Source organism: Drosophila biarmipes, chromosome X (genome assembly GCF_025231255.1).
Source record: "Drosophila biarmipes strain raj3 chromosome X, RU_DBia_V1.1, whole genome shotgun sequence".
In the NCBI taxonomy this organism is placed as follows: domain Eukaryota; kingdom Metazoa; phylum Arthropoda; class Insecta; order Diptera; family Drosophilidae; genus Drosophila; species Drosophila biarmipes.
In genome coordinates, this window is record NC_066611.1 from 985204 (window position 1) to 1107099 (window position 121896).

At 38.0% G+C, this 121896-nt stretch overlaps 2 protein-coding genes across 5 annotated transcripts; one reads left to right on the top strand and one right to left on the bottom strand.

Moving 5' to 3' along the window:
- Window positions 1-38523: 38523 nt before the first annotated feature.
- LOC108036170 (sodium/potassium/calcium exchanger 3) lies at window positions 38524-114544 on the bottom strand. Of its 4 annotated transcripts, XM_044093426.2 has the most exons (6): window positions 114355-114538; window positions 110319-110525; window positions 91560-91747; window positions 91310-91493; window positions 89999-90370; window positions 38524-38928 (listed from the first exon to the last, which is right to left on the bottom strand). In XM_044093426.2, exons 1-6 carry the CDS (start codon window positions 114398-114400, stop codon window positions 38609-38611), a joined length of 1317 nt encoding a protein of 438 aa, XP_043949361.1. In that variant the 5' UTR covers window positions 114401-114538; the 3' UTR covers window positions 38524-38608. The 4 variants fall into 4 exon arrangements, with proteins under 4 accessions (XP_043949361.1, XP_043949362.1, XP_050746387.1 ...); XM_044093427.2 differs by lacking the exon at window positions 110319-110525 and having other exon boundaries at window positions 114355-114540; XM_050890430.1 differs by lacking the exons at window positions 110319-110525; window positions 114355-114538 and adding an exon at window positions 93276-93542.
- Window positions 53199-76040, top strand: LOC127012487 (protein suppressor of forked-like). Its single transcript, XM_050890432.1, has 3 exons — window positions 53199-53382; window positions 75355-75655; window positions 75717-76040. Exons 2-3 carry the CDS (start codon window positions 75469-75471, stop codon window positions 75962-75964), a joined length of 435 nt encoding a protein of 144 aa, XP_050746389.1. The 5' UTR covers window positions 53199-53382; window positions 75355-75468; the 3' UTR covers window positions 75965-76040.
- Window positions 114545-121896: the final 7352 nt, after the last annotated feature.

The following is a 121896-nucleotide window of genomic DNA, read 5'->3' on the forward strand; positions in this document are numbered from 1 at the left end:
GATAGCTCCCATAGGAACAATCGGAAAATTAGTGGTAAAATAATATTGAAAAATTATATCTTCGGTGTTTTTTAACATATAACCTCCTACGCTTGGAAATAACATTTTTTATTGAGTTTAGAATTTCGAATAAAATTTTATCAAAATCGGATGACTATATCATATAGTTGCCATAGGAACGATCGGAAAATTAGTCGGAAAACATGAAATGAAAATTATATCTTTTGTGTTATTTAGGTTATATACTCGTATAAGGTTATATGTTAAGCCTATAAGCTTGAAAATAACATTTTTTAATTGGTTTTGAATTTCGAATTAATTTTATTAAAATCGGACGGCTATATCTATAGCTGTCATAGGAATGATCGGATAATTGATGGAAAATAATATGAAACAAATTTTTGACGTATTATCTTATAATATTGGGAATATAAATTTTTATATTTTTAAGAATTACGAATTCAATTTAATAAAATTATTGATTATTTTTTAAAACTGGGTATTTAACTTCGGCTTACCGAAGATAACTTGATTGTGATTTATCTAGGTTTACTATACCACACTCCCGAATTCTTGGTGTTTCTGGGAGTAGAATACACCTCTGAAATGAAGGATATGTTTCTTAGCAAAAAATGTAATGTCGATATTTGATAGTGGTCAATTGGATAGCAGAGAAATTAGTTTTTTCGCTTCTTAACTCCTTTCCCCTTACTATAGGGCTTGAAAAAGAAACCATAGCCCATTCTATAGGGATTAAGATATAGTCCACCCCTACAGCAACACCTTAAATTTTCCTCTTGTGACGTTTCTTCTCCTCCATATCTTCTTATCCATTATTGCATTGTTAATTGTCTTTGCAATTGCGGCACTACCGCTTGCTAAGCTACCAAGAGCGCTGAGGGCCGTCAAGATGGGCACGATTGGTTAAAAACCTACAATTTTGGGTACATTCATTACACGAGGTATTTTAACATTTTTCTTGGAACCCATTGATTGAATAATTTATTTACGTGCTATTTAATTGCACTCATAATGTCTAATGGTTTTTGTTTTTTTAATGTCTTAGTAGCAGCATTAATAACAGTCGAAAGGTTTGTTTTCTTCATTGTATTCTTCTTTATCATTTTCCTCCCCTTTTCCGCCTTATTTAATCCCATCCCAAATTTTTTTCTTCGCTTTCATTATATTTGTAACAACATGCAAGTATGCTGCTGCCTTTTCACCAAGAGTGCTATCTGATGCCTTGACACGCGACCAGCCTTTGTCAATCAATATGGAGTCGGCTCTATGTCGTTCACTCAATTCCTTGTTTGTAGAATATGCAATATCGTGCTCTTTGCAGGTTCATCCAATGAATTTATTCCTTGATCACCACGTTCCAAACGTTTCTGTAACTTTGTACCCGGTCCACAAAAATGATATCCCGGAATATGGGCTTCAAACGGTAGTGTATTGATTAGCTTATCGACAAGTCCACCAATCATCAAAGATTTCTCATTGAATAAAGTACATTAGATTGAAAGATGCTTCAATAAGCCAAAAACAGAAAATTGTAGTTAGAAATATTAACGATGAAAATGAGGAAAACTTACCGCCACGACATAGTGTCCTCTTACCGAATACAATAAGAGCTCTAATTGTTGGGCCTTACAATTGTGGTAAAACTAATATTATGCTAAGTTTAATAGAAAGTCCCAATGGACTAAAATTCGAAAACGTCTATATATTTTCAAAAAGTTTATATCAACCTAATTATGAGTCTTGGAGAAATTACTTAAACCGAAAAAGGTCATATAGCGAAACATTTGATTCGTGACAATGCCAACATTATTATAATGTTTAACAAGATGATTTAAATATATGAAACATTTGTAAAAATTTGTCAAAAGTGTTGGGAGGATAAGCACAGATTCCTCTTGATTAGCAAGGATAATGAAATGGATAATGGAAGGTACAGAAAAGGATTTGTTTTAATTTATTATGATTTAAGGAGTGATATCAATAAAAGCTGGGTTAGATACCAACAGTCCCACAGTTTATCAATAAATTTCAATATGTCTAGATCACGTACATTATCTTTGAATGGAAATAGTTCCATTATAAATACAAACTCTTTTCCACCTATCAACTTGAATAGGCAATATGAATGCGCTCTTATTGACTTTAATATGTATAATTCCATTCCAAATATTAACGAAAGAAATAATTTATTTCACATCGGTGACAATATTATTACGATTCCTACTGGATCATACGAGTTGAATGACATCACCGATTTTATTTACAATAAACTAAAAGACTATAACCTTGAAAAAACATTTGAAATTCAAAGTAATATTAATACACTTCAAGTTGAAATAACTACCTTACGAGAGCCAGTTTACTTTAATAACGAACGGTCGGTTGGATAACTGTTTGGCTTCCATCAAAAAGTACTAGAACCGTATCCTACAAAAATCTATTGATCAGATCAGAAAAAAAACTCACTTTGGAAAATGAACTATTTTTAAAGTCGTTAGGATTGAATCTTCGAGTATAATATAAAAAGTGAAAAGGAAAACAATGAACGAAATTTAAATGTTCGAGAAAAGGTTTAATCAGATGAGAGTATTTCGAAGAAAGAGTTTCATACTTATTCATCGTATAATCAAACATTTAAGCCAAACGATGAAATTCGAATTACTATCCAAAATTAAGACTTGTACGTGCTTCCTCACGAAAGTTACCTTAATTTTCAAGGAATTATTAGAAAAGATTCACCGAATGGACTTACAACTGATAATGTTACCACTTCTTTTTAAAAATAATTGTATAGCTTACTTTTTGGATGAAATTAAGTACGAATTAAATGGATGTGAGATTGATAGAACACGATTTGTTGGCATGACTACCACCCTAAAAAATGTTATATCTCTGGATAATCTTCAAAGTCAAAATCTATTCAATTCTGGATGTACTGTATCTGTACTGTATCTGTACTGTATCTGTACTGTATCTGTACTGTATCTGTACTGTATCTGTACTGTATCTGTACTGTATCTGTACTGTATCTGTACTGTATCTGTACTGTATCTGTACTGTATCTGTACTGTATCTGTACTGTATCTGTACTGTATCTGTACTGTATCTGTACTGTATCTGTACTGTATCTGTACTGTATCTGTACTGTATCTGTACTGTATCTGTACTGTATCTGTACTGTATCTGTACTGTATCTGTACTGTATCTGTACTGTATCTGTACTGTATCTGTACTGTATCTGTACTGTATCTGTACTGTATCTGTACTGTATCTGTACTGTATCTGTACTGTATCTGTACTGTATCTGTACTGTATCTGTACTGTATCTGTACTGTATCTGTACTGTATCTGTACTGTATCTGTACTGTATCTGTACTGTATCTGTACTGTATCTGTACTGTATCTGTACTGTATCTGTACTGTATCTGTACTGTATCTGTACTGTATCTGTACTGTATCTGTACTGTATCTGTACTGTATCTGTACTGTATCTGTACTGTATCTGTACTGTATCTGTACTGTATCTGTACTGTATCTGTACTGTATCTGTACTGTATCTGTACTGTATCTGTACTGTATCTGTACTGTATCTGTACTGTATCTGTACTGTATCTGTACTGTATCTGTACTGTATCTGTACTGTATCTGTACTGTATCTGTACTGTATCTGTACTGTATCTGTACTGTATCTGTACTGTATCTGTACTGTATCTGTACTGTATCTGTACTGTATCTGTACTGTATCTGTACTGTATCTGTACTGTATCTGTACTGTATCTGTACTGTATCTGTACTGTATCTGTACTGTATCTGTACTGTATCTGTACTGTATCTGTACTGTATCTGTACTGTATCTGTACTGTATCTGTACTGTATCTGTACTGTATCTGTACTGTATCTGTACTGTATCTGTACTGTATCTGTACTGTATCTGTACTGTATCTGTACTGTATCTGTACTGTATCTGTACTGTATCTGTACTGTATCTGTACTGTATCTGTACTGTATCTGTACTGTATCTGTACTGTATCTGTACTGTATCTGTACTGTATCTGTACTGTATCTGTACTGTATCTGTACTGTATCTGTACTGTATCTGTACTGTATCTGTACTGTATCTGTACTGTATCTGTACTGTATCTGTACTGTATCTGTACTGTATCTGTACTGTATCTGTACTGTATCTGTACTGTATCTGTACTGTATCTGTACTGTATCTGTACTGTATCTGTACTGTATCTGTACTGTATCTGTACTGTATCTGTACTGTATCTGTACTGTATCTGTACTGTATCTGTACTGTATCTGTACTGTATCTGTACTGTATCTGTACTGTATCTGTACTGTATCTGTACTGTATCTGTACTGTATCTGTACTGTATCTGTACTGTATCTGTACTGTATCTGTACTGTATCTGTACTGTATCTGTACTGTATCTGTACTGTATCTGTACTGTATCTGTACTGTATCTGTACTGTATCTGTACTGTATCTGTACTGTATCTGTACTGTATCTGTACTGTATCTGTACTGTATCTGTACTGTATCTGTACTGTATCTGTACTGTATCTGTACTGTATCTGTACTGTATCTGTACTGTATCTGTACTGTATCTGTACTGTATCTGTACTGTATCTGTACTGTATCTGTACTGTATCTGTACTGTATCTGTACTGTATCTGTACTGTATCTGTACTGTATCTGTACTGTATCTGTACTGTATCTGTACTGTATCTGTACTGTATCTGTACTGTATCTGTACTGTATCTGTACTGTATCTGTACTGTATCTGTACTGTATCTGTACTGTATCTGTACTGTATCTGTACTGTATCTGTACTGTATCTGTACTGTATCTGTACTGTATCTGTACTGTATCTGTACTGTATCTGTACTGTATCTGTACTGTATCTGTACTGTATCTGTACTGTATCTGTACTGTATCTGTACTGTATCTGTACTGTATCTGTACTGTATCTGTACTGTATCTGTACTGTATCTGTACTGTATCTGTACTGTATCTGTACTGTATCTGTACTGTATCTGTACTGTATCTGTACTGTATCTGTACTGTATCTGTACTGTATCTGTACTGTATCTGTACTGTATCTGTACTGTATCTGTACTGTATCTGTACTGTATCTGTACTGTATCTGTACTGTATCTGTACTGTATCTGTACTGTATCTGTACTGTATCTGTACTGTATCTGTACTGTATCTGTACTGTATCTGTACTGTATCTGTACTGTATCTGTACTGTATCTGTACTGTATCTGTACTGTATCTGTACTGTATCTGTACTGTATCTGTACTGTATCTGTACTGTATCTGTACTGTATCTGTACTGTATCTGTACTGTATCTGTACTGTATCTGTACTGTATCTGTACTGTATCTGTACTGTATCTGTACTGTATCTGTACTGTATCTGTACTGTATCTGTACTGTATCTGTACTGTATCTGTACTGTATCTGTACTGTATCTGTACTGTATCTGTACTGTATCTGTACTGTATCTGTACTGTATCTGTACTGTATCTGTACTGTATCTGTACTGTATCTGTACTGTATCTGTACTGTATCTGTACTGTATCTGTACTGTATCTGTACTGTATCTGTACTGTATCTGTACTGTATCTGTACTGTATCTGTACTGTATCTGTACTGTATCTGTACTGTATCTGTACTGTATCTGTACTGTATCTGTACTGTATCTGTACTGTATCTGTACTGTATCTGTACTGTATCTGTACTGTATCTGTACTGTATCTGTACTGTATCTGTACTGTATCTGTACTGTATCTGTACTGTATCTGTACTGTATCTGTACTGTATCTGTACTGTATCTGTACTGTATCTGTACTGTATCTGTACTGTATCTGTACTGTATCTGTACTGTATCTGTACTGTAACTGTACTGTATCTGTACTTTTTCTGTTTATTTGTTATTTTTTACCAGCTGTTCTAGTCTATTGTTAAAAATAATCAAAGTTCACTACGCGTGCGGGTCTTCTTTTTATACCATACAGAGCTCACACGTACACGTACCCACACATTGATTTTCAACCCCCCAAATGTAAATTAACCAACCATTTATACCTGTTATGACTCCACATCTTCTACGAAAGAAAGAAGAAAAGCGAGGCAGTTGTTCGTATCAAAGTCTTGAACTCTATCGTAATTGTATTATATTCTATAACCCAAGTATTTAACAACTTCTCTAGGTGGCTGAAGATTTCCAAAGCTATCGAAATAATGTATATTATTTTTATTTTTATATCCTTGCATAGGGTAAAATAATTTCAGTCAGAAGTTTGAACACAGTGAAGGAGACGTTTCCATAAAGTATATATATTCTCGATCTAGCCATGTCCGTCTGTCCTTCTGTCTGTCCGTCGGTCCGTCCGTTTCTACGCAAACTAGTCTCTCAGTGTTAAAGCTATTGACTGAAACTTTCATAAAAGTCTTCTTTCTATTGCAGGTAGTATATAATTTGGAACCAGCCAGATCGGACAACTATATCTTATAGATCCCATTAGAACTATCGGGGAAAAAATTTAAAAAAATTATATCTTTGCTGTTCTTTAACATATACCTTTCTAAGCTTGGATATAACATTTTTAAATCCATTATGAATTTCGAATTAAATTTTATTAAAATCGGACGACTATATCAGATAGCTCCCATAGGAACAATCGGAAAATTAGTGGTAAAATAATATTGAAAAATTATATCTTCGGTGTTTTTTAACACATAACCTCCTACGCTTGGAAATAACATTTTTTATTGAGTTTAGAATTTCGAATAAAATTTTATCAAAATCGGATGACTATATCATATAGTTGCCATAGGAACGATCGGAAAATTAGTCGGAAAACATGAAATGAAAATTATATCTTTTGTGTTATTTAGGTTATATACTCGTATAAGGTTATATGTTAACCCTATAAGCTTGAAAATAACATTTTTTAATTGGTTTTGAATTTCGAATTAATTTTATTAAAATCGGACGGCTATATCTATAGCTGTCATAGGAATGATCGGATAATTGATGGAAAATAATATGAAACAAATTTTTGACGTATTATCTTATAATATTGGGAATATAAATTTTTATATTTTTAAGAATTACGAATTCAATTTAATAAAATTATTGATTATTTTTTAAAACTGGGTATTTAACTTCGGCTTACCGAAGATAACTTGATTGTGATTTATCTAGGTTTACTATACCACACTCCCGAATTCTTGGTGTTTCTGGGAGTAGAATACACCTCTGAAATGAAGGATATGTTTCTTAGCAAAAAATGTAATGTCGATATTTGATAGTGGTCAATTGGATAGCAGAGAAATTAGTTTTTTCGCTTCTTAACTCCTTTCCCCTTACTATAGGGCTTGAAAAAGAAACCATAGCCCATTCTATAGGGATTAAGATATAGTCCACCCCTACAGCAACACCTTAAATTTTCCTCTTGTGACGTTTCTTCTCCTCCATATCTTCTTATCCATTATTGCATTGTTAATTGTCTTTGCAATTGCGGCACTACCGCTTGCTAAGCTACCAAGAGCGCTGAGGGCCGTCAAGATGGGCACGATTGGTTAAAAACCTACAATTTTGGGTACATTCATTACACGAGGTATTTTAACATTTTTCTTGGAACCCATTGATTGAATAATTTATTTACGTGCTATTTAATTGCACTCATAATGTCTAATGGTTTTTGTTTTTTTAATGTCTTAGTAGCAGCATTAATAACAGTCGAAAGGTTTGTTTTCTTCATTGTATTCTTCTTTATCATTTTCCTCCCCTTTTCCGCCTTATTTAATCCCATCCCAAATTTTTTTCTTCGCTTTCATTATATTTGTAACAACATGCAAGTATGCTGCTGCCTTTTCACCAAGAGTGCTATCTGATGCCTTGACACGCGACCAGCCTTTGTCAATCAATATGGAGTCGGCTCTATGTCGTTCACATCAATTCCTTGTTTGTAGAATATGCAATATCGTGCTCTTTGCAGGTTCATCCAATGAATTTATTCCTTGATCACCACGTTCCAAACGTTTCTGTAACTTTGTACCCGGTCCACAAAAATGATATCCCGGAATATGGGCTTCAAACGGTAGTGTATTGATTAGCTTATCGACAAGTCCACCAATCATCAAAGATTTCTCATTGAATAAAGTACATTAGATTGAAAGATGCTTCAATAAGCCAAAAACAGAAAATTGTAGTTAGAAATATTAACGATGAAAATGAGGAAAACTTACCGCCACGACATAGTGTCCTCTTACCGAATACAATAAGAGCTCTAATTGTTGGGCCTTACAATTGTGGTAAAACTAATATTATGCTAAGTTTAATAGAAAGTCCCAATGGACTAAAATTCGAAAACGTCTATATATTTTCAAAAAGTTTATATCAACCTAATTATGAGTCTTGGAGAAATTACTTAAACCGAAAAAGGTCATATAGCGAAACATTTGATTCGTGACAATGCCAACATTATTATAATGTTTAACAAGATGATTTAAATATATGAAACATTTGTAAAAATTTGTCAAAAGTGTTGGGAGGATAAGCACAGATTCCTCTTGATTAGCAAGGATAATGAAATGGATAATGGAAGGTACAGAAAAGGATTTGTTTTAATTTATTATGATTTAAGGAGTGATATCAATAAAAGCTGGGTTAGATACCAACAGTCCCACAGTTTATCAATAAATTTCAATATGTCTAGATTAGCAAGGATAATGAAATGGATAATGGAAGGTACAGAAAAGGATTTGTTTTAATTTATTATGATTTAAGGAGTGATATCAATAAAAGCTGGGTTAGATACCAACAGTCCCACAGTTTATCAATAAATTTCAATATGTCTAGATCACGTACATTATCTTTGAATGGAAATAGTTCCATTATAAATACAAACTCTTTTCCACCTATCAACTTGAATAGGCAATATGAATGCGCTCTTATTGACTTTAATATGTATAATTCCATTCCAAATATTAACGAAAGAAATAATTTATTTCACATCGGTGACAATATTATTACGATTCCTACTGGATCATACGAGTTGAATGACATCACCGATTTTATTTACAATAAACTAAAAGACTATAACCTTGAAAAAACATTTGAAATTCAAAGTAATATTAATACACTTCAAGTTGAAATAACTACCTTACGAGAGCCAGTTTACTTTAATAACGAACGGTCGGTTGGATAACTGTTTGGCTTCCATCAAAAAGTACTAGAACCGTATCCTACAAAAATCTATTGATCAGATCAGAAAAAAAACTCACTTTGGAAAATGAACTATTTTTAAAGTCGTTAGGATTGAATCTTCGAGTATAATATAAAAAGTGAAAAGGAAAACAATGAACGAAATTTAAATGTTCGAGAAAAGGTTTAATCAGATGAGAGTATTTCGAAGAAAGAGTTTCATACTTATTCATCGTATAATCAAACATTTAAGCCAAACGATGAAATTCGAATTACTATCCAAAATTAAGACTTGTACGTGCTTCCTCACGAAAGTTACCTTAATTTTCAAGGAATTATTAGAAAAGATTCACCGAATGGACTTACAACTGATAATGTTACCACTTCTTTTTAAAAATAATTGTATAGCTTACTTTTTGGATGAAATTAAGTACGAATTAAATGGATGTGAGATTGATAGAACACGATTTGTTGGCATGACTACCACCCTAAAAAATGTTATATCTCTGGATAATCTTCAAAGTCAAAATCTATTCAATTCTGGATGTACTGTATCTGTACTGTATCTGTACTGTATCTGTACTGTATCTGTACTGTATCTGTACTGTATCTGTACTGTATCTGTACTGTATCTGTACTGTATCTGTACTGTATCTGTACTGTATCTGTACTGTATCTGTACTGTATCTGTACTGTATCTGTACTGTATCTGTACTGTATCTGTACTGTATCTGTACTGTATCTGTACTGTATCTGTACTGTATCTGTACTGTATCTGTACTGTATCTGTACTGTATCTGTACTGTATCTGTACTGTATCTGTACTGTATCTGTACTGTATCTGTACTGTATCTGTACTGTATCTGTACTGTATCTGTACTGTATCTGTACTGTATCTGTACTGTATCTGTACTGTATCTGTACTGTATCTGTACTGTATCTGTACTGTATCTGTACTGTATCTGTACTGTATCTGTACTGTATCTGTACTGTATCTGTACTGTATCTGTACTGTATCTGTACTGTATCTGTACTGTATCTGTACTGTATCTGTACTGTATCTGTACTGTATCTGTACTGTATCTGTACTGTATCTGTACTGTATCTGTACTGTATCTGTACTGTATCTGTACTGTATCTGTACTGTATCTGTACTGTATCTGTACTGTATCTGTACTGTATCTGTACTGTATCTGTACTGTATCTGTACTGTATCTGTACTGTATCTGTACTGTATCTGTACTGTATCTGTACTGTATCTGTACTGTATCTGTACTGTATCTGTACTGTATCTGTACTGTATCTGTACTGTATCTGTACTGTATCTGTACTGTATCTGTACTGTATCTGTACTGTATCTGTACTGTATCTGTACTGTATCTGTACTGTATCTGTACTGTATCTGTACTGTATCTGTACTGTATCTGTACTGTATCTGTACTGTATCTGTACTGTATCTGTACTGTATCTGTACTGTATCTGTACTGTATCTGTACTGTATCTGTACTGTATCTGTACTGTATCTGTACTGTATCTGTACTGTATCTGTACTGTATCTGTACTGTATCTGTACTGTATCTGTACTGTATCTGTACTGTATCTGTACTGTATCTGTACTGTATCTGTACTGTATCTGTACTGTATCTGTACTGTATCTGTACTGTATCTGTACTGTATCTGTACTGTATCTGTACTGTATCTGTACTGTATCTGTACTGTATCTGTACTGTATCTGTACTGTATCTGTACTGTATCTGTACTGTATCTGTACTGTATCTGTACTGTATCTGTACTGTATCTGTACTGTATCTGTACTGTATCTGTACTGTATCTGTACTGTATCTGTACTGTATCTGTACTGTATCTGTACTGTATCTGTACTGTATCTGTACTGTATCTGTACTGTATCTGTACTGTATCTGTACTGTATCTGTACTGTATCTGTACTGTATCTGTACTGTATCTGTACTGTATCTGTACTGTATCTGTACTGTATCTGTACTGTATCTGTACTGTATCTGTACTGTATCTGTACTGTATCTGTACTGTATCTGTACTGTATCTGTACTGTATCTGTACTGTATCTGTACTGTATCTGTACTGTATCTGTACTGTATCTGTACTGTATCTGTACTGTATCTGTACTGTATCTGTACTGTATCTGTACTGTATCTGTACTGTATCTGTACTGTATCTGTACTGTATCTGTACTGTATCTGTACTGTATCTGTACTGTATCTGTACTGTATCTGTACTGTATCTGTACTGTATCTGTACTGTATCTGTACTGTATCTGTACTGTATCTGTACTGTATCTGTACTGTATCTGTACTGTATCTGTACTGTATCTGTACTGTATCTGTACTGTATCTGTACTGTATCTGTACTGTATCTGTACTGTATCTGTACTGTATCTGTACTGTATCTGTACTGTATCTGTACTGTATCTGTACTGTATCTGTACTGTATCTGTACTGTATCTGTACTGTATCTGTACTGTATCTGTACTGTATCTGTACTGTATCTGTACTGTATCTGTACTGTATCTGTACTGTATCTGTACTGTATCTGTACTGTATCTGTACTGTATCTGTACTGTATCTGTACTGTATCTGTACTGTATCTGTACTGTATCTGTACTGTATCTGTACTGTATCTGTACTGTATCTGTACTGTATCTGTACTGTATCTGTACTGTATCTGTACTGTATCTGTACTGTATCTGTACTGTATCTGTACTGTATCTGTACTGTATCTGTACTGTATCTGTACTGTATCTGTACTGTATCTGTACTGTATCTGTACTGTATCTGTACTGTATCTGTACTGTATCTGTACTGTATCTGTACTGTATCTGTACTGTATCTGTACTGTATCTGTACTGTATCTGTACTGTATCTGTACTGTATCTGTACTGTATCTGTACTGTATCTGTACTGTATCTGTACTGTATCTGTACTGTATCTGTACTGTATCTGTACTGTATCTGTACTGTATCTGTACTGTATCTGTACTGTATCTGTACTGTATCTGTACTGTATCTGTACTGTATCTGTACTGTATCTGTACTGTATCTGTACTGTATCTGTACTGTATCTGTACTGTATCTGTACTGTATCTGTACTGTATCTGTACTGTATCTGTACTGTATCTGTACTGTATCTGTACTGTATCTGTACTGTATCTGTACTGTATCTGTACTGTATCTGTACTGTATCTGTACTGTATCTGTACTGTATCTGTACTGTATCTGTACTGTATCTGTACTGTATCTGTACTGTATCTGTACTGTATCTGTACTGTATCTGTACTGTATCTGTACTGTATCTGTACTGTATCTGTACTGTATCTGTACTGTATCTGTACTGTATCTGTACTGTATCTGTACTGTATCTGTACTGTATCTGTACTGTATCTGTACTGTATCTGTACTGTATCTGTACTGTATCTGTACTGTATCTGTACTGTATCTGTACTGTATCTGTACTGTATCTGTACTGTAACTGTACTGTATCTGTACTTTTTCTGTTTATTTGTTATTTTTTACCAGCTGTTCTAGTCTATTGTTAAAAATAATCAAAGTTCACTACGCGTGCGGGTCTTCTTTTTATACCATACAGAGCTCACACGTACACGTACCCACACATTGATTTTCAACCCCCCAAATGTAAATTAACCAACCATTTATACCTGTTATGACTCCACATCTTCTACGAAAGAAAGAAGAAAAGCGAGGCAGTTGTTCGTATCAAAGTCTTGAACTCTATCGTAATTGTATTATATTCTATAACCCAAGTATTTAACAACTTCTCTAGGTGGCTGAAGATTTCCAAAGCTATCGAAATAATGTATATTATTTTTATTTTTATATCCTTGCATAGGGTAAAATAATTTCAGTCAGAAGTTTGAACACAGTGAAGGAGACGTTTCCATAAAGTATATATATTCTTGATCAGCGTCACAAGACGAGTCGATCTAGCCATGTCCGTCTGTCCTTCTGTCTGTCCGTCGGTCCGTCCGTTTCTACGCAAACTAGTCTCTCAGTGTTAAAGCTATTGACTGAAACTTTCATAAAAGTCTTCTTTCTATTGCAGGTAGTATATAATTTGGAACCAGCCAGATCGGACAACTATATCTTATAGATCCCATTAGAACTATCGGGGAAAAAATTTAAAAAAATTATATCTTTGCTGTTCTTTAACATATACCTTTCTAAGCTTGGATATAACATTTTTAAATCCATTATGAATTTCGAATTAAATTTTATTAAAATCGGACGACTATATCAGATAGCTCCCATAGGAACAATCGGAAAATTAGTGGTAAAATAATATTGAAAAATTATATCTTCGGTGTTTTTTAACATATAACCTCCTACGCTTGGAAATAACATTTTTTATTGAGTTTAGAATTTCGAATAAAATTTTATCAAAATCGGATGACTATATCATATAGTTGCCATAGGAACGATCGGAAAATTAGTCGGAAAACATGAAATGAAAATTATATCTTTTGTGTTATTTAGGTTATATACTCGTATAAGGTTATATGTTAACCCTATAAGCTTGAAAATAACATTTTTTAATTGGTTTTGAATTTCGAATTAATTTTATTAAAATCGGACGGCTATATCTATAGCTGTCATAGGAATGATCGGATAATTGATGGAAAATAATATGAAACAAATTTTTGACGTATTATCTTATAATATTGGGAATATAAATTTTTATATTTTTAAGAATTACGAATTCAATTTAATAAAATTATTGATTATTTTTTAAAACTGGGTATTTAACTTCGGCTTACCGAACATAACTTCCTTTCTTGTTATTATATGCAACCCAATGTGTCCCACATGATTGTGATTTATCTAGGTTTACTATACCACACTCCCGAATTCTTGGTGTTTCTGGGAGTAGAATACACCTCTGAAATGAAGGATATGTTTCTTAGCAAAAAATGTAATGTCGATATTTGATAGTGGTCAATTGGATAGCAGAGAAATTAGTTTTTTCGCTTCTTAACTCCTTTCCCCTTACTATAGGGCTTGAAAAAGAAACCATAGCCCATTCTATAGGGATTAAGATATAGTCCTTCTCCTACAGCAACACCTTAAATTTTCCTCTTGTGACGTTTCTTCTCCTCCATATCTTCTTATCCATTATTGCATTGTTAATTGTCTTTGCAATTGCGGCACTACCGCTTGCTAAGCTACCAAGAGCGCTGAGGGCCGTCAAGATGGGCACGATTGGTTAAAAACCTACAATTTTGGGTACATTCATTACACGAGGTATTTTAACATTTTTCTTGGAACCCATTGATTGAATAATTTATTTACGTGCTATTTAATTGCACTCATAATGTCTAATGGTTTTTGTTTTTTTAATGTCTTAGTAGCATTAATAACAGTCGAAAGGTTTGTTTTCTTCATTGTATTCTTCTTTATCATTTTCCTCCCCTTTTCCGCCTTATTTAATCCCATCCCAAATTTTTTTCTTCGCTTTCATTATATTTGTAACAACATGCAAGTATGCTGCTGCCTTTTCACCAAGAGTGCTATCTGATGCCTTGACACGCGACCAGCCTTTGTCAATCAATATGGAGTCGGCTCTATGTCGTTCACTCAATTCCTTGTTTGTAGAATATGCAATATCGTGCTCTTTGCAGGTTCATCCAATGAATTTATTCCTTGATCACCACGTTCCAAACGTTTCTGTAACTTTGTACCCGGTCCACAAAAATGATATCCCGGAATATGGGCTTCAAACGGTAGTGTATTGATTAGCTTATCGACAAGACCACCACCCTGCTTACAATTAAAAATACGACTGAATACGACTGATGTTTAATCATCAAAGATTTCTCATTGAATAAAGTACATTAGATTGAAAGATGCTTCAATAAGCCAAAAACAGAAAATTGTAGTTAGAAATATTAACGATGAAAACGAGGAAAATTTACCGCCACGACATAGTGTCCTCTTACCGAATACAATAAGAGCTCTAATTGTTGGGCCTTACAATTGTGGTAAAACTAATATTATGCTAAGTTTAATAGAAAGTCCCAATGGACTAAAATTCGAAAACGTCTATATATTTTCAAAAAGTTTATATCAACCTAATTATGAGTCTTGGAGAAATTAATTAAACCGAAAAAGGTCATATAGCGAAACATTTGATTCGTGACAATGCCAACATTATTATAATGTTTAAACAAGATGATTTAAATATGCGGCATATATATCGGGATCATATTAACACTGATATGAACTATGAAACATTTGTAAAAATTTGTCAAAAGTGTTGGGAGGATAAGCACAGATTCCTCTTGATTAGCAAGGATAATGAAATGGATAATGGAAGGTACAGAAAAGGATTTGTTTTAATTTATTATGTTTTAAGGAGTGATATCAATAAAAGCTGGGTTAGATACCAACAGTCCCACAGTTTATCAACAAATTTCAATATGTCTAGATCACGTACATTATCTTTGAATGGAAAAAAAAAGTACTAGAACCGTATCCTACAAAAATCTATCGATCAGATCAGAAAAAAAACTCACTTTGAAAAATGAACTATTTTTAAAGTCGTTAGGATTGAATCTTCGAGTATAGTATAAAAAGTGAAAAGGAAAACAATGAACGAAATTTAAATGTTCGAGAAAAGGTTTAATCAGATGAGAGTATTTCGAAGAAAGAGTTTCATACTTATTCATCGTATAATCAAACATTTAAGCCAAAGGATGAAATTCGAATTACTATCCAAAATTAAGACTTGTACGTGCTTCCTCACGAAAGTTACCTTAATTTTCAAGGAATTATTAGAAAAGATTCACCGAATGGACTTACAACTGATAATGTTACCACTTCTTTTTAAAAATAATTGTATAGCTTACTTTTTGGATGAAATTAAGTACGAATTAAATGGATGTGAGATTGATAGAACACGATTTGTTGGCATGACTACCACCCTAAAAAATGTTATATCTCTGGATAATCTTCAAAGTCAAAATCTCTTCAATTCTGGATGTAGCAGTGGAGACGAAATTTCTACGGGACCTCACTTCAACTTTTCTGTACCATTATAAAATTTGTTGGGATTTGCTGAGGATTATAAAAAAGTTTTGTTAAATTTTAAGCACGAACTAGGGTTGATGCTAACCAAGAATCTTGGCGATGTGTTTGAAAAAAACAGAAATAAACAAACTTTTAAACTGGAAATGACGAGTATAACGTAGAAAATCCCCCATGTAACTCCGAGTGATTTTGTAAAAATTAAGATGTACGATATTATTAAAAGTGGTGTAAACCTACCAATCGCATTCCGGAGATGGGATTCACATGCTAACCCGAAATTGCGGCATGGCAGACAACACATCTGTAATGTGAAATTTTCAGCTAACCGCGAAAAACCACGATTTGCTATAATTGGATTTACACTAAATGGAGAACTTATCACAAATAATTTTTCAAACTTGAAAGTTCACTTGAATTCTAAGTCATATCAATATGAGAATCTGAATGTCGACTTTAGTAAGAACCAGTATGCCAACCCTGTATATGTATACAAGATTTCAATCTAGTTACTACAATCGAGACTCACAACCATTTTTGACCCCAAATGAATTTAAATTGATGGCCCCCATTGTTGTGGTTGATCTTTCATATCAAAACGAATCAGTGAAAACTAGTCCCTATGATGTGAGAATTTCAATAGAACTCAGGACACCAAGTCATGAAAATATCAACTATTTCGCTTGATGTTCAAGGTTTCTTTGATAATAATTATATTTATTATTAAGTAAATTGGGATTATATTCGAAAAAGATCCTAGCTTGAATAATAGCTTTTTAATAGAACCACCATATGATTTTACTTTGCTTAATACAAAAAAGAAAAACTGCAATTTGGTTAACCAATAAATATCACAACATTTTTTGGAACGATGGAGAAAATAATTTTCCACAAACTCGAAGATTTTTGAAGACAATTACAAACGGAAAAGTGATTATTTGTAAGGGTACTCAAATGAGTACGGACACCTACCCGATCCCTGATATAACATCTATCTTGTCCAGTATTAGGGAGGCAAAGCTATTTACCTCTCTTGATTTAACGTCCGGGTTCCACCAAATTCACATGAAGGAATCCGACACCCCCAAAGCAGCGTTCTCTACCCTGAACGGGAAATATGATTTGCGCCTGCCATTCGGCTTATAAAACGCCCCGTCTGTTTTCCAAAGGATGATCGACGACGTTTTGCGAGAACACATAGGTAAAATTTGTTACGTCTACATCGATGATATTATCGTCTTTAGTAAAGACTATGAGTCTCACTTGCGTAACCTTCACGCCATATTTGAGGAATTCAGGCAGGCCAAGTTACAAGTGAATTTGGAAAAGACACAGTTTTTGCGCACCCAGGTCGAATTCTTGGGTTACGTGGTAACGTGGGATGGGATCCGCGCAGACGAAAAGAAGGTCAGAGCCATTAAAAAAATGCCCTAACTCACGAATTTGAAACGTAAAAGTTTCCTAGGAATGCTCTCTTATTATAGGCGATAACGCTAAAGTCGCGAAACCTCTGACGAACCTCACAGGGGGAGACCATGCACAGATCAAGGCTTCTCAATCCAAGAATATTTCAATTTTGCTTGATGAAAAGGGCATGAGGGCCTTCCACGACTTGAAAACCATCCTAGCCTCTTCAGAGGTTTTAGCATCCCCAGACTTGAATAAGCCTTTCCATCTGACCACCGATGCTTCCAATTACGCCATAGGGGACGTTCTCTCTCGAAGTGACGGCGGCAAAGACCGCCCAATCGCCTATATTTCTCGGTCTTTGATCAAAACAGAGGAGAACTACGCAGTAAACGAGAAAGACATGCTGGCATTAGTATGGGCCCTTGATAGTTTGATAGTACTCTATGGTGCCGATCACGAACCCCTAACCTTTTCGTTTGGTAATCGGAACTATAATGCTAAGCTGAAACGCTGGAAAGCGCGCATAGAAGAATACAACTGCGAGCTTATTTACAAGCCGGGCAAATTCAATGTGGTTGCTGATGCTCTCTCCCGCATCATTTGAAATGTAAACCATCTCAGTGCCGATACAGCCTTAACTTCAAGAACGGACTCCGTTGTCACCGTCCACAGTGCGCTTCAAGACGCCTCGGACTTAATCCCTCACGTGGAAGCCCCTATTAACGTGTTTAGGAATCAACTTATTTTTGACCCAGATAGGTTGGAATATTCTTGTAAAACCCCACATACAGGATACGTACGTCACTGGATCCCCATTGATTGCGCATAAGATTTGTTACCCTGTTTAATGAAATACTTGAAGCCATTAATTATTAATGGCATAAAAATTCCTGAGAACAACTTGCAGTCTCTGCAAGAGCGCTGTCGGGAGAATCTCCCGGGGTACAAACTTCGCATAACACAAAGACTGGTAACTGCGTAGCGGGCGAAGAAGATTCGAATGGAATAATAAATAAGGAGTATTCTAGAGCCCACAGAAATCCAAAAGAGATGAACTTACAGACTTTGGAAAAAAAAAAACTTTTCACGATAGAATCAATGTCCGCTGTCCATCTCCGCGAGAAGCTGGCCGAAGTCCTGCATTATTTTACAGCACCAGAAACGATAGTCTTAGACAACGAAAGGGGCCTACTCTGCCCCACAGTGCTCAACTACTTACAATCTCTCGGAATAGCCGTCTATTACACACCATCTCAGAAGAGTGAGGTGAACGGCCAGGTTGAAAGGTTCCACTTGACCTTCCTTGAAATATACCGGTGTCTAAAAAACGATAGCCGTAACCTGAAGGTAACAGAGTTGGATTTCATTACCGTGGATAGATATAATAAGTCTATCCGCTCGGTGACGAACCGCAAACCAGTCGACATCTTCCTCAACAGAACTTCCAGAAGTCCGTCTTCCATAAGTCTCACATAAAAAGTTAAAAAAACCATTTCGCTGAAAACGTTTCACAAATCCTTTAAAATCCTTTTAAATCTTCAGATATGATACGCCCGTCGTTCCACTGCAACAAGATGTTTAAACTCGCCCATGTAATCGACCTGGGGCAAATGCAAAAGATTATCGACAAGACCACCGAGGAAACATCGAGGTCACAGATACGAGAGTGGCATCACTAATATACCACTATCTTGAAAAAGCCACCGATGACATCAAGAGAATGACATCGGCCAACCGTACGCCTAAATAACATTTCTTAAATGTTTGAGAATTTCGAATTCAATTTAATAAAAATAATAAAAAAAAAGAATGAAATAATTTATTTTTAATATCATATAATTGCCATAGGAACTATCGAAAAATGTGTGGAAAAATAACATGAAACCAATTATAGCTTCGGTGTTTTTTGACGTACTATCTTATACTATTGGGAGAATCATATATTGTATTTTTAAGAATTTTAAATTAAATATAATAAAAATGGGACGACATAACATATAGATGTCAAAGAATTAATCATAGGAATAATGAAATAACTGTTTAAACTGTTTAACTGTTTTTTTTTAATGTCACTAAAGCTTGCATCAATCCTTAAAAATTCAACGTAGTGTTACTAACATTGATTATTTCTTATGACTACATAAACATTGTAAATAACGTTGGTGTAAAAGTTAATACAACATTTAAAAAACAGCATTTTATTTACGAATGTTGGCACTGAATTAAATTTAAATATACTAGAAGCACAACTTTTGTATCATATATCAGTTAGCCCAAGCATTTTCTTGGCTCATCATTTTAGAAACAATAAATGCGTTATATTCGTTTAACAAAGTAGAAGTAAAATCGTTTATCATTTACCCTGGAAATTGATGACGCAGTTACTAGACAGATACTACATTTTCTAATTTTCTATATAATAATAAAATCGATCCTACAATGGAAAGCGTGGATTTGATCCTCATAATTTAGAATATTTTAAAACTCACCGCCTTAAACTCGAAAATTATAAAAGTTTCAGAGGGTATAATATATTAATCAAGCCTATTGGGTTATGGGAATTGCTGATCAGCATATAATATTTAATGTCAACGGATGACTTAACGGTCCTTGTTTCTGTTTGTAATTTGGACAGGTGAGCCTGGAGCCTTGTGGCATGTTAAAATTGTATGGAACACAATCTCGGTTGTTCGGGAGGGTGCAAAATCTCTGCTTGGGAAGTAGTTTACAGGTAGGCATGGGCATGCCCTTATCGCGAAGGATATCGGCGATTGTCCTTTGACTTTCTTCTTTAATGCTTTTGGGCTCAATGATACGGTGTCCCGGCTCCCAGATGAGGTTGATTCTCAGATGAGTAGAAATTTAATGCATTCAGGGATAGTTAATTGTTTATCAAGGTAGCTGAGGGCTGATTGACTATCCTGAAAGATGATAATGATAATGTCTGTGTCGGGATGTTTCGCTGTATCAAAGTGGGACAAGGCTTCCTGAATTCCCATGACTCCCGCCTGGAAAACATCACAGTGATCTGGTAGCCGAAATGAGACTTTATTGTCCAGTTCGGGAGAGAATACTCCCCCTCTTGTTTGCAAGTTAAGCTTAGAGCCATCTTTTTATATATTGATGACGTTTTCGATTTGGTGTGGAGGGTTGTTCCAGTCTGGGAGGGTAGGAATGAACCCTTGTACTTTTTTTCGAAGTTGACTGTGGGTGAAACTTAGTTATTTTTAGAACGGATTTTCGATTTGTTGTGGAGAGACTAAGTGAGCCAGTTGTCCGGGCCGCTGCTTTGTCGAGCCGCAGCGCTGTAGCTGATGCCCTGCGTTTGGCGTGCAGGAGTTCAAGGAGTTCAAAGTCGAGGATTGTATCCAATGTTTTAGTGGCGGTGGTGCGGAGCGCTCCACTTAGGCAGAGCCCTCGGCTTCTGGGAACTTGAACTAGAAAAACCTTAAGGTTACTATTATTTTCTAGGGAAATTCATTCGACGATGTTTCTGTTGAGAAGAATTTGCCTGAATATTGCACTTTATAGCCAGCTTTTAGCTTTTTTACAATCGAAGGGTGCCATGGCCGCATTACGTGTGCAGTCTATGATGTTGTCTGTCTAGTTAATTTTTTATAAAGGATTACACTTAAGTAGTTAGCCTGGTTGCTAAGGCTTAGGCCACTCAATGCCCTGTTCAGTGATAGCCGCTGGGATGACGTTGTTAAAGGCGCCTTTAATGCCTAGGAAAGTTACCAAGCCAATCTAAGCGCTTGGTACAGCAAAGCACTGTTCTAGGAGGAATGTTCTCCTGTGCCTGTGCCCAGTAAGTCCACCGTTTCTTTGGCCGATAGCCACTGAATGCCTATATTTGAAATTTGGTGTGTTAAGATTATATAGTAAATAATAATTTTTATATCCGTTCCTTGTAGAGTACAAATGTATTTATTTATTAGAGGAAAAGTATGCGACTGGTAGAAGGAAACTTTTTCGATTTGATCTATTGATCAGCATCATTGATTTTTAATCTTCTTAATTCCACCTGTGAAGGCTATGTTTTTGTTTTCTTACGTACATCACGTTTTGACGTTGACGGAGTCTCCCACCGCTTAAGTACTAAAAAAAAGTGTTTCATATTAATTTCGTCAATACCTTTTGCAAAGTTGGCCACCCCCCTCTAACCACAACAAACCACGCAAAGCTATGGCGCCCAGAAATTTATACCAAAAAAAATTGTTCACCTAAAATGTTATGTTATGTTTGCATCAAGTCTGCCTTTTGTTATAGAACAAAAATAGAATAAAAAGGATTTTTATGTTTTAAAGAAGCAACCTATTCATTAAAGTATTAAAAATGAATGAAATAAATGAACGGAAAAAATTGTCTTTTGACCTTGGCGCAGCTTGAGAAATATCTGAGATCAAATGTCTGCATTAAAGATTACAAGTGCTAACACCGCTTCCTCGTATGGTTCTGTTACTGATATAAATATACGGATCTACATCGATTTATAAATGTCACTTGACATTTACAGACCTCATACAAATTGTATAGTACGTTGCTTCTTGTGTAATATGTACAGACGGATTCATTTTGCTGATTAAAAATCTATACTATATAATACATACTACTTATCAGAAACGCATCCCTTACAGAAGTTGTGACTTCTAATAATACTAATACCCTCAGAAAGAATTACAAAGCCAAGTAAAAAATGTAGATGGCACTTTCTAGATGTTCTCTATTAGGCGGTCGCAGCAAAAGTGATCTTTATTGCACAGATTTGTACAGGCTTCGTATTTTACAAGAGTTCAGGGTATACAGTATGAGGGAGTGAGACAAACATAGTGTTTCTTAAGAGTAAGAGGGACGTTTATATCTGGTGTGTAATAAAAGTGTGACCTAACTTAATGTAGAATGTAAGTATGACAGATGCTTAGGGATATGTATGCGTATGTATGTGTGAGTGTCTGCTTGCTACAATTCGGCCATCCTGACCAGAGAGCTCCTGATCTCTTAGCTATCTGCATTAATAATCCAAGGTCGTATGTTTGCTACAGCCCAAACTCCCTTATAAGGAAGCCTAGACTGTTGAAAACCTTCAACATCCTCCAAGACATACCTATCGCTGCGAAGTACCCTTGTCACTCTGTAAGGGCCTTTAAATTTTGGTATTAGCTTTTTAGATACGCCTACATGAGAATCGAAGTTTTTGATCATTACTAAGTCGTCCGTCTGGTATTCTTTAGGATTCTTTCTCTTAAGATCTGTGCGTAACTTATTATATTCTTGTAACTTCTCTATGCTCTTTCTGGCTTTTTCTCTAATTACTTCTAAATTTCTACATTCCCTATCTTTATTCAACTCTTCTAATTTTTCTTTTAAGCTATCTGTAACCTTTCCCTTTTGAGACACTCCGAATAAAACTTGGCTTGGGTGCTGACTAACTGATCTTTGGATCGTATTATTAAGTGCGTGTTCAACTGTTTCTAAAACTGTATCCCAGAACAATCCTTTGCCTGAATCAGTCAATTTAGCGATCATGGGTCCTATGCTTCTATTTACTCTTTCGACTTGCCCATTGGCCTGCGGCGATCCAGTGGCTATCTTAATGTGTTTTACTTCGTTTTCCTCTAAGAAGTCATGAAATTCTTTAGATGTAAAGCATGTCCCACGGTCTGAGATCACGCATCGCGGCCTACTATACGACCTGAAATAGTCCTTTAATGCTACTATTGCTTCCCTAGACTTTGTAGTTTTTGCCGGATAAAGTCTTACAAACTTTGTAAATGCGTCTATAATCACCAGTACGTGTTTGTTGGCTCTACTCTTATCTACCGGGCCATAATGATCTATGTGTATGACATCAAATGGAATGCTTACTTTGGGAATGCTGTGAAGGAAACCTTCGTCTTTACCAGACTTATCAGAATAGGCGATACATTTCAAACAATTATTAATGTGCTGCTTGCATTTTTCACGGACTTTGGGAAACCAGTAACTTTTTGAGATAACTTCTACCATCTTATCTATTCCAACATGTCCTAATTGATCGTGGTAACTAAAAAGAACGTGTCTTTCCATTTCGCTTGGCACATAAAATAAAAGACCATCCTTATCCTTTTTTCTGTAAATTATTCCATTTCGCATTTCATAATCCTTTAATTCTGTTTTCTGCAGTTTCTCAGCTATACTTTTGATTTTTTCATCTCTACTTTGACATATAACTAAGTTTTCTTCAAACGAATTAGAATCTATTGTCAGTATGTGTGTGTTCTTGCTAAGTGCATCGACATGCTGCATACGCTTGCCGGCTCTATGTTCTAGAGTGTAGTTATAATCTTGAAGAAAAAGTGCCCACCTGGCAATTCTTGGGCATAATTCCTTTATTTAACGCCAGTGTAAGAGCACTACAGTCTGTAACTATTTTGAATTGTATTCCTTGAAGATAGATTCTAAAGCGTTGTAACGAGTAAACTACAGCGAGCGTTTCTAATTCGAAACTATGGTACTTGGTACTTCGCCTCCACATCCGTCGTGTGTTTCGAAAAATAGAATACGGGGTGAAATTTACTGTCTTTTTTCTTCTGCATTAAAATTGAACCAAAACCTAGGGCACTAGCATCACAGTGTAACTCTGTTAGATTTTTTGGATTGTACAAGGCCAGAATAGGGGCCTTTACTTTTAATATTTCAAAACACTCTTTCGCACCTAATTCGAATTTTCTGTCCTTTCTTACAAGATCATACAACGGCTTTGCTTTTGTTGAAAAATCTTTGACAAATCGTCTGAAATAAGAAGAAAACTTTGAACCTCATGCGTTTTTGTCGGTACAGGAAAATCTTTTACTGCTTGCATACCTTTCGAATCAGGTGTGATACCCTCTCCCGATATAACATATCCTAAATACTTTATTTCTCTTTAAAGGAACTCACACTTATCTAACCTAAGCTCAAGCTTGTTATCTACCAGTCGTTTAAAGACCTCCGTTAATATCTCCATATGACTCTTACTATCTTTCGTTGCTATTAAAATATCATCCATATAAATGAGAACCTTATCTTCTTTAACCAAATCGGCAAAGATTTTGTTCACAAATCTTTGAAAAAGAGCTGGTGCGTTTCGCAAACCAAACGGCATTCTGAGCCATTCATACTGACCCATAGGTGTTGTAAAAGCGGTATACTTAATTGAATCCTCGTGCATGTGCACGTGAAAGAACCCATTTTTAAGGTCTAACTTGGTAAAAATAGTTTTTTCAGACAGTTTATCAATAAGGTTATCTATTAAGGGGGTGGGGTAGTTATCTTTTAGCATGTTTTTGTTAAGGGTTCGGTAATCTACGCACATTCTTAATTCTCCAGACTTTTTCCTAACTAGAACTATCGGTGATGCATACTCAGACTCGCTTACTCGAATAATACCCTTTTTTATGTAATCATCTATCAAATTTTGAACTTGACTTTTCTCTGCGTATGATAAACGTCTTGGAGGGTAATTGAAAGGTTTAGTTTTATTAAAATTAAGTTTCATATCCCATTTTACTAAGGGGATCTCCGGCCGTTTCGGTTTTGTATGAAACTTATCAAAAATTTCGATCCGTTTTTTTCTTAACGTAAACTCACACTTATCGCTAATATTTAACAGGTTGCATTCGGCTGGACCTGGGTATTCAATTGACATAATTGCTGACTCGAAATGATCGCTGGATTGGGCACTTAAATTTTGATTTAATTTATCATTTTACACGAATCACTTCGCGTTTCTTTGTGACCATAATTAATCTTTATACTATCATTTGAACAATCTTCTTTCTCACAGCTATCAGTCGAGCAATCATTTTTAATCTGTCTGAGCAATGAAATTTAAAACTACTATCCTTCTTCCCATTACTATTATCTGAGCGATCATTTGCAATACTGCAATCTTTTGAGCAAATATCCTTTAAACGATTATCAACACAACTATCATTTGAACAATCATTTATACAACTATCATTTGAACAATCATTTTCCCTAACAATCTTAAAGTTACAAATGTTCAAAAAATCTCTTCCTAAAACAGTGCTATATGCCATCGATTTGTTTGCCACAATTAGTAATTCAAAATTAAATTTCACTTTATTCATAATAACAAAACATGATATCTTTCCATATATATCTAAAGGACTGTGATTCAAGCCAAAGTAATGTGAAAAGTTGTTTTCATTAACGTTAACGATATTACTAATTAGAATGTTTTCAACGCAGGATAACTTCGTAAAACTAACTGGACTCCCAGAATCGATTGGGCATTCTGCAAATAGGCACTGATTAGGGTGTGAATTAAAGTAAATTTTAAACGGCCTCACATATTCGTTTTTGGTTGCGTTCTTCTTCTCGCTGCAATGCGATACGTGGTGCTCCAAACTTCCACAGCCGTAGCAAGCGCCGTATGCGCGCTTGGACTTGCGGCAGTCGGCCGCGAAGTGACCCACGGAGTTACATTGTAGTAGCATCTTACAGCGACTCCGGGCGGTTTTCCGGAAACAACTTTGTGGCGTCCAAATGCGAGAGTTGGCTTTCGCAAAGTTACTTTGGAGAATACCGACAGCAGCTAGACAGACGAATTAAAACAGTGCATGTGTCCCTGTTGTCGTAGAAGAGTATCCGGTATTCCTTCAATGATATTGTCGATTAATTCCTCGCCGTCTATACGGATGTGTGCAGCCAACATGGTCTTGTCATTAAAGTACGCAGCAAAGTCTTCATCTGGATGCCACTTTCGCTCCTGGAACTTGCGTCTGGACGTTATCTTGCTCTCTTTTGACTGAAAAGCCTCTGCGAGTTGAGATAAGAGTTCCTGCTGGCAAGGACAGAAAGTTCTCAGAAGAGTGCAACCAAATTTGGGCAGGGTCTGACACATTGACACATTGTTCTCGACTTCTGGCAAGTTGCTCGTCGGAGGTGCGGTCACATTATTCAATGGCTGACAGCGGGAAACTTCCAACTTGAGAAACTCATTTTCCAATTGGACCGCTTCTAATTGACGCTTCAGAGATTCCAATTGCATGGAAATTTCTGGAACGCACATGCTGTTCTTGGCAGCTTCTTCGTTGTTTTGGGCACCCAGCGACGTAGCCCCAACATAGTCCTGATCGGCTCCGCTATTTGCAGCAGTATTTGGCCTTTCCTCGGGCCCAGCTTCTATGTCGGTCATCTCCTTGGGGTCCAGTACTGGACATTCTCCTCGAGCCTCGGGAGGCACACCATTCAACCGCGCCGCTAGTGTTGCCTTGGTGCCGCTTTTCGGCAACCCAACTTTTTCCAGCCAACATCGAAGTTTGATGCAGTGTAGCCGTCCGCAGCTATGGTGTCCATCATTACGAACTATTTTAAATAACTCACTTAATAACTTTTGCTCGTAAACAGCGTTAAGGAAGCGAGAAAAAAATTTTTTTTTTTTTACGTAATCCCACTTCTGAAATTGTAGATGGCACTTTCTAGATGTTCTCTATTAGGCGGTCGCAGCAAAAGTGATCTTTATTGCACAGATTTGTACAGGCTTCGTATTTTACAAGAGTTCAGGGAATACAGTATGAGGGAGTGAGACAAACATAGTGTTTCTTAAGAGTAAGAGGGACGTTTATATCTGGTGTGTAATAAAAGTGTGACCTAACTTAATGTAGAATGTAAGTATGACAGATGCTTAGGGATATGTATGCGTATGTATGTGTGAGTGTCTGCTTGCTACAATTCGGCCATCCTGACCAGAGAGCTCCTGATCTCTTAGCTATCTGCATTAATAATCCAAGGTCGTATGTTTGCTACAGCCCAAACTCCCTTATAAGGAAGCCTAGACTGTTGAAAACCTTCAACATCCTCCAAGACATACCTATCGCTGCGAAGTACCCTTGTCACTCTGTAAGGGCCTTTAAATTTTGGTATTAGCTTTTTAGATACGCCTACATGAGAATCGAAGTTTTTGATCATTACTAAGTCGTCCGTCTGGTATTCTTTAGGATTCTTTCTCTTAAGATCTGTGCGTAACTTATTATATTCTTGTAACTTCTCTATGCTCTTTCTGGCTTTTTCTCTAATTACTTCTAAATTTCTACATTCCCTATCTTTATTCAACTCTTCTAATTTTTCTTTTAAGCTATCTATAACCTTTCCCTTTTGAGACACTCCGAATAAAACTTGGCTTGGGTGCTGACTAACTGATCTTTGGATCGTATTATTAAGTGCGTGTTCAACTGTTTCTAAAACTGTATCCCAGAACAATCCTTTGCCTGAATCAGTCAATTTAGCGATCATGGGTCCTATGCTTCTATTTACTCTTTCGACTTGCCCATTGGCCTGCGGCGATCCAGTGGCTATCTTAATGTGTTTTACTTCGTTTTCCTCTAAGAAGTCATGAAATTCTTTAGATGTAAAGCATGTCCCACGGTCTGAGATCACGCATCGCGGCCTACTATACGACCTGAAATAGTCCTTTAATGCTACTATTGCTTCCCTAGACTTTGTAGTTTTTGCCGGATAAAGTCTTACAAACTTTGTAAATGCGTCTATAATCACCAGTACGTGTTTGTTGGCTCTACTCTTATCTACCGGGCCATAATGATCTATGTGTATGACATCAAATGGAATGCTTACTTTGGGAATGCTGTGAAGGAAACCTTCGTCTTTACCAGACTTATCAGAATAGGCGATACATTTCAAACAATTATTAATGTGCTGCTTGCATTTTTCACGGACTTTGGGAAACCAGTAACTTTTTGAGATAACTTCTACCATCTTATCTATTCCAACATGTCCTAATTGATCGTGGTAACTAAAAAGAACGTGTCTTTCCATTTCGCTTGGCACATAAAATAAAAGACCATCCTTATCCTTTTTTCTGTAAATTATTCCATTTCGCATTTCATAATCCTTTAATTCTGTTTTCTGCAGTTTCTCAGCTATACTTTTGATTTTTTCATCTCTACTTTGACATATAACTAAGTTTTCTTCAAACGAATTAGAATCTATTGTCAGTATGTGTGTGTTCTTGCTAAGTGCATCGACATGCTGCATACGCTTGCCGGCTCTATGTTCTAGAGTGTAGTTATAATCTTGAAGAAAAAGTGCCCACCTGGCAATTCTTGGGCATAATTCCTTTATTTAACGCCAGTGTAAGAGCACTACAGTCTGTAACTATTTTGAATTGTATTCCTTGAAGATAGATTCTAAAGCGTTGTAACGAGTAAACTACAGCGAGCGTTTCTAATTCGAAACTATGGTACTTGGTACTTCGCCTCCACATCCGTCGTGTGTTTCGAAAAATAGAATACGGGGTGAAATTTACTGTCTTTTTTCTTCTGCATTAAAATTGAACCAAAACCTAGGGCACTAGCATCACAGTGTAACTCTGTTAGATTTTTTGGATTGTACAAGGCCAGAATAGGGGCCTTTACTTTTAATATTTCAAAACACTCTTTCGCACCTAATTCGAATTTTCTGTCCTTTCTTACAAGATCATACAACGGCTTTGCTTTTGTTGAAAAATCTTTGACAAATCGTCTGAAATAAGAAGAAAACTTTGAACCTCATGCGTTTTTGTCGGTACAGGAAAATCTTTTACTGCTTGCATACCTTTCGAATCAGGTGTGATACCCTCTCCCGATATAACATATCCTAAATACTTTATTTCTCTTTAAAGGAACTCACACTTATCTAACCTAAGCTCAAGCTTGTTATCTACCAGTCGTTTAAAGACCTCCGTTAATATCTCCATATGACTCTTACTATCTTTCGTTGCTATTAAAATATCATCCATATAAATGAGAACCTTATCTTCTTTAACCAAATCGGCAAAGATTTTGTTCACAAATCTTTGAAAAAGAGCTGGTGCGTTTCGCAAACCAAACGGCATTCTGAGCCATTCATACTGACCCATAGGTGTTGTAAAAGCGGTATACTTAATTGAATCCTCGTGCATGTGCACGTGAAAGAACCCATTTTTAAGGTCTAACTTGGTAAAAATAGTTTTTTCAGACAGTTTATCAATAAGGTTATCTATTAAGGGGGTGGGGTAGTTATCTTTTAGCATGTTTTTGTTAAGGGTTCGGTAATCTACGCACATTCTTAATTCTCCAGACTTTTTCCTAACTAGAACTATCGGTGATGCATACTCAGACTCGCTTACTCGAATAATACCCTTTTTTATGTAATCATCTATCAAATTTTGAACTTGACTTTTCTCTGCGTATGATAAACGTCTTGGAGGGTAATTGAAAGGTTTAGTTTTATTAAAATTAAGTTTCATATCCCATTTTACTAAGGGGATCTCCGGCCGTTTCGGTTTTGTATGAAACTTATCAAAAATTTCGATCCGTTTTTTTCTTAACGTAAACTCACACTTATCGCTAATATTTAACAGGTTGCATTCGGCTGGACCTGGGTATTCAATTGACATAATTGCTGACTCGAAATGATCGCTGGATTGGGCACTTAAATTTTGATTTAATTTATCATTTTACACGAATCACTTCGCGTTTCTTTGTGACCATAATTAATCTTTATACTATCATTTGAACAATCTTCTTTCTCACAGCTATCAGTCGAGCAATCATTTTTAATCTGTCTGAGCAATGAAATTTAAAACTACTATCCTTCTTCCCATTACTATTATCTGAGCGATCATTTGCAATACTGCAATCTTTTGAGCAAATATCCTTTAAACGATTATCAACACAACTATCATTTGAACAATCATTTATACAACTATCATTTGAACAATCATTTTCCCTAACAATCTTAAAGTTACAAATGTTCAAAAAATCTCTTCCTAAAACAGTGCTATATGCCATCGATTTGTTTGCCACAATTAGTAATTCAAAATTAAATTTCACTTTATTCATAATAACAAAACATGATATCTTTCCATATATATCTAAAGGACTGTGATTCAAGCCAAAGTAATGTGAAAAGTTGTTTTCATTAACGTTAACGATATTACTACTTAGAATGTTTTCAACGCAGGATAACTTCGTAAAACTAACTGGACTCCCAGAATCGATTGGGCATTCTGCAAATAGGCACTGATTAGGGTGTGAATTAAAGTAAATTTTAAACGGCCTCACATATTCGTTTTTGGTTGCGTTCTTCTTCTCGCTGCAATGCGATACGTGGTGCTCCAAACTTCCACAGCCGTAGCAAGCGCCGTATGCGCGCTTGGACTTGCGGCAGTCGGCCGCGAAGTGACCCACGGAGTTACATTGTAGTAGCATCTTACAGCGACTCCGGGCGGTTTTCCGGAAACAACTTTGTGGCGTCCAAATGCGAGAGTTGGCTTTCGCAAAGTTACTTTGGAGAATACCGACAGCAGCTAGACAGACGAATTAAAACAGTGCATGTGTCCCTGTTGTCGTAGAAGAGTATCCGGTATTCCTTCAATGATATTGTCGATTAATTCCTCGCCGTCTATACGGATGTGTGCAGCCAACATGGTCTTGTCATTAAAGTACGCAGCAAAGTCTTCATCTGGATGCCACTTTCGCTCCTGGAACTTGCGTCTGGACGTTATCTTGCTCTCTTTTGACTGAAAAGCCTCTGCGAGTTGAGATAAGAGTTCCTGCTGGCAAGGACAGAAAGTTCTCAGAAGAGTGCAACCAAATTTGGGCAGGGTCTGACACATTGACACATTGTTCTCGACTTCTGGCAAGTTGCTCGTCGGAGGTGCGGTCACATTATTCAATGGCTGACAGCGGGAAACTTCCAACTTGAGAAACTCATTTTCCAATTGGACCGCTTCTAATTGACGCTTCAGAGATTCCAATTGCATGGAAATTTCTGGAACGCACATGCTGTTCTTGGCAGCTTCTTCGTTGTTTTGGGCACCCAGCGACGTAGCCCCAACATAGTCCTGATCGGCTCCGCTATTTGCAGCAGTATTTGGCCTTTCCTCGGGCCCAGCTTCTATGTCGGTCATCTCCTTGGGGTCCAGTACTGGACATTCTCCTCGAGCCTCGGGAGGCACACCATTCAACCGCGCCGCTAGTGTTGCCTTGGTGCCGCTTTTCGGCAACCCAACTTTTTCCAGCCAACATCGAAGTTTGATGCAGTGTAGCCGTCCGCAGCTATGGTGTCCATCATTACGAACTATTTTAAATAACTCACTTAATAACTTTTGCTCGTAAACAGCGTTAAGGAAGCGAGAAAAAAATTTTTTTTTTTTTACGTAATCCCACTTCTGAAATTGTAGATGGCACTTTCTAGATGTTCTCTATTAGGCGGTCGCAGCAAAAGTGATCTTTATTGCACAGATTTGTACAGGCTTCGTATTTTACAAGAGTTCAGGGAATACAGTATGAGGGAGTGAGACAAACATAGTGTTTCTTAAGAGTAAGAGGGACGTTTATATCTGGTGTGTAATAAAAGTGTGACCTAACTTAATGTAGAATGTAAGTATGACAGATGCTTAGGGATATGTATGCGTATGTATGTGTGAGTGTCTGCTTGCTACAATTCGGCCATCCTGACCAGAGAGCTCCTGATCTCTTAGCTATCTGCATTAATAATCCAAGGTCGTATGTTTGCTACAGCCCAAACTCCCTTATAAGGAAGCCTAGACTGTTGAAAACCTTCAACATCCTCCAAGACATACCTATCGCTGCGAAGTACCCTTGTCACTCTGTAAGGGCCTTTAAATTTTGGTATTAGCTTTTTAGATACGCCTACATGAGAATCGAAGTTTTTGATCATTACTAAGTCGTCCGTCTGGTATTCTTTAGGATTCTTTCTCTTAAGATCTGTGCGTAACTTATTATATTCTTGTAACTTCTCTATGCTCTTTCTGGCTTTTTCTCTAATTACTTCTAAATTTCTACATTCCCTATCTTTATTCAACTCTTCTAATTTTTCTTTTAAGCTATCTATAACCTTTCCCTTTTGAGACACTCCGAATAAAACTTGGCTTGGGTGCTGACTAACTGATCTTTGGATCGTATTATTAAGTGCGTGTTCAACTGTTTCTAAAACTGTATCCCAAAACAATCCTTTGCCTGAATCAGTCAATTTAGCGATCATGGGTCCTATGCTTCTATTTACTCTTTCGACTTGCCCATTGGCCTGCGGCGATCCAGTGGCTATCTTAATGTGTTTTACTTCGTTTTCCTCTAAGAAGTCATGAAATTCTTTAGATGTAAAGCATGTCCCACGGTCTGAGATCACGCATCGCGGCCTACTATACGACCTGAAATAGTCCTTTAATGCTACTATTGCTTCCCTAGACTTTGTAGTTTTTGCCGGATAAAGTCTTACAAACTTTGTAAATGCGTCTATAATCACCAGTACGTGTTTGTTGGCTCTACTCTTATCTACCGGGCCATAATGATCTATGTGTATGACATCAAATGGAATGCTTACTTTGGGAATGCTGTGAAGGAAACCTTCGTCTTTACCAGACTTATCAGAATAGGCGATACATTTCAAACAATTATTAATGTGCTGCTTGCATTTTTCACGGACTTTGGGAAACCAGTAACTTTTTGAGATAACTTCTACCATCTTATCTATTCCAACATGTCCTAATTGATCGTGGTAACTAAAAAGAACGTGTCTTTCCATTTCGCTTGGCACATAAAATAAAAGACCATCCTTATCCTTTTTTCTGTAAATTATTCCATTTCGCATTTCATAATCCTTTAATTCTGTTTTCTGCAGTTTCTCAGCTATACTTTTGATTTTTTCATCTCTACTTTGACATATAACTAAGTTTTCTTCAAACGAATTAGAATCTATTGTCAGTATGTGTGTGTTCCTGCTAAGTGCATCGACATGCTGCATACGCTTGCCGGCTCTATGTTCTAGAGTGTAGTTATAATCTTGAAGAAAAAGTGCCCACCTGGCAATTCTTGGGCATAATTCCTTTATTTAACGCCAGTGTAAGAGCACTACAGTCTGTAACTATTTTGAATTGTATTCCTTGAAGATAGATTCTAAAGCGTTGTAACGAGTAAACTACAGCGAGCGTTTCTAATTCGAAACTATGGTACTTGGTACTTCGCCTCCACATCCGTCGTGTGTTTCGAAAAATAGAATACGGGGTGAAATTTACTGTCTTTTTTCTTCTGCATTAAAATTGAACCAAAACCTAGGGCACTAGCATCACAGTGTAACTCTGTTAGATTTTTTGGATTGTACAAGGCCAGAATAGGGGCCTTTACTTTTAATATTTCAAAACACTCTTTCGCACCTAATTCGAATTTTCTGTCCTTTCTTACAAGATCATACAACGGCTTTGCTTTTGTTGAAAAATCTTTGACAAATCGTCTGAAATAAGAAGAAAACTTTGAACCTCATGCGTTTTTGTCGGTACAGGAAAATCTTTTACTGCTTGCATACCTTTCGAATCAGGTTTGATACCCTCTCCCGATATAACATATCCTAAATACTTTATTTCTCTTTGAAGGAACTCACACTTATCTAACCTAAGCTCAAGCTTGTTATCTACCAGTCGTTTAAAGACCTCCGTTAATATCTCCATATGACTCTTACTATCTTTCGTTGCTATTAAAATATCATCCATATAAATGAGAACCTTATCTTCTTTAACCAAATCGGCAAAGATTTTGTTCACAAATCTTTGAAAAAGTGCTGGTGCGTTTCGCAAACCAAACGGCATTCTGAGCCATTCATACTGACCCATAGGTGTTGTAAAAGCGGTATACTTAATTGAATCCTCGTGCATGTGCACGTGAAAGAACCCATTTTTAAGGTCCAACTTGGTAAAAATAGTTTTTTCAGACAGTTTATCAATAAGGTTATCTATTAAGGGGGTGGGGTAGTTATCTTTTAGCATGTTTTTGTTAAGGGTTCGGTAATCTACGCACATTCTTAATTCTCCAGACTTTTTCCTAACTAGAACTATCGGTGATGCATACTCAGACTCGCTTACTCGAATAATACCGTTTTTTATGTAATCATCTATCAAATTTTGAACTTGACTTTTCTCTGCGTATGATAAACGTCTTGGAGGGTAATTGAAAGGTTTAGTTTTATTAAAATTAAGTTTCATTTCCCATTTTACTAAGGGGATCTCCGGCCGTTTCGGTTTTGTATGAAACTTATCAAAAATTTCGATCCGTTTTTTTCTTAACGTAAACTCACACTTATCGCTAATATTTAACTCTTTCGCACCAAATTCGAATTTTTTGTCCTTTCTTACAAGATCATACAACGGCTTTGCTTTTGTTTAAAAATCTTTGACAAATCGTCTGAAATAAGAAGAAAACTTTGAACCTCATGCGTTTTTGTCGGTACAGGAAAATCTTTTACTGCTTGCATACCTTTCGAATCAGGTGTGATACCCTCTCCCGATATAACATATCCTAAATACTTTATTTCTCTTTAAAGGAACTCACACTTATCTAACCTAAGCTCAAGCTTGTTATCTACCAGTCGTTTAAAGACCTCCGTTAATATCTCCATATGACTCTTACTATCTTTCGTTGCTATTAAAATATCATCCATATAAATGAGAACCTTATCTTCTTTAACCAAATCGGCAAAGATTTTGTTCACAAATCTTTGAAAAAGAGCTGGTGCGTTTCGCAAACCAAACGGCATTCTGAGCCATTCATACTGACCCATAGGTGTTGTAAAAGCGGTATACTTAATTGAATCCTCGTGCATGTGCACGTGAAAGAACCCATTTTTAAGGTCTAACTTGGTAAAAATAGTTTTTTCAGACAGTTTATCAATAAGGTTATCTATTAAGGGGGTGGGGTAGTTATCTTTTAGCATGTTTTTGTTAAGGGTTCGGTAATCTACGCACATTCTTAATTCTCCAGACTTTTTCCTAACTAGAACTATCGGTGATGCATACTCAGACTCGCTTACTCGAATAATACCCTTTTTTATGTAATCATCTATCAAATTTTGAACTTGACTTTTCTCTGCGTATGATAAACGTCTTGGAGGGTAATTGAAAGGTTTAGTTTTATTAAAATTAAGTTTCATATCCCATTTTACTAAGGGGATCTCCGGCCGTTTCGGTTTTGTATGAAACTTATCAAAAATTTCGATCCGTTTTTTTCTTAACGTAAACTCACACTTATCGCTAATATTTAACAGGTTGCATTCGGCTGGACCTGGGTATTCAATTGACATAATTGCTGACTCGAAATGATCGCTGGATTGGGCACTTAAATTTTGATTTAATTTATCATTTTACACGAATCACTTCGCGTTTCTTTGTGACCATAATTAATCTTTATACTATCATTTGAACAATCTTCTTTCTCACAGCTATCAGTCGAGCAATCATTTTTAATCTGTCTGAGCAATGAAATTTAAAACTACTATCCTTCTTCCCATTACTATTATCTGAGCGATCATTTGCACTACTGCAATCTTTTGAGCAAATATCCTTTAAACGATTATCAACACAACTATCATTTGAACAATCATTTATACAACTATCATTTGAACAATCATTTTCCCTAACAATCTTAAAGTTACAAATGTTCAAAAAATCTCTTCCTAAAACAGTGCTATATGCCATCGATTTGTTTGCCACAATTAGTAATTCAAAATTAAATTTCACTTTATTCATAATAACAAAACATGATATCTTTCCATATATATCTAAAGGACTGTGATTCAAGCCAAAGTAATGTGAAAAGTTGTTTTCATTAACGTTAACGATATTACTACTTAGAATGTTTTCAACGCAGGATAACTTCGTAAAACTAACTGGACTCCCAGAATCGATTGGGCATTCTGCAAATAGGCACTGATTAGGGTGTGAATTAAAGTAAATTTTAAACGGCCTCACATATTCGTTTTTGGTTGCGTTCTTCTTCTCGCCGCAATGCGATACGTGGTGCTCCAAACTTCCACAGCCGTAGCAAGCGCCGTATGCGCGCTTGGACTTGCGGCAGTCGGCCGCGAAGTGACCCACGGAGTTACATTGTAGTAGCATCTTACAGCGACTCCGGGCGGTTTTCCGGAAACAACTTTGTGGCGTCCAAATGCGAGAGTTGGCTTTCGCAAAGTTACTTTGGAGAATACCGACAGCAGCTAGACAGACGAATTAAAACAGTGCATGTGTCCCTGTTGTCGTAGAAGAGTATCCGGTATTCCTTCAATGATATTGTCGATTAATTCCTCGCCGTCTATACGGATGTGTGCAGCCAACATGGTCTTGTCATTAAAGTACGCAGCAAAGTCTTCATCTGGATGCCACTTTCGCTCCTGGAACTTGCGTCTGGACGTTATCTTGCTCTCTTTTGACTGAAAAGCCTCTGCGAGTTGAGATAAGAGTTCCTGCTGGCAAGGACAGAAAGTTCTCAGAAGAGTGCAACCAAATTTGGGCAGGGTCTGACACATTGACACATTGTTCTCGACTTCTGGCAAGTTGCTCGTCGGAGGTGCGGTCACATTATTCAATGGCTGACAGCGGGAAACTTCCAACTTGAGAAACTCATTTTCCAATTGGACCGCTTCTAATTGACGCTTCAGAGATTCCAATTGCATGGAAATTTCTGGAACGCACATGCTGTTCTTGGCAGCTTCTTCGTTGTTTTGGGCACCCAGCGACGTAGCCCCAACATAGTCCTGATCGGCTCCGCTATTTGCAGCAGTATTTGGCCTTTCCTCGGGCCCAGCTTCTATGTCGGTCATCTCCTTGGGGTCCAGTACTGGACATTCTCCTCGAGCCTCGGGAGGCACACCATTCAACCGCGCCGCTAGTGTTGCCTTGGTGCCGCTTTTCGGCAACCCAACTTTTTCCAGCCAACATCGAAGTTTGATGCAGTGTAGCCGTCCGCAGCTATGGTGTCCATCATTACGAACTATTTTAAATAACTCACTTAATAACTTTTGCTCGTAAACAGCGTTAAGGAAGCGAGAAAAAAATTTTTTTTTTTTTACGTAATCCCACTTCTGAAATTGTAGATGGCACTTTCTAGATGTTCTCTATTAGGCGGTCGCAGCAAAAGTGATCTTTATTGCACAGATTTGTACAGGCTTCGTATTTTACAAGAGTTCAGGGAATACAGTATGAGGGAGTGAGACAAACATAGTGTTTCTTAAGAGTAAGAGGGACGTTTATATCTGGTGTGTAATAAAAGTGTGACCTAACTTAATGTAGAATGTAAGTATGACAGATGCTTAGGGATATGTATGCGTATGTATGTGTGTCTGCTTGCTACAATTCGGCCATCCTGACCAGAGAGCTCCTGATCTCTTAGCTATCTGCATTAATAATCCAAGGTCGTATGTTTGCTACAGCCCAAACTCCCTTATAAGGAAGCCTAGACTGTTGAAAACCTTCAACATCCTCCAAGACATACCTATCGCTGCGAAGTACCCTTGTCACTCTGTAAGGGCCTTTAAATTTTGGTATTAGCTTTTTAGATACGCCTACATGAGAATCGAAGTTTTTGATCATTACTAAGTCGTCCGTCTGGTATTCTTTAGGATTCTTTCTCTTAAGATCTGTGCGTAACTTATTATATTCTTGTAACTTCCCAATGCTCTTTCTGGCTTTTTCTCTAATTACTTCTAAATTTCAACATTCCCTATCTTTATTCAACTCTTCTAATTTTTCTTTTAAGCTATCTATAACCTTTCCCTTTTGAGACACTCCGAATAAAACTTGGCTTGGGTGCTGACTAACTGATCTTTGGATCGTATTATTAAGTGCTTGTTCAACTGTTTCTAAAACTGTAATAAAAGTGTGACCTAACTTAATGTAGAATGTAAGTATGACAGATGCTTAGGGATAGGTATGCGTATGTATGTGTGAGTGTCGGCTTGCTACAAAAACAACAACTTTTTTTATCGCGTTTGCTTAGAGTAAACAAATTTTATTATAATTTTTTGACATAAATTATATCCCTCCTTTTTATTTTATATTATATATAAAACGTATTAGGATTCTTCAATGTCGCACATATTCTCTTTGCTCAACAATATCTCCAGTGTACAGGCGATGATTAGAAAGATTATATAGGAAATTAGGCTGGTCCAGCCGACGAACTTGCCCAACACAAATTTGCTAATGAGTAAACCCACATAGACGATAATGGCCGTAAGTACGAGCATGGCAGTGGTGATGGTGAGAGCCGAGGAATCGATCACGATACTGTGCTGGTGAATAAGACTCTTCAGTAGCCACGGCAGACCCAGACATACGAAAATGTCGAATGTGTTCGAGCCAACAGCATTACATATGGCCATTGAGCCATAACCTGTGGAAAGATGTACTTTTATTAGACGACGTGGCAAAAGTTGAATTCGGTGAGCCGAAGTTTTTTAACACTTGCTGATCTTTGGGTCGGAAACATTTCCTTCTACCTTTTACATTTTTTCCCAAGAATCTAGTGTACCCTTATACTCTACGAGTAAAGGTTATAAAAATAGTGACGACCGCACCTTTAACATAGAAAAGTTCTAATAGCCTAATAATAAAATCTCGAATGTAAAATTATTTTTCCTGTTATTTAATGTTCAAACCGAAACACACTCCAAACAAACTTGACACAAAGATGACGCAAGCTAAACATCTTGAACCATCTATAAGTTATAGATGGCACTTTTGATGATGACGCTCTTTCAGAGTAAGTCTCCTATGTGGGCCTCTCTAACTTCTCACCCTCTAGTGGAAAAAGATGTAAAATATTGTGAAAGCTTGTGTAATGTAAAAAAGAATCTTTCTTGTGGAAAACCGTGTACGTCTGGACTCTAATAATAATACTCGAAGAGTAAACGGGTATACTAGGTTCGTCGGAAAGAATGAAGCAGATAGAAGTAAAGAAATAAAGTATATATATTCTTGAGCCATGTCCGGCTTTCCGTCTTTCCGTATAAACGGTGAGATCTTCCTGGGCTTTCAGCGCTTTGTTTTAGTGGGGCTTAAATCTGTCTGCAGACACATAACATGTACCGAAATAGCCGGTAGGTGGCGCTTTACAATATCTCTTTGCTGCTTCCATATCTCCACTTCCCTTTTACTCCCTTAAGCTAAGTAACGTGTATCATGCGGTCGAGGCACTCGATTATAGCGTTATTCCTTGTTTTATTATAAGGCTAGAAATTTTGTAAGCTTTTACAAAATAAAACAAGAAAGAAACGTAACTGCGGCCAGCCGAAGTTGGTATACTCTTAATGATAGCTTCAGTGATATTAAAAAAATATATTGCATTATTTCCCTGACCGTTTCTTTAACAGCTGTGTATATGTCAGTCGTCCGCTTTTTTATACCCTTGCAGAGGGTATAATAATTTCAGTCAGAAGTTTGCAACGCAGTGAAGGAGACGTTTCAGACCCCATAAAGTATATATATTCTTGATCAGCGTCACTAGACGAGTCGATTTAGCCATGTCCGTCTGTCCGTCCGTCTGTCTGTCCGTTTCTACACAAACTAGTCTAAAGCTATGGGGCTGAAACTCTCATAAAAGTCTTCTTTCTATTGCAGGTAGTATATAAGTCGGACCCATCCGGATCGGACAACTATATCTTATGGCTCCCATAGGAACTATCGGGTAAGCAATTAAAAAAAAATTATATCTTTTGTGTTCTTAAACATACACCCTCCTAAGCTTGTATATAACATTTTTTAATTGGTTTTGAATTTAGAATTAAAGAAAAAATCGGAAAATTAATTGGAAAATATGATAACATTATATCTTTGGTACTTTTTAACATATAACCTTCTAGGCTTGGGGATAACATTTCTTAAATTTTTGAGAATTTCGAATTTAATTTAATAAAAATCGGACTACTCTAACATATAGATGTCAAAAAAATGGTCTAAAAAAATGAAATAATTTATTTTTAATATCACTGAAGTCAGAAACAATCCTTAAAAATTTCACATGGTGTTACTAAAGTTGATTATTTCTTATAACTGCAAAAGTATACAAACTTCGGCTTGCCGAAGTAAACTTTCTTTCTTGTTTTTAATTGTATTCTGAATTCTTAAAAATATAAAAAAAATAAAAATTATATTCCCAATACATAAGATAATTTGCCAAAAAATACTAAATCGCTCTAATGGCAGCTGTATGTCGTCCGATTTTGATCAAATTAAAGTCGAAATCAGAACTAAATCAAAGATATAATTTTTATACCCGTTACTCGTAGAGTAAAAGGGTATACTAGATTGGTCGGAAAGTATGTAACAGGTAGAAAGAAGCGTTTCCGACCCCATAAAGTATACATATTCTTGATCAGGATCACTAGCCGAGTCGATCTAGCCATGTCCGTCTGTCTGTCTATCTGTCTGTCCATATGAACGCTGAGATCTCGGAAACAATAGGAGCTTGAACCGTCAGACTTGGCATGCAGATTCCTGGGGTTCTTGAGCAGGGCAAGTTTTTTTCAGCGAGGTGCCACGCCCACTCTAACGCCCAAAACTGTGGTGGCCACAGTTGTCATGCTAGACATTTTTTTTGCTAAAATGTATTTGTCTTAATAAAACCTTTCGCTTGACCTACAAAAATATTTGCCACGCCCACTCTAAAAACCCCTAACGGCTAAAACGCTTAAAACTGTCTGCCGCCCACATAACATATACCCAAAATAGACGGTGGTGGGGCCTTAGAATATTTTTTTGCTGCCTGTATATTTCCTTGTTTCATATTATTTTCCCACAAAATTTCCGATCTTTCCTATGATTCCTATGTTATTTCAAGCGTAGGAGGTTATAGGTTAAAAAACACTGAAAATATATTTTGTTCCGATCATTCCTATGGGAGCTATAAGATGTAGTTTTCCGATCCGGCTGGTTCCGACTTATATACTACCTGAAAAAGAAAGATTGCCCAATTTATAAACTACTTTGAGCCAAGAGCTTTTTTCCATTCTTTAAATAAAGCCTCCAATAGATTCCCACCCAGATCAGTTTCACACTTTCCGCTTCAAACGGATTCTGTAAAAATCCAAGGCGATATTGTAAACACCAGAGTTCATCGACGACTTTGAAAAAATTCTAACCATGACTCCATGCTTACCTGCAGTGGCTTCTAGTAGTCAAATGGTTTATGTAAGCGATTTATTAGCAAAATAGTTAATAATGAATTGAGTTATTTGAGAAATGAAATCGCGAGCTTAAAGACACAATTAAATCACAACATATAGAAGGTTGAGGAATTCAAGGTGGAAGATGTTGATCCAAACGTAAGGTGCGATACTTCTTATGAAATCATTAAGTTGGTTCGATAATATAAAGGCGAAGCAGATAGTTATGTGAGCTGACAATACAAAAGGGGAAGTGAAAAATACTTTTCGGCACTATATATTCTTCGAAATAAAATTACAGGCATTCCCAATGATGCTTTAACTCATAATGGAACCGTATTGAGTTTTGACGTCATAATGGCAAGACTAGATTTTGTTTTTAGTGACAAGTGACCTATACATATTTTAGAACAGGACTTAAGTGTATTAAGTCAGGGGAAATTATCGATTATGGAATTTTATAATTTGGTAAATAAAAAATTAACTCTTGATTAACAAAACCATTATGACACATGGAAGGAATACGCTAATTACTTCTGAACTTAATGAAAGCATAGGAAGACAGCACTACGAATGTTCATAACTAGCCTTAACGGCCATATCTCAAATGTAATATTTTCAATGAATCCACTCGATTTACCGAACGCAATGGTAATAGTACAAGAACTTGATGGCATCAGTTTGAGGGACCAATTCGCGAACAATTTTATATCATCACAAGGAAAGATTAATGAGCCAAACTTATATGGGCAACAAAACTCAAATAATAAATCAAGACAATATAACAATAATAATAATAATCAAAGATATACTAATAACTTAGGGTTTAATCAAGCAAATAATCAAAACAGAATAAATTATAACAATTTTAATCAAAATAGAAAATACCTGGAATCAGGGAAGACTTAATAATGACCAACAAAATCTTTTAGACCACAACAAAGTAAGCCAGAGCCAATGGATGTTGATAAATCAATTCAGATGCCAAAAAGACCCCATAACAGTAATAATCAAGGATATAATAATTATCAAAATAACTACAATCAAAATAAATGGAATCAAACTAAAAGAATCGAAACACGCAACAGGAACTATCCCAAAATAAAAGAGTACAAACAGGAACTGGTAACCCACCGGCTAACAAGACTATGAGGTTGAACAACATTGAAGAGGACCATTTTTTAGGGCAAACTCAGGAGTAGGCCTACCCTACATAATAAGACAGGATAATAAAATAAATAAAAAATTTATTTATTGATACAGAGGCAACTTCTTGTTATATTAAAACAGGAATTTATAAAAACAAAAACGAACTACCAATATATAAAAGAGTATCCACAGTGAATGGATATTCAATAATCAAGTTTTATCATATGATAACTATTTAAGATACGCGGTATACTTTTTATAAAATAGATGGGCTAGACTCAGATATACTTGTTGGCTTGATCCTATTGAAAAAAAATCGGAGCTGTAATTGATACAGCAAAAGGGGTAATAAAGTATAATGGAAAGGAGTAAAAATTAATATTAAATTAATATTTAAAACCAACATTCTTTGACAGAAGAAAACACCATTCTTCCGTTAAAAGAATACATACTAAAAAAATACTTCAAAAGCCTCAAATCAGATCCGAATCTGAAGAGGAATAGCAAAGTGAACATAGTTTGGAAAATATAAATCCTAAACACGCCGTCGTTGAATTATCCGACAAAAATAAAAGTTTGGGATGTACAAATCCTGAGCGCGCTGGGTTTTAGTAATAGATTATAAGAAGCTTAACGAAAACACTATACCGGATAGATATCCAATGCAGGATCCTTCAGTGATATGATCTAATCTTGGAAAAGCCAAATACAATTGAATTATACAATTGACGTGGAATCTGGATTTCATCAGATTCTCATGAACGAAGCATGCATACAGAAAACTTCATTCTCAATAAACATTGGGAAATACGAATTCCTAAGAATGCCCTTCGGTTTGACAAACACTTTCCAACGAGTGATGAATGATATTTTAAGAGAACAAGTGGGTAAAACATGTCATTTTTATATGGAAGACCTAATTATATTTTCAAAAACAATTGAGCAACAATTTAAAGATTTTATTGCCATTATTAAAATTTTGCTGAACGCAAACATGAAAATTTCAATTGAAAAATCAAAGTTCTTTAAATTAAAAACAAACTTTCTCGGTTACGTTGTTTCTCACAATGTGATCAAAACCGATCCCAAAAAAACTTGTACAATTGTAAAATATCCGTTCCCAAGAAATATTCGAGAGCTTAGAAGCTTCCTATGCCTTACAGGATATTACAGAACATTTTTGCAAAATTAGGCAAAGATAGCTAAACCCCTAACGAAATATTTAGAGGACCAAAACGGCAAAGTCTCTAAAAAAAGCATCACGTAGAACTTTAATAGAGTTTGATGAGTTTTTAACGAGCTCAAAGAAAATTTTATTGCACAAGTAGAACTAGTACAACCGGACTATTATAAAAAATGTACCCCAACAACTGACGCGTCTGACTTAGCAATTGGTGCGGTTCTTTCTAAGGAAGGAAAACCAATTACATTAATTTCAAAAACTCTAGCCAAAACTGAACAATTATACGCAACAAATAAAAAGGAACTTTTAGCCATATGGGCTTTTAAAAACCTTTGAAATTACTTATATGGGGTTAAAAACATCGAGATCTATACCGGTGGTACCGAGGATGGTTTTCATTTATTGAAAGCTGTTCACCCAAAATTTTTTATAAGCCAGGAGCAAAAAATGTTGTTGCGGACGCTTTATTAAAGATCCAAATTAATAATATAACGGAAAGAAATGAATCCGTCTTAGATCAGGGAGTAGTTTTGAGAATGTCTTACAAGAAACCCGAAAACCCTTTACCCAGTTTAAGCAACAATTGCTAATAGCAACGGGAGGTATACAATACATAAGTCGCTTAATATATTCGAAAATACCAGTCATGTAGTAGAATTTGACGCTCCCGAAAATTTTATATCAATCTTAAGAGAATATATTCCACCCAAAATAACAATAGGAGTTCGCTGTACTTTAGAAGATTTTTACAGAATTCAAAAAGCACTTAAAGACAATTTTACAAATAAATTTTTATACACTAAGACATTTGTCCAGGATGTCGATAACGCTAAAGACTCTTATCTCTAATAATCACAGAAACTCATTTTTGATGAAAATGATAGCAAATATCTAGACTTTATTATTGGCCTAATTTATACAAAAAGCTTAATGAATTTATAAAGAACTGCACAATCTGCAATCAAAACAAATACAACAGACACCCAATACAGATTCCTATCGGTCAAGCACCTATTCCAGAAAGGGAAGGTGAACATTTGCATATTGACATGTATAAATTCCTATTCGAAATACTTGGTCATAAAAGAAATCCCTAACAAACTAAATATAGAAAATAAAGTGTCAGAAAATTTAAAATAACTATCACGTAGGAGAAGTAATTTACGAAAAGAATAAATATAAAAAATATATAGTTAAGGAAAACAATCGTAATTAAGTTATTATTAATAACAGAAACTATACGATTCATAAAAATAATATTATATTTTAAACAAATTGACTTATTATAAATTCCAGATAATAAATTCAATAATGTACTTATTATTTATGAATCATAAGCGGATTTATTTCATATAACTAATTTAAGTTTTTATAAAGATATTATTACTCTTGAAACAGAATTTTTAAACAGTCATAACGTTTAGAATTCACAATGAAAAATATCCCACGTTTTAAAAATTGTTAAAATACTTATTTCTCCAATAATACCAACTAGATCAAAAAGAGGCATTCATGAAATCGGCACAATTTGGAAATGCATAGCAGAACACCAGATCATGATGATTTTATAACAGTTCAAAATAAAATTGATGATTTGATAAAAAACAATAACGATCAATTCGTTATTAATTCCAAAATATTAAAAAAAAATTAAAAATCTATCTGACAACTTTAAAACCGCCTTTAAAGATCAAGGAATTCCACTCAGAAAATACCGCCTTCGTTTGCTGACTTACGATCGACACAATTACATTAGCAAAAATAGATGTTTTCAACACAAAAATTCTAAACTGATGACATACAGGAAATTTTAAAACATAAACAAAAACCTGTTAATATTACTGATCTATTGGATATATCTAAATTTTAAATTGCTTTGCACCAAGATCTTATTATTATATATATTAAATATAATTATCGATCGTTATGAAGTTTACAACTCAAGATCCATTTCGCACAGTGATGGATAATTGTTAATCAATAATCATGTCTCAAAATGTAAAAATAATGTAATGTCTAATTTTAAGACGGAATTATTTAATAAATATTGCACATTAAACCCGGAAGATTCTTGTTTTACCCATTTTAGTCATTTTTATAAACGGATGCAGTTTTAGAATGGGGGAGTTATATGACACATTACTTAGGGGCCCTTGCCCAATTTACAAACAACTTTGAGCCAAGAGCTTTTTTCCATTCTTTAAACAAAGCCTCCAATCGATTCCCACCCAGATCAGTTTCACACGTTCCGCTTCAAACGGATTCTGTAATCATCAAAGCCGATATTGTAAACACCAGAGCCCTAAAAAGGAAGCCCCAAGTCTGCTAACGTAAGCATCGATTTCAAGCAGAATTTCAATCCTGCAAAATTTCAATTTCAAATTTATTTGACAAATTTCATCATCCTATTTTCCGACTCTCTTGGATTATTCTCTTAATCAGATTTTTGAGATAAATCTCTTAAGCCTAGGTTTGATTATGGATTATTGAACAAAAGTCAGGCAGTACGTTTTTGAATCGGAATTGATAGGTCGACAAATTGAATATCGAGAGCAGTGAAAATTAAGTCCGGTACTAATAACAATTGTGTAAACTAGTGAATAAGAATTAACAAAATAAAATTTTTTTTTTTAATTCTCTAAGCAATAATTTAAATTGCATGTATTCAACCCGTGAATCCAGGCCACTTATGGCTGTTATAAGCAATAATTTCAATCTCTGCATTTGGCTTTGTCTTTGCCTTTGGATTTCAGGTCCGATCTTGGTTCCCCAGCTAAGTTAAACAAATCAGAATTAAAGTAGACATCAGCTTCCGTTCGAAGCCCAATCAATTGCGCTCCAAGTGTTCGCCAAATTGCATCGGTCAGCGTAATTGAATTTCACAATTAGATAACAGTTTTATCTTAAGCTTTAATACATAAAGCTCCTGGCCGAGGTTCGTTGGATTTCATTTAAGATGGGAGAAGGCAGTCTTATTTTGGACCGAGCCGAGATCAGTAATGTGAGATATGCGCCGACTAAGATGCCAAGGTACCGTCATTTGGTGACGTATGGCAGGCTTGCTCCAGCAAACCGTACCGTCGGTCTCCTAGTGTGTGAAAGATTCCCTTTCAGCAACATGATTGCCGTCTTGCTGGTTGACACACTCCCTCCAACCTCAGCTCCCCAGGCTCCCACGATGTCCATCAACTGCTCGCCCTTTCGCTCCAGATCGGCACGGGAATTCCCATCGACGAAAAGTAGCAACTCATCTGCAAACGCAATCAGAGCACAATGTGGCTCCAGGCGCTGAAGCAGCACATCCATCAGTAGGTTCCAAATGAATGGACCACTGACGGTGTGGCGGGCAGCACTGTGTAACCGACACTGTGGCCGCTTCATAGCTGCTGATGATACTGGCACTTCGACCGGAGAAATAACTTTTCCACAAGTCTTTCTCTCGACAGCCGACGTCGATAAGCCGATGCAGCACCGCGTTCCACTCAACATTGTCGAAGGCACCCTTGAAATCAACAAAGATTCCCAGCACCCTCCTCTCGCGGCTGGTGGAAACGGTGTTTTTGGCGTGCATCCACATTGCATCCACGTGCATCCAAATTGCCATCTGCAGCCATCCGGTAGCACATCCTTCAGTCGATTCCCCATGATCCCTTCCAGCGCCTTGCCGAACACTGACAAAAAGCATATGCCACGATAAGAGGCAGGATCGCTCCTGTCCTTATCTGGCCCCTTTAGCAGAAGTTATATCCCCACGCACCGTCGACTCCGCAACAGGGAAGAAGTTGCGGAGGAGTATATTTGCGCAGTCGTGCCATGTCGTAAGTAGCGCGCCGTTCGACCTAAGACATCCAAGATCGGTTGTCTTTTTCCGGCCTCGGCATATTCGGTAGGCGTGCCCCCATGGATCATCCTTGTGCCGTCCCACGAAGTCCCGCCAGTTTTGTTCCTTTGTCATCAGGATAAGCTTCTTATACTGGCCTGAGGCAAGCCTTAATCCAGCGGCAAGTCGCTCAACATCGCCGGTGCCACTCCGACGAGCTGCCTGCAACCTGCGCCTCAGTCTCCTGACCTCTTGGCGCTTGGTACTCAGTTCAGGATTCCACCATATTACGTTTCCCCTTGCTGCAGGTATCCTGCGCCCTATTACCCTGTCGCACACTTCGTGTACGATGGAGCGAAGGGCTGACACATGATCATCCAACGGCGATTCCTCCAGTTCCTCGAGACATTCAGCTGCATCCCTTAGTTCTACTCTGAATCTTCACCAACTTGCATTGGAGAGCCTCCATTGCGGTACCGGAGCTAGGCTCTCAACGGTACTGCTTGGATCTGGAGTAACCTCAACAGTGATGATGTTGTGGTCACTCAGCTCCCAGAAGTCAACTCTCCATTCGTATGTTGCCCACACACGCGCTGCTTCGTTGGTGAAGGTCACGTCGATATCACTTCTGGAGCGGTGATTATCGAAGGCACCGCTTGCGATGATCCACTCTTCCATGTGCTGTCCCCGTTCGCGATTCAGAGGGTCTCCAGAGTTAGCTGGAGTTTTGCTGAACCACATCGGGGAAACCGCATTCGCATCAAGTCCGAGGATTGTCGGTGTCCTGCTGGCTAGCAGCAGAACCGTATCCAGGTAGTCAGTGTAGGGCTGCAGGGCAGCTGAGTACTGGCAGTATACGGAGGACAGAAAAATGGTGCCGTATTTTCCTGTGATACTCACGCACACTCCATAATCCGTCGTCAATGTCTCGATGGGCATGCAGATGGCAGACGGGTCGTCCACGATGATGGCAGCTTTCTTCCTCTTGTCAGCGAAGATTCTCATGCCTCCAGGGAGTCCAGTGAGACGCTTGCCTGCGTCCACATAGGGCTCCTGAATGAGTGCGAACAGGTGGCCAGCATCTCTCATCCGCTTTGCAAGCTCGATGACAGCGCAACGGCCTCGACCACAATTCGCTTGGATGAAGCTGAACATGTTAATGTCTAGCTTGCACCCTGGCTAGCACAGCGCTATATATCGGGCATCCACCCGAGAGCATATAGTGCCCCGAGGGTAGCCCTTTATGGCGGCAGTTACGGCAGTCCACCGCATTTTTGCACTTCGCCGCGACGTGGTCGTTCTGTCCGCACTGGCGGCAGACCTGGTTTTCTCTAGCGTACCGACACTCGCTGACTTTGTGGTCAAAACCAAGGCATCGGTGGCGCGGATAGGCGCGCACTTGAGAGCGGCAGCGGTAAGAGAACCTCTTAGTGTACACCCTCCCGCTTTCGAGAACGGCCAATGCCTGATTATCTACTTCCAGCGTCACGTTTATTGTGGCGCTGTTAGTAGCTGACCAGGGCTTGGTCGCCAGGACTACCGCCCTCTGGAACTCCTTCAGCGACATCTCCTCGAAGTTTTTCTCTTTTAACTCCATCATAAATTCATCCGGCGTCACAGTGGTGTCCACGTCCTGTACCGTCACTCTGGGTTTCCTCAGCGAATTTTGCGGAGGCAACGATTTTCGACATATCCGCCTGCGAGGCCGTGCGAACAATCGTGCCGCCCCGCTTCAACTCTCGCACCTCATGCACTCTAACGCCCAAAGCTGGCGCTACCTCTTTGCGGACCTTATCCGCAATTTGCCTCCCAGATAAGGCCGGGTCGTCGCATGCAACGACTGCCGACCAGGTCTCCCGGATTTTCCGCGGCGCGGCTACAGGGACATAGGGGGCGACAGGGGCAGCAGGTGAGGCGTTAAGGTGCGTGCCCTCTACGGAGGACAGAAAAATGGTGCCGTATTTTCCTGTGACACTCACGCACACTCCATAATCCGTCGTCGATGTCTCGATGGGCATGCAGATGGCAGACGGGTCGTCCACGATGATGGCAGCTTTCTTCCTTTTGTCAGCGAAGATTCTCATGCCTCCAGGGAGTCCAGTGAGACGCTTGCCTGCGTCCACATAGGGCTCCTGAATGAGTGCGAACAGGTGGCCAGCATCTCTCATCCGCTTTGCAAGCTCGATGACAGCGCAACGGCCTCGACCACAATTCGCTTGGATGAAGCTGAACATGTTAATGTCTAGCTTGCACCCTGGCTAGCACAGCGCTATATATCGGGCATCCACCCGAGAGCATATAGTGCCCCGAGGGTAGCCCTTTATGGCGGCAGTTACGGCAGTCCACCGCATTTTTGCACTTCGCCGCGACGTGGTCGTTCTGTCCGCACTGGCGGCAGACCTGGTTTTCTCTAGCGTACCGACACTCGCTGACTTTGTGGTCAAAACCAAGGCATCGGTGGCGCGGATAGGCGCGCACTTGAGAGCGGCAGCGGTAAGAGAACCTCTTAGTGTACACCCTCCCGCTTTCGAGAACGGCCAATGCCTGATTATCTACTTCCAGCGTCACGTTTATTGTGGCGCTGTTAGTAGCTGACCAGGGCTTGGTCGCCAGGACTACCGCCCTCTGGAACTCCTTCAGCGACATCTCCTCGAAGTTTTTCTCTTTTAACTCCATCATAAATTCATCCGGCGTCACAGTGGTGTCCACGTCCTGTACCGTCACTCTGGGTTTCCTCAGCGAATTTTGCGGAGGCAACGATTTTCGACATATCCGCCTGCGAGGCCGTGCGAACAATCGTGCCGCCCCGCTTCAACTCTCGCACCTCATGCACTCTAACGCCCAAAGCTGGCGCTACCTCTTTGCGGACCTTATCCGCAATTTGCCTCCCAGATAAGGCCGGGTCGTCGCATGCAACGACTGCCGACCAGGTCTCCCGGATTTTCAGCGGCGCGGCTACAGGGACATAGGGGGCGACAGGGGCAGCAGGTGAGGCGTTAAGGTGCGTGCCCTCTACGGAGGACAGAAAAATGGTGCCGTATTTTCCTGTGATACTCACGCACACTCCATAATCCGTCGTCAATGTCTCGATGGGCATGCAGATGGCAGACGGGTCGTCCACGATGATGGCAGCTTTCTTCCTCTTGTCAGCGAAGATTCTCATGCCTCCAGGGAGTCCAGTGAGACGCTTGCCTGCGTCCACATAGGTCTCCTGAATGAGTGCGAACAGGTGGCCAGTATCTCTCATCCGCTTTGCAAGCTCGACGACAGCGCAACGGCCTCGACCACAATTCGCTTGGATGAAGCTGAACATGTTAATGTCTAGCTTGCACCCTGGCTAGCACAGCGCTATATATCGGGCATCCACCCGAGAGCATATAGTGCCCCGAGGGTAGCCCTTTATGGCGGCAGTTACGGCAGTCCACCGCACTTTTGCACTTCGCCGCGACGTGGTCGTTCTGTCCGCACTGGCGGCAGACCTGGTTTTCTCTAGCGTACCGACACTCGCTGACTTTGTGGTCAAAACCAAGGCATCGGTGGCGCGGATAGGCGCGCACTTGAGAGCGGCAGCGGTAAGAGAACCTCTTAGTGTACACCCTCCCGCTTTCGAGAACGGCCAATGCCTGATCATCTACTTCCAGCGTCACGTTTATTGTGGCGCTGTTAGTAGCTGACCAGGGCTTGGTCGCCAGGACTACCGCCCTCTGGAACTCCTTCAGCGACATCTCCTCGAAGTTTTTCTCTTTTAACTCCGTCATAAATTCATCCGGCGTCACAGTGGTGTCCACGTCCTGTACCGTCACTCTGGGTTTCCTCAGCGAATTTTGCGGAGGCAACGATTTTCGACATATCCGCCTGCGAGGCCGTGCGAACAATCGTGCCGCCCCGCTTCAACTCTCGCACCTCATGCACTCTAACGCCCAAAGCTGGCGCTACCTCTTTGCGGATCTGATCCGCAATTTGCCTCCCAGATAAGGCCGGGACGTCGCATGCAACGACTGCCGACCAGGTCTCCCGGATTTTCCGCGGTGCGGCTACAGGGACATAGGGGGCGACAGGGGCAGCAGGTGAGGCGTTAAGGTGCGTGCCCTCTACGGAGGACAGAAAAATGGTGCCGTATTTTCCTGTGACACTCACGCACACTCCATAATCCGTCGTCGATGTCTCGATGGGCATGCAGATGGCAGACGGGTCGTCCACGATGATGGCAGCTTTCTTCCTTTTGTCAGCGAAGATTCTCATGCCTCCAGGGAGTCCAGTGAGACGCTTGCCTGCGTCCACATAGGGCTCCTGAATGAGTGCGAACAGGTGGCCAGCATCTCTCATCCGCTTTGCAAGCTCGATGACAGCGCAACGGCCTCGACCACAATTCGCTTGGATGAAGCTGAACATGTTAATGTCTAGCTTGCACCCTGGCTAGCACAGCGCTATATATCGGGCATCCACCCGAGAGCATATAGTGCCCCGAGGGTAGCCCTTTATGGCGGCAGTTACGGCAGTCCACCGCATTTTTGCACTTCGCCGCGACGTGGTCGTTCTGTCCGCACTGGCGGCAGACCTGGTTTTCTCTAGCGTACCGACACTCGCTGACTTTGTGGTCAAAACCAAGGCATCGGTGGCGCGGATAGGCGCGCACTTGAGAGCGGCAGCGGTAAGAGAACCTCTTAGTGTACACCCTCCCGCTTTCGAGAACGGCCAATGCCTGATCATCTACTTCCAGCGTCACGTTTATTGTGGCGCTGTTATTAGCTGACCAGGGCTTGGTCGCCAGGACTACCGCCCTCTGGAACTCCTTCAGCGACATCTCCTCGAAGTTTTTCTCTTTTAACTCCATCATAAATTCATCCGGCGTCACAGTGGTGTCCACGTCCTGTACCGTCACTCTGGGTTTCCTCAGCGAATTTTGCGGAGGCAACGATTTTCGACATATCCGCCTGCGAGGCCGTGCGAACAATCGTGCCGCCCCGTGCGAACAACTCTGCCCCCATTGCTTCCCCGACTACTTGCATTCTCACTGCCGATATCTCCAACGTCCATTTTGGGTGGCGCCATCTGCAGGTTATCGGCAATTCCAACCAAAAAGCTCTTCCACCAAGGACTTACCCCTTTATTATCAGCTGGTTGGCAAGCTCTATCAGCTGATCAACTGATATAAAGTTTATCGGTGACACAAACCGCACAGCTCTTTTAGGCAAAGTGTGCCTAAATTACCCTAATGCCTCTCTCGAGAGAGCGCCTCTCTCGTGTCAAACTTGGCGTAATAAAAAATTTCCAATGGAATAAATCTAATTGCACCCGGTTTCAGCATTTTTACCGGGTTCGCAAGCACAAAACACGAGTTTTCGTGCTGTTCTTAGCTTCGTAGCTGGTCTATAGCAGTCAATACTGGTTACACTCGTCTGTTCGCACGAGCGATTTAATACCGACTGTGTAGATAGGGATGTAGGGTGTCTCGGATCCCTCCGAACTTATTTAACGTGACGTGTTCCGCACTGAAGGGATTACAGCCACGGCATTATAATATACCCACAAGTAAGTATATAATGCACGGGTCTGGGTTAAACACCAAACCAACGCCATGGACTTGAAGCTATAGCTATGTAGCAACCACCCCAGTAGCAATTTAAGTACTTGCTTGTTGGGCAAGCACTCCCCCTTGCGTAGGGGCGAGATCTATCTAAAATCTCTACTGTTCTTTGGGTCGCAGCACCCGAGTTGTATTAACGCAACATCCACGTCGAGCCCGGGGACTCTACCCGCGATATAGGTGTCAACCAGAGCCACCACGAAACTCCCACTAGGGGGCGGATCTCAATGAGTAGCATTGGAAAACCACTCAGCCCGTGGCACAGAAATTTCAGGCTCGGTGGGCCTCACCCCTTCAGCTCCGACAAGCTCGGATGGGGCAACCATGTCGCCTCCTACGACAAGCAATGACAGGCTGTGGCAGTATTCTTCGCCGTTGCCACACGGCAAGGGGGTTTCGGGACTATTGTCCCGGCGCCTGCGGTTCATCCCTCGTCGCTTCCATCCTACGCCTCGAGAAGGCAGCATCAGCAAAAGCTCCTAGGAGACGCATCCGTTCTGGGGTCTCGACTACTCCTGCAACGGACTTCTTGGACTCGAACAATTCCAAGGGCATCCAAGTCATGCAAATCGCTATAGAGGCGGCACTCACATAGTACGTGAAGCCAGTCCTCACTCTCCTCTCCACATGAGCATGCGGTTGTGATGCTGAGGGTTCTGCCGTAGAGGAATGCGTTGAACGACCCCTGTCCTGTCAGCAAGAATCCGGCTTTTAAGGTAAAGACAAAGTTCTTCCTCTTGTAGACGAACGCTGCCTCTGGGAAGAACTGGCGATTCACGAAACCGTGAGCCGCTTGATCCCATCTGAGTTGCCACTCATTTAGCAGACACTCGTCTAGCAGAGCCATCTTGGATTTCCAGTCCAACACAGACAAGCCCTGTCCGTGGAGCCAGTTGCTCTTGTCCAGGAGAACGTGCTTCCTCAGCTTAAGCTTCACTGTCATCCTGTGAGCATCTAAATCCATTGGAGGAGCACCAGCAAGAACCTGCAGTGCTACCGTGGACACTGTGCGGCATACCGGAAAGCATCCTAATAGGATGGTCCTCTGGCACGAGGTGAGGAGTCTTAAGGACTTGCCCTTGCTCGCCGCCTTGTACCAGACCGAGGCACCGAAAAGTGCACAGGGGACCATGAGTCCGCTGTATATCGTCCTCTTAGCACGGGAGCTAAGCCCCCAATCGACTCGGAGCACCCGTGCTAGCCCTCCGGCAACTCCAGCCAGCTGATCTCTGAGAGCACAATATGTAAAGCCAGTCCTCTCTCCCCTCCTATCATGAGCATGCGGCTGTGGTGCTGAGGGTTCTGTCTTGGAGAAGTGCGTTTAACAACCCGTTTCCTGTCAGAAAGAATTCGGCTCTCAGGGAAAAACTTGCGAGTCACGGAGTTGCCACTTATTGATCCCATCGGAGTTGTCACTCATTGAGCAGATGCTCGTCTAGCAGAGCCACCTTAGCTTTCCTGTCCTTGAAGCCAGTCGCTCTAGTCGAGGAAAATGTTATTCCTCAGCTTGAACTTCACTGCAATCCTGTGAGCATGCAAATCCGTTGGAGGAGCCCCAGCAAGCACCTGCCGTTCCACCATGGACGCTGCGGGGCATTCCAGTAGACACCCTACAAGGATACTCATCTGCCACGAAGTTAGGAGTCTTAGGGACTTGCCTCTACTCGCCTACTCAACCTAGCTATCTGATCAGATGTAAGTGGCAACGGATCCTTGTCGGAAACAGTATTGACATTAAGCTCCCGATAATCAACACAAAGACGGTTTGTAACATTTTTTTTTACGGACAACTAACATCGGACTTGCGAAAGGAGAGGAAATGGGTCTTATTATGTTTGCATCCAACAGCCAGGTCAGGAGTGCATTCGGAGACTACGACAGGTAATACAGATTGGGGGCTGAGCCCCCAATCGACTTGGAGTACCCGCGCTAGGTCTCCGGCAACTCCAGCCAGCCAATCTCTGAGAGCAGAGATATGCGGAAGAAAACTCAACCGCTCGTCGACTAAGATGCCAAGAAACCGGCATTTAGTGTGCTCCAGCAAACCGTACTGTCGGTCTCCTATTGCGTGAAGGCTTCCCTTTCAGCAGCAAGATGGCCGTCTTGCTAGTTGACACACTCACTCCAACCTCAGCTCCCCAAGCATCCACGATGTCCACAACTGGTCCCCCTTTCGCTCCAGATCAGAGTGAAAAGTAGCAAGTAATTTGCAAACGCGCTCAGAGCACAATGTGGCTCCAGGTGCTGAAGCAGCACATCTATCAGCAGGTTCCAAATCAATAGACCACTAACGGACCTTGCGTGCACTGATCCTGCCCGTGATGCCGTCCATTCCCGGCGCTCGCCGACTTCGAGGATCATTGGGGCAACAGGGGTTATGTCCTCTAGTGGCGTCGACATCCATTCTAATCACACTGTAAAAAAATCATATCGTATAGCTTCCATAAAAACGGATGGCGCGACTTTTCATAAAATAATTTTTTTCCAAGACTTAATTAAATATTTATCCTCTTAACATAAACGTTAAATCGTAATCCCCAAAATTAAAAGAATTATAAATTCACATATAACACTTATTTTATTCATCGAGCAACAAATGCACACCGCTTAAAAATTTTGTTTTATCCTATCGAAACAAGGGCATAGCTTATAATTTCATAAGGTAATACTATGGACACAATTCAAAAAGCATTTTTGCAAAGCATCCAAATTTTTCCGAATTCATTTTTTAGCCAGAGGCCACGCATTGCTGTAATTAAAACATTTTCATCCAATCCTGTTATATCAGCAGACAATTTCGTATCGCTAAAAAATGTTCTTGCCGTATTACTATCATTAGAAGTTCTACTACCTCCACTTCTTGGTTGGTCGACATGTTATCCCATTTAGGCGAGGACGTGCGCTTGAATTCAAGTTTTCCTATCTCTAAATAATTTGTTATCTTCTGGGCTACATATTCGCCAATTTTTAAATGCAATCTATCTGCAAAATGCAAGAAATATTAAAAAAAAAAACGAATATACGAGAGCAATGGAGCTCAACTTCTGCTTGGGATGCGCTGACAGTGATACTTTCGGGATAAGATGATGCTTTGGCCGCCAGAAGTTTTTCGTAACTTTGTAGTAAGTTGAATAAAGTCTTACTATTAACAAAACTAAGAATAAAGTAATATTGATGTTTACTCATATTTGTATCAAGAAAGAGTGATAAGACTTAATTAACACTAAATTCTGTAAGCGTTGGTTGAGATGAATTGCATGAGCGTAATATAATAGCAATATCCTCTTCGGTTTTTGTCAGCTCAGCAATTTTACGTCGTTTTGACCGGTCTGAAGTTTCTTTAAAATCTGCTTTGGGTCGTCCACGGCCAGGATTTTTTGATGTTGATTGGGCGCATCTTATCAGAATTGATTCCTTTTCATTCTGACTGGTTAATCAGATTGATATTGAAGAATTGACGATTTCGTGCATTTGTAATTTACCCAAAAACAAACCTATCCAATTCGTTTTGACACTTCACTCTTCTCAACAACATAGCCGTTTTTAATAATACTCGCTTCCCAATTAATTTTGTTTGCCTTTTAATGGCGCTACCCTCTTCGCTAAACCATACATTAAAAACATATAAACGTGATAATACACACTTATAAGAAGAACCTATTAATATTTAAAGCAAAGGAATAAACAAAAAATAAATCAAAACTATTAAAAACAAAAACTCAAAAGACGAAAACAGAGCAACAGCACAACAAGCACACTAGCGAAACAACAATTTTTGTAGTGCAAAACTTACCCTGAAAAAGTTCGAATTTTTACAATTTTAGGCACATCAGTAAAATTTTTCCAAAAAATGTTTACAAATTTATTACCTTTAGAGCCGTATACAACTTAATTGTGGCTTTTTGTGGGGTCACAACTAAAAGTTTAGATAAATATAAAAAAGACGTTCAAAACATAGAAAAAAAGCATGTATTATTTCAAATTAATATGACAATACCGTTTTAACAAGTACCTTCATCTACAAAATCCATTAAAGGTATTTTAAATTTGGATACGTTATAAATGAACTGACCACTTCGAAACCAGCGCGAAAGCTGCGCTGTGCTAATGAACACCTGCTCACAGCTTCAATTCTATTTTTAGAATAAACCTTGCTTGACATTTTAGAAGCGATTTGTTTACTTTTCGTACATTTTTGTTGTTATGACTTTTTTATTTTTGGCCTATTGGCGCAACCACTGTCCTGCGGTACCGGAGCTAGGCTCTCAACAGTACTGCTCGGATCTGGAGTAATCTCAACAGTGATCATGTTGTGGTCATTCAGCTCCCAGAACTCAATTCCCGCGAAGGTCACGTCGATATCACTTCTGGAGCGGTGATTATCTATCGTGAGCACCTAGCCTGCCGTTTTGAGCACTTGTCCATAAGCTATCTCCCTTCGCGATTCAGACGATCTCCAAAATTAACTGGACTATTGCTGAGCCACATGGAAACTTCTTTCGTTCAAAGATTGTCGGTATCCTACTGGCTAGCAGCAGAACCGTATCCAGGTAGTCAGTGTAGGGCTGCAGGGCAGTTGAATACTGGCAATATACGGAGGACAAAAAAATGTTGCCATATTTTCCTGTGACAGTCACGCACACTCCAAAGTCCGTCGTCAATGCCTCGATTGACGTGCAGATGGCAGATGGATCGTCCACGATGATGGCAGTTTGTTTCTCTTGTCCGCGAAAATTCGCATGACGCTTTCCTGCATCCACAACTGCGGCGTGCGAATAATCGCGGCGCCCGCTTTAGTTCTCGCACCTCGCGCAATCTAACGCTACCGAGCGGGCGCTACCTCTTTGCGCATCTTATCCGCAATATGTCCCCCAGATAGGGTCGGGTCATCGCGCGCAACGACTGCCAACCAGGACTCCCGGATTTTCTGCAGTGCGGCTAAGGAGCAAAGGGGGCGAGAGGGGCAGCAGGTGAGGCGGCAAGGTGCGTGCCGCTAGCAGCGGCGGCTGCGTATGGGACGGCCGAGGCGACCGTTGTCTGCGTCTTATAGCGGTCCTCCATCATTTCGATGCGGATAAGCAGGCCAACGACTTTCTCGTGGCGGTTAGTTACGGACTGCAACTTTAAGCTTGCGTATGACATCATAAACATTATGCCGATCAGCAACGGCACCATTCCCTCTCCATTCCCTGTCCGAGAAGGATTTCCTACCACTGGCTGGTGCGACGAAAGTCCTCTCAATCGCGGCAGCAGCAGGATAGCGGCGGGGGCAGCGGCGGTTGCGGCGTCTCTAGCGATTTCAGCCAGAGGCCCAAGCTCCGCATGAGCTGCGTCCAGCGTCCCTCAGTGGCGCTTTATTGCGCTTCCCTCTGGGGCACCATCTGCCCCCACTGCTTCCGCGACTACTCGTACTCTCGTCATTAGAGTCGCGCTACCCATAGCGGGTGTCAGCTGTTTGGCAAGCTTTACTGTGTTGGGGAAAATGTGCCTAATTTTGCTAAACGCCTCTCTGGCGACGCATGTGGTGCAGTGAAAAATGTGGAAATTGCCGCAGTTCTCGACGCTCTGACACCAAACAGAAATGCGTTTAGCGATCCGTGTCCTGTAAGCAAGAATCCGGTACGCATCGTGAATCCAAAGTTAGGATCGCGATAGGCAAATTCGACATCCGGGATGAACTTGTAGGTCACCCGGCCGGATGACTCTACGCTATCCCATCTGTCTTGCCACGCGTGCAGTATTCACTGCTCAGTACGCACCTTCATCTGCCCTCGGCTAAGACTTGTGAGGTCCTCGCCATAACACAGATCGTACTCCTCCAACGCTTAAGCTTGTATTTGGCTGCCACTTGCTTGGCGACCAAATCAAGCGGGGGAGCGCCAGCAAGAACCTGCAGTGCCACAGTAGACACTGTTCGGCAAACCAGGAGGCTTCCAAGTAGGATGAGCCTCTGGCAAGAAAGAAGTCGCTTCCTGGCCACTACTTCCTGCGTCGTATCGACATACCATATCGGAGTACCAAATAGCACACAGGGTACCATGAGTCCGGCATAGATGGTCCGCTTGGCTCGAGGGCTGAATCCCCAGTCTGCTCGAAGCACACGCGGCAATGCTCCAACGACTCCGGTCATTCCGGCAAGATACCGGCAGCTGCTTACATACGGCAAGCTTGCTCCAGCAAGCTTGACCGCTGGGGGCCGACTAAGCACACCCGAAGGATTACGTGCCAAAGGTGTGTGGGCGTTCTTCTTAAGCAGCACTATCACCGTCTTGCTGGTGGAAACGGCAACGCCGACTTCCATCCACGCTTCTGGACATTAGCTGCGCTCCTTTTGTCTCTAGCACGCTTCGGGATTCCCCCTCGACGAGAAGCAGCAGGTCATCCGCATACGCGCTCAAGGCGCAGTACGACTTAAGGCGTCGGAGCAGAACGTCCATCAGCAAGTCCCATTTAAATGATTGATCCCTGCGGACAGCCTCTAGTTACGGAAACATTGACTGCCTCGTAACTGCTTCGGATCACTGCGCTTCTGCCTGAGAAGAAGCTCTGCCACAAGCCCATCTCTCGGCATCCCAGTTCGGCTAATCGGCGCAATTCAGCAATTGGTGACCAGCTCGCCATTCACGCGGAGGCACCCAATCTCCGCCCGTCTCTTGCGACCTCGGCACATCTTGTAGACGCGCCCCCAGGAATCGTGCGAGTTTTCTCCCACGATGCGTCTCCAGCTGTTCTCCATGGTTCTCACGATAAGCTTCCTGTAGTCGACTGTGGCAAGCCTCAGCTCCACTACAGTCAGCTCGGCCACATCATCATGCTGATGGCGTCTGGCATCCTGAAGACGGCGCCTGAGTCTCCTGACTTGGCGGCGCCTTGCGCAAAGGTCAGCGGTCCACCAACTTACCCTCGTTCTCGGCTGTACGGGCGTTCTCCTTCCCAACGCAAGGTCGCACACATCGTGCACCATCCTGCGGAGTGTAGACACTTGTTGGTCCAGTGGCAATCCTTGGAAGTCTTCCGGAATCTCGGCTGCCCTATTCACCAATTCCTGTTCGAACAGACGCCAACGTGCATTGGAGAACATTCCAGGACGGTACCGGAGATAATCTCCCAACGGCATTCGCGGTCGAGGTGCTGGCCACAACGGAAATTACGTTGTGGTCACTCAACTCCCACTCATCCACTCTCCACTCATATGTGGCTAGCATATGTCCTGCTGAGTTGGCGAATGTCATGTCGATATCGCTGTGCGATCTTATGTTATCGAACGTGTAGCTTCGACTAGGTTGGTTCAAGACCACCGCTCCCTTCGTCAGCATCCACTCGGACAGCAGCTCACCCCGGGAGTAGTTAGTTAGTCCCTCCGGTCGAGGAGGGAGTATACTAAACCACATGGGGGACGCTGCGTTCGCGTCAAGTCCGAAGATTGCTGGAGTACTGCTGGCCAGCAGCAGGACAGAATCCAAGTACCTTAGGTATGACTGGAGGTTATGGCTGTATTCATCCGGTTGCGGTTCGGTCTACCATTTGGTCTGCTATCGAACTGGCAGTATGCGGCGCAAAGGAAGATTGAGCCCAAACTTCCTTTAATGCACACACACACGCCGTAGTTGTTGGTGAGCGGCTCCACTAACATGCAGATGACATGTGGCATGGCTGACAAAGATCACACGTCTATCCTCTCGTCACCTGCGTAAGGCTCCTGAACCAGTGCGAACAGACTCATGCTTTCAAGCAACCGGACTCCGAGCTCGATGGTCGTCCTCGACAACAGTTTGCTTGGATGAACCTAAACATTAATGTCTAGAGTTCACCCTCGCAAGCACTGCCGCATATACGGGACATCCCGGGGACAGCATGTGGTGCCCCGACGGGTAGCCCTTAAACCGGCAGTTCCGGCAGTCCACCGGCTTCTGGCACTCGCGTGCACTGTGGCCAATTTGTCCGCACTGTCGGCAGACATTCTCCTTATACCGGCAGTCCTTCACCTTGTGGTCGAAGCCCACGCACCTGTGGCATGCGTAAGTGCGCACCAACGCCCGGCAGTTGTACGCAAACCAGCCAATGTACGCCTTGCCGCCGTCAAGCACGTCGACGGCCGTGGTGCTGACTTCCAGCGTCACATTTACAGTGGCGCCATCCGCCTGCGACCACGATTTCTCTAGCCGCACCTGCTTTTTGAAGGTCTCCAGGTCCATTCGGTCCGCGAAGTTGTTTTTGAACAGCTCGCTCATAAAGTCAGCCGGTGGCGTCGCAGTATCGACATTGCTGACTAGGACTTTTGGAGTCTGGGCTGGGCTTTGCTTCACCTCCAAGCCAGCTTCTGCAAACTTCCTATTTGCCACAACCTTCTTTATTTCCCAGGACGACGGGGTGCGGATGATGGCACCGTCACGCGCCAGTCCTCTGACTTTCGCACCTTTTCAGCCAGCTGCTGCCCCGAAATGTTCGGGTCTGAGCTGTGCACCACAGCCGACCAGGTCTCGCGCGGTTTCCGCGGCATCGGGACGAGCACGGCAGGGGACATGGCAGAGGGCACCGGCAGGCTGGGGTACTCAGTGGCATACACCGAGGGCATATGGACGGCTTTATGTTGGATAGTCGGCGGTGGCGGCGGTGGCAGCGGCATCCTCTTCACTTTCTTCCATCGGTCCTCCAAAATCGCAATGCGCACCGGGAGCGCCGAAATCAGGGCCTCGTACTTTGCGGCGACTTTGAGTATCTCCCTCTTGGAGGTCCGTCCCAGGCATGTGGTGACATCCATCCGATCTCCGACCTAATTTTCGCGATCTCCGCGGAAATTCGGCCGAGGCCACCTCTCACGATCTCCATTGCCTCGAGCTCCTCTACGCATTCTCCTCCTCCGGTGGCAGCGGCGCCAGCAGCGGCGCCAGCTGCGACGCCGACGCAGGCATCGGCAGAGGAGGCTTCGGTGACGGTGCCAGCAGCGGGGACGATGGCAGCAACGGGAGCAGAATGCGGCGGCATCTCCAACGATGACAGCTTCTTCTCCACAAGTTGCTTCGGTCCACCACTGCCTCCGTCGATGGCCACATACTTGGCCTGTGAGGCATCCCTCGCAGCTGCACCTCTGCCACGCTTTCCCTTCGACCGACCCTGCCTATCACGGCTAACACTGCCGCTACGACTGCTCGCAGACTCACTGCCCGAGCATCCACCTGCCGTCTCCATCGGAGATGGAGCCATTTTCCTCCTACCACCAAACTTACTCGAGCAAGTACACTTAGCCGATACGCAAGTTTAGCCGGTACACACACCCGCTAGAACAGCTGACTCGCTCGCTCTCGCCGCTTTTGCTCTTACGAAAGTTCTCGCGGCTGCACTCACCCACGCGCACGTGTGGAAATTTTCCAAAAAGGAAAAAAAAGGAAAAAAGGAAAACGGCGATTTCCACTCTTACCGCTCACTTTTCAAAATTTTTTTTACACAAGCGTCTTCCTTGCACTAAACTTCGAATTTTAGTCCAATTTTCGAGCTCTGTACACCCAGAAATAACTTTGAAATGACCGTTTGATTGGGACCACGAGAAACACACGTCGGTCGTTAACCCATTCATGCGCGTCACTAATTAGATGACGAGTCATTTGGCTTTTTTTTTTTTTTTGATCGCTAAGGTATGGAAATCTTCTAAAGATACTAGGTCTGCCATCACCTTGTGTGGTCAGTATGTCTAGCATGCACGATTCATTGCTCTATCTGAACCTTCTTCACGTTGAAGGTTTCGCAACGCCTACGTACTAAAACCATCCTTTTTGATGTCAACTTGCGGTGTTTATGCTTTATTATGCCAAGGCAGCCGGCGTATATATCTCTTAATATATATATATACAATTTGAACCAAGCGCTTAAGCTACGTCCAGCTCCTTGAGTATCCACTCCAGTATATGAACTGTCTAAAACAGCGAAGACTACCTCTCATCACTAGAATGCTAATGATATGGCTAACATATTTGCTAAGGAGACCTTTTACAATCAACCGTTTGACCGATTGACCACTCCAAATCCCCCTCCAATTAATGGTTGCAGAATGAAACTCTATGTCACCTGTAGCTACGAATCTGCGACGCAATTCAGTTCGTAAGTCCGGAGTATCGTATTTTTGAACCTTGTGCCGATGCGCATTGTCTAAAGAGTATCCTTCTGTCGTTACCTGTATGTCTATCACATCAATGTGATTTGGTCGGAGTACCACCAGGTCGGGTTTACTAAGGCCGGATTCGCCCTGCAGAATTGGCTCAACAGTGACCAGGCAGCCTCTCTCCTCAAGTCCCCGCTTGATTGATTTACTACGCAGTTGTGTCTAGCTACCCGCCTCCCATGCGAGCGATATCATTTCTGCATGATGTTTCGGGAGCATCACATCCTGCACGACACTGTCGATCCCTCGTAGTACGAGACTTCGTGGGTAGGGCATTTATCCGCAGTTTAATTCCGTCTATGTTTTCCTTTCCTGTTAGCAAACGCGTGGGTTGACTTACCCATCCGTGTTGTGAGCCAAAGTGGCCCGCTTCACGGAGACCGTTACCGTCAACAGACATGTACAATCTATTTGTCCAATACTCTTCTATTGCCGGACGCGATAGCAGTTCATTTTGTTCAGTTAACAATCTAACTCGGACACTTCGCTTTTCGTCTTCGATTAATGAGCTGACTACTTCGGATTGTTCGAAGAGAGGCCATTTTATATTGCTCATTCGTCTTAGGCGAAGCATCGGAGACATCCATCTTAGTGATGGTATCCCGAATCCCCCAAATTTTGGGGGGGCATGAACGAACGCTATCGGCGCATCCGCTGGTAAATCTAGCCATTTACGCACATAAAATCGTATTAATTTGTCAGATTTTCGTAACACACCTATAGTCACACTCCCAAGGGTTAGCTTGTGATAGAGTTGTGGGATAAGGACGGTTCGAAGGGCAAAAAACTTCTGTTGCGGTTTTAGGGGAGCCTGTGACAACCTTTGTAGCTTTGGACCAATGTCCTCGGCTGGATTGCACTTTACTCTCCCGTTTGCATTGAAAATGATGCCTAAGTACTTCCACTCGTAAGTACGCTTCAAAGCCGGACACTCATTCAAGCCTACGCGAAATGTAGGTGCATCTAACACAGTACACTTCTGTTTCGGCTGACCCTTTATACCAACAGTGAAACACTTGTTGGCATTAATGGTGAGACCAACAGTAGCAAGATAGCTAACTGTCTTGTCAAGCAGTTGTTGAAGCCCCATTCGAGTTTCCGCAAAAAGGACCAAATCGTCTGCAAACGCGGCCGCGTTTGTCATGGCATTTCCGACCCTGGTACCAATTTCGTTGGGGAAGGCTCTAAGTAATCGGTCGATGACCAAACTAAATAGAATTCTCCTTATAATCGTCCCTCTGTCTTAGCTTTTTGATTGCTTCGACGCTGCGTTTCGTGAAAGCGTCCGATAGTTGCGTGTTAATGTGTTTAATACCATTTGCTGTGAGCTCAACCCCCTTTTTCGCCATCATCATTTTCTCTTCCTCACACCACCTTGCCTTGACATCGACACGTCGACGAATATCATCGAGTTCGACTGGGTGTCGACATCGCATGTGAACACCAAGTCCTCTTTTGCTAGTAAAGGACTGGCCACATACTTGGTTCATATTGTTGTTTACGGCACCAATACTAAGATTTCGTAGGGAAACCAATCCTACGGAAAATATATTCGACGCTAAAATTGGCTATTATACAGTAAAGCACGATGAATAACATTACCGGGGAACACCACGAGGACGTTTTGAGGCGACTTAAGTCTAGGGTGGACCTATGAGTTTCATAATAATATTCCCCTTCTGCATACTTAAACACCAGTTCTTCACTTTGACATTCAGAGCACTGGCCAGAAATCACATTGTGTCAGCACCCGGTAGGGCAATCACAATGCTTTGTTTTAATTAGACAGTCGGATTCCCTAAGTCCGTGTCAGTTCTGAATTGATTGTGAATTGAAAATCGTTATAAGTAATAAGAACTTTTTGGTTTGACGTAATTAGTATTCTTAAAAATTTTGGCAAGAAAGTTTTACAATTGGCTACGTAACTATCCTGGGAACAAGTAATAGACATAAATGCTAGAAACTCTATTTACCCAGAACGAGCATATAAACCATGTTACTGATTCCCGACCATTTCAATCTTCAGAGACAATCCTTTTCCCGAAGTTACGGATCTAATATGCCGACTTCCCTTACCTACATCATTTTATAGACTGCAGACCCTTCACCTTGGAGACCAGCAGAGGATATTCGGACGGCCTGTTGAGAAGTTTGCGCGTCCCCACCAAAAATGTTCAAGGTCCGAGGAGAAAACATCAACAAAGCAGCGAAAGACTTCCATGGTAGTACGGCTATACAACAGAAAAGAAAACTCTTCCGATATCTCTCAACAGTTTCCTTATGGTCGTTCCTGTTTAGGATAAGGACGAGGCCCATATTTAAAGGGATACTGAACAAGGGTATTAATTAGCTAGGTTTCAAATAGTATATATATTTCTTTGACATTTGCATTTTACTTGAACCGACTAATGGTAGCGCCATGTAGGCTTATGCCAAACACTTCTATGCATACCCGTTTGCCTTCCTACTAACTAAAGTTTTGAAATTTATATTACAAGTTATATAAATCATCTACTTTATCGGTAATATATAGGTATACAACTTAAGCCCCATCCGTTTTAAGTGCTAGTTGCTTCGGAAGGTGAGTTGTTACACACTTCTTAGCGGATTTCGACTTCCATGATCACCGTCCTGCTGTTTTAACCAACGCCTTTCATGGTATCTGCATGAGTTGCTAATTTGGGCACCGTAACATTACGTTTGGTTTATCCCACAGCCCCACTCCTGCTTACCAAAAGTGGCCCACTGGGCAAATTATATTATTCCCATTAAGATTTTGAGAATAGGTTAAAATCGTTTCGATCCTAAGGCCTCTAATTATTCGCTTTACCAGAAGAGATTTTTTTATATACCATTAAAATGTACCAGCTATCCTGAAGAAAAATTCAAAAGGAAACAACTACTAGATGGTTTTATTGGTTTTTCGTCCCTATTCTGACAATCGATTTGCTTAAGAACTGTTTCGGTCTTCCATCAGGGTTTTCCCTGATTCAACCTGATCAAGTATAGTTTACCATCTTTCTGATCACAGCATATATCAAGATACGTTCCAGTGAGAGGCATAAATAATATAGTTATCATTAGATAGTACATAGCTATATAAAACCCCCGGGATTGTGTTAATTAGCTATCCCATTATTGGGTTTGTATTTCAATAACTTGCACATATTTATGTTAGACTCCTTGGTCCGTGTTTTAAGAAGGGTCCCGAAGATACTTGAATCTTTCGCATTATTAATCTTACAAGTGCATATAATAAACACAAAAATCAATGATAATTACGCCATTATATAATTCCGAAAAATATACGTACTGTATTCAAATAAATCTATCAGCACCATTTCAAATTAATAACATTTATTGTGTGTTAACGGATTTCCTGATAAAGAATATATACGAGGGTGATCCGATAAGTACTTAGCCTTCAAAAGAAAACGAACATTTTGGAAATGTCGATTTATTTCTCAACATAATCTTCTTTTAACTCGATGCTCAAATTTCTTTAACTCGTTTGAAATACATTTTCTAAAGGTCTGCAAAATAGGATTTTGTGACTGCGATGACGTACTGACTTTTTCAAATTTGGAAACAAAAAGAAGTCACACGGGGCCAAATCTAAAAAATATGGTGGATAAGGTAGCAGCTCGCAGAGCGCGGTAGTGTAAGCTGGTGCGTTGTCATGATAGAAGAGAACTTTTTTCTTCGCAAAATGGGGCCGTATTTCCTGCAATTCAGCGGCCAATAGGCCCAATAGTTTGTCATAGTACAGCCCTGTGACCGTTTTGCCCTTTTCCAGGTAATCTATGTAGATAACCACAAAATCACAAAAAACGGTGGCCATCGCCTTTCCGGCCGATGGGACAGTCTTCGCCTTCTTCGGAGCAGGTTCGCCGAGTGGAGTTCAACTGTTCCTTGGTTTCTGGTTTGTACCAGTGGATCCTTGTTTCGGTCACGAAATGATGCAGAAACTCCTTCGGGTTGCGCATAAACAGCGTCAAACACTGCTCTGAAGTGGTCTCACGGTTGCGTTTTTTGTCCGGAGTAAGCAAACGCGGCACTCATCGCGCCGACAGCTTTCTCATTCCCAAAATTCCATGCAGGATATGGCCCACGCGGTCTTGACATGCCTACTGTCTCAGCTATCTCGCGTATCTTCAATTGGCAGTCTGCCAATACGAGATCGTGGATTTTCATCACGTTATCCTCTGAGGTAGCCGTTTTCGGGGCACCTGGGCACGTGGGACCAGGTTGAAACTCGTTTAAACAATTTTTGACGGTCGCCATCGAAGAGTCACCGTACACAGCTTCCAAGCGCTCTTTATTCTCTATTTTCGTGTTTATAAATGTCTTGTATATCGTCATTGCTTAGAATTTTAGTATTAAATACATAAATTTTGGCGAGCGTAATTCTGACCATTAAATTCATAAGGTCGTAAGTAAGCAAGCGAAGACGATATTTTCTATGTGGAATTTCTTGATCCTTAAAGGCTGTTTTGAATTCTTCAGATAAAGACATAATCTCTTTAAAAATTTTAGAATTAATAACGAATTGATCGTTATTATTTTGTATTAAATCATCGATTTTATTTTGGACAGTTATGAAGTTATGGTGTTCCTGCTATCCATTTCCAAATAGTGCATATTTCCTCTTTTTTTATCTACTGGGTATAATTTGAGAGATAAGCATTTTGATAATTTTTAAATTGTGGGATATTTCCCAAAGAAAATTCTTTCTGTCGTGATTCTTTAGAAATTCTGTTTCAAGGTTTATTGTATCTCTATAAAGACTTACATTAGTTATATGAAATAAACCTGCGTATGATTCATAAATAAGAACATCATTGGTATCCTTGTAAATAAGGAAATAATGGTTCGTGTAATTCATAAACCAGCAATAATAAGTGCATTATTGAAATCACTATCTGTAATTTGAAAAAAATTATTTAATATTATCTTTATTAATCGTACGGTTTCTGTTATTTATAATAACTTTATTAGGCAGATTTTCCTTAACTACTTGTTTTAATATCCAGAATTAAGCTTGTTACTTTTTCCTTATTTCTTTTCGTAAATTACTTCTCCTACGTGATAATTCTTATTTTGTGAAAATTCAACATTTTCTCTTGAGCTTGTTGCAATAGTTAGGGGTGAATTTTTTATGGTATATCAAAAGGTCGTTGGTTAGTTACTGCGTGAATTGTTAGATTATATTTTTGTGCTGCTCGTAACGAACTGATTTGTTTGCTTTCTGCTCGCTATAAGATTTGTGTGCCTAGCTCAGTAGATTGTGTGTGTTCGTCCCATCAAATTTATATAAACGTGACCGCCCAGTAGTTCAGTGAGAAAGCACAGAATTCACGGGTTTGTAGTGGGTTTATTGCGGGTATAACTACAGTCGGCTTTATAATTTGCTTGTCCTCGGTGTCTCCTACGGCTCGGGTTGTCTCGATGTTCTCTCGCCTCGTTGACACGGTGTCCCAGTTTGTAGCTCCCTGACAATCCTTGTCCGCTGCTTGTCCCTGACGCGTTGACTCGGTGACTGCTTGGCAACGATTCCGACTCGCTATGGGGTCAGCCGTGCGGGCTTAGGCGTCACCGTTCTCAGACAAGGGTGTACAGAGTGACGAGTTCTCCAGTATCACTGCTCTCTACACACGACCGCCTGTCCCTTGCTCTGTCCCGGATGGTTCCACTAGGGTTTCCGCTCAGATTGTGCGGACAGTCAAGGCGAAACGCCTCGCTCTTCACTTTGCTTCTACGCCTTGTGTAAACGAACATTCCACCCTACGGGCTCGATTCTCCTCGCGTGACTGTTGCGGCGTGGCGTCCTGCTGATAGCGGTGTCCTGCGAACTGCTCCTGACTGGGTGTGTTGGATTCTCGGACATACATCGATCCGGGACTTCTCTCTCTTCTGGGTCGTTAATCTCGTGGTTCGGTCGCGCCGCTCCGGGACTTCACAAATCGGAACCGTAGGCTCTCATGGAAAATTCCTTTCGAGACCGTACTGGTCGACCGCTCTCCCTTCTTGCTGATCGCGAGGACCTGCTCAACTCCACTTGGCGCACGGTGCTCGCGCCGGGCATGCCAAAGTAGTGCTTGGGGCGAGGTACACTGGGGTTCGGCAGGCTTACCACCGAGCTCCACACCGGGTCCAAAGTCCATGGCTCCTGTTTTACTCTTGTCCTTCATGCGGCGCTTTCCGCCGATGTCCTGCCTGATGCTGCCGTCCCGCTGATTCTTGTGATGCATATGGCATGCTTGTGTGCCGCTCCGCTGCCGGATTTAAAGATCACGGCCGCGTCCAAAGTCCGGCGTCGCCCCCTTACTTCCTTTTGCACACGGCACTCTCGCATTGCCCGCCAAGTCTCCGCTCTCTCCTTCTCCATCCTTGGTTTCCAAATTCTCTTGATCTCCAAACCCTCTTGCTCTTCAAACTCTCTTGCTCTCCAAACTCTCTTGCTCTCCAAATTACCACGTTCTCCAAATTCTCACGTTCTCACTACGCGAATTCGCCACCTACCTGGTGAGCGGCCGGCCATCTGCTGCTGGGATTTGTGTGGAGTTGTTAAACTCCTCACATTTTTTAATAATTATTTCAGAATAATCAATTAAATTAAGCTCATCTTTAATGCAGCGAGAAATTCCTGTTAAGGTTGAGTGTGCCCCTTCTATTTGTCCGTTGGACGTACTATGTCGAGGGTCTGCAAAAAATAGTTTTATCCCATTTCTTTGAGCAAATGATTTGAATTGGGATGAAGAAAAACTTGGTTCATTATCTATCATCAAAGATTTGGCTAATGGAAATTGTTGTAAAATTTCTGAAACTTTATTTTCTATATTTTGTTTGTTAGGGATTTCTTTTACGACTAAGTATTTCGAATACGAATTTATACAAGTAATGAATATAAGAATTTGGGCGTAATATATGTCAAGATGCAAATGTTCACCTTCTCTTTCTGGAATAGGTGCTTGACCGATAGGAATCTGTATTGGGTGTCTGTTGTATTTGTTTTGATTGCAGATTGTGCAGTTCTTTATAAATTCATTAAGCTTTTTGTATAAATTAGGCCAATAATAAAGTCTAGATATTTGCATATCATATTCATCAAAAATGAGTTTCTGTGATTATTAGAGATAAGAGAGATAAGAGAGTCTTTAGCGTTATCGACATCCTGGACAAATGTCTTAGTGTATAAAAATTTATTTGTAAAATTGTCTTTAAGTGGTTTTTGAATTCTGTAAAAATCTTCTAAAGTACAGCGAACTCCTATTGTTATATTGGGTGGAATATATTCTCTTAAGATTGATATAAAATTTTCGGGAGCGTCAAATTCTACTACATGACTGGTATTTTTGAATATATTAAGCGACTTATGTATTGTATACCTCCCATTGCTATTAGCAATTGTTGCTTAAACTGGGTAAAGGGTTTTCGGGTTTCTTGTAAGACATTCTCAAAACTACTTCCTGATCTAAGACGGATTCATTTCTTTCCGTTATATTATTAATTTGGATCTTTAATAAAGCGTCCGCAACAACATTTTTTGCTCCTGGCTTATAAAAATTTTGGGTGAACAGCTTTCAATAAATGGAAACCATCCTCGGTACCATCGGTATAGATCTCGATGTTTTAACCCCATATAAGTAATTTCAAAGGTTTTTAAAAGCCCATATGGCTAAAAGTTCCTTTTTATTTGTTGCGTATAATTGTTCAGTTTTGGCTAGAGTTTTTGAAATGAATGTAATTGGTTTTCCTTCCTTAGAAAGAACCGCACCAATTGCTAAGTCAGACGCGTCAGTTGTTGGGGTACATTTTTTATAATAGTCCGGTTGTACTAGTTCTACTTGTGCAATAAAATTTTCTTTGAGCTCGTTAAAAACTCATCAAACTCTATTAAAGTTCTACGTGATGCTTTTTTTAGAGACTTTGCCGTTTTGGTCCTCTAAATATTTCGTTAGGGGTTTAGCTATCTTTGCGTAATTTACAAAAATGTTCTGTAATATCCTGTAAGGCATAGGAAGCTTCTAAGCTCTCGAATATTTCTTGGGAACGGATATTTTACAATTGTACAAGTTTTTTTGGGATCGGTTTTGATCACATTGTGAGAAACAACGTAACCGAGAAAGTTTGTTTCTAATTTAAATAACTATGATTTTTCAATTGAAATTTTCATGTTTGCGTTCAGCAAAATTTTAATAATGACAATAAAATCTTTAAATTGTTGCTCAATTGTTTTTGAAAATATAATTACGTCTTCCATATAAAAATGACATGTTTTACCCACTTGTTCTCTTAAAATATCATTCATCAATCGTTGGAAAATTCTTAGAGCGTTTGTCAAACCGAAGGGCATTCTTTCCCAATGTTTATTGAGAATGAGGTTTTCTGTAGGTATGCTTCGTTCATGAGAATCTGATTAAATCTAGATTCCAAGCCAATTGTTTAACAGTATTTGGCTTTTCCAAGATTAGATCACATCACTGAAGGGTCCTGCATTGGATACCTATCAGGTATCTTCATTGAAACCCTTTTTTGGTACCACTAGTACAGGGGAATTATAAGGACTTCTACTTGGCCCTTTAATTTCTTCTTTTAGCATTCGACTTATTTCAGAATTTACAAAATCAGAATATGATAGAGCATATAGGAATTGTTTGCTGTAAAGAGTCCTATTATTTTCGGTGTTTATTTCACCGCGTATATCTGTCCTAAATGGAATCTGCATATTAATTTTTGAATGTTCTTTAATGATAATATTTAATATTTCGTTCTCCAGATCTGTTCTTTGATCTGCAGAAGATATTTTTAAGTTTTTTTTTTGTTTTTTGTAGGATAAGTCGACAACGTCGTGTTCAGAATTTTTAAATTCCAAACCTTTTTAACGACGGCCGTTCAGGATTTCTATCTCCCAACTTTTATTTTTGTCGGATTTTTCAACGACGGCATGTTCAGGATTTTTATATCCCAATCTATATTTGCTTTGATTACCCATTTCAGATTCGGATCTGATTTAAGCCTGTTCATTTTTTATTTTTTAATATGAATTCTTTTAATGGAATAACGGTGTTTTCTTCTGTTAAAGAATGTAGGTTTAAGTAGTTTTCCATTATGTTTAATAACTCCCATAGCTGTGTCAATTACAGGTCCTATTTTTATACCCTTGCAGAGGGTAAAATGATTTCAGTCAGAAGTTTGCAACGCAGTGAAGGAGACGTTTCCGACCCCAAAAAGTATATATATTCTTGATCAGCGTCACTAGACGAGTCGATCTAGCCATGTCCGTATGTCCGTCTGTCTGTCCGTTTCTACGCAAACTAGTCTCTCACTTTTAAGGCTATTGCGCTGAAACGTCTTCTTTCTATTGCAGGTAGTAAATAAGTCGGAATCAGACGGATCGGACAATTATATCTTATAGCTCCTATAGGAACTATTTAAAAAAATTATATCTTTGGTGTTTCAACCTTTTACACTTGGAAATAACATTTTTTAATTGGTTTTGAATTTTGAATTAAATTTTATCAAAATCGGATGTTGCTGGCATACGAAGGATCGGAAAAATAGTGGTAAAATAAAATGAAACAAATTATAGCTTTGGGGCTTTTTGACATATTATCTTATAATATTGGGAATATAATTTCTTATATTTTTAAGAATTTCGAATTCAATTTAATAAAAATTGGACTACTCTAGTATATAGATGTACAAAAAATGGTTTGAAAAAAAAGAATGAAATTATATTTTTTATTATCACTGAAGACAGCAACAATCCTTAAAAATTTCACATGGTGTTAGTAAAGTTGATTATTTCTTATAACTGCAAGGGTATACAAACTTCGGCTTGCTGAAGCTAACTTCCTTTCTTGTCTTCACTAGGTTATAGCCGACCAGTAGATCTGAGTCTAGCCCTTCTATTTCATAAAAAGTATATCTCGTATCAAAAGTAGTTATCATATGCTAATATTTAATTATTGAGTATCCATTTACTGTGGATACCCTTTTGTATATTGGAAGCTCATTTTTATTTTTATAAATTCTATTTCTAATATAACACGAATGCCCCAGTGCTAACTAATATTTTTAATTTTTTATTTATTTTAGGGTCATTTCTAATTAAGGGTAAGCCTACTCCTGTCTTTTCTCTAAAAAATGGCTTGTGGTTGAAATGTGTTTGAGTTCAGAGTTTGGCTCACTATGTTTTCTCTGAGTAGTTGAGAAACGGCTTGCGAAATGAGTTCTCATGTTGTTGCTTTCTAATTCCTGAACTATGACCATTGTATTTGGTAGGTCAGGTGGATTCGATAAGAAAATAGTAACTGCAATTTGGCCGTTGAGGCCGGTAATGAAGCTGTCTTTCTATATTTCTCATTCATTTCAGCTCTTATCGGTTTGTTTCTACCATAGGTCATACTAGTTTTATTAATTAGTAGAGTTAAATTTTCATTAACCGTACCATAATAATCCATTATGGATAATTTTCCCAGACTCAATACACTTAATTCCTGTTTAATAATATGAATTGGACGTTTGCCGCTAAAGACAAAGTCAAGTCTGGCCATCTGGCATCGAGATCGTTAATACCGTACCATTATGGGCTAAGGCATTATTTGCCATTCCTGTTATTTTGTTTCTTAATATAGATAAGGCAGAATAAAACCTTTCACACCCTCTGGCTGATTCTCTGCAGCTCACATATTTATCTTCTTCACCTTATTATCCCTTATTATTTCATGATCGCATAAGATGTGTCGCATAATCCTCAACCGATTTTATTTTGAGAGAAAGCTGCTGTCTTAAGTTAACGATCTCTTCCTTTAATGGATTTAATTCAAGATTTAAATATATATGGACGTTATGCACTTCGAACAGTACAAACAAGTGGCCCAACGACGCCAAGCACGTGCTTGTTACGCGCGGCGCGCTTTTATCAATTTGGGCAAAAAATGCGAGTTCGCGATGAAAATACATAAAACTAATAGAGACGGAACACAAATGAAAATAAAAGGCACAACTAAGAATGAAGCAAATGAGTTAAAATATTAGTTTTTAATACCGGGATAGAAGTTGAAATGTAAATTAAATCATAAAGGTTGTTATAGTTATTACATAGAACGCCAAAGGGCTCGTGCAGACGAAAATTTTATGTACATCGTGGCAAATTTAGAGGATAATAGTTTCGTGTTAGTGTAACAGGAACATTGAATGTTAGGTGGTTTAAAAGATCTGCAGAATCAATGTCACCTCTTATAAGATTTTGTATAAAAGTAGTACCAAGCATTTGTTCTATTCTATTTGTTTTATGCATGTTCTACGATTTACAAGTGTAGGTAAATTAAGCAATTCTAATTTACTCTGGTAGTAAGGTAGCCTTACGTTTCGATCCCAGTTCAAACTACGCAGGGCAAAGTAACTGATAAACTTAGGAGTACCCCTATAAAAAGTCATAAAGTTTCATTTAAGGCAGTTCAAATTTAAAAGGTTGGCCTGCACCATTCATGAAAACAATCAATATCTGATTGTAAGTTAAATCCCGACGCTATATCATTATATGATAACCAAAGCTTAACATCATCAACAAACATTAGATAAAAGATTACCAGGAAACCCAAGCTGATGTAATTTCGGCTTGCCGAAGTTAACTTCCTTTCTTGTTTCATAATATATTTACCCCATAATGTTGTTTTTTTATAATGTATTTTGGTAAACTTAATGCGCGCCGTATAATTAACTACTGCGTATTAAATAACAACTCTTTTTTCAGAATGTTGGCATTATCCTGAACAAGGTAGGCGGAGGAGTTCAAACCCAAAACACCGGAGAGGTCGAGACGGATAGTGAGGCTGCTACCCCTCTACCACGTCCGGATTTTTCTCAGATGATTCCGTTCAAGCCGCGACCATGCGCTCATCCTGGTGCCCATCCACTTGCCGGAGGTGTATTTCCGCAACCATCAGCTCTGGCCGCTTTGTGTGCTACCCTGCCCCCACCAAACTCCTTTCGCGGGCCCTTTGTCAGCGTCGAGTTGCTCTTTGACATCTTTATGCGGCTTAATCTGCCCGACTGTGAGTGGTCTTTATTTTGTATTACCTTTATTTTTATTCATTACTGTATTCTGCCATTAAGCTGCACCGCAACCGAATGGAGACAATGAATTGTCGCCAAAAATCTTTGATTTGGCCAAGTCAGTGCACTGGATTGTGGACACAAGTACTTATACGGGTGTTCAGCATAGTGTAACGGCCATTCCACCGCGCCGGCGACGTCTGTTGCCTGGTGGCGATGACAGTGACGAAGAACTTCAGACCGCCGTGCCGCCCACCCACGATATTTATCGCCTGCGGCAGCTTAAGCGTTTTGCAAAGTCAAATTAAGTTCCGCGGTACAGATATATTCCCACTTATTTTTTGAATAATGCATTTACAATAAATATACGAAAAATAAACAATACAGGATGTGGTTGTTTTCCAGGATGTTTGGGAACGCGTTTGCCTTCCCCATCATGGTAGGGTACAGATCTTAGGGATTCCGACTCCTAAGTATATATTCCATTTTAAATTATAAATTTAAAATATAAGACATTCTCTGGAAATCCGGCCACCAAAATCGTATTGTTATGCTTCATTTGTTTCAATTTATTAAAAAAAAAAATTATTAAAATTAAACACAAATAATTTCATTTTGTGTTTATCGCATGTATGTTATCCATTGAAATTGGAACAGACATATATATATGGACGTTGATGCACTTCGAACAGTACAAACAAATGGCCCAACGACACCAAGCACGCGCGGGGCCATTTTATCAATTTAGGCAAAAAATGCGAGTTCGCGAAGAAAATACATAAAACAAACAGAGACGGAACACAAATGAAAATAACAGGCACAACTAAGAATGAAGCAAATGAGTTAAAATATTAGTTTTTAATACCGGGATAGAAGTTGAAATGCAAATTAAATTATAAAGGTTGTTATAGTTATTACATAGAACGCCAAAGGGCTCGTGCAGACGAAAATTTACATCGTGGCAAATTTAGAGGATAATAGTTTCGTGTTAGTGTAACAGGAACATTGAATGTTAGGTGGTTTAAAAGATCTGCAGAATCAATGTCACCTCTTATAAGATTTTGTATAAAAGTAGTACCAAGCATTTGTTCTATTCTATTTGTTTTATGCATGTTCTACGATTTACAAGTGTAGGTAAATTAAGCAATTCTAATTTACTCTGGTAGTAAGGTAGCCTTACGTTTCGATCCCAGTTCAAACTACGCAGGGCAAAGTAACTGATAAACTTAGGAGTATCGCTATAAAAAGTCATAAAGTTGCATTTAAGGCAGTTCAAATTTAAAAGGTTGCCCTACACCATTCATGAAAACAATCAATAACTGACTGTAAGTTAAATCCCGGCGCTATATCATTATATGATAAACAAAGCTTAACATCATCAGCATACATTAGTACATGAGAATGTGTTATGATTGAGGGAAGATAGTTAAAAAACAAAGTAAACATCAAAGGGCCCAAATGACTATCCTGAGGCACTCCAGATGTCACGTAGATCAATTTTGAAACAGCATTCTTGAATACAACCCTCTGGGTCCTACCATTTAAGTAACATGAAATCCAAGATAAAAGATTACCAGGAAACCCAAGCTGATGTAATTTAAATAAAAGAAGAGAGTGGTTAACGGAGTCAAAGGCCTTACTAAAATCTGTATATACAATGTCAGCCTGCATTTATTACAATACAATAGATGTCAATTCAAGAAGATTGGTGGTGGTCGATCTTCGCTTAACAAAACCATGCTGACACGGTGATATAAGCGAGGAACATAAATGTTGCAAATGAGAAGTGATAATACGTTCAAATGCTTTAGCAATAGCCGACAATTAAGAAATACCTCTTTAATTTTGGGCATCCGCCTTCGCACCTTTTTTATGGATCGGAATAATAAAAGAGTCCTTTCAGATACAAGGAAAAACTGATAATGAAATAGACAAATTGAAAAGTTTAGGAATCGGCTTACTTACAAAAAACGCACAAAACTTAAGCACACATCCAGGAAGTCTATCTGGACCGGGAGAATAAGTTGGCATTGTTGTTGCTAGATCTCTTATGAGAGAATTTTCTGTGATTACAGGGGAAAAAGTACAATTTGCCCTATTTAAGGGATTAGGGTAGTTGGAATTTGACCAAGCTGCCGAACTATAACTAGTTGGAAAAACTCAGCGATTTCAGAATCCGTCGATGTCTCCATTGAGTTTAGACGTACCGATGAAGGCAATGCCGATGACTTACGCTTGGCATTAACAAAGTTGTAAAACTGTTTCGAATCATTTGAAAATTCAAATTTATATCGATTTAGATACATAAAATAGCAATGACTGTTGAGAACATTAAAATCCGTTTGGGCCACCACATATTTCGATAAATCTGCGGGTCTACCCGATTTTTTTACATTTTAAAAGAGTTAGATTTATGATTTATTAACTCTTTGAAGCGCATTGGTAAACCAAGGAGGCCTGTTTAGGTTTGAAAGAAACCTATCAGGTACACATTCATTGAAAAACGTATTTAACTCTGTATAGAATAGTTCAGTGGCACTATCAATGTCTGTACAATTGTACAAGACTGTCCAATTATAATGATAAATCATATCGTTAAGTTTAAGTTAAGAAACTAAAAAACAGAGGATGATATCGATCTTAAGCTAAAACAAGAACGTCAATTCTACATCTAAGATCTAATTGTCTACTTAAGGAATTTATAATAAGCTTTATAATAAGCTTACTTGCTGTAACGATAATTCTAAAAGGCCATCCACAAAATCATATTTAGTCCCCTAACATTTTGATACACCAAAATTAAACTTTTTAGTTTTTTGGCACAGTGTTATTTGCCTGTTTTTGTTCTCGGTTTATTTAGAACAAATTCTTTAATTACTAGATCATCATTAAGCCAAAAGAGTTCAGAAAGTAAAACATTAAAAACATCAGGCGGAGCAAATACTTTAAAAGACGATATCCTGAGAGCGTATGAAAATCGTAATTGTTCATCTGCAATATCTTCGGTTGGGAATTTTTCACGTATAAATTCCAAAACATCCTCAGATGTGGTATCTCGGGTGAATCTAAAAGAAAATAAATGCTTCCTTTGTGGAACAGCTGATAGTTTCTTACGCCCCCCAGCAGCAGGCTGAACCTCACTAAGCTGAGATCCAGGAACTGTGCCTACTGTACCTATAGGTATGGTCGGCACCGATTTCTTTGACTAAGCCAGTACTGAAGCTTTTATTACGGAAACATGAACTTCACTCGAGCTAGCTGTATCCATTCGCTTACCCCTGTGTCAACAGGAACTGCTGCTACCAAGTTCGGGCTTGGGTTGGATTCAATAGTCGTATTAACGGCGGTTAAGCTGGCTTTTTTTTCGTTTAGGCGACTCGGTTAATAATTTTGTATTATTAAACTGGGCACAGACGGTATTGAACACCTCATTGAGTTGCCTAAAAGCACCCGAGATATTCAACAGGCTGTCTCGAGTCTGCTTTATAAAGCCGCTCATCTCAACCACCATTTCCTTGCAGGAACCACATGACCAGATAAGACTAGAGTTAAGATCAATAAAATCTTTTACTCTGCCGGTGAATCCTGCACATTTGACGTGCATCATCGAATCGCAGAGCCAGCAAAAAATAAAGGGGTCTTTCGTTGAAGACGCAAGTGTACAATTTTTCTTACAACAGACAAGGGCCATTATAAGAAAACAAAAAGAAAAATGAAATGAAGTAAAATATGAAAAATACCTCATATTCAAAACAAAACACAAAGAAAATTATGAGCGCGAGATCGCGAAAATGTATATACTATAGACTGAGCGTGGCTTGTGCGACACTAAGTACTTTAAGCACGAACAAATACAATATAAATCAAGCAGGAGAGAGAGAGAGAGTTACCGAAAAAGCCTATCAGAAATTCAGCAGGTTCATAGAGAAGGTAAATTACAGTTTTAAGTTTATTTTTGATTTTTTACAATTTTCTTTAAAAATAGTAATAATAATAATAAAAAAAAGGTTGTATCGTTCACTAATCCCCCTTTTTCTTCTCGTTGTTTTTTGATCCTGTTGGGGTCGTCCTTGTCTTGGAAGATGATTTTTCTTGGGGTCGTCCTTCCTTTTTTGGTTTTTAAATTGGGGTCTTCCCTCTTTTTTAGAGTTTATTTTTTGGCGAAAGATAGCCCTTCAGCCCTCATTTTTCTGTGTTTTCTTTGAATGTCTTTTTGTTTATTATTTGATTTTTGCTTTAAAGCATTTTTAATTACCTGTTTTACACAATTGTTATTTTATCCGATGAAATATTTTGGATGATATTTGTTGTTACTTTCTAATTTTTATATAGTCCGAGCAGTCAATTTATGCTACGATCACTATTTTGTAATTTTGAGATTTAAAAGGATTATTTTTCTTTTTTGCCGGTTGACTCAAGAAAGTCGGAAAATAGGATGATGCAATTTTTACATAAGCGGAGTTAAGTGACCGCTTTGGGGATCTTTTGTTTACGTTAGCGGACTCAGTGCTCGCTTGGGACTTCGATGTTTACAATATCGGCTTGGAGGTCTACAGCATCCGTTTGATGCGGACTGCGAGAAATTGATCTGGGTGGGAATGATATGGAGGCCTTGTTGACAGAACCACGGATTTATCTCGAGTCTGTCAGAATTATCTGGGAATTAGCTCTCGGCTCAAAGTTGTTTATAAATTGGGTAAGAGCCCCTAAATAATGTGTCATATAACTTGTATATCCATATATTGATATATTGAATATAGATGTTTTTTTTATCCAATAATTTTATCTAATGTACAATGAAAATAAATAAATAAATAAAAGAAAACAATATAAAATATGAATACTACAGAATTTACTATAATCCGTCTTGATAAGGAACCCAACTTTCAGAATAGGGTATTATCGATAATCGAAAAAGGAGCTCAGGTTCTACTAACCATGCACTGCGTTGCATAATTTTTTTCATTGCACTGCGATGTATATTTTTTTTATATTATATAAAAACTAATGTAAAATTGAGCGACATTAAAGTTGCCCAACTAGCGTGCGGCCTGACAACCATACAAAAAACTAGGCAGGTTTTTCTATTGTTAAAAAAAGTTTTTCACACAATACCTACGGCCCAATAAGGAAAATTTTTAATTACATGAGCCAAACTAAATGAAAAATAAATTATAAACTAAATTTCACGTTTAACATAATAAATTCTATAGCAGCTCATAGAAAAACACCCAAAATAGGTTTGCTAGACGTAAAAGAAGTGGACTCCACAGCAAACGTTATAAATAAAATCGAGTCCACAACAATGAATACAGATTTAAGGAACATTTTATTATCAATCATTGTCTTAATTATGAGCGCATATATTTTGTACAAGGCATACATCTTTCATAATAAATTTATATCAAAGAGAGCCATAAATAAAAGCCAGGCTAATAATCTGGACAAAATATAAAATATATAAAGCGCCAACAATAATTATAAAAAGATGTTCAAAATGAAAGAAGCAATAATAAAAAACCCACAAGCCATCTAATATAAATATGTATATCCATATATTTATATTGAATATTGATGTTATTTTATCCAATAATCTTATCTAATGTACAATGAAAATAAATAAATAAAAAATATATATATATAAAATGTGATTACTACAGAGTGTATTAAAATCACTCTTGATAAGGAACCGAACTTGCGGAACAGGTTATTATCAATAATCGAAAAAGGAGCTGAGCCTCTACTAATCAATGAAGTCGAATATGAGTACGTTAATAGGTACAACTTAGGCTTTTCTCCCTTGATACATTGCTCAAGTACGCAGAAGGCGATAGTATTGACCACCGTCCCGACCCTAGAAAATATTCCATTAAATAATATAATGGGACGAACTATATAAAGAACTAATTTAAAAATTGATTTTGACAGATCTTAGAAGTCATTATCAAAACACTCTAAATACGCATGCCGTAATATTAGTAAACCTCTTTAATACAGCGCGGATACTAATACACGATCAGAGAGACAGGCTTAACAAAGCCCATCGGTTTCAGGTATCAAAATATTTAAGCAAATTACTGGATAACCTTATAGCTATAAAGAAAAGGTGCGGCTTAAAAATATCAGTACCAACTATCCTAAACACACCGTTGGAGAAGAGTCAGAATCATCTGATCCACCAGTACAAGCTGGAAAAAGGTATAAACAGCCTCACTATTCCGGCAGCCCTTATTCAATCTGAATTATCAGACGAGGACTTGACCGACTCGGATTCTAACAACAGCATTGTAGAAATAAAGCCAACCACACTGGCTGATGAGACGTTTGCCCAAAGGGCATACATTACATAAATATCTAATGCCATCCCGGAGTTTACGGGCAAAGGATACACATTCAGAGATTCGTAACAGTTTTGAAGTTGGTTAACCTTACGAAAGGTACATTCGAGGTTTTGGCTGTAGAAGTAATTAAATCCAAAATAATTGGATCTTATACAGAGTCCAAAACAGAGTCCACAAAAGAAGCTATAATTAAAAACTGCAAGATACTATATTCGGTGAAACATCCGACGTAGTAAAATCCAAAATTGCTAAAACAAGCCAAAAAGGAAAAGCTGCAGAAAGATTCACCACAGAAATTGACAACCTGCAAAAGCTCCTAGAAGCTCCGAACACGCTGACAAATTCAGCACCAAGGATGCCATCACCACAATGGTCAAAAATTGTGAGCATGGCCGCCTCAAAACAATATTGGAAGCAGGCAATTTTGCGACCATGAACGAAGCCGTCGCCTAGTACATATACATACAATGTAAAACTGAAATAACAGGCAATGCCAATTCCATATTGTACCCCCAACGTGGAAAAAATTATAGCGGTAATAATTACAAAAACAATTACCGCGGTGGGGTAATAATTAAGGTAAATATAACAATACCGGATATTATCAGAATAACGGATATAATCAAAATAATGGTTATACCAGAAATAATAATAACCAAAATAATAATTATTACAGAAACAACAACCGTGGTGGAAATTAGCGCGACGGAAAAAGCCGTGGGGAACACAACAACGGTAACGGTGGTAACAACAACAACCACAAAAACAACGTTAGGGTAGCCCAAACAAATTCGTGAAACTAACCCCATTAGATACACGACATTCAAAATACATTCGTCACTTTCATGAATGTAGAAACAGGAAAAGCAACAATCCAAAATGCATATATCGGGGTTTTTTTTTAGAGGTAAACTTTAAGTTGGCATCACTGTTCAAGATGTCGACCGACAGCTGTCAAGTGATTACTTCTCAGTTTGGTTTGGCAATTCATCATGAATAGACTAACGCCTGAACAACGCATGCAAATAGTACACTTTTATTTCGAAAGAAATGCTTCAGTGCGGAATACGTATCGCGAACTACGTCCATTTTATCGTCGACAAAATCGTCCATCAGAGCAGTTAATTCGATTTACCATGGAACGTTTTCGCATCCACCGAGACGCCGTACGGTGCGTAAAGAAAAAGCTATTGCTACTGTAGAGCGTAGCATTGAGGAAGACCCGAATGAGTCCATCCGCAATCGAGCACAGGAATTGGATCTGTGTTCCACTTTATGGAAGATTTTGCGGAAGGATCTTGGCTTGCGTGCTTACAAAATCCAACTCGTGCAAGAATTGAAGCCAAGCGATCATCAAGCATTGTCGTTGTTCCCGATTTTCATAAGCGATGAAGCGCACTTCTGGTTGAGTGGCTACGTCAATAAACAGAACTGCCGCATTTGGAGTAAAGCTAATCCTCAAGTGTATGTCGAAACACCGTTACATCCAATAAAAACTGACTGTTTGGTGAGCTTTATGGTCCGTACTTCTTCAAAAACGGTAATGGCCAGAACGTTACAGTCAATGGTGATCGGTATAGAGCCATGATGATGATGATTACTAACTTTATCACTCCGGAATTGAACAGCCGTGATGCCAACATTCGCCGTGTTATTGCCGATATACGGCCGCAAATATTCGGAAAAGTCATCGAAAATTGGACGTCCGAGCCAGCCGTGGCGGTCATATGCCAGAAATTATATATTAAATGTAATGCCACACGATTATCTTTCGAATAAAAAGAAATTCATGTGAATCGAATAATCCATCGTTGTTTTATTGCAACTTAAAGTTCTATACCTCTACAAAAAACACCCGTTATAAGACTACTAAATACCACAAACACAGATCAAGTAGTTCATATCAAAAATATTCATCATGAACCACTTTCAAACTACGAAGTGGTAAAAACGAACTTAGAAACCAGACAAAAAATGTATTATCCCAACTTGCAAAAAACTTCCCGCTTCAATTTAATGAACAACAGCATTATGCACCCAGTAAAGTGATGTTATTCGGACTAGAAACCGAATCGATCACTTCCAATAATTTTTATAAACAAAAGCTGAGATTAACTGATGATGAACTCGTATATATAAAAAATTATAGAAATCATCATAGAACAATAGAGACGAAATTAAAAAACAAGTTCAAAAACTCATCAATGATAAAATAGTGGAACCCTCTGTACCACCTTATAATAGCCCACTTTTTTTAGTATCAAAAAAATCACTTTCAAATTCGGAAAATAAAAAATGGCGATTAGTAATTGACTATCGTCAAATTAATAAAAAAAATGTTTCTGATAAATTTCCACTCTCTAGGATCGATGATATTTTAGATCAACTAGGTAGAGCAAAATATTTCGCATACCATGTCAGGTTTTCATCAAATTAAACTGGATAAAAGTTCACGGGATATAACATCCTTTTCAACATACAATGGCTCGTATCGCTTCACGCAATTACCATGCTGTTTAAAAATAGCGCAAAACTCTTTTTAGAGAATGATGAGAATAGCTGTCCCTGGATTATAACCTTCGCAAGCATTTCTTTATATGGATGACTTTATAGTCATAGATTGTTCCAAAAAACACATGCTCAAGAAATGTAGCCAACACAACCTAAAGTTACATCCTGATGAAAAATGATTCATGAAATCCATGAAAAATTTTCATTTTTTATGCATAAAGTCACTTTCTTAGGACATAAATGCGCATATAAAGAAACATAACAAGATTATGAAAGAAAGATGTAAAATTCGAATGGACAACAGAATCTCAAAACGCCTTTGAACATCTTACATCAGCATTAATAAACCCTACTCTGTTGCAATACCCAGATTTTAGCAAAGAATTTGGCATAGTCCCAGATGTTTGCAATTACGCTTGTGGAGCAGTCCTAACTTAAAACAAAAATAAACTCCAGCTTCTAGTTGCATACGCATCAAGATCCTTTACGAAGGGTGAAAGCAACAGGAGCACTACAGTGCAAGAATTAGAAGCTATTCATTGGCCAATAACTCACTTCAGACTATATTTATGGTAGACACTTCACCATCAAAACAGACCATAGAGCACTTGCCTAATTATTTTCAATGGTAAATTGAATTGGAGGAATATAATTTTACGGTAGAGTATCTATATAGCCGACGCGCTCTCTAGAATAACCATCACAGACTTAAAAAATATACAAACAAACAATACAATTTTGAAAGTCACTACCAAAAACCAGAGCAGACAAAAATCCTGCGCAGGAAAAAACAAATAGAATTGCATAAGCAATCTATAGAAAAAGCTTCAAAGCCCAACATATATGAAGTGATTAATAATGATTAAGTACGTAAAGTAGTGACCTTGCATGTAAATAATAAAATTACAGCAAGATATGATGTTAGCGATTTGTATACTAATGGAACCAATTCTTTCAAAGGCTTGAAAAGCAGGCCGGTATTCACAAAGTCAGCCAACTCATAGTCGCACCGTGGGAAAATATCTTTGAAATAATTAAATGATCATTTTAAAATTATGGGAAATAATATATTGAAATCATTAAGAGTAGCGCTACTCAACCCAGTGACCGTAATACAAAATAATAAAGAAAAAGAAGCTATATTGTCTGCATTCCATGATGATCCAATACAAGGTGGTCATACAGGCATTACAAAAACCTTGGCCAAGGACCAGAGACACTATTACTGGAAAAATATGTCTAAAGACATAAAAGAGTACATAAAGAAATGTCCTAAATGCCAAAAGTCGAAAACGAACAAACATACTAAGACCCCACTAACTATAACCGAAACTCCACAAAGAGCTTTCGATATAGTAATTGTAGATACTATTGGTCCACTTCCAAAATCTAAAAATGTAAACAAATACGCAGTAACACTCATCTGCAATTTAACTAAATATCAGTAGCTATACCTATACCAAATAAAAGTGCAAATACAGTAGCAAAAGCTATATTTGTACGGTCCAATGAAGACCTTCATTACAGACATGGGAACAGAATATAAAAATTCAATTATTGAAGATCTATGTAAATATTTACATATTAAAAACATAACTTCCACTGCACACCACCACCAGACCGTAGGTACCGGGGAGCGAAGCCACAGAACACTCAATGAGTTCATTCGTTTATACATCTCAGTTGACAAAACAGATTGGGAAGTATGGCTGCAATATTTCGTATATTGTTTTAATACAACCCCATCTATGGCACATGACTATTGTCCATATGAGCTAGTATTAGGTAAAATTTCAAATCTACCAAAACATTTTAATAGCAGAGATAAAATAAAACCATTTTATAATATAGAAGATTATGCTAAGGAATCCAAATTTAGATTATAACAGGCATTTAAGAGAGATAGACTATTGCTAGAATGTCATAAGCTGAAACAGAAAATTAGTTACGACAAAACTAGTTTTAATTTTGATTTGAAAATAGGAGATCAGGTTTTATTGAAAATTTAACATGACATGTCATATTTGAAATGTACAGGGCCCTTTAAGGCAGATAGAGATCACATTACTATATTAAATAATAACAACAAGAAAGGAAGTTAGCTTCAGCAAGCCGAAGTTTGTATACCCTTGCAGTTATAAGAAATAATAAACTTAAGTAAATAATTTTTCATGTTATTTTCCCACTAATTTCCCGATTGTTCCTATGACAGTTTTATGATATAGTCGTCCGATTTTGATAAAATTTAATTCGAAATTCAAAACTAATTAAGACATTTTATTTCCAAGCTAAGAAGGTTAGATGTCAAAAAGCACCAAAGCTATAATTTGTTATATATTATTTTTCCACCAATTTTTCGATCGTTCCTATGACAGCAATATGATATAATCTTCCGATTTTGATAAAATTTAATTCAAAACTCAGAACTAAATAAAAAATGTTATTTCCAAGCTTTGAAGGTTATATGATAAGAAATACCGAAGATATAGTTTTTTCATATTATTTTATCACTAATTTTCCGATTGTTCATATGGCAGCTATATGATATAGTCTTCCGATTTTGATAAAATTTAATTCGAAATTCATTACTAATTAAAAATTTTATTTCCAAGATTAGAAGGTTATATGTTAAAAAGCACCGAAGGCATCATTTTTAAAAAAAATGTTCCACTATAGTTCCTATGGGAGCTATAAGATATATTTGTCCGATCCTGGTTCCGACTTATATACTACCTGCAATAGAAAGAAGACTTTTGGGAAAGTTTCTGCCCGATAGCTTCAAAGCTAAAAGACTAGTTTGCGTAGAAACGGACAGACAGACAGATCAATTCGTCTTGTAACGCTGATCAAGAATATATATACTTTATGGGGTCGGAAACGTTTCCTTTATTGCGTTGCAAACTTCTGACTGAAATCATTATACCCTCTGCAAGATAGATTAAAACTCTTTTTATTTCATAAATATATCACGTGTGGCCATACATAATATAAGAGTACATAGGATAACCATATCTAAAATAAGAATACACTATAATAACAAAAAAAACAATGGACCGTCCAAATAGAAAAACAAATTAAAAACAAAAAACAAAAATGTTAAACTTATTACTGTAAATAATATTATTTTTTTCTCAAAGTTTGTAAAATGAATATTAGAAAGTAACTCCAATATATAACGTTATTTTTTAAAAGGAGGAAGATGTAGTATGCAAGTTATCCAACCCCTGAAAACATGCCACTTATGGCTTTTGTAAACAAAAATGTCAATCTTTATAAACAAAAATTTTAATCTCTGCATTTGCCTTTGTTTTTGCCTTTGGCTTTGAGGTCCGATCTTGGCTTCCCAGCTAAGTTAAACAAATCAAAAATAAAGTAAACATCAGCTTCCGTTCGAAGCACAATCAATTGCGCCTTTTACGTTCCAATTGTCCGCCAAATTGCATCGGTCAGCATAATTGAATTTCACCATAAGATGCGACAGTTTCATCTCAAGCTTTTAATCTAAACATAAATTGAAGTTCTTAACGTTCAAAAAGAAAAGCTCCTGGCCGAGGTTTATTGGATTTGGTTCAAGATCAGAGTGGCAGTCCGAACTTGACCGCGACCGCGATCGGTTGATAATTATAAAGAAGTATGATAAGTGAATAAAAATAATTGTGTTAATAATTTTCAATAAAGGTCTTTCACCAAAATATATTTAAAAAAGAAAAATATTTTTTTATATAATTTTTCCGGCTGGCAATTAACTTGCACACATATAAAATATTTATATCGATGACCACTGTACCAAGAGTACTAAAAGGGCACGCACTGTAACACTTTGTCGCAGTGTTTATACAATTCAGGGTCTCGGTCATCAACCTAAGTGGCCGAAATACAAACCGGTCGCTGTCCCTTGGCCCACACGCTGAACAACAACGGCTGCTCTGAAACTTCAATAAATTTGTAAAACCAAAAAGAAATCTATTATAGAGTAATTAAAGAACGAAAACTAAAACCAACTTTCAGCCTATCTTCTTCATGGCGGCTCGGGAATATTACATCCTACTTCATTTACGATCATACCTCGGTTTTGTGCTTTGAAGTTTTTTTTTGAGTGGACTTTCTTGTTACTGAGTGATTCGCTGAATTTGAACATTGTACTCCAGACTTGGATCCCGAAATCTGAGCATGCTGAATTAGAGGAACGTGCCGAAAGTCAGAACAACGGCTCGTTCTAATTGTTTAGTCTATAAGCTGTGATTTTTCGTTTCATGGTAATTTTCCTCTGGCCTGCTTATAGTTTGGCAATTTTCCATTGGTTTATTTACAATTAAATTTGGGTTTTGGATGACTGCATAATGTGAGTATGTACGTGGGTGTGTGGACATGTACATACAGCAAGTATATAAGTCGGAGCCAGCCGGATCGGACAATTAAATCTTATAGCTCCTATAGGATTAATGGTAAGAACCATTTTTTTTAAATTTATCTTAGCTTGTAAATAACATTTTCTAATTAGTTCTGGATTTTGAAATTAATTTTATCAAAATTGGACGACTATAGCGCCTACATTTTTTATGAAAGAAACAACATTTTAACTGAAATGTGTTTGCCTCATCAATACCTATACTATATACTCCATACCCCTTATACTGAGATCTGGGTAACGGGTATCTGATAGTCGAGGCACTAGACTATAGCGTTCTTCATTGATTTCATATATTATCTTCAACTATTGGGAATATCATTTTTGTATTTTTAAGAACTTCAAATTAAATTAAATAAAAATAGGACGACTCTAACACATAGCTGTCAAAAAAACGATCAGAGAAATAATGAAATAAATTGTTTTAATTAGGCACCCAGATGCTGCTGTTTCTAGTCATCGACTTATTTTGCCACACAGGACCGTGCGCGATAGTCAGCTTGTTTCGGCAAACAATTTAGATGAATTATGCACGGCGCGAGTGCAGTGCTGTTGTACGACGATGCACGCAAATTAACTATTTATATTAATGTAGTGAAGAATATATTTTGGTAAAGCTTGCTACTTAGTTCTTACAAGTTTCCAATATATGCCACGATTAGTGTATATAATAAACAAATTGCCGTTTTCCCGCGTCAGAGTCCGTGGACCCTTAAGAGTCAGAGAAGTCAATCTGTTCGGCTCAAACAGTGTATTCATTTCATTTATAATTTGAAGAACGTCATATCTAACTCGTTTACTGAGACAGACTCAACAGATTTTTTTATTGCGCATCCTACTTCCTGGTAGCCACTACGCTCGCTGATTTGCCCCAGAATCATCCAGACGACAAACGTGCCTCAAACGCTGGCAGTTTTAATGGCAATGTTTTGAGTACATCAGTGGGTTCCCGATTAACTACTGCTCCTAACTACATTACTATTGCTAGGTCCACAATGGCCTTAAAACTGAATATATAGCCATTGCAGTACATGTTTTTGTTAATCTTGGAAGCTGAGTGTAGTTAAAGCAGAATTACTCACCCTTTTTGGATACGATATAAGAGGAAGCAACTTCGGGAACACTGGTGCCAGCGGCAAGTATAGTGAGCCCCATGACCGAGTCCGGAATGTGGAGGTTGTAACCAACAATAGTTAGGAACCATGCAAGCAGATAAGATATAACACAAATCCAAATGACCGCCAAAAACATAGTCAGAAAAAAGATAAATCTAACACTAGGAATCGTGCAGGCGAGCACAAGTTCCGCCGGATACTTGATCCCCCACCAGGTCTTTTGGCAGCAATTTGAACCCCGTTCCGGTTTCGCGCATATGTGCTCTCGGAATCCTTTTAGCGGTCCTTCCTCGCGCGTCATCGGGTCCTCGTCTAACAGCTCCGACTCCTTGTGCGCCTCTGGGAAATGATTTTATATCTTAATTATAGTAGTTATAATATATATATTTCATTTGAATTTGTTTTAGGTATCTTCGTGTTTTTAATTATGCTTTGAGATCTACTTAACCGATTTAAGTGTTATATGTTTTTGCTTACAACTATAATGTCACCCTTTTGCTTTGTCAAACAAATTAACAGGCTGCAATTCGGTAAACTTTGAAAAGTAGAACTTTCTTATATTTGTGGCACTGTAAAGCTGGAAAATACTGGAAAAATATCAGACCACTAATCAAGACCCGCACCAGGCCCACGTGATTTTCCGTGTAAACGCTGTGATTTCTATAAGAGCTAGAGATTAGAGAGGGTTGAGATTTCAGATTAAGATCTTAAAAAATGTTCGAAAAGAATCCTTGGGTAGAGTACTTGGTTTTGCTTCCTTTTTTCCCGAGGAATATATTTAAAACTGGGAATCTTATTGTTTCTCAATTAAATTAAATCATTAAACGTTATTGTTGAGACTATTATCAAACCAGTCAAGGCGATCCTAAAAAATTTGTCGCTACCTACTTTAACCTGAGGTTGAGAACGACAGCTTTTATTTGTCGATCCGATGCTCTGCCAGTCAAATGCAAGTATTGACGAGCAAACCTGGTCTGGCATAGTCATTAATAAACTAATCGCCCTGCCCTGACAGATCTATAAAACATTAATTTAAATAATGAATAATGTAGTGTATATATTTATAGATATAATAATACTTAGTTAATACAACAGCTGTTTATTTGGATTCAAGCAAAATGGTAAAAAGTTCATGGTGGTCAGGGGGGAAGATCAAAAAGACGGTAAAAGTCGCTGTCTCTTAGATGGCGAAGAATTTCCCAATCTTTAGGGAAGGGTTTTGTTTTTGTATATAAAAGGAAATAAACAAATTAGCTCCGAAAAACGTAATCTTCTTACTGCGAACCAAATTTTGGATCCGGCGGTCCAGGATTAGTTGAATGAGATAAGCAAAGTATAGTAATAAAAGAACAGTAGCCTCGTACCACATGACCAGTGAGTCCCACAACACAACAGTTAGGGCCGCGATGGACACGAGGTACCAAATTGTGTCCCTCGTTATTGGCCACCAATCCAAGTTGCTCTGAAAAAAACAGAGTAGATTCTTATAAGAAGGTATTTAAGGTATTAATTTGTGAGAAGTACACACCGGTGGAGTAAGGATGCCACACACAGCTGATATCACCAGGATATTAAAAACAGAGGATCCAACGATTGTGCCTACTCCAATGTCCCCGTTAGTGACAAAGGTTGCCACAAAGTTTACGAAGAGTTCTGGGGCCGAAGTGGCACCAGCCAGAAAAGTGGCTCCGGCAACATCATATGTCATACGCAGAGCTATTTGGATGAAAACAAAGAAAAATAAATAAATAAAAAAGGATAATACCCCTACAGCGAAATACACATATCAGGAGTATTAAATAATTTTTCAAATCGATCCTCAAGAAACTGTAATGCTTTGTTACATTCGCCGTTTATAGCGGTCAGGGGGAAGATCAAAAAGACGGTAAAAGTCGCTGTCTCTTAGATGGCGAAGAATTTCCCAAAGCATTTCCAATCAGCTAAAGTAACAAAGTTCGCTGTGGAGTAAGTTAAATAAAAAACAAGAAAGGAAGTTAACTTCCGAAGCCAAAGCTTGTATACCCTTGCAGTTATAAGAAACAATCATTGTTACAAAGAACATGCACAATTTTTAAGGATCGTTGCTGGCTTCAGTAATATTAAAACAACAAAGCACATTTTTTAAAATAATTGTTTGATTATTTCTCTGACTGTTTCTTTGACAGTTATTTGTTAAAGTCGTCCTATTTTGATCAAATTAAATTCTAATTTTCAAAACTAGTAATAGAATGTTATTTCCGTGCGTAAGAGGTAATACGTTAAAACACCAAAGATATAATTATAACCGTTACTCTGTAACGAACATCCTCTAAATAAAAAAACTAAGGCTGGGTGTTACGGACGGGTTAGAGCGCACGCAAAAATGTCAATCGGCTTTGGCTCGTTGGCTAGTGGGGTGGATCTTTGCTCTAACTCATCATTGCCTCTTCGATTATTAGCAAAACTCGGATTGCGTGCAAAGACAAACCAAAACTAAGGCCGGGGAGAGAAAGCACTACTATACTTGGTCTATTGTTGGGCGCAAGGCCTCCTACACCTGCTATCGAGTCTACAGTTTTTCCACCAGCCCACCCTTCCATTGGCCGTTCCATAACCATTTTCCTTTCTTCAGAACGGCCCCTTCGCGGTTTTGGCTCTACGGGGGTCTCATGTCCGCCGAGGACAAACACTTAATTTACCACGTTATAAACATTTTATTTATCAACTAACAAATTAAAATCCTAGAAAAATAAAACTAACAATGAATGCAAGTGGACAATATAGAGATAATACAAAGATAAAATATCATAATATAATAAATAGTATAAAATATAATAAATAGCATAAATAAATTCTTTTAAATATGGGATAGATGCGATAAATGTGGCTTATAATATTTTGAATAGGATCGGGCTGCTGATATGTTTTACTTTCGTTTCGTAATTACTTCGCTTTACGTTATCAAAACTTTGGGCGCAGCCGCAAAGGCAATTTACGACATTGGCGCGTTGAGTGGGTTTCTGCTGCTCCAAATCTACGGTATTGGTTCTCACTCAAATTCTCAATTATCTTTTTTTTATATTTTTTACCATTACATAAATGGCATTAGATGTAAAAAAAAAATGATTTGCCAAATTTTAAAAAGTTTTCTTTTGATTTTTAAAAGCACGCTCACGCCACATAATAAAAAATTTTAAAAATGAATTTGAAATCGCCACAAAATATATGTCAATCAATTAGGTTTTTATATAAAATAAAAGCTCACCAATTTTCCAGCGGCATCCTCGAAGAAAGCGCTTTTTCCGAAGGCGGCTGAAAATGCTGCGAAAAGAATAAAGTCTTTGGGGACACAGAGGTTTTTGTATTTCTTCATTTTTTTTTTTTTTATTAAATCTTCTTCTCTTTTAGATGGGGTAAGTTGCCATGCAATTTTTCTTTTCCTTTTAAATAATGGGAAATCAACACCGGAGTTTTGGCAGCCTGCCGAGAAGCTCAAACAATTTACCAATTCACATAGAACACCTTAAACAAAAAAAATGTTACTTATAATTAACAAAAAAAAAAATAGAAATTAAGCTCGGCTCTATTCCGCCTCTCTTCTTTTCGCTCTCTAATTTCTTTTTTTCCACTTCTCTTTTTGCTTCACACCAATATGTGAAGTTAAATGGGTCTTTCTTTTTTTTTTGCCTGCTTTCCGCGATGGGTTTTAGAATCCCTACGGGCACAATTTAATGGGGTTTTCTGACTAGTTTTCCCCAGCTTAAAACAGGGTCGCCACAGGGTAAAATTATAACCTCGCAAAAAGAAAGATACACCCTTCCGTCGTCCAGCGATTTTAACGTGCTCCGCGCCGATCGTAAGTCGCGTAAATACTGGTGGCCCCCTCCAAATCGCACTCCAATGAGAACTTCTAGTGCACTCAGCTGGATGAGATCCAAGGTGTTCCCGTTGGTCGAATATCGTAACTTTTCTTCTTTTGATCATTTTTTAGTTTTACAATCGCCGAGCCCCTATAAATCACATAGAGTACTGCTGCGGACCCTTTGGATCTTGTTTTTTTATTTTTAACTCACCCAAATCATAGGACTCGGCGGGAATGACTAAGTTCGGTCCCTTTTCCTTTTTAAAGTCTTCGCGAAATTAAACCACTTAAATTTTTGCGATGGCTTTCACGACTTAACGTAATTTCTAACATCGTATTTAAATATATTTTTAAAATAAATTAAAAATGGTGTCATACATTGCTTGTGATTTGTGCACCAAAAATGTGAAAATAAGTGAGTTTGAAGCTCATTATGATCAGTGCTCAAAACCTCAAAATGCTTTCGAGGTTTTAATGCGAAAATCTAAAATAAGGTGTGACTTATGCTCTACCTTAGTTTACAATTATGAACTTAATGAGCACTATCAAAATTGTGATGGACCCAAAAATGCTTCTAATATTTTAATGAGAGTGGAAAAACGGCAATCGCAAAAAAAAAGTCAAAATCATCTGGACGATCATTCCACAACATCATCAAATGCTCTTAAACGGATGAGAATGGATAAGGATGAGGAAGTACTCAACAAAGAAAAGAAGCCCAAGCAAGCAAAAATAAAAAAGGTTTAAATTTATAACTTTTATGTCGCATCGAGGGAACGTCAATACATATCGACCGATAAGCATAAAAATGCTTCAGCCAGAGAAGTCAAAAATAATGAAAATGTAATTTTTCTTAACTCACAAACTGTTTTTCCTGTAAAATCTTATCGAATCAATAGTACAGTCCAAAACACTATTGATTTAAAAGATTTTTATCAGCATTGCCAAAAAAATATAATTAAAATTGTAAATCATTGTATCATAGAATATGGAGCCATTAATTTCAAGCTAAGAGTTTTTGGTACCTATATTAAACAAACAGACGAAGGCATTACTGTAGAAACAACAAAACATTTTGGGACTGCATATAAATCTGTACACCAAAATGAAAACATTATCGATGAACTAAATATGGCAGTATATACTGCTTATTAGCATCGAGTAGCGAGTTTCAAGAAAAAACTCTGGTTGGGCAATAAAGAATTCCAATTATTTTTAAATTACTATAGTTAAGCTAGAAAACATTCCAGCTAGCGGATACATACAAGCACCTAAGAATATAAGAGCCCGAAATGCACTTATAAACGTACAGAATACTGACGTATTTTGTTTCAAGTGGTGCGTACTAGCATTTATAGCTAATAAAAGTCTGGAGAGAGCTACCTTTACAACAGCAAAACAAAAAAATATTCACGAGAGAAAATGACAAAGCCCACAATTTACCACATTTATATAAACAATGAAATAATTGTATATGGCGGAATTAGACAGGAACCGAGTTTCCAATCACAATTACAGAAAAGAATTATTCATTTCGAGATAAACAATTAAGATTTTCGTATAAATATTTGTGAGGTCGATGCTGGTGGTGAAAAAATTATCGATCCAACGTTTAGAACTAAATGTATTTAAACTAACCACTTTGTGATAACTGCTTACAGTTTTTCACAGCCAACAACATGACACACAACAAACTCGAATGCGGAAAAGTAGCTTCCTTCTACCCTGAACCAAACACTACAACTTCGTTAAGGGCTTTAACAAAAAATTATCTCCTCCGGTGGTGATATACGAGTATGCCGGTATGCTGTTCTTGAAAACTACAGAACATGCCTAAATTCTTCTTCAACTTCACCAACAACAAAAGTTCAGAAGCATACTGCATGTGCCGTATCATTTTATGAAGCACTTAAATATAATCTGATCTAAACGAATTGTGGACACATGAAGGTATGTAAAAGAAAACGAGAAATACATTTTTTACTACTTTAAAAACGAATTCGAATTTTGTATATTTTTATAGGCGATGACTGTATACAAAAATTATTTAAGTCACTCAAGGAAAAAACTACGAGTTTGTTTTACATCTACCGGTCGACCCCCAAAAACCCGAGTGCTAGCACAATCCACGCCCGTGAACAAGAGGGCAACTGCTTTGCCTGTGAAAAGGAAATCAACGCTGACGACCCGCAAAAATATTTTGATCAATTTTCTAGAAAATACATGGGTTCCATTCATAAAAATGGCAAGCCAAAATATTAATAAAGCGATCCGTTTTTTCCTGTAGTATTTCATAACTTATCTAAATATGATATACATTTATTCATTAGAGAAACTATCCAGCTACATGAAGGACAAAGATTTTAAAATTCTAGGTAAAAAATTTTAAAAGCAAATGCGTAAGAAAGGTGTTACCCCTTACGATTATTTAGACAGTTTAGTAAAAAATTTGAGGATACCCAGCTTCCTCGTTTTCAAAATTTTTATAAAAATTTGTCAGAAAATTTATAAGTTATACCCTATAAACTACGTTACAGAACCGTCAATATCTTGGGATGCTATGCTCAAGAATACTAAAGTACATTTAGAACTTATTAGCGAAAGTGTCATGTACAATTTTTCAAAAAGAGCGGTTAGATGTGGATTAATTCAATGTACCCAAAGAATTTCGATAGCTAACAATAAGTACATAAATAACTTTGATTCAAGTAAACCAAAAGCTTTCTAAAGAATTGATTTGAATAATTTATACGGTTGGGCAATGAGTCAACTCTTACCGCTTTTAGGTTTTATTTTGTTAGGAATGAGCAATTAGAATCGTTCAATTATAAAAATATTTCTGTTGAGGGAAATGCAGGATATATATTAGAAGTTGATTTAGAATACCCTACTGCATGACTTACATAACAACTTGTCTTTCTGTCCAGAAAACAAAGTTCCTCCTGGAGGTAAACAGACTTCTAGCTGACTTAACGAATAAAAGCGAATAATTGGAAAAAAATACAGAGAGTTTCGTTTTTTTACACAATCATGCTGGTTAAAACCTTAAATGATTTTGACAAAAATTGAATAATGAATAACGAAGTACACTGCAAAATAATGAAAAATGTCGCCAAGCGAAGAAATATAATATTAGTAAAGTATTATAATTCAAGACAAAATTTCGGCAGGCTTTAAGCAACGCATAGCTAGACATTATTTCCATAGCGTTAGGATATTCGGAACAGATCCCGCAACGATTGAATCGACCCCATCAAAAATTATGTAAGATAAACCAATATACATAGCAGTTCTGTTTTAGAATTATGTAAATAGTTATTGTATAAATTTTATTTTATTTTACAAGTCCTTCTTCGAAAATAATTTATATGGATACAGATTCATTTATTTTATCATCAGACGAAGACTTTTAGAAAGAAAAAAAGAATATCCCGAACGATTCGATACCTCAAATTACAAACTAGAAAACCAATTTTATATAGTTAAAGCTGATAATAGGGACCATGGAAAATGAAGGTTGAACATGCAGGCTGGGTTATGACTTCATTTGCAGGATTCAAAGCTAAGGCATACTCTTGTTTAGTTAATAAGAAGGGAAAGGAAACCGATTGTATGAAAAAAATTAAAGGAGTTAAGAAATCAGTTATAGAAAAAACTGAATCATATAGATTATTTACAATGTATACAATATAAAGCAAGTGCCTCGACTATCACACACCCGTTACTCAGCTTAAGGGTCCAACAGGATAATGAACTGCTTATATATCAGCAGCAAAGCTATATTTTAGGGCGCCACCTACCGGCTTTTACAGTAGATGTTGTGTGGGCGGCAGACAGATATACGCGTGTTGGCCATTTGTGGGTGTAAGAGTTGGCTTGACAGCTTTTTTTTGATGGGTCGATAGGTAATGATGAGATAAATACATTTCAGTTCAAATTTTTTAGAGTGGACGTGGCACCCCGCTGAAAAAAACTTGCGCTGCGGAGGAACCCAGGAATCTGCATGCCGATATTGAATATTCTAGCTCTTATAGTTTCCGAGATTTCAGCGGTCATACGGACGGACGGACACACGGGCAGACGGGCATGGCTGGATCGACTCGGCTAGTGATCCTGATCAAAAATATATATACTTTATTGGGTCGGAAACATTTCCTTCTACCTGTTACAAAATTCTTGTAATGTTGGATGACTTTATGATGGGAGCCTCTAATAAAAATGTGTGTAAGTTGTTTACAAAAGGATCACACTAATTACCAAATACATTAACGCTTTTAAAAATCCTCGTGATAAGCTTCAATTTCAATAATTAGCAAGACAAATTTACCCATAAAACCTTACGGAACTATTTAGAATATATAAAGAAGTAACGGAGCAACCTCACGGATATTTACTTATTGATCCTCACTATGGAAATTAACGATCTCTCAGAACTTAGATCGGATATTTTGAATTCTGAATTTTTGGTATTCTATTCAAATGAAAATGGTTTACAAAAATACCCTAAAGCTTGAAAGCGAAATAATATAGCGATATATCCATAGTTCAACGTACTCCTATGCACATGTCTACACACCCACACATATACACAGCTACTCACAAGACACCCTTTAAGAAATAATAATCAAGTCACCCTCTAAGAAATAAGAATCCAAATTTAATTGTAAGCAAGCCAATGGAAAATTACCAAGCTATAAACAAGCCACAGGAAAATTACCATGAAACAAAAACCTCAGCTTGTAGACGAAACAATTAGAACGAGCCGCTGTTCAGACTATCGGCACGTTCCCACAATTCAGGATACTCCGATTTCGGGACCCAAGTCTGGAATCTAAAGTCCAAAGTTAGGGAGTCACTCAATAGCAACAAAAGCCACTCACAAAAAGCTCTAAAGCTCAAAACCGAGGTATGATCGTAAATGAAGTAGGAGTTAGGGAGCGAGTTCAGTTTGAGATTTGTCAATAGCAAGTCGGTGTTCTCAAATATAAAAAATGTAACCAGTTTAAGAATAAAAATTAAATAAAGTTCTTTTTTTAACTTAAACTTATAGTGCAAGAATTTAATTATATATATTGTATGTGCTCAAAAAGGCCAACAATAGACTACGGAAGGCATTTATAAGCAGCAGAAATAGTGACCTGGTGAAAGCAATAGTAGAGATTATATTAGACACATAACAGGAAACCTATAAAGTTACTAAATCCCATCTAAATGCTCTAAAAAGGTATAAAATGCATTGCGCTACCTTTCGTGTCCAAAAAAGGCCTTATGCAAAAAGGGGGATTTCTACCAATTCTAATAAGTTCATTGCTTTCTGGAATTTTTGGAAAACTTTTAAAAAAAGATTAGAAGTAAACATAATTTAAGCAAAGTAATTTTAATGCATCCCAACACGTATGAGCAATTAATAAAGAATGGTAGAGGAAATATATATATATAATAAGTGATTTAGATAAATGGCTCAAAACTAATAAATTACTATCAAAATAAAAAAAAAACAATAAATCATGGAGTCTTCAAAATGAACAAAACGCAAATCCTATTACAACCAGAAGAAGTGAATCCCAAACCACTGATTGAATTGATTAAAAACCAGAACATCAAATTCAACATTAAAAAACGCTCCTTCATGGCCGGAAAAATTAGAGTTCCCCAACTTACCACATAAAAGCGATGATGAGGATTTTAGCTCGAATAAAACACAAAATAAAATAAACAAAAAGTGAGTGATACTTATTTTTTAAATAATTAATCAGATAAAATAGGATTAGGAAACCAGTGCTCAAAGTGATGCTTAATGAACGACAACGTAAATTAAAAGCCAAACTACAAAAATTGAAAGCGGCAACGTCACCTTATTAAGATTTTAAATATGTAACAGGACGTGAAAGGTTAATCCGATTGGTTAGAACAAATAATCCAGTACAAACTAGTAAAAAAAAATTAAATTGGATTTCGAATCATTAACTTCCATAATAAATATAATAAAGGTAATTTAAATGAGATTTTTATCACATTGCTAAGTAATGACTCGATGAATGTTTTTCCTGATAAAGTAAAGTGTGCATTTACAAACAGATTTATATTTGAATAATTACCTTAAATATACACCTAACCAACATAAAAATGTCTTTGAAGAAACCGAATTTGTTAGTCTTGGAATGCTGAAACATTTTGATATAAAAATGTATCCGAATATACCTAAAAATGGATTGATTTTTATTTACACTGACATAATAAAACCAAGGTCAGTGGGTAATAAAACACCACGATGATGAAAAAAAACATTAAATTAAAAAAAAGACATATAGTCACCAAATGAAATATCTATACTTATTACTGATTCCAAAAAGATACCTTTTGAAACTTCGCTAAACTTGACTTTAGAATAAAGAAAAAAGTCAGGACTATATATTTATGCATTATTATGCATACCCAAATATTATTTATTTAGAAATAAAATAGTCATCATGGTGAAATCTTATCAGGATTATTATGTAAATTAGTGTGGTGGAGGATTTAATAAAATTACCCGTTTCAAAGTGGAAGTGGAAAAAGAAATAATAATCTAGGTAATAGGAAAAAACGACTTCATTATAAATATAAACGGCAGCGTAAAAATACCCAAACGCACCATAAAAAAATCAACAAGAAAAATAAATATAAAAGATATTTTTTCTTCAGCAAAGTGAGTACTCATATCGAATGTATGAAATGTGAATTAGATTAGTTTAAGTGTTTATTTACGACTTGTAGTGCAACTTAAAAAAATGATAAAAACAGAATTGAAGGACATGCTGTAGGTGTTGTAAACAATATTGTACATTCAGTACTTATAATTTCGTCAGTTTTTAAAAATATTATATTGGTATCGCAAAGTGATAAAAATTATCACTATAGAGCGTATTTGCAAACAATTTTAAAGTATGGGTGTGCTGTCTCTGAAAGTCAATTGGCCTCCCAAGGATATTGTTGAAATATGACATTACTTCATATCGATGAGAATGTCGTATATGCAAAACTATTCTACTCACTAGCGTAATTGGTAACACTAATATTGTTTTGGTCCGATGAGCTGATTCAGCTCTCTCTTATTCCGTATAATTTGAAGTGACAAGAAGTGTTCTAAAGAACTTAAAATATGGTGCTTAATGAATCTATAACTATACATGTGGGATGCGGTACTGGAGAGACAAGGACCACTAGAAGCGGTCTCACCTACTGATCTAATATCTTTCCCTTTCTGTACTCGATATTCCTAAGTTGTATTCGATACCCAGTTGCAACGTGAGTGAAAAGTGGCAACGCACCGCCGTACTCACTCGCTGCCAGAATCTCGCAGAGGACAGTTCTATGGCACACGTGTATTTTGTAAAACCTAAGTTAACAAGTCGAATGTGAATAAAGCATATCATACTATTTAAGTCAGCGTTATCTTTTCTAAAAAGAGGACCCTGCATACATAAAGTGTATTTAACTTGGTTTGTGAATTGGTGGGAGATATAATATTGCGACGACCTCACATTACACATATTACCAGACCATTGGACGACTACAAGAGGCAACACATGGAATGTGGACTTTTGATGGAGAAAAATATCCCATCTGTAAATTTCGTATAAGGGCATTGTTAAACGAAATATATGTGTTGAAGGGTATAGACCAAGAAGAAGAAAATTTGGTTGAACGGCAGAAAAAGGAGAAATGCGCAAACAGCGTGATCATTGAGTATTTAAGTGACTCGTTTTTAGGTTTTGCTAAAAGTGAAGATACTCCAAAGCAGATTTTGCAAAATTTAGATTCAATCTGTGAGAGGAAGAGTTTGGCCTCACAGTTGTCTACACGCAAGCAATTGCTATCTTTAAAACTTAAGAGCGATTCACAGTTATCAAGCCATTTTAATTTGTTTGACGAACTCTATACCGAATTGCTAGCATCAGGTGTTAAAGTTGAAGAAATGGACAAGGTTTCGCATTTACTGCAACATTGCCTTCTTTGTATGGCGGTGTTATAACGGCAATAGAAACTTTAGCAGAAAATTTAACCTCGGCCTTTGTAAAAAATCGTCTCCTGGATCACGAGATCAAGCTAAAAAATAGTAGCAAAGATACCAGTGTAAAGGTTATGCAGGGTGTAAAAAAGGACAGTAAGCTCCAATTTTCTTATAAGAAAAATAACAAATTTGCAAAAAATAGAGTCTCAAACTTCCAGAAAAATGTTTTCATTTGCTCTTAAAAGAGAAAAGAAAAACATGAATATGGCAAGCAGGCGCAGATGACAGCCACACATGGTCAAGGAAATCATAATGGGATCACATTTATGATGAGACGCGCAAATAGCCAACCAAACATTGGGTTCTTATTGGATTCTGGCGCATCAGACCATTTGGCCAACAATGAGAGTTTGTTTACAACTATCACTGAATTAGATGAACCTATTAAAATTTTTGTTGCGAAGAACGATGTATTTATTTATGCAGTTAAGAAAGGAACAGTGAAGCTGTACATAAATTCAAATGAGAAAATTGAGCTTAAAGCTGTCTTGTACTGTCCTGATATCCCGGAAAACTTGATCTCAGTTTAAAAAAATGCAGAAGGCAGGTCTTACCATTGTTTTTCACCCAGGAGGTGTTAGAAAAGGTAAAATAATTGTAATGAATGGAAGTATATTTGGAAATGTTTCCATTTGTTTTCTAATAAAGCAGTTTGTCTTTCAAATGCAACGAAAAATAATGTGGCATGAGAGGCTAGGTCATTTGAGTATGGGAAAGTTTTTAGAAATTAAAATCAAAAATATGTTTGACAATACAGATTTGCTGAATAACATAAAACCAGAAAATGAGTTATGTGAAGCTTGAATCAAGGGAAAGCAGGCGAGATTAAGTTTTAATCAATTTAAAGGATGATTAGATCTATAACGGAAAAAGCTTGAGCTTTAGTTATAGAAAACTTTCTGGGGTGAAGCGGTGCTAACAGCCACCTACCTTATTAATAGAAGCCCAACTAGTGCATTACATGAATGCAGAAAGACACCTTTTGAAATGTGGCACAGCAAAAAGCCGTGCCTTAAGTACTTAAGAGTTTTTGGTTCGACAGTATACGTTCTCGATAAAACGAGAAAGTATACTTGTCGGGTATGAACCAAATGGATATAAAGTATGGGGTGTGGAGAATAACAAATTTGCAAGAGATGTAGTGTTTGATGAATCAAACAGGATAATGTATAGAGCTATGGATGTTGATAACAACATGGATTTTCACAATCTTGAAGAAAATATTGAACCTGTTTTTCAAGACTCTGAATTTATTGAGAGTAAAAGGGTTCAGAAAAACACTGATATGGTAGTATCAGATGTGCAGCCTAGTGAAATGGAAAATGAAGTGGAGAATCAAGTGGAAAAGGTCGATTCAGAGATATCTGGTGTTATATCTAAAGGTGAACTAAGTGACTCTGACACTTAAATTATAAACAGCAATAGACTAAAAGAACTGCCCAAATTGTCCCATAGAGATATGTTTAAAATTGTGTTATGCAAGTTATATGACACATTATTTAGGGGCTCTTACCCAATCTATAAAAAACTTTGAGCCGAGAGCCAATTTCCAAATTACTCTGACAGACCCGAGATAAACCCGTGGTCAGCTATTTCTTTCTACCAGGCCTCCGAATCATTCCCACCCAGATCAATTTCACGCAGCCCAAATCAAGCGGATGCTGTAAACATCCAGTCCGCTAACGTAAACAAAAGATCCCCAAGCGGTCCCTAAAACTCCGCTTTTAATTGGCAAATTGCATCATCCTATTTTCCGACTCACTTTAGCCATTCTCTTTATCAATTCTTGGGGATAAATTCTCTTAAGCCGAGGTTTGATTATTGATCAATGAACTAGAGATCAGGCAGTCCGTTTTTGAGATCCGAATCGAGCAGTAGTGCAAATCGAGTAAAAGTGAACGAGCAGTGAATTAACTAAGTTCGACCTATTAAAAAATTTTAGTAGTGATTAAGTGATTAATAAATAAAATACATTTTTTTAATTAAATCACAAGTGAGAAACTTAATTTGCATACGCAAACTTTAACAGGTAGTCCTTTAATATCTTTTGATAATATATGAGTGATAAAGAGCAGTGGAGAGCAGCTATTGAAGATGAGCTTAATGATCATAAAATTTAACAAAAAACAGTCACTGGTAGAAAGACCTGAAAACAAAAACAGTCGATAGTCAATGGATATTTACAATAAAACAACGAGTTTGGTAGACCAGTAGTATATAAAGTAAATATTTAATCGATTACGATGAAACATTTGTCCCTGTGGCTAGAACTTCAAGTTTCAGACTTATAATTTTTTCAAACCAGTATAGCCTTAAGGTACATCATATGGATGTAAAAACTTTTTTTGAAATGGAGATTTAAAAGAGGTAACATATATGAGAGTTCCTCAAGGACTGTCTTGTAATAGCAGTAATGTTTGTAAATGTAATAAAGCAATTTATTGTATTGGTAATAGACAGAAGAAAGTAAAATGGAATTAAGCCAATCAGCTTTCATTAAAATAATTATATTAAAATTTAACATGAAGCACTTGAACTTGTTTTGTACATGTTAGGCAATATTTTGCATTTATTTTTTTGATAAAGTCTTTGAGCACTTGTAGACACGGTCCTTGGGATATCGGAAATGTTGTTTAATAATATTATTTATGCCCAGCTCCGTTCACATGAGAAATTTAACAATAACCATTTCTAAAATAAACAAAAGCACCATTTTTTTTATATTTAAAATAAAAATAAATTTAGAGGAATTACCTTTTATAATTAGGTGGAGAATCTTTGAATGCTTATTTCACTGCAATCGAGCCATGTAATGTAAAAATATCTTGAAGTAATTGTACAGCTTCACGTAAATTCGCACTCTTCGTTGAGTTGGACATTTTTATGTGTTACATAATTTTAAAAATTCCGAAAAACAAAGCAACACACAAATTATATACAAAACTGGACTGATCACAAGCAAATTGCGCAATAAACTGACGCTCGGTCGAAAAAGAACAGCGTAGGTAAAAAGGAAGAGGAAATTTCAGAAATAAAGGGTAACGGCACATATCGTGTCCTCCTTTTTCTCAGTAACCTTGTTTTTGTATCGTCTAACTATCGTCCAGAAGTTACTTCTTCGCGACCGCGACCCTTTTTGTTTTTGTAAAATGTGCGCTATCACCTTTCTATCGCTCAGAAGTGACTTAGAAGTTACTTCAACGCGATATATGTATATTTTGTTTTTGTAAAATGTGTACTATCGTCTTTCTATCTTCCAGAAGTGACTTAGAAGTGACTTCTGGACGATAGGCGATAGAATTATCGCCTTTTTGCTTGCAGGGTAGTTATTTCCCAAATTTTGGATGAATAGCCGCAGAAAAATCTGTTTATCCGGACACAAACGAAACCCTAAAAAATAAGTTTTAAAATAGTAACAAGGATGAATGGTTCGGAAAAATTCATGGAGATATTTTTGGTCAAACCAAACTGCTTGTTAACAATGTTGATTTAAGAAATAATTTCAATACTGAAATGAAATACTTATTTAATGGAAACTGGTACTGAATCAAATTTAAAGATACTAGGAGCAGAACTTTTCATGAACTATATAACAGTTAGCCCAGGCACTTTATTGGCTCATCATCTGTCTTGCAAACTAAAAATGCTTTGTACCCATTAAGCAAGGTTGAAGTCAAATCATTTACAATATATCCATGCAACAATACATTTTCGATAGACAACGCAGTTATTGGACAAATACAAAATTTTCTGGCTTTTGTATGTTTAAAAACTGCTCATACTCAGGAAATCGGGCCTTAGACCCATTTCAATTTGAGCATTTTTAAATTTAACTGTTTAACCTATGTTAATGGAGTTCAAGTTCCTTTTCAGGCTCTGGAGTTTGATTACTCGAATGCTGAAAAGATCCAAAGTTCAGGAGGATATAATATGCTTTTTAGGTCATGCGGAATTAAACATAACGATCGTTGACTACAAATTACCAAGGAAATGTTTGATTCAAATAGTTTTATATTAGCCTTTGACTTAACTGCTAATCAATCAAATTCAATATGTTCACATTTAATCTCTCAAGGTACTATAAGAATCGAAGGAAGATAGAATAGCGACACTTCAGATCATCCTGGAACTCAGCAGAAAAAGAAGTTATTAGAAGTTATTACTTTTCAAAAACTTGCAGACATTATTGTATGCTCTACAGTCTTTTTAAAAGAAAAAGAAAGACTATTAAAAAAAACGACTATTCATTTATTGAATATTATTAATAAGAATGTTTAAGAGCAGAAAATTCATTCATTTAAAATTAATAATAAGAATGTTTAAGAACAGAAAATCAATTCCTTTTATTTATTGTTTTGAAGCAATACGTTTGTTTAACCTTTAATATTTTTTTTTTCAGTGCAGGCAGCATATGACACTGACATGTGTCTGGACCAGATGAGGCAACATCGTCGCTCCAGGGCCAAAGTTTAAAATGGAATCAAAACTTCGAATGGATCAACTCTTTTTCCTCCTTTTTCAGCGGGATGCCAAGCCCACTCTAACGCCCACAATCCGCGAAAATCTGTAGCACCTACAGTTTTTATGACTGAAAAAAAACTGTAACAGAAATGTATTTGTCTTATCAATACCTATCGATTGACCCAAAAAATGCCCAAATACCTGGAGGAAGCTAGGAAAAGCTACTACACGTACCAACTAAAAATCAGCAAGGGCCTGCAAGTGGTACTAAAAGGAATCAAGCACTACGTAACCACCAAGGAAGTTATCGATGCTCTCAAGGAAAACGGGGTTTCTGTAGAGAAAGTCAGTAACATCATCTACAGGTAAAAAGAGCCGCAACGACTCTTCAGGATCGAGCTGAAGCCAGACAGCAGAGTCTTGAAGATAAATGAAGCGCATCCCATTTATAGCCTGTAATACTTACCGAAAACTTAAGGTGGAAGAGTCACATAGAGCCAACGGACAAATTGTCAGGAGTATAGAAACACCAGGACATTCGAACGGTCTATGTAGATTTGGAGACTTCCACAATTCGGCAAACTGCCCTGCAACAAGGAAGACCCCAAAAAGAAATAAGGAAGAACGCTATAGTCGAGTGCCTCGACTATAAGATACCCGTTTCTCAGCTTGAGGGAGAAAAATAAAAATGGAGATATGTAAGCAGCGAAGAAATATTCTAAAACGTCACCTTTCGCCTATTTTTTTTTTGTGGCTGCAAGATCCTTGTTTGGTCAACTAAATTCCCAGAAAGGCTTCTCATTCGCCGATGCCCTTCGATCAGGGACGGAAAACCCACACAAAGCACTCTGGAATTTATTATGGTCACCATGCAACAAAGTATAATGGAATTCATGTCATCCATGAAAGCGACTATCAAAACACTGTTTCAAGACCAGAACATTGTATTACAGCTTTTTACAACTACAGTTCAAATAAGAGATGGCAAATCTACGAATAACAATGTGGAACGCCAATGGCGTTTCACGGCACAAACTTGAAGTAACGCAGTTCCTGAATGAAAATCTGAAATGTTTTCCCTCGCAGCCCCGCAAACTGGTGAACAGACCCCAGGGAAGTTCCAGACCTAATAGACATTGCGGTGACAACAAAAATTCCACGCAATATAATAAGCGATAAAGCGCTTTCGGACCTGTCATTAGACCATTCGCTAGTGCGAATAACTTTTCTTCAAAGCCCTTAAAATACAGCTGAAGTATTCGTGGAGGCAGCCACTAATCAACACAACAAGGCAAACCAACCACTTTAAAACTAATTTAAAAATTGAACAGCTAGTCCAGTACAAAACATTCTCTGTGGAGGGCTCACCCAAATCTGAGCTCTGCAATCAAAGCACTCCAATAAGAAAATCATCAGGCAGCTGGGTCCGCAGCTACGAATATAGATCCGAAACTTTTGCTTTACATCACCGAAACCACAAATCGAATCTAAAACTATTTCCCTACCAACAATGTTTCAGCCAAAGGAGATCAGGAAAGTCATTGGCCCTGGCGGTAACCAAATAAGCCCAAAAATGTTAATTAAACTTCCAAACTCTGCCATTGAGGTTATTTGTAACCTCTTCAATGGGATCACAAGTGTCGCCTACTATACGAAAATTTTTAAAAATCTATTATCATTATGAATCGAAGCTCGGAAAAGACCACACAATTCCGTCATCCTAAACACCAATTAGTTTATTATCGTGCTCGAAAAATGCCTAATCAATTTGGCTTTCGTCAAAACCATGGAACAATCGAACAGTTAACAGAATAACAGAATAAATATGTGTGCCTCAAGCCTTCGATCAATCATGGCTAGATGGCCTCATGCACAATTTCAAAACTCTCTTGCCTGATTGCACTCACAAGCTACTTAAGTCATATCTATACAACAGAACCTTCGCAGTAAGGTCCGATGACTACATTATCAAAGCTGGAGTCCCGCAACGAAGCGGACTACCCACAACACAGATACCTAATCACCTGCTCGTGGTAGAGAGATGGCTATCTGACTGGCGTATTGAAAAAAAGGAACAAAAATGTAAACATATAACGTTAACTCTCAACAGGAAACTGTGGCCTCCACTATCATTGAATAGTAAGCAGATTCCCCAAGTCAACGAATTAACGTATCTCTGCGTCTACATTGACGGACGACTAACCTGAAGAAGACACATTAATCGCAAGAAAGTACATCTAAGACTAAAAGCCGGCAGCTTCCACTGGATCATTAACGCTCGTTCGCCCCTACGCCTGGACTACAAGGTTCTGTTCAACAACTCCCCTCTCAAGCCCATCTGGACATATGGCTCAACATGGACCTGGGCATTAAAAAAAAAGCGTCCTATAATAAAAAAACTCTTTGTGCACCCCAATCGTCTCGCAACAGGCTTGACTTGGGCTTCCAGCAGATCCGGCCTACAACGCATCGACCTGTTATTCCAGGAATAAATTTTGGGCCAGTCATATGACTGTTAGCTAGATAAACTAATTTATTATAAGATTTGATACACTTATTGATAGTATCCAAAACAAGAAGATTCTATAAATAAATAACTAAGCTCAACAAAATATATAAATATATTACGGGTACGAACTTTCGGTCCTTTCACTGCCTTCTAGTGCCTTTTAACACTGGGTAAACGATCTTCCTTCTCTTTCCTTCCCATGTAAATGGACTGCTGATCAGAATAGAGAGAGGGGTAATGCAAAGGGTTCAGCAATTTAAAACGAACATTAACTTAATCGGAATTAGATTATTAAAATTGGAGTTCTGAAGTATTAGAAAGTTAGAGAGGGTGACGAAACAGATAAATTCCTTAAATTTTAATAATTTAATATAATTAGTTAGCCGCAAGTAGTTACTAAGCGCGGGTTCCCGGAAAATTTGCACATTAATGGCCGCCGGCACAAAAAAAGTATCCGAACGTTATCTTCATTATGAGCAATTAATAGTCACGTGAGAAAGGTGCACATGAAAAAAGTCGCATACCCAAAGTATCCGAAGGTTGTTATAGTAGAGGAACATATCCTATCATGTTTGAAAAAGGTGTGACCACGAACCCTTTTGCCTTATTATCACGGGTGCTGCTATGCACTTGAGAAAGATCGCACACCCAAAGTATCCAAAGGCTGTAATGTTTGGGAATAATGTTTTCTTTGATTGCAAGACTAATTTAGAAAACAGATGTGGGAAATATTTTCAAACCCATATTTTTGCTTTCGCCCCAGAACGTTTTACTGGTAAATTGTCAATAAATACCTATCTCTGGCACGTCTCATAAAAGGGTTGAAACCACAAGGATGCCTGTAATTTAAACTAGAAATTGAAAGTCAGAAATTTATTATAATTCAATATTTAAATATTTTAATATTGCGAACATAATTTGTTATATTATTTGTTATTTATCATTCAAAGAGTTTTGATTGTATAAACTGGTGACGTACATAGTGTGCATTTAACAGAAAACTATTTTAACTGAATGCGTGATGTCTGTCTATCTCAACAATCTCGTCTTACACTTCAAAATATTCACTTTTGCAGTTTTATTAATTAGCTACATAAGGAAGTACGAAAGTCTGTTCTTTTTTTCACACCTATACCTACAATTTTCAAGTTAACCCAAAAATGTATCTGAACTGTATTTCTATTGTCAATACCTAATAATTGACCAAACACACATTTGTCATGCCCACTCTTAAGCCCGCAAACGACCATAACGCTTAAATCTGTCCACCGTATATAAAAAACCGCGGGTGGGTGGCGCTTTACATTCTCGCTTTTCCTGTATATCTAACGGGTATCTGATAATTGACAGTCAAGCACTTTTTTTGTGTGTGCAATTTAAATTATGGTATTTTAATTATCGAATTGGACAAATCATATCTTACTGTAGCACAAACGTTCCATAGCCGGCACAAGATAATCGTCGCAAACAATCGCCAGGACGACGAAGAGATACATGGTGAGGAAAAAAGACACTACTGTCGCTATCCAACTTTTTTGTCGCATGAAGTTTGGAAATTCCATGATGGCCGGAAGAGTGCAATTAAGTTCATCCAAATCAATACTTCTATATGCAAACGCAAAGTCCCATTCTAAAATAAAAAAAATAATATTTTACAAACTCAATTTCTATTTTTTAAATATTGAAAAACTAAAGTTTTTAGATTTATAAGCAAATGAAAACAGTTAAAAGAGAACGAATAAAACAGGACCGGCGAGTGATCAGATGAAAGATCCGAAACGCATTCGCTCTTATCAAATTTTTAGAAATGTTTTTGGCAATGGCAAAGTCTATTAAACCGGGTAGTTTACTTGGGTCCGTCAGCCAGTATGTTGGTCTGCCAGAAGAAACTAAGTCGAGCCTTTTATTATTGCTTTTAGTATTCTTCTAAATATAAGATAAAAAGATATAAGATATAATAAGATATGGAGATTCTTTAGGGTGCTCAAAGTCGTTCGCACTGTTTCATATAGTGCTCGAAACTATTGCGCAGTCCCCTTAATAGGAACATAATCGACAATCTCTCCTATTGCAGCAAACAGTGTAATTTTGTCGTTTTGGTACCTGGCTTCTAGTCGCTGCCATCGTATCCGCCTTGAGAGAAAGCCGTACCTGTTAAAAAGTGTCTTTCTTATCCGCGGAGTGAGCCTTGTAGATTATGCAACTTCTGGCTGTCTGAGTATGCCTTGCTATGCACTCATTCCACATATAAATTGCAAAACGTGGGTCCGTTTGTCCGTCTGTCTTTCCGTTTCGACGCAAACTAGTCTCTCTCTCTTAAAGCTATCGGGCTGAAACTTTCCCAAAAGTCTTCTTTCTATTGCAGGTAGTATATAGGTCGGAACCAGCCGGTTCGGACAACTATAACTTATAGCTCCAATAGGAACTATTGGGGAAAAACTTAAAAAAAAATTATATCTTTGGTGTTTTTATACACATCACCTTCTAAGCTTGGAAATAACATTTTTTACTTAGTTCAGAATTTTTAATTAAATTTTATCAAAATCGGAAGACTATATCATATAGCTGCCATAAGAACAATCGGAAAATTAGTGGTAAAATATTATGAAATAATTATATCTTTGGTGTTTTTTAACATATAACCCCCTGCGCTTGGAAATAACATTTTTAATTGGTTTAGAATTTTCAATTAAAATTGATCAATATCGTACGACTATATCAGATAGCTGCCACAGAAACAATCGGAAAGTTAGTCGGAAATTATGAAAAAATGTTATCTTCGGCGCTGTTTAACATATAACCTTCTAAGCTTAAAAATAATATGTTTTAAGTAATTCTGAAATTTAAATTTAAATTTATATTCCACCAATAAAATATTAGGAATTCACTGTCCTTTAGAAAACTTTTATTGAATTTTAAAACCACTTAACAAAAAATCAATAAATTGCAGTACAAAACAAAATTAGATTGCAATTTTTTTAAACGAGGTGTTTTACTTATTTAGATTTCAGTCGCGGAACACACTGAAGAGTAGCTTTTGAGATATTCGCCAAAAGCCACATGTTTGGTACTTGGTTTACCAAACAATTTTGAAAACCGTAAGACTACTAAAAGGTACTAGTTACTATTTACGAACCTTTTCCAAAACATATGGCGTTTTAAAAGTAGTTTTATAATGGAGAAATAATCGCTGAAAGTAATATAAGGTGAATTTGTTTTTTCGATTTCTTCCATACTTTTAATACGGGTTATTATTTGAGCGAGTTCGTCATTTGCGTGGCAGAAATCGTTTAAAAGACCAGCTATGCTACAAAATAGTAATTCAAAGCCTATTCAGCACTTTTGTTTTCGAGATAAATCAAAACGGGTCGACTCCCTTAAAATACACCTACGTGCTTGCAATTGCACATTTGACGCGCTGCTTTAAAACATATCTGTGTAGAATAAAAGCTCAAAACCTTTTCGATCTCAATTTCGGAAAGTTTTTATTAGGGAAATTGTTGTTGGTAAGGAATATATTTAGTAGTAACATTTGAGGTAGGTTCAGAACAAATTAATTATAAACAAGAAAGGAAATTAACTTTGGCAAGCCGAAGTTTGTATACTCTTGCAGTTATATAAAATAATCAATAATTTTATTAAATTGAATTCGAAATTCTAAAAAGTATAAAAATTTATATTCCCAATATTATAAGATAATATGTCAAAAAGCCCCAAAGCCATAATTTGTTTCACATTATTTCCCACAAATTATCCGATCGTTCCTATGACAACTATATGATATAGTCGGCCGATTTTAATAAAATTAAATTAAAATTCAGAACTAATTAAAAAAAGAGTTATAAACAAGCTTAGAAAGGTATATGTTAAAAAACACGAAAGAAATAATTTTTTTTTAATTTTTTCCTCGATAGTTCCTATGGGAGCTATAAGATATAGTTGTCCGATCCGGCTGGTTCCGACTTATATACTACCTGCAATAGAAAGAAGACTTTTGGGAAAGTTTCAGCCCGATACCTTCAAAACTGAGAGACTAGTTTGCGGAGAAACGGACGGACCGACGGACGGACAGACGGACATGGCTAGATCGACTCGTCTTGTGACGCTGATATATATATACTTTATGGGGTCGGAAACGTCTCCTTCACTGTGTTGCAAACTTCTGACTGAAATCATTATACCCTTTGCAAGGATATAACAAGGAAGAACGCTATAGTCGAGTGCCTCGACTATCAGATACCCGATACTCAACTTGAGGGAGAAAAATAAAAATGGAGACAAGCAGCAAAGAAATATTCTAAAGCGCCACGTACCGGCTATTTTGGTATATTTTATGTGGGCAACAGACAGTTTTAAGCGTTTTAGCCCTCTGGGGGCAAATATATTTTTTTGGTCAATCGAAAGGTTTTAACGAGACAAATACATTTTAGCGAAAAAAAATTTCTATCATAACAACTGTGGCCACCAGTTTTGGGCGGTTTGAGGGCTTTAGAGTGGGCGTGGCACAATTTTTTGGGTCAATCGATAGGTATTGACGAGATAAATACATTTTAGTTAAAATTGTGGATTGTGGGCGTTAAGGTGGGCGTGGCACCTCGCTGGCGCTGCGCAGGAATCCCAGGAATCTGCATGCCAAGTCGGACGGTTCTAGCTTTTATAGTTTCCGAGATCTCAGCGTTCATACAGACAAAAAGACGGACATGGCTAGATCGACTCGGTAGTGATCCTGATCAAGAATATATGTACTTTTTAGGGTCGGAAACGGTTCCTTCTACCTGTTACATACTTTCTGACGAATCTAGTATTCCCTTTTACGCTGCGAATAACAAACAAACAAGCTCACAAACGTCCAAAAGCCCAAATCGCGGGTAGGTGGCGCTATACACTCTCGCTTTTCTGATAATATAGCTCAATCTCCCTTTTACTTCCCTTAGCTGAGTAACTAGTATCAGTTAGTCGAGGCACTCTTCTTTACTTACCTAAAGGGAGCAAGGGGAAGATGGATATGTACAACCAGCAGCCCGCTATTTCAGAATATGGGCGTTAAAGCCAATTTTTTTTTTGGCCCAGCCGATAGGTATTAGCGAGACCACAACATTTCAGCTGAAATATTTTTCTAACATAAAAATGTTGGGCGGGACACTTTCCGTGCGTTAGAGTGTGCGTAGCAAGTTCGCACAACAAACTTGCGCTGCGTAGACAGCTAGGGAATCTATATCTAAAATCCCATCAGCTCTCTTACTTTCCGAGATCACATCGTTTACACGGATAATCGAAAAGACGGCCAGCCTAAAGGATAAACGGACATGGCCAGATCGACTAGAATCTATTCTCTATGTTTTCCACAAGTACAACGCCCAAACCTTATTAATCTACGAGTAACGGGTCTCATTATATACCAGAGCTTTACTATGCACAAAATTTTGGTTTAATGTTAACCAATCTGTAGTTTTGCTTACCATTGGTATATTGCTTGATGTTGATTGACTTCCAGCCGGAAAACATATCGCCTTTACTGATTCAGAACTTTTACACAATTTCACATTTAAATATAAAAATAATGTCTGTGTAGCACATACTCAACAAACTAAGGGGAACAGGTCGTTTTTTTTTTGATTGATTTAGTAAAGCACCGCTTGATTTTTTAGGCTATACCTATAATGCAACAACACAAATTGTGTACTTCTGAGTTAAAGCCTTACGCCAGCCTAAAGCTTTTGTTTTTAAATTCTTTACATATAACATTCTTAAGGCGAGTCTTTCTACCTCTTTTCGGAGGTTTCATTAACTTGCCATCCAAATCACACCATAAATCTGTGTAAGAAGAACTTACTGTTGGAAAGGCCTTTTAAAAATACTATTTATTGCTCGAAATCAAATAAGGTTTTACTTTAAGACAACATTATTAAAAGAGATTTATGCAATTTAGCCAAAAAATTGTTGTTATATTCGTACAGCTTAACCTAAGCATATTAAATAACAGCGTGCCGAATGTAAAAAAAAGAAAGCAGTGACTTATAAATTTCAAAAAGAAGAAAAGAAGTTTGCTTCGGCAAGCCGAAGTTTGTATACCCTTTCAGCTATAAGAAATAATCAACTTTAGTAACACCATGTTTAAAAATTTAGGGAATGATGCTAGCTTCAGTGATAATACAACAAAGTTTTTTCGACATTTATTTCATTATTTCTCTAACCGTTTCTTTGACAGCTACATATTAGAGTCGTACGATATTTATTAAATTTCACTTAAAATTTGTAAAAACTCAAAAATTGTATACCCATAAGTATAAAATAATATGCCAAAAAATACCGAAGCTATGATTTATTTTATATTATTTTCCATGATATAGTCATAAGATTTTGATAAAATGAAATTCGAAATTCAGAACTAACTAAAATTTGTTATTTCCAAGCTATATGATTTATTCGACCGATTTTGAAAAAATTAAAATTCGAGATTGAGAACTAATTGAAAAATCTAATTTCCAGCGTAGGAGGTTTTATGTTAAAACAAGAAAGGAAGTTAACTTCGGCAAGCCGAAGTTTGTATACCCTTGCAGTTATAAAAAATAATCAATGATTTTATTAAATTGAATTCGAAATTCTAAAAAGTATGAAAATTTATATTCCCAATATTATAAGATACTATGTCAAAAAGCCCCAAAGCTATAATTTGTTTCACATTATTTCCCACCAATTATCCGAGCGTTCCTATGACAACTATATGATATAGTCGTCCGATTTTAATAAAATTTAATTCGACATTCAGAACTTATTAAAAAATGTTATTTTTAAGCTTATAAGGTTATATGTTAAAAAACACCGAAGATATAATTTTTTTCATGTTTTCCTACTAATTTTTCGATCGTTCTTATGGCAGCTATATGATATAGTCGTCCGATTTTGATAACATTTAATTCGAAACTTAAAACCAAATGAAAAATGTTATTTCCAAGCGTAGGAGGTTATAAGTTAAAAAACACCGAAGATATAATTTTTCAATATTATTTTACCACTAATTTTTCGATTGTTCGTATGGGAGCTATATGATATATGGGAGCAATAAGATATAGTTGTCCGATCCGGCTGGTTCGGACTTATATACTACCTGCAATAGAAAGAAGACTTTTGGCATAGTTTCAGTCCGATAGCTTCAAAACTGAGAGACAAGTTTGCGTAGAAACGGACGGACAGACGGACGGACAGATGGACAGACGGACATGGCCAGATTGACTCGTCTTGTGACGCGGATCAAGAATATATATACTTTATGGGGTCGGAAACGTCTAGCCATCCTTCTGTCCGTCCGTTTCTACGCAAACTAGTCTCCCAGTTTTAAAGCTATCGAGCTAAAACTTTCTCAAAAGTCTTCTTTCAATTGCAGGTAGTATATATCTTCGGTGTTTTTTAACATATAACCTCATATGCTTGAAAGTAACATTTTTAAATTGTTTTACAGTGCGCTCGCAGCTGCTCCTTCTATAATGTATTTTAACTGTTCAATGCCATGTTTGAATTATTTTTTCGTTTGTGACCTTTCGCGGTGTTTATCTTTTGAAATCTGTCTAAAAATTCTTCTATCTCACTAACATTCATAAGATTTTAACACAAAGCACAAGGAATTTTGTTCCTTTTGTATTTAATTGTTTCTAAAAAAAATTTCCGAACTTGTGCCCTTTTTTTTGACTGAGACTCTTAGAAAATAACTTTTTTAATATTTTTAAAATATTTTGCATTCGAAATTAGTGGGCGTATTAATGAACACTCTACTTACATGGTTTTTATTTAATTATAGAATCAAATGTTGTTGCTGCTGTCTGTCTTCCTTCTTTTTATTTAGTTTCGCTCTTGTAGTCGTTCCTGGTTTGTGTTTGTTTGGTTGATTTGTTGTTTTTTTTTTATCGAATCGAAATATTGTTTTAAATATTCTTTTATTTAATGACTTTATATAAACGTCAAATCGAGGGTCTTACGATCCCGTTTTTTGTGTACAAAGATCGAGGGTCTTATGACGCGCTGTGTTTTTTTTATTTAACACGGGTCGAGGGTCTTACGACGCGTTGGGCGTCATTTAATTATAAGTCCTTTTTAAGGATTTATTTTAAGACGCACCGTACTGCACGAATGAGAAGACTTTGTAATTGCGAGGTTTGACCGTCACCGTTTACTTCCAAAATTCAACTAACTGCTAAGTACATAAATTCTAATAACGAAAGCTAGCCCTATGCCCAGAAAGTGCTGACCCGGCTTTCCGTGGTGTTAGGTAGCCGGCGTTGCATCGGAGTGCATTGCCCGCTGATTGCGCTGACCTAAGCTTGAGATTTTGTTCTTGCATTACTTTCATGGTCTTTATGCATGATCAGCTTGGGAACTTCCGTGTTGCTGAGAGACCGTGTTAACTTATATACTTCTTGGGGTCGGATACGTCTCCTTCACTGCGATGCAAACTTCTGTCTCAAATCATAAGCCCTCTACAAGGGTTTAATCTCAAGGGCTTTACAGCTAACAATTAAAATTGAAATCGTTATAGCCGTTTTTAAGGATTGGCCAATAATTTGTAATCGATGGGGTTTTGACATTTTCACGTAGTATTTCGAAATGCCTTTCTAACGACTTATATTACAAGCTTGTTCACAAGTTACGGATGTACCCAATTTTGCTATTTATACCTGTTTTCTCGCAAAACAAGTTAGTTTTCCAAATCGTCTAAAATTTTCAGGACTCAAAAATAATGTTTTGGGAAAAACTGGCAAACAAAATAAAATTTTGCAATACATATCGATTGATGTAACAGTCGTTACCATCGGACGATTACAGTATATATTCATTTCTTCGTATATAAATAGTACACTCATAGAAATTTGACTGTAAAATCAACCTAACGGTAAGGAAAATCAGTCCGGGGGACTAAAACTTTCTATAAATAGGCATGTTTTGGTCTTACATTTAGGGCAATTTTTCCTAAATCTAAGAGAAAATAAAAGCCCGTAAGATTGAAAAAAAAACGACGATATATCTTGAAATTTTGGTGACATTCTTATTTTGTTGGTAAGTTGCCAATTTTTCTTCTTCTTTTAAAGGTTAGGCGCCTTAAAAACAAAACAAAGGCAAGTGCCCTATAAATAAAAACAAAAAATGTTGACATGTATGCTGGTTTTGGGGCCAACTTTTTAGGCGGTACCTTTTCTGGAAATTTTGTAATGATTATTTGACAAGGGTTTTATTCGGACGCTCAAGGCATGTTGGTAAACTGCTAATTAGAACCATAAGAACTGAAAGTAGTCATTAAAGAGAAACTCAGGGAAATACGAACATGTAAGCACCTTATACTTTTTTATAAAAATCTTCGTGGTCGAGAATGGACCGCTGGGGTCGCAGTCGAGAGAACCACCGCTACACCACACACAGCGCGCTATGCGACGCGCGAAAACAGTTCATAAATTTATTTGTTGGGGTCTGTGAAATATTCTCTTGATTTTTTCTCTTTTTTTTGTGGGTATCACTGAAATCTTTACCAACCAAAATCCGTTATGTTTCTTACGTACATCAATGCACTAATCCAACCGTATTGGGTTGGGTGAGATATGACTTTTTGTTTTACGAAATATGGCAATTTACTCTAAAAAATTATTAGCATATGCTCGAAAAAATCCACTTTAAATAATAGAAAAAATGTGACACTTAAAAAAAAAAACCCTAAAACATATTTTCTATTGCTATTTTTTCTATACTGCTCTGAGAGGGGTAGATTCCCAGGTCGGAATTTGGACAGCTTGAAATACCCTATATAGGGCATCCCCTCGTGGAAAGGCAAGGCAATTCAATAAATTTTAAAAATTAGACCTGTGAAATTTTAATAATAACAAGAAAACGCTATAGCCGTGAGTCTCGACTCTACTTTACTCAGCTTTTAAATTGATAATACATGAACATGGATAGTCCCTTAATTGTAACAATATAATTCAAGCCTTTCGGAACTTAAATATATGCAGCCAGATTTAAGCGTTTAAACTGTTTGTGGGCGTTAGAGTGGGCGTGGGAAATTTTTTTTGGGTCAATCGATAGGTATAGATAAGACAAACACAATTCTGTTAAAATTTTAATCCTATCATAATAACTGCCCTGCAAGCATTTTCCATCGCGGAAGACACTTCTAAGTGACTTCTAGCAGATGAAAACTATCGTCCGCGATATCGCATTCGGATCGCGGAAGTCACTCCCGTCGGGAAGAAATGTGCCACTTCGGCGACACTTCTCAGAGTCACTTCGGCGACACTTCCAGAAGTCACTTTGGCGGTATCGCATTCGGATCGCGGAAGTCACTCCTGTCGGGAAGAAATGTGCCACTTCGGCGGCACTTCTCGAAGTCACTTCGGCGACACTTTCAGAAGTCACTTTGGCGGTATCGCATTCGGATCGCGGAAGTCCCTCCTGTCGGGAAGAAATGTGAAAGTCACTTCGGCGACACTTTCAGAAGTATCGCCGAAGTCACTCCTGGAAGTGTCGCCGAAGACACTTCAAGAAGAGTCTCCGAAGTGACTTCCCGAAGTGTCGCCGAAGTGACTCCAAGAAGTGCCGCCGAAGTGGCACATTTCTTCCCGACGGGAGTGACTACCGCGATCCGAATGCGATATCGCCGAAATCACTTCTGGAAGTTACATAGAAGTGACTTAACAGACGCTTGTAGAAGATACTAGAAGGGCCTTTCATCATTGGAAATCTTGGAAAACTTGAATAAAAAACTTGTTTTGTACATGTTAGGCAATATTTTGCATTTATTTTTTCGATAAAGTCTTTGAGCACTTGTAGACACGGATATCGGAAATGCTGCTTAATAATATTATTTATGCCCAGCTCCGTTCACATGAGAAATTTAGCAATAACCATTTCTAAAATAAACAAAAGCAACATTTTTTTATATTTAAAATAAAAATAAATTTGGAGGAAATACCTTTTGTACCTAATTAGAGAGAATCTTTGAATGCTTATTTCTCTGCAATCGAGCCAGGTAATGTAAAAATATCTTGAAGTAATTGTACAGCTTCACGTGAATTCGCACTCTTCGTTGAGTTGGACATTTTTATGTGTTACATAATTTTAAAAATTCCGAAAAACAAAGCAACACACAAATTATATACAAAACTGGACTGATCACAAGCAAATTGCGCAATAAACTGACGCTCGGTCGAAAAAGAACAGCGTAGGTAAAAAGGAAGAGGAAATTTCAGAAATAAAGGGTAACGGCACTTATCGTGTCCTCCTTTTTCCCAGTAACTTTGTTTTTGTATCGTCTAACTATCGTCCAAAAGTGACTTAGAAGAGACTCCTGGACGATAGGCGATAGAATTATCTCCCTTTTGTTTGCAGGGTGCAGGCGCTACAGATTTTCTCGGATTGTGGGCGTTAGAGTGGGCGTGGCACCCCGCTGAAACAAACTTGATCTGCGCAGGAAGCCCAGGAACCTGCACGCCAAGTATGAATATTCTAGCTCTCACAATTTCCGATCTCAGCGTTTATACGGACAGACGGACATGGCTAGATCGACTCGGCTAGTAATCCTGATCAAGAATAATATACATATATACTTTATGGGGTCGGAAACGCTTTCTTCTACCAGTTACAAACTTTCCGACGAATCTAGTATACCATTTTACTCTACGAGGAACGGGTATAAAAAAATGTATGGTGTCATCCATTGGCTCAACAATGCTATTGAAAAGGCAATGCAAATATCGTTAGAATTTCATGCAATCTGGTGAAATACCTTTAAAAAATTAGGAATGTCTTCAGCAATAGAAGTGTCCTTAAAAAGTTTTTGTCTTGTCTTTTGGAATGAAATATCAGAAATTCTAAAGGATAAAGCTTAGACATGCAGAGTGGAGGAAACAAATATTGGTCATTTAGATTTCATTGTCCGACTTTGAAAGACTTAGAAAAGATTTCAAAAACAAAAATCGAAACTTCAAATAGCTGTCGGGCTATTAATTCTTCCAAACATATATTCGTTAAAAAAATGTCAGATCGACAGTGCCAGTGAAATTTTAACATCTTTAAAGACCGAGCTTCTCCACTAAATATCTACCACAGAATATCCGTATTTCTTTTCCACCAACCAATAAGCTAATTCAACTTTCAGCCACTGAAAAAACGATATTACTGACTGCAAAAATATTATGAGTCGGTTTATAAAAGCCAATAATACTGCCACAGAAGAAACCCATTCACCTAAAAACGAATTTGCTGAATTCATACAGTCCATCAACATGAAACAGGTGAAGTTACCAAATCGCCACTAAACTTGAAAAATTAAAAAAAAATGTTTCTACATTCGAATATAAACCATATTAACTACTTTTAAGAAAGAATTTCATTGACTTCTGTTTTGGTTTCTTTTTGTTCCTTTCCTTTCTTTATTTCATTCACTACATTCGAATTGCATCGTATTTGTTTGTCGTGTTCCCACTCCCTCCTTTCATTTTCTTTAGAGTTTTATCTTGACTTTCAAATTCAGTTAAATTAATTTGAGCACTGTACCTTCAAATGCTGAATTTTTCCTATTATGCAGATGGCAAGTGTCTACTGATCATAGCGCATCATCGTCTAATAGCGGCCCAAAAGTGTTATAAAAAATACTGTTCGTAATGATGTTGTTAAATGCTTCTTATAATGCATCAAAATCAGATGTAGTTGCTGTTGTTTCTTCACTAAGAGTCAAGATATTTCAAGCGGTGAAAACATTCTTTTAAGAGATAGCGGATCTACCATCCTTCCTTAGATAACAGTTACTTTTGATCAAAGTGTCACATGTTACAAGCTACAAATCATGTTACAGCGAAATATGCTTGTAGTGGACACTTTGGCCCCTGTAATGATACCTTGGCGGTCGCAAACAGAACATACCCTCTGGGATTTTCCTAATCTATGGTGGTTACAATCTAACATACTGGACTGCCTGTCGGTTGGCAGACTGGATAAGTGGCCAGTTATCCACAGCTTTCAGT

Excerpts from the sequence above, each read along its gene's own strand:
- LOC127012487 (XM_050890432.1), top strand. The coding sequence starts at position 75,469 with ATGATTCCGTTCAAGCCGCGACCATGCGCTCATCCTGGTGCCCATCCA. Across the intron at positions 75,656-75,716 it reads GCGGCTTAATCTGCCCGACT|CTGCACCGCAACCGAATGGA; the intron begins GTGAGTGGTCTT and ends TCTGCCATTAAG.
- LOC108036170 (XM_044093426.2), bottom strand. The coding sequence starts at position 114,400 with ATGTTTTCCGGCTGGAAGTCAATCAACATCAAGCAATATACCAATG. Across the intron at positions 110,526-114,354 it reads CATCAAGCAATATACCAATG|AATGGGACTTTGCGTTTGCA; the intron begins GTAAGCAAAACT and ends TTTTTATTTTAG. Across the intron at positions 91,494-91,559 it reads GTGGCATCCTTACTCCACCG|AGCAACTTGGATTGGTGGCC; the intron begins GTGTGTACTTCT and ends TGTTTTTTTCAG.